General features: G+C 43.5%; 2 protein-coding genes across 2 annotated transcripts; both read left to right on the top strand.

Annotated features, from left to right (window-relative positions):
• The first annotated feature begins 64,251 nt into the window (after positions 1–64,251).
• LOC144610459 (annexin A4-like) lies at positions 64,252–103,511 on the top strand. Its single transcript, XM_078429185.1, has 13 exons — positions 64,252–64,350; positions 72,697–72,745; positions 77,184–77,271; positions 81,316–81,410; positions 84,174–84,287; positions 88,042–88,132; positions 88,839–88,918; positions 90,211–90,267; positions 92,090–92,183; positions 96,974–97,069; positions 97,150–97,208; positions 99,417–99,539; positions 102,516–103,511. Exons 2-13 carry the CDS (start codon positions 72,737–72,739, stop codon positions 102,570–102,572), a joined length of 963 nt encoding a protein of 320 aa, XP_078285311.1. The 5' UTR covers positions 64,252–64,350; positions 72,697–72,736; the 3' UTR covers positions 102,573–103,511.
• A 3,007-nt stretch (positions 103,512–106,518) lies between these two features.
• On the top strand, positions 106,519–143,864 carry gmcl1 (germ cell-less, spermatogenesis associated). Its single transcript, XM_078428936.1, has 14 exons — positions 106,519–106,822; positions 108,383–108,506; positions 112,644–112,740; positions 120,970–121,067; positions 125,100–125,212; positions 126,395–126,460; positions 128,182–128,266; positions 129,418–129,508; positions 130,428–130,568; positions 130,732–130,801; positions 132,190–132,265; positions 133,903–134,048; positions 138,740–138,827; positions 142,449–143,864. The coding sequence occupies exons 1-14, from the start codon at positions 106,698–106,700 to the stop codon at positions 142,575–142,577; spliced, it is 1,449 nt and encodes a 482-aa protein (XP_078285062.1). The 5' UTR covers positions 106,519–106,697; the 3' UTR covers positions 142,578–143,864.
• Positions 143,865–144,179: the final 315 nt, after the last annotated feature.

Genomic DNA, 144,179 nt, shown 5'->3' with positions numbered 1-144,179 from the left:
GCTGGAAACCCTCTGAAGGTCAGGCTTCATCAGTGGGAACAGAACCAAATGTTGTTTCTCTTCCCACAGATGTGACCTGACCTGCTGAGTATTTCCAGCATTTTCTGCTCTTCTTTTAGATTTCCAGCATCTGCATTTTCGTTGATTTTCAATAAACACCTTTGTGTTCCTTTTAAGGTAGCACCTAATATGATTCGAAGGTATCACAAAATGCTGGAGTAATTCAGCAGGTCAGGCAGCATCTAGGAGAGAGGGAATGGGTGACGTTTCAGGACGAGACCCTTCTTCAGTCTTCAGGTTAATAGGCTTGGTATAAATGTATGAATAAAATTGTCCCTATTGTGTGTTGGGTAGTGTTAATGTGCGGGGTTCGTTGGCTGGTACAGATTTGGTGGGCCAAAGGGCATATTTCTGTGCTGTATCTCTGAAGTAAACTTTACAATATGGAGCGAGAAACATCTCCGAACTTCCTTGCAAGAAAAATCTCATTCTCAAAAAAAAAACCCTCTCAAATGCGGGCACACTTCTTGGAACCAATTGAATGCTGGCAACATCCCAATGTTTAAGAAGGCAATTTGAGTTGAGAGTGTTTTGCTTTTGTCAGCCAAGGTATTGGCAATGGGACCGGGTATGGTGGGCGTCTCATCATATTATCCAATTTACAGAGATTAGATTCATTTACAGCAGGCAGTCACAAGGCTCGCTGTGATCTACAGTAAGTAGAATTTGTAACTCTGCAATAGCTGCAATAATCTGGTATCTGATTATTTGGAAATCTGTAGGAAGGAACTGCGGATGCTGGTTCACACCAAAAGATCCCGGTGCATTTTCACACGTCTCCACCTTTTGCTGGATGGGAGAAGGGAGAAGAGGGAGTGGCCAGGGCGCGGCTCGTCCTTGATTATACTGGTGGACATTAGGGCAGCATGCGGAATAAATGGGGTCAATGGAAGGGGAAGGTTGGTTTGTGTGTGTGATGGTCTGGGCTGCGTCCACAATTCTCTGCAATTTCTTGCGGTCCTGTTTGAAGCTGTTCCCAAACCAAGCTGTGATGCATCCCGATCACATGCCTTCCACGTTTGATGCTGTCGACAGCCTTGTGTTTTGTACCCAGAGCCTGTTAGTATTGAGGAGGGTCAGTCAGAAGTAGGGCTCTGGTGCGTTTAAAAGGAGCATGGAAAACGGCCGGGGGGAGCTTATAGGGAGCTGGGGCCTGGATCCCAAACGCTAAACCATCGAGATTTCCAAATATAGACACAAAATGCTGGAGTAACTCAGCGGGACAGGCAGCATTTCTGGAGGACGTGGATAGGTGACATTTTGGGTCAAGATCCTGTAACAACATCTGCAGTCTCGTGTGTCTCCTGACTCCATCTGTCTTCATTTCAGGATGCAGGCTGCTGGCAAATGTCCACTACAGGCCGCAATGCTGCAAAGAACAGACCACAGACACAAGCAACTGCAAGTGTAGGTTCATACACAAAAGGACACAAAGTGCTGGAGTAACTCAGCAGGACAGGCAGGACATGGGGGACATGGATAGATGACATTTCGGGTCATGATCCTGTAGAATAAGCTACAGTTCATCCACAGAAACACATTTCTTCAGTGCGTTTATGATGTTAGACCACCCCAAAAGCATCTTATGACCAATGAAGTAGCCTGGCCCCTGAGCCAATGATAATACTGCTGATGTATTATGACTTAGACAGCAGAAAGACACAAAAAGCTGGAGTAACTCTGCAGATCAGACAGCATCTCTAGAGAAAAGGAATAGGTGACGTTAGATTAAATAGGAAGAGGTCAACTATTCCTTTTCTCCAGAGATGCTGCCTGACCCGCTGAGCTACTCCAGCTTTTTGTGTCTATCTTCGGTTTCAAACAGCATCTGCAGTTCCTTCCTACACATGACTTGGACAGACATCTTTTTCAGCCAATGTGCCAAGGAGCTAAATACTATCTGTTGCCGTCTGCAGCTCACTGGAATCTTTGAATCTCCAAAAGGTGAGTGTAAAGGTTGTCTCTCACTGTGTACTGAAAACAGCCTCACAGATGATCAGCAGCAAGAGGCAATATGGTGCATTATCAGTGGTGTAAATCCAAAACATACAAACAAATGTAAGATAGACACAAAAAGCTGGAGTAACTCAGCGGGTCAGACAGCATCTCTGGAGAGAAGGGATAGGTGACGTTTTGGGTCAAGACCCTTCTTCAGACTGAGAGTCAGGGGATCTAGACGGTGATGTAGAGAGATATAGAACAAAATCATGAGAGGAATTGATCAAGTAGACGCACAGTCTCTTGCCCAGAGTAGGTGAATCAAGGACTAGAGTACATACTGTAGGTATAAGGTGATAGGGAAAAGATTTAATAGGAATCTGAGGGATAACTTTTTCACACAAAAGGTGGTGGGTGTATGGAACAAGCTGCCAGAGGAGGTAGTTGAGGCAGGGACTATCCCAACATTTAAGAAACAGTTAGACAGGTACATGGATAGGACAGGTTTGGAGGGATACGGACCAAACGCGGGCAAGTGGGACTAGTGTAGCTGGGACATGTTGGCCGGTGTGGGCAAGTTGGGCCGAAGGGGCTGTTTCCACACTGTATCACTCTATGACTCTAAATGAATGAAAGATGTGCAATAAAGTAAGGATGTTAAAGGAAACAGGCCATTGTTAGCTGTTCGCTAAGTGAGAACGAGTACAGACAATGAGATGCAACAAGACGCGTAGAGTCGGAGATCAGGAGGAATCACAGAGAGGGAGCAGCGAGAGAGGATGTTGCAGAACTCACTGCAGACAATGAGACACAACAAGCACACGTTGATTGCCCAGGTGCAAGACAATCAGCCCCCATCAGATACTGTACGTCAGCCCTCACACTGAGCAGAGTTCATCACTGCGTGGTATTTAATGTCAACCTCGGCTAGATGCTGACGCAAAACGCTGGAGTAACTCAGCGGGTCAAGCAACCTCTCTGGATGAAAAGGAATGGGTGGCGTTTCGGGTCAAGACCTTTCTCTCCAGAGATGCTGCCTGTCCCACTGAGGTCCTCCAGCTTTTTGTGTCTATCCACAGTTTCTTCCCAGCTGTGATATTTTATGCAAAATCCCGTCCAGCTGCATCAGCATCCAGCCAAGACCGACTGAACATCGGATTTCTTAATATTGTGGTGCCTGGGGAATTTTGCCAGTACATTACGTTTAATGTTCTGCCGGTGAAGGTACAACAGGGTATGTCTGTTTTGTGTTCATCCCAAGACAAAGCCTGGATTTCCCCCCACTAAGCCAGACTGTTGCGCGTCCAAGAATTTGCTGGTGTGGCAAAGCTTTCTCAGAGTCAGCTGCAACCTAAACCTATTAATTCAAAAGCCCTCCAGCCTGGAAAAACAGCAAATTCCAAATCACTGTTATTCTGTTTAGTCAGCCGAAGCAGACCAGGAGAAAAGGCGTGGATTTGTGATTTGAACATCAAAAGCAATTAAACCCGAATATATTGCTGGTGAAACACATTTTAAGGTGAAAACCTCGCATTTCTATAGCATCTTACCTAATCTCATATCATCCCAGAGGAATTCACAATTACTTTTTTTATTTTATTTTTTATTTACTGCTGTGGTGTAAGAAATACAGGGCAGTTTGTTCATTAACACTGCCTCTAAATTCTGGAGCTCGCTACCCACCAACAGCATTGGGAGTACCTTCAGATGTTAAAGGTGAATCGTAAAGGTCATGTGTCTTGTGTTCTTTTTTGTGTGTGACTGCTATGTAGTTTCGTTCGGTACCTCGGTACCGAATGACAAATAAAGCTCTGTTGAACTGTTGAACTGTTGAAGACAACTGAGGTGGGCGGTAAATGCTGGCCTTGCCACTAATGGCCAGAACCTGAAAAATCAATAATTGTTTAAAAAGGACTATCCGTGAACAACAATCACGGAATATGCACTTAATCGCAAGGCTGTCACAATGACTCTACCCTCGTACACCAACGCCTCTACTTCCTCAGAAGACTAAGGAAGTTCGGCAGGTCCCCTTCAACTCTCACCAAGTTCTACAGATGCGCCCTGGAAAGCGTTTTATCGGGATGCACCACAACCCGGTTTGTGCACAACTCCATCCAAGACCGCAGGAGATTGCAGAGAGTTGTGGACGCAGCCCAGACCATCAGGCAAACCAACTTCCCTTCTACACCAACTGCACTTCACGCCTGCACTAGACTCCATCTACACTTCACGCTGACTAGGCAAGGCCACCAACATAATCAAGAAAGAGTCTCACCCCAGTAACTCCCACCTCTCCCCTCTTCCATCAGGCAAGAGGTACAGTTGTGTGAAAACGCACACCTCCAGATTCAGGGACAGGTTCTTCACGCCTGTTATCAAGCAACTGAACCATCCTATCACCAACTAGAGAGCGGTTCTAAGCTACCATCAACATCTTTGGAGACCCTCGGACTTTATCTTTAATCAAACTTTACTGGACTTTGTCTTGCACTAAACGTTATTTCCTTTATCATGTATGTGTATACTGTGATGGCTTGATTGTAATCATGCATAGTTTTTCGCTGACCGGATAAGCATGCAACTAAAAAGATCGTCCTTGTTACACGTGACAATGGACAAAACAAAACTAAACTAAACTAAAGTTGTTGGAATCCCTTGCTTGGACATGCAGAGGGTATTAAGAGTTGGAGAGGATCATGCTGGAGTAAAGACTAGCATTAACCGACCACCAAAAGAACCGTTTACCCAATGAAGTGCTTTTCTGAAACTTATATACATCATTTTAATGTCGGAGGCACTGTAAATGATCTGCGCAAACAAGTTTCAACGAAAAACTTTTTCAGTCAGAGAGTTGTGAATCTGTGGAATTCTCTGCCTCAGAAGGCAGTGGAGGCCAATTCTCTGAATGCATTCAAGAGAGAGCTGGATAGAGCTCTTAAGGATAGCGGAGTCAGGGGGTATGGGGAGAAGGCAGGAACGGGGTACTGATTGAGAATGATCAGCCATGATCACATTGAATGGCGGTGCTGGCTCAAAGGGCCAAATGGCCTCCTCCTGCACCTATTGTCTAAAACCCGATATCACAATGACCAAATCATCTACCTTGGTGTTTGTTGAGCATCACTGGTGTGGTATGTGACATTCTCAGAACAAATGCAACAGACTGGCAGAAGATAAGAACAGAGAGTTCTTTACAGGGTAGGACACAAAATGCTAAAGTGACTCAGTGGGTCAGGCAACATCTCTGAAGAACATGGGAAGGTGATGTTTCACGTCGGGATCCATTTTCAGACACGATCCGAAATGTCACTTGACGTTTTTATCGGCAACCCTCTTTAGGCAGATAGAGTCAGATTTGTATCATGTGCAGATGAGAGCAAAGTGGAGATTGCTCAGTATGAAGGCAGGAAGATACCATCTCGGAAGCAAACGTGAAATAGAAAATTTGAGTTCTCCACTGATCCCATGAAGAGACAGACTTAACCTGGATTTAGACACAAAATGCGAGAGTAACTCAGCGGGACAGGCAGCATCTCTGGATAGAAGGAATGAGTGATGTTTCAAAAGAAGGATCTCAACCCGAAACCCATTCCTTCTATCCAGAGATGCTGCCTGTCCTGCTGAGTTACTCCAGCATTTTGTGTCTATCTTCGGTGTACACCAACATCCACACAGCTCCAACCTGGATCCGTATGGGTGCTATTGCCATTGGGTGCCAATGCAAGGTGCCATTGAAATACAAGTCTTCCTGGTCTTGCTAGCCGATTCAATATTTGCCTTGCTTGCAAACAGTACATGTCCTTTGATTAAAGAAAATCAGGTCGCTAATCTTTCTCTGGTCTTATTTTGCTTCTCCTCGTGCTCCCACTTGCTTCCTGTGATAATAATATCTGGGTTTTTTTACTCCGCGACAATGTTTTTTGGCGGTGGCTATTGATCGTCATGTAGATCAGTGCCAGAAGCAAATCGCTTCAGAAGGCGATCAGTCTGTCAGGCTCCTGCAAACAGTTTAGTACGGTATTACCCATGTTGTGGAGCCACAGTGTGCAGCAAGTGCCCTAGGTTGGTTGCTGGGGGAAATGTCTCACTGTGTCTCAAAGTGTCTCAAAGAGAGAACCGCACATCTCTGGAACAACGTTGGTAATAGCAGGAAATCCCACTGAGCTACACGGCTGGTGGTACGCCTGTACTTGAAGCGTGGCTAATACAATACAATACAATACAATACAATATATCTTTATTGTCATTGTACCCAGGGGTACAACGAGATTGGGAATGCGCCTCCCATACGATGCAATAATTTAGGTAATTTAGACAGCAGCAACCCAACGAAACGAAATAGTTGTAACAGTTTTGGACAGGGTAAAGTGCAAGTTGATCTATGCGTTGTGGCCATCCGGCTCAGCAGGACCGGTTCATAGCAGCTATGGCCCTGGGGATGAAGCTGTTCCTGAGAAGGCCTTGTATCGTCTGCCCGATGGAAGGAGTTCGAACAGACTGTTGCAGGGGTGTGAAGAGTCTTTGTGGATGCTGGTGGCTTTTCTGAGGCATCGTGTGTTGTAGATGCCCTCCAAGTCTGGTAGCTGCGTTCCGATGGCCCTCTGAGCTCTATGGACTACCCGCTGTAGAGCTTTCCTTTCTGCCTCCGTGCAGCTGAGGTACCACACAGGGATGGTGTGGTACTAATGTTACGATGGAGAAAATGGAACACCTTATTCTAGATGGAAAATGCCGCAAATAGCAACTAACATTTTGTTTTGGCAATAGTGGACAAGGGATAAATATTGAATAAAATAAAATGAAGGACCCTCCTCTGCTTCCGAGCAGTTCCGTGCCATTATTAATATTCACCTGAGAGGGCAGGTAAAGCGTAATTTCAGGTCCAGCATTCGTTATCACCGCATCCCCAGCCAACAATGGACCATTGTGGCCTCCACCTTTCGTGAGTCATCAATGCAGTCTATGCTTTGTTCCGTACCTTCTCAGTATCCCCCCCCCCCCCCCATCCTGTCTCTCAGTCTGAGTGAGGTAGGGCCTCGACCCGAAACGTAATCTGTTCCTTTTCTCCAGAGATGCTGTCCGACCCACTGGGTTACTCCAGCTTTTTGTGGAAGGTAGACACAAAATGCTGGAGTAACTCAGCGGGTCGGGCAGCATCTCTGGAGAGAAGGAATGGGTGACGTTTCGGGTCGAGACCCTTCTTCAGCATTTTAGAATGTTACTCCAGCATTTTGTGTCACCTTCTCTCCAGCTTTTTGTGTCGATCTTCGGTTTAAACCAGCATCTGCGGTTCCTTCCTACACAGTCAGTCCGATCATATCTAAGTAACGGAGGTGTGAAGAGATGTGGTGATAACGTTTGCGGGCGATGTTGCCAGGGTCAGCATGTTGAAGGAGTGGAGCGGGGAGTGATGGCAGATGCCTGATACACTCCTGGTACAGGGTGAGCTCAGGCCATAACTGCTGATTCCCTGACCTAACAGGATGGGTGGAAGGCCTGGATAGAGTGGATGTGGAGAGGAAGTTTCCACTAGGGCAAGTCGAATCGGTAGTAAGGAAGGCAAACGCAATGCTAGCATTTATTTCCAGAGGCTAGAATACAAAAACAGGGATGTCATGCTGAGAGTCTGAAAGGCGCTGGTCAGGCCGCATTTGGAGTATTGTGGGCAATTTTGGGCACCATATCTCAGGAAGGATGTGCTGGCTCTGGAGAGGGTCCAGAGGAGGTTTACAAGAATGAACCCAGGAATGAGTGGGTTAACATGATGAGCATTTGACAGGACAGGGCCTGTACTCGCTGGAGTTTAGAAGAATGAGGGGGGATCTCATTGAAACTTACCAAATAGTGAAAGGCTTAGATAGCATGGATGTGGAGAGGATGTTTCCACTAGTGGGAGAGTCTAGGACCAGAGGTCATAGTCTCAGAATTAAAGGATGTTCCTTTAGGAAGGGGATGATGAAGAATTTCTTTAGTCAGAGAGTGGTGAATCTGTGGATTTCATTGCCACTGAAGGCTGTGGAGGCCAAGTCAATGGATAGTTTCATGGCAGAGATAGATAGATTCCTGATTAGAACTGGGTCAGGGATTATGGGGAGAAGGCAGGAGAATGGGGTTGAGAGGGAAAGATACATCAGCCATGATTGAATGGCGGAGTAGACTTGATGGACCGAATGGCCTAATTCTGCTCCTATCACTTATGAACTTATAAATGGCGATGGGACCAGTGTGTGTGTGGTATGATCAGTGCCACTTGTTAGCTGGAGGAAGTCATTCAGAATTTCCAATCTTTTGATCACCAATCTGCCTCTTGAAGGTGCCAACACATGAGTGAAGAAAAAAATCTCTGGGATGAAAAATCTATTATAATTTATTGTATTTATGCAGAAAAACTCCCAGTATGCACTGTGTAGAATTTATTTTGTCACGTTACTTGTTTTTGATGCCTTCCAACCTTCGTGAAATTTATTGACTACCATTTATCATGCTGTGTACATGAAAAGGCACGCACACATTACTGTCATATTGTAAGATTTAGCTGATTTTATTGCCTACTAATGCATTTAACATAATGTGCATTTACACAACGTCATTTGCAAAATAAAATATCTCAGCACATTTTACAGGAATATTATCAAATAAAAAGGCTAACTCAAAGCCGCCGAAAGAAAGTTAGATTAGTGACCTAAGGCTTAGAGTGTTCGATGTTTAGAGATATACGTCGTGGAAACAGGCCCTTTGGCCCACCAGGTCCGCGCCCACGAGCGACCCCCCCCCCCCGCACATTAACACTGTCCTGTTTAGCTGCTGAAATTCCTTCATGCATCAGTGGATGCATGAAACCCACCAAGACTGACAACATAAAGCGGCTGCTCCTTGTTCTTTGGTTGCACTTTTCACCCACCATCCTCATCTTTGGACACCCTATGCGTAGGGGAGAGGGCAGGGCCGAAGATGTCCTTGTTGGGTTGCTCCTGGGCCTGGCCAAACTGGCCATCCGCGACTCACGGCGCCAGGCGGCTGCCTGCCCCTTTTCCGGGGTCACGTCCGTGCCCGGGTTGTGTTGGAGAGGCACTACGCGCTGTCCACGGGCACCCTGGAGGATTTCCGGGACCGCTTGGGATTGGATGTATCCTGGATGGGGATTGTAATATAATTGTATAATAGTTTCAATTGGTATATTTGTTTGTATAGTATTCTGGTGGTGGGTTCTGTTTTGGTTTTATTGTATTGTATATATTATTTTCATATTTGAAAAAATATTTTTGATTAAAAAAAAAAAAAAGACTGACAACATCTAACTACTCTCTGGCATTGCACCTCCTGGAATCAGAAGAGCTGTAGCCAGTTAAAAAGAACGCCTCAGACAATCAGAGGATGAAAGACACCCCCCCTCATGACCACCCTTTGCTACCTCAGCGTTTGAAATCACGCAGAAATTTCCTCTCTTCTGTCCATCCCCTGGACTGCAGTGCATCGTCCAGAAGGCTCAGACTCTGGGAAGAGAGGCGAGAGAAATCTTCGGAAGACACTCACATGGCAATCCATCCCTCTGAGAAACTCCCACCAGGTTCCGACCAGCCGTGGATAACCTGGCGCAGTGTCAACAGACTGTGGACAGGCGTGGGGAGGAACAAATCGAACATGCTGAAGTGGGGATACATTGAAGATGCGGCAGACTGTGAGTGTGGACGGGGACTCCATACTATGGAACATCTCCTGAGCTGTGACATGCTGCACGACACACGCACTGTGAAGGATCTTGCAGAGGCCAACCACGTGGCACTAAAATTTGCTCGCCATTGGCAAACAGCTGTGTGATGACACAAAATAATAATATTAGCACTATCCTACACACACTAACCTTAGTTGTTTTAAGGAAGATGTGAACTCGGGCCAGGGAGGTAAAGGGCTGGCATTTTTAAGGGAGAGATTTTCAGACCGACTACCATTGCCAAGAACAGTATAATTAAAATCATGGACTGGAGGTGAAAACGGTGCTTTGCTTCCATATCGGCATCATGTGTGCATTTGCTAGCTTTTCTGTTTTGTTTAATTTAGTTTCGAGATGCAGCGTGGAACCAGGCTCTTCGGCCCACCGAGTCCGCACTGACCAGCGATCATCGCACATTAACACTACCCAACACACAGTAGGGATAAGCTTTTCATATTTACACCAAGCCAATTAACCTACAAACCAGTACGTCTTTGGAGTGTGGGAGGAAACCGAACTTCTCGGAGGAAACCCACGCGGGTCACGGGGAGAACGTACAAACTTCTTACAGACAGCGCCCGTAGTCAGGATCGAACCTGGGTCTCTGGCGCTGTGAGGCAGTAACTCTACCGCTGCGCCACCGTGCCGCCCTGATGTCTCTGCCCTGCTAGGTTTGGGATGTGTTGTGGGGAGGAGTCTAGGCACATGAATGCAGTGTATTTTTTAAGCAGTGGGGAATTCAACCATGATGGTAATGTCCCTCGCTTCCCCTCCCCCTTCCCAGATCTCCCACTGTCTTCCTGTCTCCACCTATACCCTTCCTTTGTCCCGCCCCCCTGACATCAGTCTGAAGAAGGGTCTCGACCCGAAACGTCGCCCATTCCATCTCTCCTGAGATGCTGCCTGACCTGCTGAGTTACTCCAGCATTTTGTGAATAAATACCTTTGATTTGTACCAGCATCTGCAGTTATTTTCTTACACTACATGATGGTAATGGAGGAGACAAGAGTCACAGAGTCATGCAGCGTGGAAACAGGCCCATTGGTCCAACTTGCCCATGCCGACCTGGGTACCCCATCTACACTAGTCCTGCTTGCCGGCGTTTGGCCCATATCCCTCTCAACCTTTCCTATCCATGTACCTGTCCAAATGTCTTTTCAATATTGTTGTAGCACCTGCCTCAACTACCTCCTCTGGCAGCTCGCTCCATATATGCAACACCCTCTGCGTGAAAAAGTTGCCCCTTGGGTTCCTATTAAATCTTTCCCCTCTCACCTTAAACCTATGTCTAAGATGAGAGGGGAAAGCAAAGGAGAGCAAAACGTTGTGTTAAAGAAATAAAGATGAGTATTTCTGCAGCTAGGAAACAGTCCCTTGTAGGATGTGTCAAAGTGTTGGTCTGTCAATAAAATGGACTCACTGCTGTCAAGTAAAACTACTTACAATTTTGATCTCATTATTAGAAGAAGGATATACTATCTTTCTGGGCAATGCAGTGAAAGCCATCGGATAGATTTTTGAGACGGGGTTTGTTTTATGGGGAAAGTAGGAAGGGGCTTTGATCTCCATGGAGAAATTCTCTCATTGAGCCACATAAAGTTCTGAGACACAGAGAGGGTGGATGCTGGGAGGAGCGTATTCCCTGCTGCTCCTCAAAACAATGGCATGGGATCTTTGTTGTCCACTTGAGACTACAGAAGGTGCTTTGGTGTAATGTGTCATTCATAGAACAGCATCTCTGGCAATCTCTCAGCACTACTGTAGAGTCTGCCTGGACTTTTCTGCTCATTTCTTTACATAATACCAAATCCTTCCTTTACCGTATTTGCTGACAGCTCCCACCCTTTTCCATTTTCATTTCAGGTTCCCAACATTGGCAGATTCTGCTTCTTGCCATTTGATTCCATTTGGGTCATTTACTTTTCAGCAAGTTGTTTTCCGAATCGAATCCAGAACATTGATTGAGATCAATCATGTGTCAACACAAATCAGAAGAAAGGTTTGTTTCAATGGTGGAAAAAAACCAGGCAAAAGCATGCAGGCTATTAAAAAGCATTCTTTGGTGGCCATTCGATTCCCTTTCAAAGATCCAATTTCCTCTTGGTGATTTAGTTCATTGTCTGTTCGTGCTTGCCACTGTCAATGGCAGGGTCGTCATTTTCCTTTCGGTCATGTCAAGTTCTATATCTCCATTTAAAATCAAGTAATCGTTTCCTCATTGTTCAGAGTATCTGACCCAACCCACACCTCCAGATTCAGGGACAGTTTCTTCCCAGCTGTTACCAGGCAGCTGAACCATCCAACCGCAACCAGAGAGCAGTCTTGAACTACTAGCTACCTCATTGGGGACCCTCGGACTATCTTTGATCAGATTTTACTGGCTTTACCTTGCACTAAACGTTATTCCCTTATTATGTATCTGTGCACTGTGAATGGCTCGATTGTAATCATGTCTTGTCTTTTCGCTGGCTGGTTGGCACGCAACAAAAGCTTTTCACTGTACCTCAGTGCACGTCACGATAAACTAAACTGAACTGAACCAAATGCAAGATTATTAGTCAGATACCAACAGTTGGTAATATTCTGAAATAAGACAGGCCATCGACCTAAAAGATTAATTGTGTTTTAGTGCTATTGTTATCTCTGTTTTAGTGGTTAGTGTTGTGTAGCATTCACGACCCGGATGGTTGCTGGGAGGAGGGTGTTCTATAGACAATAGACAATAGGTGCAGGAGGAGGCCATTCGGCCCTTCGAGCCAGCACCGCCATTCAATGTGATCATGGCTGATCATTCTCAATCAGTACCCCGTTCCTGCCTTCTCCCCATACCCCCTGACTCCGCTATCCTTAAGAGCTCTATCTAGCTCTCTCTTGAATGTATTCAGAGAATTGGCCTCCACTGCCCTCTGAGGCAGAGAATTCCACAGATTCACAACTCTCTGACTAAAAAAGTTTTTCCTCATCTCAGTTCTAAATGGCCTACCCCTTATTCTTAAACCGTGGCCCCTGGAGGTCATGCTTCTCAGTCCTCAGAACTACAGAACCACTTCTTCTTTTGCTGCATTTCTTCTCACATTTCCTGCATTTCCTGCTGCATTTCCTCTGGCCACTGTATTTTGAAGGGGAACCTGTGGAAAGCACGTGGTGACGTGGTGCCTGAATCCCACTGCAAAGGCGCTTCACCTGGGCTTATTTGGCTGAGAGTTGTACAACACAGTCCTGTTTCTGCAGGAGAGATGTGCTCATTCTTTAAATAATGCTTAGTTTATGCCTTCCATTTCCTTAAAAGCCGATTATTTTGTGTGTGGACAGTGCCATTCATGATTACGAACAGTGGTTGAAAAGTTCACCAGAGCATATGTAAGTAAGCATGCACTGCTATTGATGTCATTGGGATGGGATGAGCTACAGTGAGTAATTCAATGTACGCACATTCCTCATATCTAAAGTCCATCCTTACTAACAACTGGCAATAACATATGTAGTGGATGTTTCCACTGGAGAGTCTAGGACCAGAGGTAATAGCCTCAGAATTAAAGGACATTCCTTTAGGAAGTAAATGAGGAGGAATTTTAGTCAGAGGGTGGTGAATCTGTGGAATTCTTTGCCGCAGAAGGCTGTGGAGGTCCTCAATGGATATTTTTACGGCAGAGATAGATTAGCATGGGTGTCAGGGGTTATGGGGAGAAGGCAGGAGAATGGGGTTAGGAGGGAGATATAGATCAGCCACGATTGAATGGTGGAGTAGACTTGATGGGCCGAATGGCCTAATTCCGCTGCTATCACTTATGACCTTATGACCTTATGAGACATGAACAATTAATTTATGCTGTAAAAACATGATTATTATCTGTGCAATTGCATTTTTTTGTTTGTTGTGCAGATTAATTTTTAGTCTATTGCTATATCGTGGACAGGTCAGAATTGCACAGCTAACTGAAACATATTACTGGCGGCAAAACAATTTTTGTCCACAACAAAGCACCAATTATGTCCGATCGTACTTGCACAGAGAACTCCAGCCTTTTCGCCCTTTTGCTGTTATGACCCTGTAAACAATCAGAAGGTCGCAACATCAAATGGATTAATTGTCCGATTTAACAAGTTCCCATGAAATTCAAATATCAGCATGGGACATCCTTTGACTTGGCTTCACTGTCTTAAAATTAGAATTAAGCCATTTAAAAAGTGTATCCCACAGAATGCAGCAAAGTAGGTCGTGAAAGAAATTGATGCAGATCAATACATACAATTTTACAGAAGCTTGGGAGGAAAAGATTACACACGGTTCGCAGAATACAATCCTCACATTCAAATCAACTGCTCACTGAAGGTGTTTCTGCAACACCGCAGCCTCCACCCACCCCTCTCCCATTCCTCACTTCCTTCCCCCTCATATTTATCAAGCTTCCCCTTAAATGGGGCAGCACGGTGGCGCAGCGGTAGAGTTGCCGCCTTGCAGCGCTTGCAGCGCCGGAGACCCGGGTTCGATCCCGACTACGGGCGCTGTCTGTACGGAGTTTGTACGTTCTCCCCGTGACCTGCGTGGGTTTTCTCCGAGATCTTCGGTTTCCTCCCACACTCCAAAGACGTACAGTTTTGTAGGTTAATTGGCTTGGTAGAAGTATAAATTTTCACTCGTGTGTGTAGGATAGTGTTGGTGTGCGGGGATCGCTGGTCGGTGCGGACTCGATGGGCTGAAGGGCCTGCTTCCACGCTGTATCTCTAAAACTAAACTAAACTAAACCAAAACGTGTCCCTACCACGCACTTCAATCTCTCCCTCTGAGGTGAGTCACACGTTCACATCACTTCCTAGTCAGAGAAAGGTAATTTCACCTGGATTCATTGCTGGATTTATTTGAGGCTGACCTCTGTCAATTGTCGCCAGTTTTGAGCTCCCAGAAATATGAAGTCAGCCTTTTGTTCCCCATTCAGATCCGTCCATAATCACAAGGACCTCCATCAGATCAATCCTCATCTTCAATTTCCCGAAGATATTTTCCCCCATAGAAGCAAACTAAGCAAGTATTCCTAACACAGATTTAGACCAATCTCCGTTGAGAGTGAAAGGCTGACCCTGTTAACCAAAGATACTAGAGGAACAAGATGGACTACTCAGTTGAAATCGCCTATACTGAAGTGTAGTACGCAAAGGAGCCATTTTAGAAGGCAAAGCCCGCCGTTCACTATGCCTCTCGCAGTGTAATCAGTGTTTTGGGGGAACAGTATGTGTGATGATACCACAAAAATGCAGAATATATCTCATCTATCAATCCACAGATTTTTGTTATTTTTCTTCTTAATTGTTTCTGCAAGTTTCTTCCTACTAAAATGGCGCCATGACGTACTACGGTTTTTAGGGTTGAGTGGTGTATCTTGTTCCTCTAGTATCTTTGCTGTTAACCCCTTTGGCATCATTCAGTGCATTGTTACCAAGTCCTCAGACCTATGGCTGAGAGCTGACAGCGCACTGAATACATTTTTTTCGTTTAGTTTTAAGATACAGACCGGAAAACAGGCCCTTCGGCCCACCAAGTCCGCACCAACCGGCAATCCCCGCACATTAACACTATCCTACACACACTAGGGGCAATTTTTTTTTACACATACACCAAGCCAATTAACCTACATACCTGTACGAATTTGGAGTGTGGGAGGAAACCGAAGATCTCGGAGAAAACCTACGTGGTCACGGGGAGAACGTACAAACTCCGTACAGACAGCACCCGTAGTCGGGATCGAACCGGGTCTCCGGCGCTGCATTCGCTGCAAGGCAGCAACTCTACCGCTGCGCCCATTTGTCATTCTTTTTCTTTCAACATTTCCTTCAGCACAATCTACTTTATGATCACCAGACAAAATGAAAATTAATTCCCTTTTTGATTCTGTTCTGATTTGTGGTGAATTGTTAATCTCTTGATCTATCATCAACATCCCTGTTGGCGGCATGGAATGAGACGCTGGACTAACTAAGTCAGGAGATAATGGCTCAGGCTTGGTATGAAATTGAATTTGGAAAATTTAGTTCAATGAAAAATGAACACTTCCTTCCAGTCAATTCTGATGAACATATCACCGCTGATCATACGCAAACAAACCTCGTTTGACCTTTCTGCACAGGGTACCTCTGAGATCATCACTGGAAAATAGCACTTGATTCCATAGTTATGAAGAACATCGGCAGCCAAACCAGTCAATTAGACATTGCCGTAGCCTGCAAGTTCACCATTGATTTGAGTTAGTTTCTGTGAGGCTGAAAGATGCATAAAATAAAGCAGCTGAACCTGCTTTAAATGGGGTGGAATGCAGAATCTAGGTGGTGGTGTGAAAAAGGCCAGCCCTCCAACAGGGCATAGATATTTTGCCACATATATCGGTTGATAACAATTTGCTGGAAAGGATTACAGGGAATGTGGAGGGGGATACTATAGGCTGATCTGAAAGCAAGGATGTGAGGTTGAAAATGGAGGCATTGCCTGATTTTAGACTGAGGGGATGCAGCACGGAAAAAGGTCCTTCAGCCCACCGGATCCACGCCGACCAGCAATAACCAACGCCAACACTATCCTGCAAGCGAGGGGCAATTTACAGAAGCCAATTAACCTACAAACCTGGAATTCTGTGGAGTGTCGGATGAAAAGGGAGCTGCCGGAGAACACCCAGGCGGTCACAGGGAGGAACTCAACCATTACAAACTCCGTACAGACAGCACCCGTTTTCAGGAATGAACCGTGTAAAGCAGTGGCTATGTTGGGGAAGTCCAGAACAAGGGGTCACAGTTTAAGGATAAGGGGGAAGTCTTTTAGGACCGAGATGAGAACGTTTTTTTTCACACAGAGAGTGGTGAATCTGTGGAATTCTCTGCCACAGAAGGTAGTTGAGGCCAGTTCATTGGCTATATTTAAGAGGGAGTTAGATGTGGCCCTTGTGGCTAAAGGGATCAGGGGGTATGGAGAGAAGGCAGGTACGGGATACTGAGTTGGATGATCAGCCATGATCATATTGAATGGCGGTGCAGGCTCGAAGGGCCGAATGACCTACTCCTGCACCTATTTTCTATGTTTCTATGTTTCAACCCGCTGCAGTGCAGAGAGTAAATGTTGGAGCTCACAATGGCAGAGCAGATACGACAGGAGAAAGGTAGAGGGAGAGGAAAAGGCACAGGCAGCCTAGTTGTTAGTGCAATTTTGCACTAAGCCCATATCTCTTGAAGTCTTTAATCTCATTTTTTTTTAAATAGATTCAGCATCTTCTTTTGGAAGTATTTCAACCCCTCAGTGCAATAACATTCGAAGGCACGAGGAAATGAAGCAATGAAACGAATTGCAATAAGATTTTATAGTCTGAGTAAATGTTTCACCAGGACATTTTAGCTCCCACTTTACTGCATTTTAAATTCTGATACAGAATCGATTTTTTAAAGTCGTGCCAAATAAGTGTGGGGAAGGTGGCATCTATCACCAAGGATGTCCAGCGACCAGGACGTGCTCTCTTCCCACTGCTACTGTCGGGCTGGACATGCAGAAGTTTGACCACACCAGCAGGTTCAGAAACAGCTACTTTCCAACAGATATCAGGTTCTTGAACCGACCAGCACAACACTAATCCTCCCTCAACAATAGAACACAATGGACCACCCATGTAGGAAGGAACTGCAGACGCTGGTTTGAACGGAAGATAGACACAAGAAGCTGGAGTAACTCAGCGGGTCCGACAGCATCTCTGGAGAAAAGGAATAGGTGACGTTTCGGGTCACGACCCTTCTTCAGACTCCAGAGGGCAGTCTGAAGAAGGGTCGCGACCCGAAGCGTCACCCATTCCTTTTCTCCAGAGATGCTGTCTGACCTGCTGAGTTACTCCAGCTTTTTGTGTCTGTCTACAATGGCCCACCTCTTGCTCTATCGCGGACTTGTTTTCTAATTGTGGTTTTGCACAGATGCTGCTTTTTTTTGCACAATCTTGCACTGCCTTGTATAATTTATGTACAATGTGTATTGTGCGTGCTTTTTGAATTTATGAACTTGTGATGATGCTGTAATCAGGATTTTCATTGCACCTGACCTCCGCATACGTGTGTAGATGACAATAAACTCAACTTGACTTGACTTCAAACAAAACCTTTCATTTGCAGCACAGTGGTGCAGCGGTAGTGTTGCTGCCTTATAGCGCCAGGGTCCTGGGTTTGATCCTGACTACAGGTACTGTCTGTATGGAGTTTGACCGTTCTCCCTGTGACCACGCGGGTTTTATCCAAGTGCTATGGTTTCCTCCCGCACTCCAAAGACATACTGGTTTGCAGGTTAATTGTCTTCTGTAAAAATTGTAAATTGTAAATTGTCCCTAGTGTATAGGATAGTGCAAGTGTACAGGGTGATCACTGGTCAGCCCAGACTCGATGGCCTGAAGGGCCTGTTACATAGAAACATAGAAAATAGGTGCAGGAGTAGGCCATTCGGCCCTTCGAGCCAACACCGCCATTCAATATGATCATGGCTGACCATCCGGAATAAGTACCCTGTTCCTGCTTTCTCCCCATATCCCTTGATTCCGTTAGCCCTAAGAGCTAGATTTAACTCTCTCTTGAAAACATCCAGTGAATTGGCCTCCACTGCCTTCTGGGGCAGTGAATTCCACAGCTTCACAACTCTCTGGCTGAAAATGTTTTTCTGCAGCTCAGTCCCAAATGGCCTACCCCTTATTCTTAAACTGTGGCCCCTGGTTCTGGACTCCCCCAACATCGGGAACATTTTTCCTGCATCTAGCCTGTCCAATCCCTTAAGAACTTAATAAGTTTCAAGTAAAAAATGTTCAATTTGAATGCATTTTCATTCATAACTGCAAGGTGCCAAAAACTGTGCTTCAAAGTGCTTGTAGATTTTGTGTGGAGAATTTTCATCCATGTTCCAATACACACAAATGATTGAGACTTGGTGAGCACAGCAATGTTTTACAAATAGCAGAAAGAGGGCAGCCAGATGAACTCAGTGCATCAGGCAGCATCTATGGAGGGAAATGGACAGATGACACTTTACATCATGACTCTTCAAATGGACTGCTGCCAGACTCAAGCATCTGCAATCTCTTGTGCCTCCACTAACAGCGCTTTCATCCTGCCAGAATGTTAAGTGGGGAATGAATATCAGCCATGAACTAAAGAAACGACTCCCTTGTGCTTCCTTGATGGTCTCAAGATCTTTCACTCGCAACTGAAAGAATAAATTTGACCCTGGATATCTTCACATCTAAGAGAATACTTCACCTACCTCAGTAATGGATCGTTGAGTTCAAGTGGGATTATGAATCCACAATCTCTACACCCATGAAGTATTCATAGTCACAATGCTTACGGCTGATGAACAATATTGACAAAAAACATATATACACCACGGATTCTGCACATTCGCCTCTCAGCTTCAATATAGATTTTTTTTTAAAGAGATCAATGTCTCAACGTTTTTTAAGCCACAGAAATATCTACTGAAAGATCCATGGTACAAAGGTGGACCAAGAAACAGAGTTATCATTTGTTAGTCGTGATGGAGATATCTGGGTAAACACCTCCCAGTTCAACCAGTATGATTAACAATGATTGTACAAGAGCTAATTAATACAGAGCATCCAACTGCTCTGATACAGAGTGAATGAGCCAACATTCAGTCTAATGAAGGGACTCGACCCAAATGTTCACCCATACCTTCTCTCCAGAGGCGCTGCCTGTCCCGCTCAGTCCCTCAGCATTGTGTGTCTATCTTCGGTACCAACATTCACATGGACTGCTCTGGCTGATTCCCTCTCACCCTGCACTCAATAAGACTCTACATCTTTGCATGTTACCTTCCAGAGGTAACATGCAAAGATGTACAATGAGGTTTGGCACAAAGTGGTTACTGCATGTTACTGGAATAATACCTAAAAGCCTGCATTATTCATCTGGAAATATAAACTCAAATTCCCAGATAGAAATATAGAAACATAGAAAATAGGTGCAGGAGGAGGCCATTTGGCCCTTCGAGCCAGCACCACCATTCATTGTGATCATGGCTGGTCGCCCACAATCAGTAACCCGTGTCTGCCTTCTCCCCGTATGCCTTGATTCTTCTAGCCCTTACAGCTCCATCTAACTCTTTTAAATTCATCCAGTGAATTGGCCTCTACTGCCTTCTGTGGCAGAGAATTCCACAAATTCACATCTCTCTGGGTGAGTGCTTCCAGGATTTTCTGCATTGATTTAAGATTTAGAACATCAGCAGCATTCGGCTTTCCAATTATTATCTTGAACTGTTCAGTTTCTGTTTCTGTTTTTATCAAGCTACATGCTCATATTAAGGATCTCTGACTGGGCAATACTGTTGGGTTTCCTCTTTGACTCTGAGGCAAGTTTCCAGTCCCTGTGATTTCCGTGCCTGTTCTTTGCTCAAACCTTTATCCAGACCTTTGTCACCCAGATCCTGGTATGTGGACACTTTCAGAAGTTCATAAGTAATAGGAGAAGAATTCGGCTATTCAGCCCATCAATTCTACTCCGCCATTCAATCATGGCTGATCTATCTTCCCCTCTCAACCCCTTTCTCCTGCCTTCTCCCCATAACCCCTGACACCCATACTAATCAAGAATCTATCTATCTCTGCCTTAACAATATCCATTGACGGCCTCTATAGCTTCCTGTGGCAATTAATTCCACAGATTCGCCACCCTCTGGCTAAATAAATTTCCTCCTCATCTCCTTCCCAAAGAAACGTCCTTTAATTCTGAGGCTATGACCTCTGGGGATCTGCCCAAAAAGAGCAGGGAGAAGAAGGAATGACCAGGGTGAGACAAGTCTCTGATTACGTTGGCTGCTTTTCCGAGGTTGCGTGAAGTGCACATGGAGTTTATACTTTTAGTATTGTTATAAAGGTTTAATCTAATACCACCAAACCCTCCCAAAGTGTGGCAATTATCAGGTGGTGTCTCAAAGGGAGCATTTTCATCAGTTTGCATCAGTACTTTTTTAAACAAACCAAATCTCAGAACATTGCTCAATCATAACAGAAATAATTTTGAAAAACTGCCCAATGTTACAAATGTATAGATGAACAGGTGCCCAAGAATGCAAATACATAATTTCTGCAAAGAACACATGTAGCACAAAAAAAACTAGCCAATCAGTCGTGATGAGGTGCCACAGATGCTGAATTCCTACAATAGTCTGTTTTTTTCTCTCTAAATTACATCACCCACAGTCTCTTGTGATTCCAACTGGCCACTACATTTTAAGTTCGTGAACAGAATTCAGCACTTGCAAAATTTAACTTGCAGCAAATGAAACGATATAGGGTTAGTGAGGGCGAGTTGTAAAGAGATAATATCATAGCTGATCTATCATTGAATTGTAGAATAGGCAGGAGGTGCCAAATTATTATTTTTTAATTGTTCTGTACATACAAGTGTTCGGGCCTCCAATGAGATCAAGATGCAATTTATCTTACATCCTCCGCACTCACCTGCCTAAGTACAGCCAATGTTAAAAGAAAAACAAAGAGAGAGACAAACACAGGGAACTGCAGATGTTGGAAATTTTGAGTTGAGCTTTAAAGTGCTGGACGAACTATGTGGTTTAGGCAGCATCTTTGGAGGGAATTCCTTCCCAACTTCCCACTGAGTTGCCCCAGCACTTTTGTGTTGTATTCAAGGTAAAACAAACGTCACCCTTACCTTGAGCTGGAATATGGCGTTTGCCCACGGAGAGGAGAGGAGAGGAGAGGAAGAAGATGTCCCTGCTCACGCCATGCACTGAAACGTGAATGTCCCACTTTCCCCCCCCCCCCCACCCACAGCAAGGTCTCTACTCACCACCCCCCCCCCCCCCCCACCCACACACAGCAAGGTCTCTACTCACCACCCCCCATCCACAGCAAGGTCTCTACTCACCACCCCCCCCCACCCACACACAGCAAGGTCTCTACTCACCACCCCCCATCCACAGCAAGGTCTCTAGTCACCACCCCCCACACACCCACAGCAAGGTCTCTACTCAACACCCACCCACAGCAAGGTCTCTAGTCACCACCCCCCACACACCCACAGCAAGGTCTCTACTCACCACCCACCCACAGCAAGGTCTCTACTCACTACCCCCCACACACCCACAGCAAGGTCTCTACTCACCACCCACCCACAGCAAGGTCTCTACTCACCAACCCGCCATCAGTAAAGGAGGTCCGGTGGGGGAAGGAAAGCAAGAGAGAGAGATTGAGAGACGAAGGGGAGGAAGAAAACGGCACCAGAGGCGTTACAAATGCGCGATGGAAACTTGGCCTTATTTTGTGCAGGTGGTTTTGGGGGGAATTTGTTATTTTTAAAGATAATGCCGACCAGTTGCGCGGCCTCTGGATGCACGGCCGTGTACAACATGTACACCAGCTTCCACAGGGAGGGGAGGGGGTGGAGGGAGGGAGGGGATGGGGGGAGGGAGATGGGGGGGAGGCAGCAGCAGCAGCAGCAGCAGCAGCAGCAGCAGCAGCAGCAGCAGCAGCAGCAGCAGCAGCAGCAGCAGCAGCAGCAGCAGCAGCAGCAGCAGCAGCAGCAGCAGCAGCAGCAGCAGCAGCAGCAGCAGCAGCAGCAGCAGCAGCAGCTGTCGGCTCCGCCAGCCGGTCGCTGCGCCATGGCTGGCGCAGCTGGGGGGCTGTCGGCGCCGCCAGCCGGCCGCTAGGTCCAACGTGATCCTTTGAGAAATTGTAATAAATTGCTATAAATGCAAGCCATTGCCACCTTTAATCAAATTACCCTTTTCCTCTCCCTCTACCTTTCTCCTGTCGCATCTGCTCTGCCATTGTGAGCTCCAACATTTACTCGAAGAAAGAGGAGATAAGGAACTGAAAATGTAATTTAAAAAAAGCTAAAGGATCTGAGAGGATGCCCTGTAAGTGGTTCTGATAAAGAGGCGGCTGGCGTAAAGCTCGAGGCAACCAGGTGCAAAGGGATTAAAGGATTAGATTCTGGAGCACCAGCCGATGTCGCACAGAGGCTTTAAATCCACGTTAATTGTGTTGCCACATTGAGATATTACAAGCTTTCATTGCTGAAAACTCATGCCTCATTGGGAGCCCAGCTGGTTGAGAGGCAAGCCTTCGGGTCCACATGATTCTCTGTCCTGTCACTGTATCTCCCACCTATTCACTGAACAACAGCCACCACTAATTATCCTTTCCAGATGACCCCGAACCAAAGATACTAGAGGAGCAAGATGAACCACTCCGGTCGAAATCGCCTGTACTGAAGTGTAGTAGGCAAAGGAGCGTAACGTCCGCCATTTTAGTAAGCAAAACCCGCCGTTCGTTATGCCTCTCGCAGTGTAATCAGTGTTTTGGGGGAACAGTATGTGTGATGATGCCATAAAAATGCAGAATATATCTCATCTATCAATTCACAGATTTTTGTTATTTTTCTTTTAAAATGTTTCTGCAAGTTTCTTGCCTACCAAAATGGCGCCGTGACGTACTACGGTTTTTAGGGTCGAGTGGTCTATCTTGCTCTGCTCTATTATCTTTGCCCCGAACTAAATACAATTTTTAGCCATGCGAGAGAGCAAGGATCACGAAAACCAGCAGTTCTGCTCTCGTTCCTCCTTCCCCTAGACGGAACAAGATAGAGTTCGTGTCGGAAGGAACTACAGATGCTGGTTTACACGAATAGGGAGAACCTCCAGTCTGCACATGTACCTCGTTAGACACAAATAAACTGGAGTAGCTGAGAGGGTCAGGCTGCATCTTTGGAGGAAAGGAATAGGCGATGTTTTGGATTGACACAAAATGCTGGACAACTCAGGGTCCACCTTTCCTTGATGTTCTTGTGGCCAGAGATCCTAGGCTGACGGAGGAACTGAAGGAAATTCACATTAGGCAGGAAATGGTGTTGGGTAGACTGATGGGACTGAAGGCTGATAAATCCCCAGGACCTGATGGTCTGCATCCCAGGGTACTTAAGGAGATGGCTCGAGAAATTGTGGACGCATTGGTGATCATTTTCCAATGTTCTATAGATTCAGGATCAGTTCCTGTGGATTGGAGGGTAGCTAATGTTATCCCAATTTTTAAGAAAGGAGGGAGAGAGAAAACGGGAAATTATAGACCAGTTAGTCCGACATCAGTGGTGGGGAAGATGCTAGAGTCAATTCTAAAAGGTGAAATTGCGGAGCATTTGGATAGCAGTAACAGGATCGTACCGAGTCAGCATGGATTTATGAAGGGGAAATCATGTTTCACTAATCTTCTGGAATTTTTTGGGGATGTAACTAGGAAAATTGACAGGGGAGAGCCGGTGGATGTGGTGTACCTCGACTTTCAGAAAGCCTTCGACAAGGTCCCACATAGGAGATTAGTGGGCAAAATTAGAGCACATGGTATTGGGGGTAGGGTACTGACATGGATAGAAAATTGGTTGACAGACAGAAAGGAAAGAGTGGGGATAAATGGGTCCCTTTCAGAATGGCAGGCAGTGACTAGTGGGGTACCGCAAGGCTCGGTGCTGGGGCCGCAGCTATTTACAATATACATTAATGACTTGGATAAAGGGATTAAAAGTACCATTAGCAAATTTGCAGATGATACAAAGCTGGGTGGTAGTGTGAACTGTGAGGAAGATGCTATGAGGTTGCAGGGTGACTTGGACTGGTTGTGTGAGTGGGCGAATGCATGGCAGATGCAGTTTAATGTGGATAAGTGTGAGGTTATCCACTTTAGTGGTAAGAATAGGAAGGCAGATTATTATCTGAATGGTGTCAAGTTAGGAAAAGGGGACGTACAACGAGATCTGGGTGTCCTAGTGCATCAGTCACTGAAAGGAAGCATGCAGGTACAGCAGGCAGTGAAGAAGGCCAATGGAATGTTGGAGTGGATAGAGAACTGGCTGGCAGACAGGTAGCAAAGAATAGGAATAAACGGGTCCATTTCAGAATGGCAGGCAGTGACTAGTGGGGTACCGCAAGGCTCAGTGCCAGAACCCCAGCTATTTACAATATATATTAATGATTTGGACGAGGAAATTGAATGCAACATCTCCAAGTTTGTGGATGACACGAAGCTGGGGGGCAGTGTTAGCTGTGAGGAGGATGCTAGGAGGCTGCAAGGTGACTTGGATAGGTTAGGTGAGTGGGCAAATGCATGGCAGATGCAGTATAATGTGGATAAATGTGAGGTTATCCACTTTGGTGGCAAGAACAGGAAAGCAGACTATTATCTGAATGGTGGCCGATTAGGAAAAGGGGAGATGCAACGAGACCTGGGTGTCGTGGTACACCAGTCATTGAAAGTAGGCATCCAGGTGCAGCAGGCAGTGAAGAAAGCAAATGGGATGTTGGCATTCATAGCGAGGGGATTTGAGTATAGGAGCAGGGAGGTTCTGCTGCAGTTGTACAGGGCATTGGTGGGACCACACCTGGAGTATTGCGTACAGTTTTGGTCTCCTAATCTGAGAAAATACATTCTTGCCATAGAGGGAGTACAGAGAAGGTTCACCAGATTGATTCCTGCGATGGCAGGACTTTCATATGAAGAAAGACTGGATAGACTCGGCTTGTACTCGCTGGAATTTAGAAGATTGAGGGGGGATCTTATAGAAACTTACAAAATTCTTAAGGGGTTGGACAGGCTAGATGCAGGAAGATTGTTCCTGATGTTGGGGAAGTCCAGAACAAGGGGTCACAGTTTAAGGATAAGGGGGAAGTCTTATAGGACCGAGATGAGAACTTTTTTTTTCACACAGAGAGTGGTGAGTCTGTGGAATTCTCTGCCACAGAAGGTAGTTGAGGCCAGTTCATTGGCTATATTTAAGAGGGAGTTAGATGTGGCCCTTATCGCTAAAGGGATCAGGGGGTATGGAGAGAAGCCAGGTACGGGATACTGAGTTGGATGATCAGCCATGATCATATTGAATGGCGGTGCAGGCTCGAAGGGCCGAATGGCCTACTCCTGTACCTATTTTCTATGTTTCTATGTTCATAACAAGAGGAGTTGGGTATAGGAGCAAAGAGGTCCTTCTGCAGTTGTACAGGGCCCTAGTGAGACCACACCTGGAGTAATGTGTGCAGTTTTGGTCTCCAAATTTGAGGAAGGATATTCTTGCTATTGAGGGCGTGCAACGTAGGTTTACTGGGTTAGTTCCCGGAATGGCGGGACTGTCGTATGTTGAAAGACTGGAGCAACTAGGCTTGTATGCACTGGAATTTAGAAGGATGAGAGGGGATCTTTTCAGTCAGAGAGTTGTGAATCTGTGGAATTCTCTGCCTTGGAAGGCAGTGGAGGCCAATTCTCTGAATGCATTCAAGAGAGAGCTAGATAGAGCTCTTAAGGATAGCGGAGTCAGGGTGGTATGGGGAGAAGGCAGGAATGGGGTACTGATTGAGAATGATCAGCCATGATCACATTGAATGGCGGAGTTGGCTCGAAGGGCCGAATGGCCTACTCCTGTACCTATTGTCTATTGATCATTGTTGCTGGCTTTGATTTGTCCTTTTGCATTCCTTTCATTCATTTGTTCTTTGTAGCTTTTCATGTCTCTCGTTTCCCTCTCCACCAACTCTCAGTCTGAAGAAGGGTCTCGACCCGAAACATCACCTATTACCTGAACACCTCCTTCTTGCATTTGACCTCCCAAAATGCATCACCTCATTCTTATAAAGTGACAACGTTGAGTACGGTGGGCCTAAAATTGTCGTGCTATCGTGTACCGTTTTGGCTGAAGTTCAGTCACAAACAAGATAACAAACGAGAGTTTGTTATAGATATCGCAAAAAATCTGAGATGTACCTCCCACACTCCAAAGACAATAGACAATAGGTGCAGGAGGAGGCCATTCGGCCCTGCGAGCCAGCACCGCCATTCAATGGGATCATGGCTGATCATTCTCAATCAGTACCCCGTTCCTGCCTTCTCCCCATACCCCCTGACTCCGCTATCCTTAAGAGCTCTATCTAGCTCTCTCTTGAATCTCATTGAAGACGTACAGGTTTGTAGGTTAATTGGCTTGGTATCAATGTAAATTGTCCCCAGTGTGTGCAGTATGGTGTTAATGTGCGGGTATCACAGGTCGGTACGGACTCGGTGGGCTGAATGGCCTGTTTCCGCGCTGTATCTCTAAACTAAACATTTTTGACGGTGCAGCACAGAACCTCACGGTGTTGATCTGGAGTTTGATCGTCAGTCTTAACTCGAGTGTGCCAGCCCCGTTAAACACTAATCCTTTCAACAAAGGGCTGCAATATGCTTTTACATTGCTCAGTCACACTCATCTATCCTTGTGATTTATTCATGCCTCTGGAATCTGCTCCATATATTTTGGCTTTCTGTTTATATTCTCACAGACCTGCCACTGTGCAAGACTGTCAGGGTCCAATGAATTCGGTTAAAGAAAATAGAGAGTGAGTGACTGTTTCTCAGCAGTGGAAATATGTCGACAAGAATCTTTTCTGTTGAGGACTTTAGAAATCCAACACTGGGCACTGAAGGACATCACTGCCCTCTGGTGGCAGTGAAGTAAGTGACGTGCCCCCCCTCCCCCCCCCCCCCCCCCATCGATGAATATATGGCAGCAGTCAGGTTCATTCACTGCCACTTCTGGGGCAGAAATGCAAGCCCTTGCTTCGTATGGACTGTGGCAAAGCAGCAAGCTGGGAAATTGCCACATTGCATGTAAAATTAGATCTGTGCGATAGTTTGCTCGGAAGACCCCACCTGCTTTCAATGATTCAATGATTCAATGATACTTTTATTGTCGCAAGTACCGAGACATAGTGCGATCAACCCGGTAAACTAGGTTAATTCCCGGAATGGCGGGACTATCATATGTTGAAAGACTGGAGCGACTAGGCTTGTATACACTGGAATTTAGAAGGATGAGAGGAGATCTTATCGAAACGTATAAGATTATTAAGGGGTTGGACACGTTAGAGGCAGGAAACATGTTCCCAATGTTGGGGGAGTCCAGAACAAGGGGCCACGGTTTAAGAACAAGGGGTAGGCCATTTAGAACTGAGATGAGGAAATACTTTTTCAGTCAGAGAGTTGTGAATCTGTGGAATTCTCTGCCTCAGAAGGCAGTGGAGGCCAATTCTCTGAATGCATTCAAGAGAGAGCTGGATAGAGCTCTTAAGGATAGCGGAGTCAGGGGGTATGAGGAGAAGGCAGGAACGGGGTACTGATTGAGAATGATCAGCCATGACCACATTGAATGGCGGTGCTGGCTCGAAGGGCCGAATGGCCTCCTCCTGCACCTATTGTCTATTGTCTATAAAGATAGACTCAAAACGCTGGAGTAACTCAGCGGGACAGGCAGCGTCTCTAGAGAGAAGGAATGGGTGACGTTTCGGGTCGAGACCCTACTTCAGACTAAAAGTCACGGGAAAGGGAAACGAGAGATATAGACGATGATGTAGAGAGATGTAGAACAATGAATGAAATATGTGCAAAAAAGTAACGATGAGAAAGGGAACAGGCCAATGTTAGCAGTTTATTGGGTGAAGTGATGAATTACTGTGGAGGGAGATCGTAACTTGGTTGTGTGCCGGAACAATAATCTGACCATCTGCCCTTGCCTTAGCACATTGATGCAATCACAAAGAAAGCTCACTAACACCTCTATTTCCACAGCAGTTGACGATATTTGGCATGTGGCCAGATACTTCATCAAACGAGTATACGATGGAGAGCACACGAATTGGTCGCATCACGACATGGTTCAGTAATTCGAACACATGAACGAAGGAGGCTAACAGAAAGTGGTGGACATTTCCTAGTCCATCGTAGCATTTAGTTCAGTTTAGTTTAGAGATACAGTGCGGAAACAGGACCTTCGGCCCACCGAGTCCGCACCGACCAGGGATCCCAGCACATTTGACATGTGACCATTAGGCTTGTATACACTGGAATTTAGAAGGATGAGAGGGGATCTTATTGAAACATATAAAATTATTAAGGGGTTGGACACGTTAGAGGCAGAAAACATGTTCCCAATGTTGGGGGAGTCCAGAACCAGGGGCCACCATTTTTAGAATAAGGGGTAGGCCATTTAAAACGGAGAAGAGGAATAACCTTTTCAGAGCGTTGAAAATCTGTGGAATTCTCTGCCTCAGAAGGCAGTGGAGGCCAGTTTTCTGAATGCTTTCAAGAGAGAGCTAGATAGAGCTCTTAAGGATGGCGGAGTCAGGGGGTATGGGGAGAAGGCAGGAGCGGGGTACTGATTGAGAATGATCAGCCATGATCACATTGAATGGTGGTGCTGGCTCGAAGGGCCGAATGGCCTACTCCTGCATCTATTGTCTATTGTCTATTGTTTGTTAATCCTACCCTAAACACACTAGGGACAGATTACCAAGCCAATTAACCTACAAACCTGTGCGTCATTGGACTGTGGGAGTAAACTGAATATCTCGGAGAAAACTCACACGGTCACGGGGGCAAAGTACAATCTCCGTACAGACAGTACCCGTAGTCAGGAGTGAACCTGGGACTCTGGCGCTGCAAGCGCTGTAAGGCAGCAACTCTACCGCTGCGCCACTGTGCTGCACAACTATCAAAGTCTGAAGAAGGGTCTCGACCCGAAACGTCACCCACTCCTTCTCTCCTGAGATGCTGCCTGACCTGCTGAGTTACTCCAGCATTTTGTGATACCTACAACTATCAAAGGATCTATGCAAAGACATATACTATCATCAAAGGCCCACACCACCATGGCCACGTTCTCTTCTTGCTGCTGTCAACGGAGGACAGTTCAGGGGCATGAGAACTATTCCTGCAGTTTCAAGGATAGCTTCCTACCATCAACCAACGGATTCTTGAACCACTCTGAGAAACCACTTCCACCACCTACCACAGCACCAAACCACCACAGGCCTTGCACTACTACAGTTGCCCTATGTAGTTTTAGTTTAGTTTAGTTTAGTTTTAGTTTAGAGATACAGCACGGAAACAGGCCCTTCGACCCACCGAGTCCGCACCGGCCAGCGATCCCCGCACAATAACACTATCCTACGCACACTAGGGCCAATTTACATTTATACCAAGCCAATTAACCTACAAACCTGCACGTCTTTGGAGTGTGGGAGGAACATCTCGGAGAGAACCCATGCAGGTCACGGGGAGAACATGCAATCTCCCTACAGACAGCACCCGTAGTCAGGATCGAACCCAGGTCTCTGATGCTGTAAGGCAGCAACTCTACCACTGCGCCACCATGCCACTGTGTGTTCTATCCCTGTGTACTTCTCTCTTAGAGTATCATGGTTTTGTTTACGTAGAATCACTGATTTTTTGTTGCTGTTGTTGCATTTAGAACAGAGATGAGGAAAAACCTTTTCAGTCAGAGAGTTGTAAATCTGTGGAATTCTCTGCCTCAGAAGGCAGTGGAGGCCAATTCTCTGAATGCATTCAAGAGAGAGCTGGATGGAGCTCTTAAGGATAGCGGAGTCAGGGGGTATGGGGAGAAGGCAGGAACGGGGTACTGATTGAGAGTGATCAGCCATGATCACATTGAATGGTGGTGCTGGCTCGAAGGGCCGAATGGCCTCCTCCTGCACCTATTGTCTATTGTCTATTGTCTATTTTAATGCACCTGTAAAGCTGCAGCAAGTAAGGAGTTTACTGCTTTGGTTTATATGTGGTGCATATGACAAATACACACTCTCGACTGTTGACTTGAGTGTTGACAGGAAAGATTGATGGTCAACAAGCGTTTTAGCGTCTGGAGAGCCATTTGCAGTGGTGCTCCTCGGGAATCAGGTATAGAATTTTACTTTTTTATGGTATGCATCAATAATTTATTCCGAAATGTAGGAGCTGTCATCCGAAAACTTACTAATAACATCAGAGATGGCAGGGAAGTTTGATAGTAAGAAAGAGACTGTAGAAAGTATCGAAAGCCTTGCCATTAAGGTGGCAATTAGAATTCAATCTCAAGGAGTGTGATGTAATGCACTTAAGAAAGCAAGCAAGGTGAGAGAAGACACAATCAACGGAGGGATGTTGTAGGAAGGAACTGCAGATGCTGGTTTAAACTGAAGATAGACACTAAATGATGGAGTAACCCAGCGGGACAGGCAGCATCTCTGGAGAGAAGGAATGGGTCGAGTCGAGTCGAGACCCTTCTTAGACTAACGGAAGGATATTGGGAACTGCAGAGGAACAAAAGGAAATTGGACTATGTTTCCACAGGTTCTTTTAGATTGTGGATTGAAATAACTCCTTAAAATATCAAAGGTATCACAAAATGCTGGAGTAACTCAGCGGGTCAGGCAGCATCTCAGGAGAGAAGGAATGGGTGACGTTTCGGGTCCAGACCCCTCTTCAGACTGATGTCGGGGGGGGGCGGGACAAAGGAAGGATATAGGTGGAGACAGGAAGACAGCGGGAGATCTGGGAAGGGGGAGGGGAAGAGAGGGACAGAGGAACTATCTAAAGTTAGAGAAGTCAATGTTCATACCGCTGGGCTGTAAGCTGCCCAAGGGAAATATGACCCTTAAAATATCAACATTCCCCAAAATACTTCTCAGACGCATTATATAACCATATAACCATATAACAACTACAGCACGGAAACAGGCCCGTTCGGCCCTACCAGTCCACGCCGACCACTCTCTCTGACCTAGTCTCATCTACCTGCTCTCAGACCATAACCCTCCAATCCCCTCTTATCCATATACCTATCCAATTTACTCTTAAATATTAAAATCGAGCCTGCCTCCACCACTTCCACCGGAAGCCCATTCCATACAGCCACCACCCTCTGAGTAAAGAAGTTACCCCTCATGTTACCCCTAAACTTTTGTCCCTCAATTCTGAAGCTATGTCCCCTTGTTGGAATCTTCCCCACTCTCAAAGGGAAAAGCCTACCCACGTCAACTCTGTCCATCCCTCTTAAAATTTTAAAAACCTCTATCAAGTCCCCCCTCAACCTTCTACGCTCCAAAGAATAAAGACCCAACCTGTTCAACCTCTCTCTGTAGCTTAAGTGCTGAAACCCAGGCAACATTCTAGTAAATCTCCTCTGTACCCTCTCCATTTTGTCGACATCCTTCCTATAATTTGGCGACCAGAACTGCACACCATACTCCAGATTATGAGACGAAAGTTGTCACTGAAAAGACAAAGCAGGGAGGTCATCGCTGCAGGGGGGAACTAGCTTCCAGCGCAGTGGTGGCATTGCAAATCGTGCATTGTGCTTTCCAGCTTCAGATCCAGACGGAGTTGCGTTTAGCACAGATATACTGTATCACTGCGCGGTGGCCCAGAGGAGAGGGCAGGCAGGTGTTCTGCACCCGCTGGCTCCCAATTAGCCGTGTGGAGCATAATATTGTGCTTCCCACGAGCGTCTATTGCCTTGCTGCAGAGACAGGTTCATCAGTCAAGTTCAACGGAAATTAGCAATGATGTTTGCTCGTGTGTCCCAGGATGTAGAGCACTGGGCGTGATGATGGCACGGTGGGGGAGAAACCTGATCCTTCTCTTACAGGTCTGGGCTGGCAATCCAGAGTCCTGAATTCAAATCCCACCATGACAGCAGTGCAATTTGAAACCAGTTTAACCAGCTGGAATTTAGTTCAGTTCAGTTTATTGTCACGTGCGCCAACGTACAGTGAAAAGCATTTGTGTTGCGCACTAACCAGTCGGCAGAAAGACAATGCATGATTACAATCGATCCATTTACAGTGTACAGATACTGTACATGATAAGGGAATAATGTTTAGTGCAAAGTAAAGCCAGGAAAGTCCGATCAAGGGCTGTCCGAGGTCGACAAAGAGGTAGATAGTAGTTCAACACTGCTGATTTAACGATAAATAGTAGTTAGGATGCCTACAAAAATGTTGCAACCGTGCCATTAATACCCTTAATACACTGGAATTTAGAAGGATGAGAGGAGATCTTATCGAAACGTATAAGGTTATTAAGGGGTTGGACACGTTAGAGGCAGGAAACATGTTCCCAATGTTGGGGGAGTCCAGAACAAGAATAAGGGGTAGGCAATTTTGAACTGAGATGAGGAAAAACTTTTTCAGTCAGAGAGTTGTGAATCTGTGGCATTCTCTGCCTCAGAAGGCAGTGGAGGCCAATTCTCTGAATGCATTCAAGAGAGAGCTAGATAGAGCTCTTAAGGATAGCGGAGTCAGGGGGTATGGGGAGAAGGCAGGAACGGGGTACTGATTGAGAATGATCACCCCTGATCACATTGAATGGCGGTGCTGGCTCGAAGGGCCGAATGGCCTCCTCCTGCACCTATTGTCTATTGTCTATTAATACCAATACAATTAGTGCCATTAATAAAGAGGAATTCTGCCTTCTCAACGTGATCTGGCCTAGTTGTGACTCCAGACCCAGTATTGTTGGCCTCTGAAATAGTTCAGCGGCCACTTCTCGCCCGGGCTAAGGATGGATAATCAATGCTGATGAGGAGCTTCTCAACAACTGAAGCCATCCAAGCCTAGGCGACATTCAGGCACGGGGATGGTAAGTGACAAGTGAACTTACATCGGTAAGTCTCAAACTGCGGGGAATCCTGGACAATACAGCTCAATCTGTTCAACCTGAGGAGCACCTTCAGCAACAGGCTGGTTCCACCAAGATACAGCACAGTACGCCACAGGAGATCCTTCTCCCCTGTGGCTATCAAACTGGACAACCCCTCCCCCATCTGTCGTGGGGTAGACTAAGACTGACTCCCCCCCCCCTCCCCCTTCTTTGCACATCCCCCAAGCCTTTCCACTCGTCACTTTAAGTTCATGTTTCATGTATTTTGTGTTTTTATGCCTGTTGGCAGATCAATTTCCCTCCTGGGATAAATAAAGCTCCATCGTATAGTATTGTATCTCAGAAGTGCCAGGAAATTACCATTTCCAACATGAGTAGTTGGTGTCTGGATTGAGCTGCCAGATGAGGCAGTGAGGCATGGACTATAATGGCATTCAAGAGGCACCTTGACAGATACTTGAGTGAGCAGGACAAAGAGGGGTGTGGAATTAATGCGAGCAAGTGGGATTAGTATACATAGGTCAAAGCAGACACTAAATGCTGGAGTAACTCAGCAGGACAGGCAGCATCTCTGGAGAGAAGGAATGGGTGATGTTTCGTGTCGAGACCCTTCTTCAGACTGATGTCAGGGGAGTGGGTGGGACAGAGATAGACTGCAGTCAGAGACAGTAAGACTGGTGGGAGAACTTGGAAAGGGAGGGGATGGAGAGAGAGGGAAAGCATGGGCTATTTGAAGTTAATGTTCATACCGCTGGGGTGTAAGCTGCCCAAGCGAAATATGAGGTGTTGTTCCTCTAATGTGTGCTGGGCCTCACTGTGACAATGGAGGAGGCCCAGGACAGAAAGGTCAGATTGGGAATGGGAGGGGGAGTTAAAATGCTGAGCAACTGGGAGATCAGGTAGGTTAAGGCGGACTGAGCGAACAATCGCCAAGCCTGCGTTTGGTCTCGCCGATGTGCAGAAGTTGATACCTGGAACAGCGGATACAGTAGATGAGGTTGGAGGAGATGCAAATGAACATAGGTCTGCTGGTTGTGTAGGAAAATAACTGCAGATGCTGGTACAAATCGAAGGTATCACAAAATGCTGGAGTAACTCAGCAGGTCAGGCAGCATCTAGGAGAGAGGGAATGGGTGATGTTTCGGGTCGAGACCCTTCTTCAGACTGAAGGTCTGCTGGTTGGCATGTACATGATGGGCTGAAGGGCCAGTTTCCATACTGTACAATATGATTCCATAGATGACACAAAATGCTGGAGTACCTCAGCGGAGAGAAGGAATGCGTGACCTTATAGGTCGAGACCCTTCTTCAGACTGAGAGTGAGGGGAGAGGGAAACTAGAGATGTGGAAGGGCAAGGTGTGAAAATGGCAGATCAAAGCAGATGCTGCTCAAGGACATGTAGAATAATTCATTCCGTAACTTGCTGGTGCCTTTCTAAGTGGTTTGTTATTATATCACCCGCCCTTCATTGTTGCTTGGTCTAGGTTATGGAACTCCCTCTACAACAGCCTCCTGGGGGTTCATTCACCAGAAAGACTGGAGCGACTAGGCTTGTATACACTGGAATTTAGAAGGATGAGAGGGGATCTTATCGAAACGTATAAGATTATTAAGGGGTTGGACACGTTAGAGGCAGGAAACATGTTCCCAATGTTGGGGGAGTCCAGAACCAGGGGCCACAGTTTAAGAATAAGGGGTAGGCCATTTAGAACTGAGATGAGGAAAAACTTTTTCAGTCAGAGAGTTGTGAATCTGTGGAATTCACTGCCTCAGAAGGCAGTGGAGGCCAATTCTCTGAATGCATTCAAGAGAGAGCTAGATAGAGCTCTTAAGGATAGCGGAGTCAGGGGGTATGGGGAGAAGGCAGGAACGGGGTACTGATTGAGAATGATCAGCCATGATCACATTGAATGGTGGTGCTGGCTCGAAGGGCCGAAGGGCCTCCTCCCGCACCTATTGTGTATTGTCTATTGTCAGTTCAAGGAAGCAGCTTCCTACCACCTCAACAACGGCACCATTAAGATCTTCAGGAATGGGGAGGGGGGGGGATGGTAGATTACTTTAGTTTAGTTTAATTTACAGTTTAGTTAAATTTATTTGTGTGTAGGATAGTGTTCGTGTGAGGGGATCGCTGGTCGGCGCGGACTCTGTGGGGCGAAGGGCCCGTTTCCACGCTGTATCTCCAAACAGAACTAAAAATCACGTCTCTGTACACATAGCGATCCCCAACTGAAGTCACGGGCACCAATGCAACAATACCTTCTTTCCCCTTACACCCACGACAGTGAGCAAAAACCCAAAGGAAACAGGATTAGGTTGTGCAAAGAGAGAACGATCTTTCAGGTCATTATAAAGTCAGGGGAAAGGAAAGAGGAATTGAAAATAACAGTTTGCTGGGAAAATCTAGCTGAGCAGGAATTGCTGACGATGTCATGATGTACTAATGAAACAGGTCTAGAACCCTAGAGGAAGTACAGAGAGCAAAGTGGAAGCAGATTCATGCAAACGTGTAGTCAGAGAGTTCCACAGAGCCAACCCCTGGAGAAGCAGGGCTGCTCTTCCCACTGGTAGCTGCTCTAAGCCTGATGTTGTCACAGATACCTGAGATTGTTGTTAGAGAGAGAGATGATACAATACAATACAATATATCTTTATTAATAATAATAATAATAATCCATTTATTTTATATAGCGCCTTATCACATGCTCAAAGCGCTTTACAAAAACAATTAACATAGAAACAAACAGACAAACTATCCTGACGGAAAAGCGGCGAATATACAACGCCAGCGTCCTCTCACGTCAGGGTCCGGCAGTAGACATTAAAAAGCACAAGACACACAGATATAAATTTTTTACACAAAACAGCCATCACAGTGATTGCTCTAGGCACACCCTCACTGTGATGGAAGGCAAAGTCTTATCTCCTCCTCATTCTTCTCCCGTGGTGCCACGAGGTGATCGAGGCTCCCAACTTTTTGAAGCCCCCACCGGGCGATGGAAAGTCCCAGGGCCGAGCCGAGCAGGCCGATGAAAGTCCTGAGCCCCCACCGGGCGATGGAAAGTCCCAGGGCCAAGCCGAGCCGAGCAGGCTGATGAAAGTCCCGAGCCCCCACCGGGCGATGGAAAGTGCTGCGGCCGAGCCACGCAGGGCGATGAAGGGCCTGCGGGCGGGTTGATCGTACCTCGCGCTTCAGGGCGGTTGAAGCTGCTACGGCTGGAGCTCCCAAAAGCCGGTCGCCAGCCAGGGACCTGCGAACTCCCGATGTTGCAGTCTGCAGGGCCCACGGCCGAAGCCTCCGAGATGGTAAGTCCAGGCCCTGCGACCGGAGTCTTCGAGGTCGATCCCAGCTGGAGGCCGCCGACTCCACGATGTTAGGCCGTAGCGCGAACGGAGATACGACACGGTAAAGGTCGCATCTCCGTTGAGGAGGAGATTTGAAAAAAGGTTTCCCCCAACCCCCCCACCACCCCCCTACATACACAGAATTAAAAATAAAACAAAACGTACATTTAACAACGACAATGACAAAAAAAAACAAAAAAACAGAGAGACTGCCGGTGAGCCGCAGCTGCAGAACACAGCCACCCCCCCTTATTGTCATTGTACAGGGGTACAACGAGATTGGGAATGCGCCTCCCATATGATGCAATAAATTAATTAATTAGCTAGTCAGTATTAATTTAAACAACCCAATGAAACAAATTGGAACAGTTTTAAAACAGAATAAAGTGCAAGTAGATCTGTGCCGGATCACTGTGCGATGTGACCATCTGGCTCAGCAGGACCGGTTCATAGCAGCTATGGCCCTGGAGATTAAGCTGTTCCTGAGTCTGGAGGTGCGGGCGTAGAAGGCCTTGTATCGTCTGCCCGATGGTAGAAGTTCAAAAAAACTGTTGCAGGGGTGTGAAGAGTCTTTGTGGATGCTGGTGGCTTTTCTGAGGTATCGTGTGTTGTAGATGCCCTCCAAGGCTGGTAGCTGTGTTCCGATGGTCCTCTGAGCTCTATGGACTACCCGCTGAAGAACTTTCCTCTCTGCCTCCGTGCAGCTGAGATACCACACAGGGATGCCATGTGTTAGGATGCTCTCTATGGTGCAGCGGTAGAAGGTCGTCAGCAGCTGTTGGGGTAGACCAGACTTTTTCAGTGTTCTTAGGTAGAACAGTCGTTGCTGTGCCTTGTTGACCAGCGCAGCAGTGTTATTGGACCATGTGAGGTCCTCCGAAATGTGAGTGCCCAGAAACTTGAAGCTGGACACTCTCTCCACACTGACCCTATTGATAAAGATCGGGGCGTATTCCCCGTTGTGTGACCTACGGAAGTTGATGATCAGCTCCTTGGTCTTGGTGGTATTTAGGGACAGGTTGTTATCAGAGCACCAGTCCGCCAGGTTCTGCACCTCCGCTCTGTAGTTTGTTTCATCACCGTTGGTGACCAGCCTGATCACCGTTGTGTCATCTGCAAACTTGACAATGGTGTTGGTGTCGAATGCAGGAACACAGTCGTGTGTGAAGAGGGAGTAGAGCATGGGGCTCAGAACACAGCCCTGTGGTGTGCCGGTACTCAGGGTGATAGTGGAGGACAGGTGCGGGCCCATTCTCACTGCCTGCGGTCGCTCCAGCAGGAAGTCCTCATTTGAAGTTCATCGGAATTTATCCCGTTTATCCAGTCCGTTAACACCCAGATCCTGGAATGTCGACACTTCCATAGTTCATAAGTGATAGGAGCATAGAAACATAGAAACATGAGTTACAGGGAGGTGGTCACTCCTAGACCACGGGAGGTAGACAAGTGGGTCACTGTTAGGGGGGGCAAGGAACAGAGGCAGGGACTAGGGAGTACCCCGGTGGCTGTACCCCTTGGAAATAAGTACTCCTGTTTAAGTACTGTTGGGGGGGACAGCCTACCTGGGGGCAACGACGGTGCCCGGGCCTCTGGCAAGGAGTCCGGCCCTGTTGCTCAGAAGGGTAGGGAAAGGAAGAGGAGAGCAGTAGTAATAGGGGACTCTATAGTGAGGGGGTCAGATAGGCGTTTCTGTGGACGCAGTCGGGAGACCCGGATGGTGGTTTGCCTCCCTGGTGCCGGTGTCCGGGATGTGTCTGAGCGTGTCCAGGATATCCTGAAAGGGGAGGGAGAGGAGCCAGAGGTCGTGGTACATATAGGTACCAACAATATAGGTAGGATAAGGGAAGAGGTCCTGAAAGGAGAATTCAGGGGGCTAGGAAGAGAGTTAAAAAAAAGGACTTCCAAAGTAATAATCTCAGGCTTACTGCCTGTGCCACGCGATAGTGAGAATAGGAATGGAGTGAGGTGGAGGATAAATACGTGGCTGAGGAACTGGTGCAGGGAGCAGGGTTTCAAGTTTCTGGATCATTGGGACCTCTTCTGGGGGAAGTATGACCTGTACAAAAAGGACGGGTTGCATCTGAACCCGAGGGGAACCAATATCCTGGCGGGGAGATTTGCTAAAATAACTGCGGAGACTTTAAACTAGTACGGTTGGGGGGAGGGACTCAAACTCAGATAGCTAATAGGCAGTGTGTGAGGCAGGAGGCAGAAAAGGGAAACACTCAGACCCAATATGTAGGAGAGAAAGAAGGGAAAAGAAATAAACTGAGAATAAGAAATGATGGGTCCCTTAAATGTGTATATTTTAATTCTAGGAGCATTGTAAGAAAGGTGGATGAGCTTAGAGCCTGGATTGACATCTGGAAGTATGATGTTGTGGCGATCAGTGAAACATGGTTGCAGGAGGGTTGCGATTGGCAATTAAATATTCCAGGATTTCATTGTTTCAGATGTGATAGAATCGGAGGGGCAAGAGGTGGGGGTGTTGCATTGCTTGTCAGGGAGGATATCACAGCAGTGCTTTGGCAGGACAGACTAGAAGGCTCGATTAAGGAGGCTGTTTGGGTGGAACTCAGAAATGAGAAAGGTTTAGCAACACTTATAGGGGTGTATTATAGACCGCCAAATAGGGAACGAGAATTGGAAGAGCAAATATGTAAGGAGATAGCAGATATTAGTAGTAAGCACAGAGTGGTGATTGTGGGTGATTTCAATTTTCCCGTATATAGACTGGGAATCACATTCTGTTAAAGGGCTGGATGGTTTGGAGTTTGTAAAATGTGTGCAGGATAGTTTTTTGCAGCAATACGTAGAGGTGCTTACCAGAGAAGGGGCAGTGTTGGACCTCCTGTTAGGAAATGAGATGGGTCAGGTGACGGAGGTATGTGTTGAGGAGCACTTTGGGTCTAGTGATCATAATGCCATTAGTTTCAATATCATTATGGAGAAGGTCAAATCTGGACCAAGGGTTGAGATTTTGGATTGGAGAAAGGCTAATTTTGAGGAGATGAGAAAGGATTTAAAAGGAGTGAAATGGAAATTGTTGTTTTATGAAAAGGATATAATAGAGAAATGGAGGATATTTAAAGGTGAAATTTTGAGAGTACAGAGTCTTTATGTCCCTGTTCGGTGGAAAGGAAAGAATAATAATTTGAAAGAGCCGTGGTTTTCCAGGGAAATTGGACACTTGGTTCGGAAAAAGAGGGAGATATACAATAAATATAAGCGGCAGGGAGTAAATGAGGTTCTTGAGGAATATAAAGAATGTAAAAGGAATCTTAAAAAGGAAATTAGAAAAGCGAAAAAAAGATATGAGGCTGCTTTGGCAAGTAATGTAAAAGTAAACCCCAAGGGGTTCTACAGATATGTCAATAGCAAAAGGATAGTGAGGGATAAAATTGGTCCATTAGAGAGTCAGAGTGGACAGCTATGTGCTGAGCCAGAAGAAATGGGGGAGATATTAAACAATTTCTTTTCTTCGGTATTTACCGAGTAGAAGGATATTGAATTATGTGAGGTAAGCGAAACAAGTAGAGTAGTGATGGAAATTAGGAGGATTAAAGAAGAGGAGGTACGGACACTTTTGAAGAATATAAAAGTGGATAAGTCTCCAGGTCACTTTTGAAGAATATAAAAGTGGATAAGTCTCCAGGTCCTGATAGGATATTCCCTAGGACATTGAGGGAAGTTAGTGCAGAAATAGCAGGGGCTATGACGGAAATATTTCAAACGTCATTAGAAACAGGGATGGTGCCGGAAGATTGGCGCATTGCGCATGTTGTGCCTTTGTTTAAAAAAGGTTCTAAAAGTAAACCTAGCAATTATAGACCTATTAGTTTGACGTCTGTGGTGGGAAAATTAATGGAAAAGATACTTAGGGACAATATATATAATTATTTGGATAATCAAGGCCTGATTAGAAACAGTCAACATGGATTTGTGCCTGGAAGGTCATGTTTGACTAATCTTCTTGAATTTTTTGAAGAGGTTACCAGGGAAATTGATAAGGGCAAGGCTGTGGATGTTGTCTATATGGACTTCAGTAAGGCATTTGACAAGGTTCCACATGGAAGGTTGATTAAGAAGGTTAAATCGTTGGGTATTAATAGTGAGGTTGCAAGATGGATTCAACAATGGCTGAATGGGAGATACCAGAGGGTAACGGTTGACAATTGTATGTCAGGTTGGAGGCCAGTGTCTAGTGGAGTGCCCCAAGGATCTGTGTTGGGTCCACTGTTGTTTGTCATTTACATTAATGATCTGGATGATGGTGTGGCAAATTGGATTAGTAAATATGCAGATGATACTAAGATAGGTGGAGTAGTTGATAGTGAGGTAGATTTTCAAAGTCTACAGAGAGACTTGGGCCTTTTGGAAGGGTGGGCTGAAAGATGGCAGATGGAGTTTAATGCTGATAAGTGTGAGGTGCTGCATTTTGGTAGGACAAATCAAAATAGGACGTACAGGGTAAATGGTAGGGAATTGAGGAATGCAGTGGAACAGAGGGATCTGGGAATAACTGTGCATTGTTCCCTGAAGGTGGAATCTCATGTGGATAGGGTGGTGAAGAAGGCGTTTGGTATGCTTGCCTTTATAAATCAGAGCATCGAGTATAGAAGTTGGGATGTAATGTTGAAGTTGTACAGGGCATTGGTGAGGCCGAGTCTGGAGTATGGTGTGCAGTTCTGGTCGCCAAATTATAGGAAGGATGTCGACAAAATGGAGAGGGTACAGAGGAGATTTACTAGAATGTTGCCTGGGTTTCAGCACTTAGGCTACAGAGAGAGGTTGAACAGGTTGGGTCTTTATTCTTTGGAGCGTAGAAGGTTGAGGGGGGACTTGATAGAGGTTTTTAAAATTTTGAGAGGGACGGACAGAGTTGACGTGGGTAGGCTTTTCCCTTTGAGAGTGGGGAAGATTCCAACAAGGGGACATAGCTTCAGAATTGAGGGACAAAGGTTTAGGGGTAACATGAGGGGGAACTTCTTTACTCAGAGGGTTGTGGCTGTATGGAATGGGCTTCCGGTGGAAGTGGTGGAGGCTGGCTCGATTTTATTATTTAAGAGTAAATTGGATAGGTATATGGATAGGAGGGGATTGGAGGGTTATGGTCTGAGTGCAGGTAGATGAGACTAGGTCAGGGAGAATGGTCGGCGTGGACTGGTAGGGCCGGACAGGCCTGTTTCCATGCTGTAGTTGTTATATGTTATATGTTATAGAAACATAGGTGCAGGAGTAGGCCATTCGGCCCTTCGAGCCTGCACCGCCATTCAATATGATCATGGCTGATCATTCAGCTCAGTAGCCTGTACCTGCCTTCTCTCCATACCCCCTGATCCCTTTAGCAAAAAGGGCCACATCTAACTCCCTCTTAAATATAGCCAATGAACTGGCCTCAACTACCTTCTGTGGCAGAGAATTCCACAGACTCACCACTCTCTGTGTGAAGAAATGTTTTCTCATCTCGGTCCTAAAAGACTTCCCCCTTATCCTTAAGCTGTGACCCCTGGTTCTGGACTCCCCCAACATCGGGAACAATCTTCCCGCATCTAGCCTCTCCAACCCCTTAAGAATTTTATATGTTTCTATAAGATCCCCCCTCAGTCTTCTAAATTCCAGCGAGTACAAGCCCAGTCTATCTAGTCTTTCCTCATATGTAAGTCCCGCCATCCCAGGGATCAATCTGGTGAACCTTCTCTGTACTCCCTCTAAGGCAAGAACGTCTTTCCTCAGGTTAGGAGACCAAAACTGCACACAGTACTCCAGGTGCGGTCTCACCAAGGCCCTGTACAACTGCAGCAGAACCTCCTTGCTCCTAAACTCAAATCCTCTTGCTATGAATGCCAACATCCCATTCGCTTTCTTCACTGTCTACTCCACAATTCAATCATTGCTGATCTATCTTTCCCTCTCATTCCCATTCTCCTGCCTTCTCCCCATAACCTTTGACACCCTTACTAATCAAGAACCTGTCAATCTCCGCTTTAAAAATACCCAACGACTTGGTCTCCACAGCCGTCTGTGGTAATGAATTCCACGGGTCCACCACCCTCTGTAAAGATTCCTCTACATCTCCATTCTAAGGGTACATCCTTTTACTCTGAGGTTGTTCCCTCTAGTCCTCGACTCTCCTACTGGTGGAAACATCCTCTCCACATTCACTCCATCCGGGCCTTTCATCAGGATTCAGGATATCTTCATTTGTCATCCAAAAAACAAGTCTTTTGGACGAGATATCGTCACCCACAGTCCAACAATAAGAGCAATAAAATAAGCAAATTACGCAACCCCAACCAACACAAAACACAAAAAAAAAGAAACATCCATCACAGTGAGTCTCCCCCAGTCACCTCCTCACTGTGATGGAAGGCCAGAATGTCTTTTCTGTTCCCCTGCCGTCTTCTCCCGCGGTCAGGCTGTTGAAGTTGCCACGTTCCAGGCCGCGCCGGACGGTGAAAGGTCCGCAGCGGGCCAACCCAAGCCCCGCGATCCGGGGGGCGGGCGAAGACGCTGTTCGGTAAGTTTCTATCAGGTCCCCCCTCAAGCTTCTAAACTCCAGCGAGTACAGGCCCAGAACCTTCAAACGCTCCTTATACATCAACGCTCCAATCAAAGCATCATTCCTTCTGCACCCTCTCCAGAACAATAACACTTCTTGTCCAGTGCGGCAATCAGGTCTCTCCTCGAGAACGCCACAATGTTAAATGTTCCACCATCAGTGACAGTACCTGCCCTCCTCCCTCACCCTGCCAAGCCTTATCATCTCTCTGAATTCTCTGAATGCATTCAAGAGAGAGCTAGATGGAGCTCTTAAGGATAGCGGAGTCAGGGGGTATGGGGAGAAGGCAGGAACGGGGTACTGATTGAGAATGATCAGCCATGATCACATTGAATGGCGGTGCTGGCTCGAAGGACCGAATGGCCTCCTCCTGCACCTATTGCCTATTGTCTATTGTCTCTCAAATTCATTTTCCCCTTTTAAGGCTCTCCAAATTCCACAATAAGTATTTCCAAAAGGCTCTTAAATTTAACTTAGCTATGTTTTTATACTGTCAAACTTTGTGATGTTTCGCGGTGCTAAATGAGTGCAAGTTGTCCTTAACTTGAAAGAATGTAAGAAACAGGAGAGAAGCAGGAAGTTAAATAAAACTACCTGTCAGACAAGGTTCAGGTCACGATGGAGATGATATCTCTGCTCTAAGTCATACACTTCATGTATAGGATGTTACACGCCAGCCTGTTTTCTAGGTCCAATTGCAGGTTGAATTGAACAAAATATCCATGAAATTGAACAAAGAAACATGTGGAAGGAGGTTTGTATTTGCTGATTTTCAAGGCTTCTGGTGTGCAGCTGCTGCTGAACTCCGGGTCTCTGGCGCTGGAAGGCAGCAACTTTACCGCTGCTGCACCACTGTGCTCCTCCTCCCCAAGAGATATCCAGAAAGGGGATATCATGGTGGAAAATGGTCCAGTGTTTCTGAGGGCAGGGTGGAAGCCGGTACGAAGGTGGTAAAATTGCCGAGTTCCGCAAGACTGTTGGAGGCACCAATGTGTTCGTGAACGTAACGGAGGAAGAGTTGTCAGGGATGGTCCATATCGCCAACATGGCAGATGCAGCTTGAACCATTGCAAAAGCCCATTGATTCGTAGAACCAGGGGCCACAGTTTAAGAATAAGGGGTAGGCCATTTAGAACGGAGATGAGGAAAAACTTTTTCAGTCAGAGAGTTGTGAATCTGTGAAATTCTCTGCCTCAGAAGGCAGTGGAGGCCAATTCTCTCAATGCATTCAAGAGAGAGCTAGATAAAGCTCTTAAGAATAGCGGAGTCAGGGGGTATGGGGAGAAGGTAGGAACAGGGTACTGTTTTTTGGGGTTTTTTAAATTTATTTTAAATTTATTTAAATTTTAACAAAACAAATACATGTATGAACTCATAGTACGCGATGCTACCTACATTATAAATTCGATTATACATTTTAAATTCGATTATATCTGTATTGTTCTGTATTATCTCCCCACCCACAACCCCCCTCCCCCCCACCCCCAGTTAGAAAAAAAGAGGAAAAAGGAGAAGAAGAAAGATAAAGAAATAAAAATTTAAAAAAGGAAAGAAAGAAAGAAAGAAAGAAGAAAGAAGGAAACCTGGAGACAAGAAGGAAATACTTCTGGCTAATTTCTTATTAAATTCTTTTTAGGGGTATCAAAACAATCCTAAAATTAAATATTTCCAATTCTTAATCCTAGTTTTAAAGTGAATGGGTTCCAAAGTTTCAAAAATAAATCATATTTATTTCTCAGATTATAAGTAGCTTTTTCTAATGGGATACAACTACGCATTTCTGCATACCATCTTGCAATTCTTATTTCATTGTGATCTTTCCAAGTGACCGCCACACATTTTTTTGCTATTGCTATTGCTATTTTGAGAATGATCAGTCATGATCACATTGAATGGCGGTGCTGGCTCAAAGGGCCGAATGGCCTACTCCTGCACCTATTGTCTATTGTCTATTGTCTATAACTCGGACTAGTCTTGATCGGACTTTGCTGGCTTTACCTGCCACTAATTTTTTTCTCTTATCATGTATCTATACAGTGTACACTGTAAATGGCTCGACTGGAAACATATTTTGTCTTTCTGCTGACTGGATAGCATGCAAAAAAAAGGCTTTTCGCTGTGCCGTGGTACACGTGATAATAAACTAAACTAAACTAGAAAGTAAGAGGAAGCAAAAGTAAAGTTGGTCAGGGTAAGAACAAGTTCTACCACGTAGATGGGAATATTAGTAGAGGGGAACTAATCCAAGGTCTAGAATAGTAGTTCATATTCTGCCGAGGAAAGGGGTGGCACGGTGGCGCAGCGGTAGAGTTGCTGCCTTACAGCGAATGCAGCGCTGGAGACGCAGGTTCGATCCTGACTACGGGCGCCATCTGTACGGAGTTTGTACGTTCTCCCCGTGACCTGCGTGGGTTTTCTCCGAGATCTTCGGTTTCCTCCCACACTCCAAAGACTTACAGGTATGCAGGTTAATTGGCTGGGCAAATGTAAAAAAAAAAAAAAAATTGTCGCTAGTGTGTGTAGGATAGTGTTAATGTGCGGGGATCGCTGGGCGGTGCGGACTCGGTGGGCCGAAGGGCCTGTTTCCGCGCTGTATCTCTAAATATTTTTTTTAAAAGAACTGCAGATGCTGGTTGAAGGTAGACATAAAATGCTGGAGAAACTCAGCGGGACAGGCAGCATCTCTGGAGAGAAGGAATGGGTGACGTTTCGAGTCGAGACCCTTCTTCAGACTGAAGAAGGTAGAATTTGTTCTTACCCTGAACAACTTTACTTTTGATTCCTCCTACTTTCCAGTTTAGTTGAGTTTATTGTTACGTGTACCGAGGCAATGAAGAAGTCTGAAGAAGGGTTTTCGACCCGAAACGTCACCCACTCCTTCTCTCCAGAGATGCTGCCTGCCCCGCTGAGTTACTCCAGCATTTTGTGTCTACCTTCATATTCTGCCTCGATAGTTTACAACCTGATATCATCAATGCTGGCTTTTTCTGTTCCAGTTCATTTCTCTCGACCCCCACCTCTTTCCATCCCCTTCCCAACCTCCCGTTACCCAGTTTTGTTCCCCTACCCCACTGTTTGCCATCTGCCCATCGTACCTTCCTTATCTTGTTCCACCCAGTGAGCTTTTGACCTGATGGGGGTAAATGGACTTACTGCGGATAGACAATAGACAATAGGTGCAGGAGGAGGCCTTTCGGCCCTTCGAGCCAGCACCTCCATTCAATGTGATCATGGCTGATCATTCTCAATCAGTACCCCGTTCCTGCCTTCTCCCCATATCCCCTGACTCCGCTATCCTTAAGAGCTCTATCTAGCTCTCTCTTGAATGCATTCAGAGAATTGGCCTCCACTGCCTTCTGAGGCAGAGAATTCCACAGATTCACAACTCTCTGACTGAAAATGTTTTTCCTCATCTCAGTTCTAAATGGCCTACCCCTTATTCTTAATCTGTGGCCCCTTGTTTTGGACTCCCCCAACATTGGGAACATGTTTCCTGCCTCTAACGTGTCCAACCCCTTAATAATCTTATACGTTTCGATAAGATCTCCTCTCATCCTTCTAAATTCCAGTGTATACAAGCCTAGTCGATCCAGTCTTTCAACATATGACAGTCCCGCCATTCCAGGAATTCCCCTAGTAAACCTACGCTGCACGTCCTCGATAGCAAGAATATCCTTCCTCAAATTTGGAGACCAAAACTGCACACAGTACTCCAGGTGCGGTCTCACTAGGGCCCTGTGCAACTGCAGAAGGACCTCTATGCTCCTATACTCAACTCCTCTTGTTATGAAGGCCAACATTCCTTTGGCTTTCTTCACTGCCTGCTGTACCTGCATGCTTCCTTTCAGTGACTGATGCACTAGGACACCCAGATCTCGTTGTACGTCCCCTTTTCCTAACTTGACACCATTCAGATAATACTCTGCCTTCCTATTCTTACCACCAAAGTGGTAGGTTAACAGTCAGCGTGGTGGGCCGAAGGGCCTGCTTCCGTGTTGCATGTGTGCATGACCACAGGCTGGAGTAGGATCCAGAGATAAGGGAACCAAGAAACAACTTGAATTCAATTATTTAGCACCTCTTGAATTATGGTTTGAGTTAGTGGCAATCCAATATATTGCACAGGTCATTAACTCACCGTGTATAAACCTCATCCCCACAGTTAAGAGCACAATTGTTTTCTTCAGGTCATCGCCTCTTATCTTCTATTTATCAACATCTGTTGCACTAAATGTTATTCCTTCCCACCTCCCATTACATTGATATTGTCAGTAGTAAACACTGTCAATAGTTCCCTATCTCCAGAACGGCGTGCAGCGTAGGTTCACTAGGTTAATTCCCAGAATGGCGGGACTGTCGTATGTTGAAAGGCTGGAGCGATTGGGCTTGTATACACTGGAATTTAGAAGGATGAGGGGGGATCTTATTGAAACATATAAGATAATTAGGGGATTGGACACATTAGAGGCAGGAAACATGTTCCCAATGTTGGGGGAGTCCAGAACAAGGGGACACAGTTTAAGAATAAGGGGTAGGCCATTTAGAACGGAGATGAGGAAGAACCTTTTCAGTCAGAGAGTGGTGAAGGTGTGGAATTCTCTGCCTCAGAAGGCAGTGGAGGCCAGTTCGTTGGATGCTTTCAAGAGAGAGCTGGATAGAGCTCTTAAGGATAGCGGAGTGAGGGGGTATGGGGAGAAGGCAGGAACGGGGTACTGATTGAGAGTCATCAGCCATGATTGCATTGAATGGCGGTGCTGGCTCGAAGGGCTGAATGGCCTACTCCTGCACCTATTGTAAAAAAATAATTTTTTTAAAAAAATAATAAAAACTGCATCCGGACCACAGCCAACTGCATCCAAACGCAATGCCTGAAGCAACTCACACTTGCAAACTAACAGCCCAGCCCTAACTTGCTTTGTCACGCTAAAGTCCTTAAATGTAATTCTCCACAGATGCTGCCTGGACACCACACGCAAATTGGAGGAACAGCACCACATATTTTGCTTACAACCCAGCAGTATAAACGTTGATTTCTCTCATTTCAATGAACTCCTGCGTTCCCTTTCTCTTCCCCCTCCCCCCTCCTCCCTCCCCATCCTACCTGTTCCACTGTTCGCACCCTGGTATTCCCCTTGTTATCAAACCTTCCGCAGCCAACAATGGGCCATTGTGGGCTCCATCCTTCCTGAAGTCATCTGTTGCCAGCCGTGATTTGTTCTGGCCTTTTCTTGCCTCCAGTTTATTCTGCCCCTCCCTCCCTCAGTCCGAAGAAGGGTTCTGACCCAAAACGTCACCTACTCCTTTTTTCCAGGGAGTTACTCCGGCATTTTGTGTCGATCCTTAAATGTAGCGTTGGTTCCCAAATCTGTGCTATTTTTCCTTATCTTTCCAAAGCCACACATAAATCATATAATCACAAAGAGGGTGCCCGTGTCAATACTGCCTGAGAATAATTTTTGTCACCAAATACTATAACAAACAGCTATGAATGCACTGTTGAAAGGCGGCACGGTGGCGCAACGGTAGAGTTGCTGACTTATAGTGCTTGCAGCGCCGGAGATCCGGGTTCGATCCCGACTACGGGCGGCGTCTGTACGGAGTTTGTACGTTCTCCCCGTGACCGCGTGGGTTTTCTCCGAGATCTTTGGTTTCCTCCCACACTTCAAAGACGTACAGGTATGTAGGTAAATTGGCTTGATAAATGTGAAAATTGTCCCTCGTGTATGTAGGATAATGTAAATATGTGGGGATCGCTGGTCGGTGCGGACTCGGTGGGCCGAAAGTCCCATTTCCACGCTGTATCTCTAAACTAAGTATTCTGACTGGTTGCATCATGGCCTGGTGTGGCAATTCCAACACACAGGAAAGCACGAGGTTGCAGAAAGTGGTGAACACACCCTTCATCTCACTGCTACCATCGGGCAGGAGATACAGAAGCCTGAAGTCCCACACCACCAGGCTCAGGAACGGCTAATTGCCTACAACCATCAGATTCTTTAACCAAGCCGCACTGACACTAATCCAGGTAAATGCACAGACTCTTACACCGAGTAGAGGAATCAATAACCGGAGGGCATAGGTTTCAGATGAAAGGGGTAAGATTTAATAGGAGCCTGAGGGACATCTTTATTTTACACAAAGGGCGGTAGGTATAAGTAACGAGCTGCCAGGGGAGGTAGATGAGGCAGGTACTATCACAATGTTTAAAAAAAACATTTGGACAGGTACGTGGATTGGATATGTTTAGAAGGATGTGGGCCAAACACAGGCAGGTGGGACTAGTGTGGACGGGGCATGTTGGTTGGCGTGGGTAAGTTGGGCCGAAGGGCTTGTTTCCACGCTATATGACTCCATTACTCTATGAGGATGTGCGCTCAGTATGCATCCATGTCTTAATGCTGTGTATTGAGTTCACTTTGTATGCCAGGTAACAACTTCCCAAAGCCAGAGCAACGGCATCCCTATTTATAGCAGAAAGCAAAGATTACGTATGTTCAGCATTTAGAATTCATCTCTCAGGCACCATCTCTCTAGCAGTCCAGCTCCCTCTCTCTCTCTCTCTCTCTCTCTCTCTCTCTCTCTCTTTTCTCTCTCTCTCTCTCTTTCTCTCTCTTTCTCTATCTATTTCTCGCTCTTTCTCTCTCTTCTCTCTCTCTCTCTCTCTCTCTCTTTTTTTTTTCTTTTTTTTTTTTTTCCTTTTCAAAGACTTTATTCAGCACAAACACATGATACATCACATTAAAACCACATTCAGAGGTTACAAAACATCAAGTAATCATTATAATACAATGTTGCCTTCATTATTTACAATGCTTTCAACCCCCCGCGGTGACCAGCGCCCACGGAAGGCCACCAGAGTCCCCGTGGTCACCGCGTGTTCCCTCTCTAGGGACACGCGCGCACGGACGTAGGCCCGGAAGAGGGGAAGGCAGCCGACTCTGGCAAGACCATTCTCTCTCTCTCTCTCTCTCTCTTTCTCTTTCTCTCTCTCTCTCTCTTTCTCTCTCTCTCTCTCTCTCCTCTCTCTCTCTCTCTCTCTCTCTCTCTCTCTCTCTCTCTCTCTCTCTCTCTCTCTCTCTCTCTCTCTCTCTCTCTCTCTCTCTCTCTCTCTCTCTCTCTCTCTCTCTCTCTCTCTCTCTCTCTCTCTCTCTCTCTCTCTCTCTCTCTCTCTCTCTCTCTCTCTTTCTCTTTCTCTCTCTCTTTCTCTCTCTTTCTCTATCTATTTCTCACTTTCTCTCTCTCTCTCTCTCTCTCTCTCTCTCTCTCTCTCTCTCTCTCTCTCTCTCTCTCCTCTCTTTCTCTCTCTCTCTCTTTCTCTCTCTTTCTCTATCTATTTCTCGCTCTTTCTCTCTCCTCTCTCTCTGTCTCTCTCTCTCTCTCTTTCTCTCTCTTTCACTCTCTCTATCTATTTCTCGCTCTCTCTCTCTCTCTCATAATGAGAATCCCTAAAGCTTTTCCCGCTGGTTCCCTAAATGACAGATTGTTCTGAAGATTTATTGCCGCAATTGTTTTCTAATATTTGTTTGAAAATCTCAAGTGCAGATGTGCAGCTCGACCCAACATTTTTCACAGTTGTCTTTCATTTGCTTATTTCAGGAAAACTGGGTCACAGCGGTTAAATTATTGAACTCAGAGCAGGCCTAATGATTCAGACACACAATTTAAAATCTCACCACAGCAACAGTAAAATTTAAATAGTTCATCATAAATAGATTGGAATTTAAAAAATCGTAAAGTTGCAACAATAAACAAATGTATTCTGGAAAGAAAGCACACTGCATTGCTGTTTGGGACTCCAAGCCTATAGTTCAGAAGACGTAGGAGCTGAATGAGGCCATTCGGCCCATCGAGTCTGCTCCACCATTTGATCGTGGCTGATCTATTTTTCCCATCTCAACCCCATTCTCCTGCCTTCTCACTAATCTTTGACGTCCTTATTAATCTAGAGCCTATAAATCTCCACTTTAAAAATTACGTGACATCTTGGACTTCACAGCTGTCTATGGCAATGAATTCCACAGATCCAGAACCAGGGGCCACAGTTCCAGAACCAGGGGCCTCAGTTTAAGAATAAGGGGTAGGCCATTTAGAACGGAGATGAGGAAAAACTTTTTTTTTAATTTATTTTTTTTTAAATTTTTGAAAACCATATGTACAAATAGAAATGTAAAAAAAACACATTTGTTACAGAGTTCTTACATAGCTTCAATTTTTAAATTTTTGAAGAGAAAAAGTAGAAAAAAACAACAACAAAAACTATAACTTGGGGAGAGAGAATAAGAGGGTTAAAAAAAAAATATATATATATATATTTTTTTTTAAAAAAGGATCTAACTATAAAAATTAAAGGGAGTAGATCCGGGAGACAATAGCAGTACATCCAACCCCTAACTCAAGTTACAACTTTTAATTTAAATTTTTTATTTTAGTCCTGTGCCAAACCCATTTACTTTTCTAAAAATTCAATAAATGGAGACCATATTTTTAAAAACAACTCAGGTTTGTCAATTAAGGCAAATCTTATTTTTTCCAAATGCAGGGTCTCTGTCATTTCCGTAGTCCACATTTTAATTGTGGGGGTGAGGAAAAACTTTTTCAGTCAGAGAGTTGAGAATCTGTGGAATTCTCTGCCTCAGACTCGAGAAGCGGTTGGAGCAGCGTCCGGGCGGTAGGTTTAAAAACCCAGCGCGGGGCTTTGTTCACCCAGAGGCCCAGAAGCGGTTGGAGGCGGTTGGAGCAGCATCCGGGCGGTAGGTTTAAAAACCCAGCGCGGGGCTTTGTTCACCCAGAGGCCCAGAAGCGGTTGGAGGCGGTTGGAGATAAAAACGTTCCCACACACTTTAAAAGAAGTGTTCTGGAGGAAGCAGCTGATTGGGCGTAACCCCGGGGTTGTAATTCTGCTTTTTATTCGTACTTTTAGTTAAGGGTTCGGTGAGTTCAGGGTTCAGTGAGTTAAGGGTTCGGTGAGTTCAGGGTTCAGGAAGTTAAGGGTTCAGTGAGTTAAGGGTTCAGTGCTTTTCAGTAAAGGTACAGTTTAAAGGATTAAGAGGGATTTGATTTAATTTGGGGGTAAGACATGTCAGATGAGATCGGCCCCGTGGATTGCTCATCCTGCAACATGTGGGAGATCAGGGATATTGTCGGTGTCCCTGATGGTTACGTGTGCAGGAAGTGTGTCCAGCTGCAGCTCCTGGCAAACCGCATTGGACGGTTGGAGCTGCGGTTGGACTCATTCTGGAGCATCCACGAGACTGAGAAAGTCGTGGATACCACGTATAGCGAGTTGGCCACACCACAAGTAAAAGATAAGCGGACAGAAAGGAAACGGGTGGCCACTAGCCAGCGTAGCAGTAGGCAGGTAATGCAGGAGTCCCCTGCGGTCATCTCCCTCCTAAACAGATATGCCATTTTGGATACTGTTGGGGGAGATGCCTCATCAGGGGAAGGCAGCAGCAGCCAAGTTCATGGCACCGTGGGTGGCTCTGCGGCAAAAGAGGGGAGGAAAAAGAGTGGAAGGGCTATAGTGATAGGGGATTCAATTGTAAGGGGAATAGATAGGCGTTTCTGCGGCCGCAAACGAGACTCCAGGATGGTATGTTGCCTCCCTGGTGCAAGGGTCAGGGATATCTCTGAGCGGCTGCAGGACATTCTGAAGGGGGAGGGTGAGCAGCCAGTTGTCGTGGTGCACGTTGGCACCAACGATTTAGGTAAAAAACGGGATGAGGTCCTACAAGGTGAATTTAGAGAGCTAGGAGATAAACTAAAAAGTAGGACCTCAAAGATAATAATCTCTGGATTACTACCAGTGCCACGTGCTAGTCAGAGTAGGAATAGGAGGATATTTCATATGAATACGTGGCTTGAAAAATGGTGCAAGGGGGAGGGATTCCAATTTTTAGGACATTGGAACCAGTTCTGGGAGAGGTGGGACCGTACAAACAGGACGGTCTGCACCTGAGCTGGAATGGAACCAATGTCCTAGGGGGAGTGTTTGCTAGTGCTGTCGGGGAGGATTTAAACTAATGTGGCAGGGGGATGGGAGCTGGAGCAGAGAGACAGAGGGGTGTAAAATGAGGGTAGAAGCAACAGGTAGCAAGGTGAAAAGTAAAAGTGGCAGGCAGACAAATCCAGGGCAAAAATCAAAAAGGGCCACTTTTCAACATAACCGTACAAGGGGTAAGAGAGTTGTAAAAACAAGCCTGAAGGCTTTGTGTCTCAATGCAAGGAGTATACGTAATAAGGTGGATGAATTAAATGTGGAGATAGTTATTAATGATTATGATATAGTTGGGATTACGGAGACATGGCTCCAGGGTGACCAAGGCTGGGAGCTCAACATCCAGGGATATTCTATATTCAGGCGGGATAGACAGAAAGGAAAAGGAGGTGGGGTAGCGTTACTGGTTAGAGAGGAGATTAAAGCAGTGGAAAGGAAGGACATTAGCTTGGAGGAAGTGGAATCGATATGGGTAGAGCTACGAAACACTAAGGTGCAGAAAACGCTAGTGGGAGTTGTGTACAGGCCACCTAACAGCAGTAGGGAGGTTGGGGATGGCATCAAGCAGGAAATTAGAAATGCATGCGCTAAAGGCGCAACAGTTATAATGGGTGACTTCAATCTACATATAGATTGGGTGAACCAAACTGGCAGGGGTGCTGAGGAAGAGGATTTCTTGGAATGTTTGAGAGATGGTTTTCTAAACCAACATGTCGAGGAACCAACGAGAGAACAGGCCATTCTAGACTGGGTATTGAGTAATGAGGAAGGGTTAGTTAGCAGTCTTGTTGTGCGAGGCCCCTTGGGCAAGAGTGATCATAATATGGTAGAGTTCTTCATTAGGATGGAGAGTGACAAAGTCGATACAGAAACAAGTGTTCTGAACTTAAAGAAAGGTAACTTTGAGGGTATGAGGCGTGAATTGTCCAAGATAGACTGGCGATTGATACTGAAAGGGTTGACGGTGGACATGCAATGGAAGGCATTTAAAGGTCGCATGGATGAACTACAACAAGTGTTCATCCCAGTTTGGCAAAAGAACAAACCAGGAAAGGTAGTGCATCCGTGGCTAACAAGGGAAATCAAGGATAGTATTAAAACAAAAGATGAAGCATACAGATTAGCCAGAAAAAGTAGCATACCAGAGGACTGGGAGAAATTCAGAGTCCAGCAGAGGAGGACAAAGGGCTTAATTAGGAAAGGGAAAATAGATTATGAGGGAAAACTGGCAAGGAACATAAAAACAGACTGCAAAAGCTTTTATAGATATGTCAAGAGAAAAAGATTAGTTAAGGCAAATGTAGGTCCCTTGCAGTCGGAAACAGGTGAATTGATCATAGGGAACAAGGAGATGGCAGACCAATTGAACAAATACTTTGGTTCTGTTTTCACTAAGGAAGACATAAACCGTCTGCCGCAAATAGCGGGGGACCGGGGGTCTAATGAGATGGAGGAACTGAGGGAAATCCAGGTTAGTCGGGAAGTGGTGTTAGGTAAATTAAATGGATTAAAGGCAGATAAATCCCCAGGGCCAGATAGGCTGCATCCCAGAGTGCTTAAGGAAGTAGCCTCAGAAATAGTGGATGCATTAGTGATAATTTTTCAAAACTCTTTAGATTCTGGAGTAGTTCCTGAGGACTGGAGGGTAGCTAATGTAACCCCACTTTTTAAAAAGGGAGGGAGAGAGAAAACGGGGAATTATAGACCAGTTAGCCTAACATCGGTAGTGGGGAAAATGCTAGAGTCAGTTATTAAAGATGTGATAGCATTACATTTGGAAAGTGGTGAAATCATCGGACAAAGTCAGCATGGATTTACCAAAGGCAAATCATGTCTGACGAATCTTATAGAATTTTTCGAGGATGTAACTAGTAGAGTGGATAAGGGAGAACCAGTCGATGTGTTATATCTGGACTTTCAGAAGGCCTTCGACAAGGTCCCACATAGGAGATTGGTGTACAAACTTAAAGCACACGGTATTGAGGGTTCAGTGTTGAGGTGGATAGAAAATTGGTTGGCGGACAGGAAGCAAAGAGTAGGAATAAACGGGTCCTTTTCGGAATGGCAGGCAGTGACTAGTGGGGTACCGCAAGGCTCAGTGCTGGGACCCCAGTTATTTACAGTGTATATTAATGATTTGGACGAGGGAATTGAATGCAACATCTCTAAGTTTGCGGATGACACGAAGCTGGGTGGCAGTGTTAGCTGCGAGGAGGATGCTAGGAGGCTGCAGAGTGACTTGGATGGATTAGGCGAGTGGGCAAATGCATGGCAGATGCAATATAATGTGGATAAATGTGAGGTTATCCACTTTGGCGGCAAGAACAGGAAAGCAGAGTATTACCTGAATGGTGACCGATTGGGAGAAGGGGAGATGCAACGTGACCTGGGTGTCATGGTGCACCAGTCATTGAAAGCAAGCATGCAGGTGCAGCAGGCAGTGAAGAAAGCAAATGGTATGTTGGCATTCATAGCAAGAGGATTTGAGTTTAGGAGCAGGGAGGTTCTGCTGCAGTTGTACAGGGCCTTGGTGAGACCGCACCTGGAGTATTGTGTGCAGTTTTGGTCTCCTAACCTGAGGAAATACGTTCTTGCCTTAGAGGGAGTACAGAGAAGGTTCACCAGATTGATCCCTGGGATGGCGGGACTTACATATGAGGAAAGACTAGATAGACTGGGCTTGTACTCGCTGGAATTTAGAAGACTGAGGGGGGATCTTATAGAAACATATAAAATTCTTAAGGGGTTGGAGAGGCTAGATGCGGGAAGATTGTTCCCGATGTTGGGGGAGTCCAGAACCAGGGGTCACAGCTTAAGGATAAGGGGGAAGTCTTTTAGGACCGAGATGAGAAAACATTTCTTCACACAGAGAGTGGTGAGTCTGTGGAATTCTCTGCCACAGAAGGTAGTTGAGGCCAGTTCATTGGCTATATTTAAGAGGGAGTTAGATGTGGCCCTTTTTGCTAAAGGTATCAGGGGGTATGGAGAGAAGGCAGGTACAGGCTACTGAGCTGAATGATCAGCCATGATCATATTGAATGGCGGTGCAGGCTCGAAGGGCCGAATGGCCTACTCCTGCACCTATTTTCTATGTTTCTATGTTTCTAGAAGGCAGTGGAGGCCAATTCTCTGCATGCTTTCAAGAGAGAGCTAGATAGAGCTCTTAAGGATAGCGGAGTCAGGGGGTATAGGGAGAAGGCAGGAACGGGGTACTGATTGTGAATGATCAGCCATGATCACATGGAATGGCGGTGCTGGCTCAAAGGGCCAAAATGGCCGATTCCTGCACCTATTGTCTATTGTCTATTGTCTATTCACCACCCTCTGGCAAAAGAAATTCCACCTCATCTCCATTCTAAAGATTAGGTGGAGTTTCTATCGCCAGAGGGTCCTTTTATTCTGAAGCAGTGCCCTCTGGCCTTAGATTCTCCCATCAATGGAAATATCCTCTCCACATCCACTCTACCCAGGCCTTTCATTATTCGGTAGGTTTCAATAAGGTCTCCGCCCTCATCTTTCTAAATTCATTCGAGTCGGGCCCCGGAGCTCATCATGCATTAATCCAATCATCCCTGGGATCATTCTCATAAATAGGCAATAGACAACAGACAATAGACAATAGGTGCAGGAGGAGGCCATTCGGCCCTTCGAGCCAGCACCGCCTTTCAATGTGATCATGTCTGATCATTCTCAATCACTACCCCGTTCCTGCCTTCTCCCCATACCCCCTGACTCCGCTATCCTTAAGAGCTCTATCTAGCTCTCTCTTGAATGCATTCAGAGAATTGACCTCCACTGCCTTCTGAGGCAGAGAATTCCACAGATCCACAACTCTCTGACTGAAAAAGTTTTTCCTCATCTCAGTTCTAAATGGCCTACCCCTTATTCTTAAACTGTGGCCCCTTGCTCTGGACTCCCCCAACATTGGGAACATGTTTCCTGCCTCTAACGTGTCTAACCCCTTAATAATCTTATACGTTTCGATAAGATCTCCTCTCATCCAGTGTATACAAGCCTAGTCGCTCCAGTCTTTCAACATATGACAGTCACGCCATTCCGGGAATTAACCTAGTAAACCTACACTGCACGCCCTCAATAGCAAGAATATCCTTCCTCAAATTTGGAGACCAAAACTGCACACAGTACTCCAGGTGCGGTCTCACCAGGGCCCTGTACAGCTGCAGAAGGACCTCTTTGCTTCAACCTCATATAAACCTCATATGGATCCTCTCCAGTGGGAACTGATCCTTCCTCAGATATGGGGACCGACTGCTCACAATATTCCAAATGAGGCCTGACCAGCACCTTATAAAGCCTCAGCATTACATCCTTGCTTTTATATTCTAGTCCTCTCAAAATTAATGCTAGTTTTGCATTTGCCTTCCTTACTGAACCTGCAGATTAACCCTTTGGGACTCATGCACCAGCACTCCCAATTTCCTTTGCACCTCCGATTTCTGAATCCTCTCTCCATTAAGAAATAGCCTATGCTTTTATTCCTTCTACCAAAGTGCATGACCGCACACATTGCTCTGCGGTATTCCATTCACCACAGTGATGTAGCCACCCTCTAATCTGGCCTTCCAAGACACTCAGTCCAACAGGAATTAGCGACGAGCCACACGTGCCAGCATTCCTGGTGAAGACAATATCCCAGGGGAACAATAAAATTTAGTTTAGTTTAGTTCAGAGATACAGCATGGACACAGGTCCTTCGGCCCACCAAGTCCGTACCAACCAGCGATCCCTGCTTATTAACACTATCCTACACACAAGGGACAGTTTACACCAAAGATAATGGAGCGGAGCAAGATAGACCACTCCATCGAAATCGCCTATACTGAAGTGTAGTACGCAAAGGAGCCATTTTAGTAGGCAAAACCCGCCATTCACTATGCCTCTCCTCGCAGTGTAATCAGTGTTTTGAGGGAACGGTATGTGCGATGATACCATAAAAATACAGAATATATCTTATCTATCAATTCACAGATTTTTGTTATTTTCCTTTTTTAACGTTTCTGCACGTTTCTGCCTACTAAAATGGCACCGTGACATACTAGGGTTTTTAGGGTCGAATGGTCTATCTTGCTCTGCTCTATTATCTTTGCTTTACACTGATACCAATCCAATTAACCAACAAACCTGTACATCTTTGAAGTGCGGGAGGAATCTGAAGATCTCAGAGAAAACCCACGTGGTCACGGGGAGGACGAACAAACTCCGCACAGACAGCTCCCATAGTCAGGATGGAAGCCGCTGTCTGGCGCTGCAAGCACTGTAAGGCAATAACTCTACCGCTGCATCACCCTGCCGCCCCAATTGAATCAACATTTTAAACCTGCTGTGGATCATTGATGATTACTTTTGTAGCGTTCACCATTGTAATATTTTCAGCAAATTTGACTGCTGCAGAGTAGATCTCAGGACTATTTGGATCAATACAGGCCCTTATGATTCCACATCCTTCCATCACCCACCACATGTCCAGTGTTACTCATTTACCCCAGTTGACATGTCGCGTCCCATAATACCCTCAATCCTCTTGTACCTTTATTTATCTCATGTCGGTGCCCTTCTAACATGTTTATAGCCACACACTGACCCACACCTCTGACAATGCAAAACATATTCACTTATCTCTGACAAGCTTACCTTTAGAGTTAATACTTAGTCTTACATTGAAATTGAACATGATTCTAACATAAACTTCAATTACCAAAAACACTCAAGCGGATGTTATGTGCTGGAATACCACTGCTAGTTGTGCGTAACTTTGTACAATTGGTTTTCTTCTAGTCAAAGACGAGTCACTCCCTCTTCTACCCTCTCCCATCAGGCAAGAGGTACAGAAGTGTGAAAACGCACACCTCCAGATTCAAGGTTCTTTCCCAGCTGTTATCAGGCAACTGAACCGTCCTGCCAACAACAAGAGGGTAGTCTTGAGCTACTATCTACTTCATTGGAGACTCTCGGATTATCTTTGGTCGGAATAACTGGATTTTATCTTGCACTAAACTTTATTCCCTTTATTGTGTCTGTACACTTTGAATCATCTTCTTCTTCTTGCGTATGGCGTGCGCAGCCTAAAGTTGTGGGTCAAGGGTAGACATCCAGGTCAGGGCAGCATCAGTTGCTGGGTGGATGGCCTTGATGCCACCAGGGAAACGCTGCAGTGAGCAGTCATTCACGATGTGTGGGGTGGTCTGGTCTGCATATCCGCAGTGGCACGCAGGGCTGTCTGCCATCCCCCACGTGTGCAGGTGATGGGCTGTTCTTGCATGGAGGCTGCGGATCCTGTTCATGGTTGGCCATTGCTCGCGATGGAGGTCAAATCCCGTTGGTTTCACTCTGGGGGTCTGTGATGATCTCTTGAATGGCTTGATTGTAATCACGTCTAGTCTTTCTGCTGACTGGTTAGCACGCAACAAAAGCTTTTCACTGTACCTCGGGACAGGTGACAATAAACTCAACTCAACTCATGGGAAAGGAACTTTAACTTCGTTAAGCACTTCAACTCCCCCTCCCATTCCCAGTCTGACCTTTCTGTCATGGGCCTCCTCCAGTGCCATAGTGAGGCCCACCGGAAATTGGAGGAACAGCACCTCATATTTCGCCTGGGCAGCTTGCAGCCCAGTGGTATGAACATCGACTTCTCCAACTTTAGATAGTTCCTCTGTCCCTCTCTTCCCCTCCTCCTTCCCAGACCTCCCTCTATCTTCCTGTCTCCACCTATATCCTTCCTTTGTCCCGCCCCCCTGACATCAGTCCGAAGAAAGGTCTCGACCCGAAACGTCACCCATTCCTTCTCTCCAGAGATGCTGCCTGACCTGCTGAGTTACTCCAGCATTTTGTGAATAAATACCTTCAATCATGGGAAAGGAATGTCTGGTGGTGAGCACAAATGTTCTTGAACTGACTTAGTACCAACAACCAAAGGCAAATTTATCCCCAGTCATGTTTCTGAAATTAGGTTGTTCAGATGAAGCTAAACTTGACTAGATTTATTCAAAGAAAGTCTGGAGAGAAGCAAATGGAATCAAACTAAATATTCAGCAATAATACATGGCCACACAATTTATATCGTGATTTGAAGGTCTCTAGGTATTGCTCTTTTCAGACAACGTTGAGACCTTAATGAGTGTCCATTCTTTTATCTGGCTCGTACTATCCGATTTAAGGGTTAAACGAACCGTAGATTGCCAATATTCAACATTTAAGAGGAAATTTGCATTTCAACCTGGAACACTCTCAATCTTGCATTGTTCTAATCCAGAAATGAACATCCAGCCATGTGTCAACTTCATCATTAATAATTCCATTTAGTACATCTGCACTGCTTCAGATCATTATTGAAATCCTCCAGACTTTACCCTCGAGACCTGTCCATTCCACTGCACCTTTGATTAGCCTGTTCATCCTTGAATTAACATGAAACATTGAAGCACACACCCCGATTCCCCTCCTCACCATCTGTTCACTGATTTACACTGGCTGTCTGTTCACTGATTTACACTGGCTGTCTGTTCACTGATTTACACTGGCTGTCTGCTCACGGATTTACACTGGCTCTGTCTGCTCACTGATTTACCCTGGATCCCTCTTTTCACTCATTTCAACTGGATCGGTTTGCTCACTGGTTTACACCGGATAATAATAATAATAATAATAATATTCATTTATTGTCATTGCAACGAGTACAACGAAATTAAAAGATAGACAATCCTGACGGTGCGTGAAAACATATATGCAATAAATGCAAAAACAAATAAATACAATTATATTAAGTACAAAAGATTTTTTAACAGTGTTGCCTAGTGCAGAAGGTAGTGTTCAGTTCCCATATGGCCCTGGGGTAAAAACTGTTCTTAAGTCTGTTTGTTCGGGATTTGATCGACCTGAAACGTCGACCAGAGGGCAGATGAACAAACAGACGGTGGCCGGGGTGGGATGGATCTTTTATTATTTTGCCTGCTCTACTGAGGCAGCGTAGGCTGAACAGGTGCTCCAGGGAGGGCAGTGAGCAGCCGATGATCTTCTGGGCCGTCGTGATGACCCTCTGAAGGGCCTTCCTGTCCTTTTCTGTTCATCTGTTCACTGATTTACACTGGATCTGACTGCTTATTGATTTACATAGACACTGCCTGTTCACTGATTTGCACTGGGTCGCCCATTGAGCAAATTTAATTTTAAAGTTCGGAATCACTTTTCAAATCCCTTCATGATCAAAGACCTTTACTGTCTGTGCTACAACTCCTCAACATCTCAGTACTCTTAAACTTTTGTTACATTATACAACAATGGCTTCAGTACTGGCTGAGATCCAGCCACCTCAAATTCACCATATCTTTCAGTTTCTGTATCCTCCTTGAAAATCCACAACACCTGAACAGTTTAGAGTATAAAGTCGACACAGACTTGTCGGACTTTGCTAAGCCCACAGTTAGAATGTTTTCTGCGGTTCTGTTTGCCCCTTTACTGAAAGGATGTCAAGAGAGATTAATTGTCATATGTATAAAATGGGAACAGTGAAAATCTTATTTTTTCAGCAGCACAACGTGTCTGTAAACACAGTACTCTAACAATGCCAACAAAAATAAGGTTCAATAAATAATTTTGGAAAGGGTGCAGAAGGGGTTTACCATAATGATGTAGGAAAGAACTGCAGATGCTGGTTTAAGTCGAAGATAGACACAAAATGCTGGAGTAACTCAGCAGGCCAGGCAGCCTCTCTGGAGAGAAGGAATGGGTGACGTTTCGGGTCAAGACCCTTCTTCAGTCTGAAAAAACATCACCCATTCCTTCTCTCCAGAGATGCTGACTGTCCCGCTGAGTTACTCCAGCATTTTGTGTCCACTTACCATAATGGTGCTTGGATTAGGGGGCATTAGCTAAAGGGAGAGACAAAGAATGGACAGACATGGGTTGTTTTTTTCTGGAACACAGGAGGTTGTGAGCCCTGATCGAAATACAGTATATGAAATTATAAGAAGGTAAATAGAGTAGACTGCCAGAACCTTTTATAGAAAAATCAAATACTAGAGGGCATTGTTTAGTATGAGAGGGGTAAAGTTTTAAGGTGAAGTGCAGCACAGAGTGGTGAGTGCCAGTAACACACTGTGGTGCTTGGTGGTTGAGGTAGATACGATAGTGGTGTTTAAGAGTCATTAGGAGTCTCTTACATGCCACTTGATATGCAGGGAATAGAGGGAGACGAATCACATGCAGGCAGAGGAGATTAGATGAACACGGCATTATGTTCGGTGTGGACATTGTCGACCGAAGGGCCTGTTCCCTTGCCGGACTGTTCTATATAATGATAGAACAAAAATTTAAACTTGCAAATTACCTTTCTCTGTAGAAAGGAACTGCAGATGCTGGTTTAAACCTAAGATAGACACAAAAAGCTGGAGCAACTCAGCGGATCAGGCAGCATCTCCAGAGAAAGGGTATAAGTGACGTTTCGGGTTGAGACCCTTCTTCATACTTTTCGCCTCCTTTAGATAATTGCACGGGTCAATGCACGGAACTGCTTTTTGCTGGAAGTTAGATTATTAAATGGACGAAACGGGGAATATAACATTTCCCAGCTACTGGAGCAGACCAATTGGACCACAAGGTCTTATTCTTTTTTTTTTTTTCCTAATCAGATGTACAGCACTTTGGTCAACGTGGGTTGTTTTTAAATGTGCTATACAAATAAAATTGACTTGACTTGACTTGACTTCTCCAGTTGTCCAAATCCTCTGTAGAATACAATATACAATATATCTTTATTGTCATTGTACTGGTGTACAACGAGATTGGGAATGCACTTCTCATACAATGCAATAAATCAATTAGCTAATCAGTATTAATTTAAACAACCCAATGAAACAAATTAGAACAGTTTTAAAACAGAATAAAGTGCAAGTAGATCTGTGCCGGCTCGCTGTGCGATGTGACCATCCGGCACAGCAGGACCGATTCATAGCAGCCATGGCCCTGGGGATGAAGCTGTTCCTGAGTCTGGAGGTGCGGGCGTAGAAGGCCTTGTAGCGTCTGGTAGAAGTTCGAACAGACTGTTGCAGGGGTGTGAGGAGTCTTTGTGGATGCTGGTGGCTTTTCTGAGGCATCGTGTGTTGTAGATGCCCTCCAAGGCTGGTAGCTGTGTTCCGATAGTCTTCTGAGCTCTATGGACTACCCGCTGAAGAGCTGTTGGTCATGATGCCCTGTCACCCTCCTAGCTCTGGCAAATGATGCATCCCAAAGCATTGGTGATACAAATCATAGATGAACCATTTTGTGGAAGAACATTTTGCCTCCACCACCCCTTCCAGTTAAACATTTGGTGGAACAGCACCTCATATTTCGCTAAGGCAGCTTACATCCCAGCGGTATGAGTTTTTAAATTTCTAACTTCAAGCAACCATTCTTTCCCTATCTCTCTCGATTCTTCCCACACCCTAGTTCTCCAACTAGTTTCACTGTCCTCGTGATTATATTTGACTGATTGTAGGCTGCGCTGTCACCTTATCCTCTGTCTTTCCCTTTGATCCACGTATCCTTTGATCTGTCCTTTTCACACCTTACCCTTCCATATCACTGCCTCTCTCACGCTTGACTCAGTCTGAAGAAGAGACTCGACCCAAAACGTCACCCATTCCTTCTCTCCAGAGATGCTGCCTGTCCCGCTGAGTTACTCCAGCATTTTGTGTTGTTCCTTACTCCCAACTCTAGTATTTGTATCACTCAAGTTAGCAAAGGAAAAACACAACTCACTCTAATTAAATCTTTTTTTTCCCTCCCCATTTATGGCTTGTTTCCAGCAGATTTCAGGGAGCATAATCTTAGTTCGTGGAAACTTTATTCTAGGAACTGGCAACTTCCACCAGACACTGCCCCTTCCTTCCATCCTTTCCGGGTGACATTGTTCACCCTGGCCGTAAAAAGAAAATCCCAGTCAAATGTTTGATTTCCGCGTTTGAATCATTTGACTATATTTTATATAAAATATTTTTGGGGAAAATGTTTAGGTTGTTTATTATAATTGGGTAAGGCTCCGGCGCGACTTCAGTTTGGTTGAACAAGGGCGGTAACTGTACTGTACTTGTATATTTGCTTGTCCCAGTCTACATTGGCTTATTGCTTTGGACACGCAGAGCTTGCTCGTTGGTTACACAGAGTTGTACCCGCCCTATGTTGATGGTAGAAAAGCGAGCAGCCATTTTCGTTCAGGACAATTTCAAACATCAAAGCAGGTAAGAGGGGGGTTTGGCCGCTCTCCGACGAGTTTTCACTTTAAGATTTCACTTTAAGATTTCACTTTTAACGCAGTTGAGAAAATAACGCAGTCGTATTGAGATGGGGTTGGGTTGGGTTGGGGGGGGGTTGAAATGTTCTGCCGATTTGGGTTGGAAAAAGTTGGGCGTCAAGTTTGTGCTGTCAGATTCTGGACGGGGTGGATGTGGGGGGGGGAATTGACACGGGTATTTCACTCAAGTCAGTTTCCCAGCTCTGATCAATGACACTGGTAACAGACTGCGCTCTAACCCCACTCGCACTGAGTCGGTCACTTAAACACCGTGGCTCCGGCCCCCTGCAGAAATAGGGGATAACGTTGAAGTGTGCTGCTGAGACGTACAGGTAGGTACAGGTGCAGCTTACTTATAAAAGGCGCTGTTGTGTTATTTAAACATTGAGAATCACTGATCTTGTGTTGCTCCTTAGACAGACACAAAATGCTGGAGTAACCCAGCGGGGCAGGTGTCGAGTTACTCCAACATTTTGTATCTGCCATGGGTGGAAACCAGCATCTGCAGTTCCTTCCTGCACATTGTTTTGCTCCTTGGTTGTTTTCCCGCCCCATGGAGCTGTCCATATGACATGGTAGAGGAGGCAGACACCATAAAGGCATTGAGGTGACCTTTGGATAGGCACGTCTTTTACTGTCTTATCCAAACCAATTCTCCTGATTGGATTCTGGAGAAGATAGTCCCACATCTTTCAGGTAAACGAGATCTGGGTGTCCTAGTGCACCAGTCACTGAAAGGAAGCATGCAGGTACAGCAGGCAGTGAAGAAAGCCAATGGAATGTTGGCCTTCATAACAAGAGGAGTTGAGTATAGGAGCAAAGAGGTCCTTCTGCAGTTGTACAGGGCCCAAGTGAGACCGCACCTGGAGTACTGTGTGCAGTTTTGGTCTCCAAATTTGCGGAAGGATATTCTTGCTATTGAGGGCGTGCAGCGTAGGTTTACTAGGTTAATTCCTGGAATGGCGGGACTGTCATATGTTGAAAGACTGGAGCGGCTAGGTTTGTATACACTGGAATTTAGAAAGATGAGAGGGGATCTTATCGAAACATAAAAGATTATTAAGGGGTTGGACACGTTAAAGGCAGGAAACATGTTCCCAAAGTTGGGGGAGTCCAGAACCAGGGGCCACAGTTTAAGAATAAGGGGTAGGCCATTTAGAACGGAGATGAGGAAAAACTTTTTCAGTCAGAGAGTTGTAAATCTGTGGAATTCACTGCCTCAGAAGGCAGTGGAGGCCAATTCTCCGAATACATTCAAGAGAGAGTTAGATATAGATCTTAAGGATAGCGGAGTCAGGGGGTATGGGGAGAAGGCAGGAGCGGGGTACTGATTGAGAATGATCAGCCATGATCACATTGAATGGTGTTGCAAGCTCGAAGGGCCGAATGGCCTACTCCTGCACCTATTGTCTGTTGTAAAGTGCAATATGACAATTACCAAATAGTCTGCACTGAAGATAGACACAAAAGTGCTGGAGTAACTCAGCGGGTTACCCGGGCAGCATTTCTGGAGAAAAGGGAGAGGTGACGTTTTGGGTCGAGACCCTTCTTCAGACCGAGAGTTAGGGGGAGAGGGAAATGAGCGATGTAGAAGTACACAGAACGAATGAATGAAAGATATATAAAAAGCAATTCTACATAAATAGTCTGTACTGTTATTGCATCACTCTTGTGCTGAAACAGTTTTGCTTTAGTCTCCATCAGTGCAGCAGTCATTGGTTCAGTCATCCGAAATTTTGAGCTCAAATCACTGGAATGGGACCTGATCTTTGGGACATTGGGACATTGATCTGAAGATGAGTGCCCCTTTTGAGCCACAGCTTACACATTGAGTGAGATAATTTATTTACCCATGACCCTGGCACAGAATTACGCCCAGACTGGTGTAACTTAACTTGTCGGAAGGAACTGCAGTTGGTGGTTTACACTGAAGAAAGACTCTAAATGCTGGACTAACTCAGCGGGAACAGGCAGCATCTCTGAGTAGGCAGTATTTCAGACTGAGCTCCTTCAGTCTGAAGAAGGGTCTCAACCCGAAACGTCACCCATTCCTTCTATCCAGAGATGCTGTCTGTCCCGCTGAGTTACTCCAGCATTTTGTGTCTATCTCTGGAGTAGATTAGTGGGCAGAAGCATCCATGGAGAATATGGATAGGTGACATTTTGGGTTGGGACCCTTCTTCATATTGTAGATGGGAAGGGGGGAAGAGAAAGCTGGAAAAGGGGAGGGACAGGACAAAACGTGGTGGGTAATATGTTGCCAAGGGCAAGAGACAAACACACACCTCCAGATTCAGGGACAGCTTCTTTCCAGCAGCTATCAGGCAACCAAATCTTCCTACCATAACTAGCGAGCAGTCCTAAACTACTATCTACTTCATTGGTGACCCTTGGACTATCCTTGATTGGATTTTGCTGGCTTTACCTTGCACTAAACATTATTTTCTTACATTGTAAATGGCTCGATTGTAATCATGTATTGCCTTTCCGCTGACTGGATAGCACGCAACAAAAGCTTCTCACTGTACCTCGGTACACATGACAATAAACTAAACTGAACCATAAACTAAACTGAAGGGTTTTTGATAGGTAACTTTTTGGAACAATGGCCAGAAATAAGAACAGAAAGCGTGAGACAGGTTTGAAGAGTTGCAGGTTGTGAAGAGAGAGAGGGGGGGCGGAGTAGTCCACAGGTCCTCTCTACACACCTCCAGATAATACAAAGTAGATACAAAATGTTGGAGTAACTCAGTGGGTCAGGCTGCATCTCGGGAGAGAAGGAATGGGTGACGTTTCGGGGGACATTTCGGGTCCCGCCCCCTCCCCTAACATCAGTCTGAAGAAGGGTCTCGACCCGAAATGTCACCCATTCCTTCTCTCCCGAGATGCTGCCTGACCCGCTGAGTTACTCCACCATTTTGTGTCTGCCTTCGATTTTAAACCAGCATTTGCAGTTTTATTTTCCTCCAGATAATGCAGCCTCTTATAAAGAACGTCGGCAATCCACCCTGAAGAACCTTCTTGCCATTCCACCCTGAAGAACCATTCATATTCAACGAGGGTTTCCTTCATTAAATTGCATGGTTCCGGGGATCTGGGTTTTAGCTGTTTGCTGGCTGTGGTTTGCATATTCTCTCTGAGACAGGGTGTGTCTCCTAGTACATAGCGAACAAGTGCTGGAAATTACCCTGTGTATGTTCATGGCCAAAACAATCGAAGACAAGTGGATGAGTATTTGAGAGAGAATAAATGGTAGGGGTGCAGCAGAATAAGAAAAGGGTGATTGAAGCTTGGCGATGCAAGGAACTGCAGGTGATGGAACGTTGAGTAAAACACAAAGTGCTGGAAGAACTCAGCAGGCCAGGCAGTATCTATGGAACAAATGGATAAATGATGTTTTGGGTCTTATAGTTAACTAAAATTGATTCAACTATAATATGGAACCATAAAACATCTCTGGAAGAAATTGGCATTGCCAATGGAAAATGTACATTTGTCATGTCAACATTCAGAATGCAAAATGGATTAAAGCTCTGGATACATGTCCTTCATTAACTGACAACATGATGCCTCTACAACTAAGTGTGGAGATACAGTGCCCTCCATAATGTTTGGGACAAAGACCCATTATTTATTTGCCTCTGTACTCCACAATTTGAGATTTGTAATAGAAAAAAAAAAAATCACATGTGGTTAAAGTGCACATTGTCAGATTTTAATAAAGGCCATTTTTATACATTTTGGTTTCACCATGTAGAAATTTCAGCAGTGTTTATACATAGTCCCCGCATTTCAGGGCACCATAATGTTTGGGACACATGGCTTCACGTGTGAACACAGGACCTCGACGGTGAATGGTGGGGCCCTGGGGGTGCGTGGTGGGGCAGAGAGAGTCAGGAATGCGCAAGTGCATGGTTCCTTCAAAATGGGGATGACTGGTGGATGGGGAGGCAAAGGCGGCTTTTGGTACATTGGCCTTTGACGGTCAGGGTCATACGATACGATAAAACTTTATTCATCCCCGGAGGGGAAACGAGGGCAGAAACTGGAATAGAGAAGATTTTAACGGTTATAACAATGCATCTTTTCTAATCTAAAATCTCCTTTCCTGTCAACTGTTTGACGACGTGAACGTCCGTACAGACAGAGTTTGTAAATCATGGAATATAATAAGAAAGCACACAGAGCTCATCGTGTGACTCTCAGTCACATCCTGAATGAACTGCAAATGGGTCACGACCATCTGAACAATTACTGTCTGCTATTCATTGACAAAAACATATTGTTTGCAGTCTTGGGTTTGGGGTGTTAGTTCATTCGTACAAGATTGTACGGAGGTAATTAGCAGACTTTTGTTTGATCACTGCAAGGATATTTTCGACCATAAAGTGCAGGTTCAAATATCATCCCTCAAATATCTGTGCTGTGAATCTGACAATGAGGCGTTTTTTTTTTGTAGAAATAAGTTCCAAGAAGCCGAGTCAATTGTGCATTATCTTTCAACTTTTTCCTATTACTCTCTCTCCTTCAGGTAACTCTTAAAGCATTTGGCTGTCCATCCTATAACTTCTTTGTGTGGTTCCGTGTTAAATCTTGTTGTGGCTCGCCTTGCAATGTTTTATTATGTTAAAAGCTCTGTGTGACAATAGACAATAGACAATAGACAATAGGTGCAGGAGTAGGCCATTCAGCCCTTCGAGCCAGCACCGCCATTCAATGCGATCATGGCTGATCATTCTCAATCAGTACAATGGCTCGAAGGGCCGATTGGCCTCCTCCTGCACCTATTGTCTATTGTCTAAGAGATGGCTTCTTCTAAACATCATTGGAGAATAAGAGATTACCTCACTGAAGGAGATAGTTAGGGTAGTTATGGGGAGAGAATATCCTCCACCATTTGACTTTTGAACCTCGTTTCCAGCTGTAACAGTTTTAACATTAGAAATCATGCTCTCATTTTGCTTTAGGTGCCTTTGCACGATTTCCTATGGTAGATGAATGTTCCTCCTTGTTTTGGCCTGCCCCTCCATGCTCCAAGTTTTCTTTCCCCCAACACCCCGCAACGTAATCAGTCTGAAGAAGGGTCCTGACCCGAAACGTCACCCATCCTTGTTCTCCATGGATGCTGCCTGACCAGCTGAGTTACTCCAGCATTTTGTGTCATTCCTTTGACCTTCTCCAGACAGTGATCACTGTGGATGTGTCCATCTGTAGCACTCTTCAGATCTGGTTAGAATTGGTTAGAATAATGGTGGTCATGCTTCCTCCTCCACAATTTACCAAGTTCCTTGTTTTGAATTCTCATAAATGTAAATTACATTTTAAATCAACAAATTGGAGATTTTTACTTCCACAGCTGCTCACCACCACAAAATGTTTAACCACTTACATTTTTCTTGTTTTCTCACCATAATGATTTGGGAACTTGTATTTTATATATCGCGTTTTTCACAAGGATGTCCTAAAGACCTATGTAACGAATAAAGGCACAATGTTCTGGAGTAACTCAGTGGGTCAAGCAGCATCTCTGGAGATCACGGATAGGCGACATTTCGGGTCGGGAGCCTTCTTTGGATTGAGTTACTCCAGCACTTTCTGTCTTTTTATTTGTAAACCAGCATCTGCAGTTCCTTGCATCAATATGTAACTAATAAAATAGTTTCACTTCAACGTGAAGATACTAACCAAGCCCTCAGCACTCCAATTTGTGATGGTTAGTTTACTTTAGGTTTAGATTTATTATTGTTATGTGTACCGAGGTGCAGTAAAAGGCTTTTGTGTGCTATCAGATCAAATCAGATAATACTATACATGAATACAATCCAGCCAAACGCGTCCAAAAGATATAGTGAAGAGAAAGATAGTTTGAGTATGTCTTGGGACATTAGTATGTGATTACAGAGCCTAGTATTAGCAGATATTCATGTATTCTGTCAATAGTCAGAAATGGGAATTCTGCTCCTGAGGTCCCAAGGTTTAAAAGACATTTGGACAAATACGTGGATAGAAAAGGTTTTGAGGGACATGAACCAAATGCAGTAAAATGGACTAGCTCAGGAAGACCATTTGGTCGGCATGGATAAGTTGGGCTGAAGGGCCTGTCTCCTCTCTGTATAAATCCGACTCTAAGGTGGCCCTGATGTCGACCCATCTGGTTGCATTGGTATGGTATGGCACTTCATTTCTCACATGTACCAAGTCACATGGAAATTCATTTTTGTACACGGTTCAGTTGGAGTAACTGAAGAGCAAGGGTGGTTGCAATGAGTTAGTTACCTGACCTTATTCATAATGTTAATAATTAGGGGTGGCATAGTGACGTAGTAGTAGAGCTACTGTCTTCCAGCGCCAGAGTTTGTACGTTCTTCCCGTGACCTGTGTGGAGTTTCCCCGAGATCTTCGGTTTCCACCCAACTCCAAAGACATACAGGTTTGTAGGTTAATTGGCTTGATATAAATGTAAAAATTGTCCCTGGTGTGTGTAGGGTAGTGTTAATGAGTGGGGATCGCTGATCAGTGCGGACTCGGTGAGCCAAAGGGTCTGTTTCCACGCTGTATCTCTAAAACAAAATCCACGAATGTTTGCCTAGAATTTTAGGGACTATTTAAAAGAAAGTTGTAGACTGCAAACACATTGACAGCATTTGGAAAGAATGAATACCTCTGGGATGTGCTGAATACTCTTGTAATGCACAGTCGCGATTCCTTCTCTTTACAGCAGAATATTTTGCTTTGCAATCTTAAAGGACACAAGATTGAAATTGAAGTAAAATTAAATTAAAATCAAAATAAAATATAATATTTAAGAATAGCATAGATATACACAAAATACTGCAGTGACTAGTATTTTGTGACTATCTGTGGTATAAACCAGCATCTGCTGTTCATTTTTATTTCATTATATATATTTTTTAAACAATTTGAAATATTCCTGCTGGGGATTACAAACAGTATCGCCAAAGTTTTTACGGGCCCAAAATATTGCAAAGCAATAACTAAATATAATTTTTTTTAAACACGCTTGTTTTGAACTTCCTTTAACGAGACATAAGATTTTATGGGTCTGTAATGGAGAGTGGTTAACTATGTAGCCTAAATTCAAGTCAGTTTGAAATTTCTTCTGATGTATTAGAGAAGGGTGCAGATATTTCATTCCTTGGGGTTGCTTTCGATCACTAACAGCATCTTATGAATTTCTGTTAAACATCATCAGTGTTAACTCCGGGGTGTCAGGGGTTATGGAGAGAAGGCAGGAGAATGGGGTTAGGAGGTAGAGATAGATCAGCCATGATTGAATGGCAGAGTAGACTTGATGGGCTGAATGGCCTAATTCTACTTATTCTAAGGAAGGGGAATATGAGGTTTTTGGTTGTCCATTATTAGTTCTTAAAAATTGGAAATATTCACACATTGACTTTGTCCACCACCTGCTTTAGAAATCGAGCAACAGCAGATAAAGGCAACGTTGCAAAACCCTCCATCTATCTGTTGTGTGTGACCTGGGGTGGGAACCATACTGTCTTCTGCATTAGGCTGCGTGGATGCAAGTCCCTCACCAAGATTGAAGTGGCATAACTTGGCTGACATAGGCAATGCAGCACCGAGCCAGTACCACAGATTTGAGTGACAGCGAGACCTTGTCTGCCCCGACTCTGAACAAAGAAAACAAACATGTTCCTGGTCTCCCAGCAAGTATTTATCCACTGATCAATATCACTCTGTCAACACCATGTCAACGTCCCTTCGTATTCCCGAACTGACCTTTCTGTCCTGGGCTTCCTCCATTGCCATTGTGAGGCCGCACGCAAACTGGAGGAACAGCACCTCGTAGCTTATGATCCAACGGCATGAACATTTGAATTCTCCAATTTTAAGTAACGCCCCCCTCTTTCCTGTGATCCCACCTCCCCCTGTCCCCTTTCACCTGTACCCTTCCCTTGATTTAAGCTCCTTACAAATAGAACATGGGTAAAATAAATGGTTTAGTGCTTCTTTGTATTAACCTCTGATCTGAAATTTGGTATCTGAAATACCCAAGATGTTTGTGCCCAAATCTCTGGGGTGGAACTTGAACTTGTAACCTTCTACCCTTGGATCTAAGTACTGTCTATTAAGCAACAGCTGGTAGTTATAAACGATGGGTTTATATAGTGGTGTCTGTGACCTGGTGGCTGCCCTATTCTCAACCAACAGTCCACAGTTGTTACTGAATAATCTCTGAGCAAATACTTTTTCTAATACTTGCACGTCACTCTACAGGAAACTTCACATAGCTATTCTTTGTCTTCCCCAGCAGGTAGATCATTTTCTCCACCTCAAGAACTCGTGTTGTCATGGCAGCTGTAAGTATGCGGATATCTCACCACCCTTGCTTCCCCCATTCGTTTTGCCCATTGTCTCCTTGTAAACGATAAAGGATTAGACTTAACAGTATTGATTGAGATCAATAAGACTGTGGAGGGCTTCAATTACTTGATTTCCTACCAGTTAGAGTCTAATCATATATTTGGCATGTTGTATTATGTTCTCAGCTAGAAAATCCATTGTTCAAATACCTGTGCTGGTAGGTGCTGAGTTCCAGCCTTGGTTTGCTGTCAACTCTTTATTGATGAGATAACTGTGCAAATGCTCAGGAAAGTAGATCAATGACCCACAGCTGAGCATTAATAATTGTGGTGTTAAAGGTTTGTCAGTTGGGGAATTAAACTTATCCTTCCGTTTAGAAAGGATTATGCATTAATGGATCTGTGAAGATTACACACTTTAAAAAAATAATCTGTTTTTGCTTGTGTTTATTTTTACATGTTAATTTTTTTAAACTTTAGAAACTGAGCATGGAAACGGGCCCTTTGGCTCACTGAGTCCATTGTGACCCGCAGTCACTCCGTACACTAGCCCTATCCTGCACACTAGGGACCATTTATAATATTACCGGTAGACACAAAGTGCTGGAGCAAAATGCTCAGTCTGAAGAAGGGTCTCGACCCGAATTGTCACCCATTCCTTCTCTCCTGAGATGCTGCCTGACCCACTGAGTTACTCCAGCATTTTGTGTCAACCAGCATCTGCAGTTGTTTTCCTTGCAATATTACCGAAGCCAGTTAACCTATAAACCTGCACGTCTTTGGGATGTGGAAGGAAACCAGAGCACCCGGGAAAAACACACGCGATCACAGGGAAAACGTACAAACTTTGTACTGACAGCACCCATAGTCGGGTTCGAACCCGGGTCGCTGATGGTGTAGGGCAGCAACTCTACCCCTGCGCCAATGTGCTGTCCCTTTTTGTGCAATGAAAAGTATTTTCCCAATTGTTCAGCTGTTTGGGAGTGCTTCAGGCTTGTGGTGGGAATCCACAGTCTTGTTTGTTTTCCACCTCTGAGCTTACCTGGAGTTCCTCTTTGTGAAGGTAGACCACAAAATGCTGGAGTATTTCAGCGGGACAGGCAGCATCTCTGGAGAGAAGGAATAGGTGACGTTTTGGGTGGAGACCCTTCTTCAGGTCTGAAGAAGGGTCTCCACCCGAAAAAACATCGCCCATTCCTTCTCCAGAGATGCTGCCTGACCCCCTGACATACACCAGCGTTTAGTGTCTACCTTTGATTGTAAACCAGCATCTGCAGTTCTTTCCTACACAGGTTCCTCTTTGTGATGTGGTTTGACCCGGTCAAATTATTGGAAATATTTCTACCTCAGAACTTGAAGTTCTCAATTTGTAAAAGGACTAAGATAAACATTTATCTATAAATAATACCAGCATGAATCCATGCTCCTATCTGGAGATAGAAGGAACTGCAGATGCTGGTTTACAACAAAAAAAACAACTCGGTGGGTCAGGCAGCTTCTCTGGAGATCATGGATAGGTAATGTTGGGCACACATCATTTTTTGCTTTCTTTCCTAATCCCAATTACCCGCACATGGTCATGGCCATAAAGGCATAAAACATAAGAGCAGAATTAGGCCATTTGGCCTATCGAGTCTGCTATGCCTTGGCGATTCAAATACTCAATCTGATGCTGTTTATATTTTGAAAATATTGCCTCTACACCAGGCAGTGCATTCCAGATTTCAACCACCCTTGGGTTAAGAATATTCTTCCTTGGGTCCCCTCAAAATCTCCCATTTCTCCCCTTAAACCTTTACCCTCTGGTTTTGGGCATCTCTACTGTGGGGTTGCCACCTGCCCTGGCGTTTCATGTCCTTACTGCTCCCTTAATTTATTTTTAAAGCACCTCCTCACTGTGTTTACACAAGAATGAATGAATATGTTATTATCACATGTGATGAGACACAATAAAATATTTGCTTGCACACCCAAGGTATACATTAGTCGCCGTACAAAAGGCGGTGACAGAGTTATAAAGTGTCCCGTGCCAGTTCCACCTTTGTTCTCCCCACTGACCTCCCCTCCTCCATTGTTCTTCCACCCCCTCGCATAGTTCTGTGCTCTATACCTACCATACACAAGACCATTCCTTCTCTCCTGAAACGCTGCCTGACCTGCTGAGTTACTCCAGCATTTTGTGAATAAATACCTTTGATTTGTACCAGCATCTGCAGTTATTTTCTTACACTACCATATACAAGACCTTGCTGTCAGTGCAGACATTGAAATTGGGTTTCCATCCTTAATTTCTGTATTATCCTTCTCCCTTTCCAGATTATATTGAAACTGACAGAGTTATGGTCACTCACCTCAAAATGCTCACCCTGTGACACTTAATCAGCTTGTGTAGGAAGGAACTGCAGAATCTGGTTTACACTGATGATAGACACAAAAAGCTGGAGTAACTCAGCGGGTCAGGCAGCATCTCTGGAGAGAAGGAATGGGTGATGTTTCGGGTCGAGACCCTTCTTCAGACTCTGGGAAGAGGGAGACACAGAGATAAAGATGGGTCAGGTGCGACACAAAATGCTGGAGAAACTCAGAGGGACAGGCAGCATCTCTGGACAGAAGGGATGGATGATGCTTCTTCCTTCTTCACCTTGCCCTTCCTTACCTCTGTCTCCCTCTCCCCTGACTCTCAGTCTGAAGAAGGGTCTCGACCCTAAGCGTCACTTCATCGGCTTGCTTGGTTTCATTCCCTCGGATGTGACCCTGCCCTGCTCGCCCCTGGTAGGTTCCATCCACATACTGGAGAATGCCTCTTTACAATCTGGTGTGTTGGTAACGATATTTATGGCAGTCCCTGGGTGACAAAAACTGGCTTCATTTTTATTTCTGAGAACAGCTTTATACTCTTGACGTGAAGAGTGGAAGGTGGAATTGGCGTTGGTGGCATTAGTTTTATCCCGAGCTGCATCATTCAGTCAATTGTCAGTTTCCCAAACTGAGCTGTTCTGTAGAAAAAATAACAAGCCCACAACCCTTGCACATGCTTCTCTGGTAGTTTATTTTTGTGTTCCTTACTCTTAAATCTGCACAGGAGAAGCACACTGCAGTTTGCACAGACGTAGTGAGATGGATGGAAGGATTACACAGTATTTTGCACTGTAAACTAAGACTATCTTGTTGGCTTAGGCAGCTTTATTATGCTAAAATGTCTTGGGAATCATTCTATTATAGTTCTAAATGAAGTAGGACTCGTTCGTCAGCAGAGAAATTATGTTTTCTTTACTAGTTTGTTCCTCTCCATACCGAGCCCTAACCCAGGAATGAATTGAATGATTTTTAGAGGTGTACAAAATCCTGAGGGGAATAGAAAGGGTGAACACACGGAATCTTTTACCCAGGGTAGGGGAGTCAAGAACTGAAGGGCATAGATTTAAGGTGAGAGGAGAAAGAATTAATAGGATCCTGAAGGGCAACTATTTCACCTAGAGGGTGGTGGGTATATGGAATAAGCTGCTGGACAAGGTAGTTGAGACAGGTACAATAACACTACTTAAGACATTTGGACAGGTACATGGCTAGGACAGGTTTAGAAAGATATATGGGCCAAACACTGGCAGATGGGACAAGTTTTGATGGAGCATTGGTTGGCATGGATGACTGGGGCTGAAGGGCCTGATTCAAGGCTGTATGACTCTATGACTTGGACTTATAGAGTCACACATTACCTCTCAACCTCCTGCACTTCAGGGAATAAAGTCCTAGCCTGCTGAACCATTCCATATACGTCAGGACCTCAAGTCTTAGCAACATCCTCATAAATCTTCTTTGCACTCTTTCCAGCTTAATCATAGCAGGGCGACCAAAACCGAACACAGTACTCCAACTGCAGCCTCACCAATGTCTTGTACAACTGTAACAAAATGCTTCAACATCTGGACTCAGTCTCCTAACTAATGAAGGCCAATGTACCAAAGGCCTTCTTTACCACCCTGTGGTAACCACTGTGGTAACCACCCTGTGACACCACTTTCAGGGAACTTTGTACCTATACTCTTTGATCCCTCTGCTCTACAACACTCCAAGGCCCTACTTTTCACTATGAATGTCCTACCCTGTTATGACTGCCCAAAATTTAACACCTTCCATTTATCTGCATTAAACCTTCTTCTCTCTTCAGTATGATTTTCATTACCTAACCTGACCTTTCTTGATATGGTTCTGTGAAGCACTTTGGAATGGTTCAGTACCGTTTCAGTACACTTTAGAGGTACTTTACTAAATCAAAAGGTAGCATTTGTGTTGGAGTTTGGAGAACATGCTTGATATTTGGAAATGTATCTTCAAATAGAAAGCTGAGAATAGGGTAGAGGACTACATCAGAAAATAATACCACATGCATTAACCCTTATTAAATTATTTTCAACGGACTTTGTTTTTTCTACAGGTTGGTCAACGAGGCACAATCACAGAATTTAAGGGGTTCAATCCGCAGGATGATGCCGCCAAGTTAAGAAAAGCAATGAAGGGTTGGGGTATGTAGGTCAGCCAGGTTTATTTGTAGAAACTCGTGATAGCCAGCGAAGAGCAAAAATCTCTGCTTTTACTAAATTCTACTGCTCCTCTCTCCCAATCTTCTTCCTATCTCCAATAGAAATATGTCTTTGCTATGACATTTATTTTTTGAGTTCTTGATTTCCACTACATTTTGAGCGAAGAAATATTTCCCATTGACATCTCTAATTGACCCAACTAATTTAGCTCTAACATTATGCCCCATTGTTCTTGACACTCCCCACAAGTGCCTTGATTCCCATACCATGTATCTCTAAACACTGTAAATGGATCGATTGTAATCGTGTATTGTCTTTCTGCTGAATGGTTAGCACGCAACAAAAGCTTTTCACTGTACCTCCGTACACGTGACAATAAACTAAACTGAAACTGAGGAAATAGTTTCTTCTTATCTACCTAATGAAAACGTAATCGTCTTGATCATCACAGTTATTTGGCCCTTTTAATCCTCTTCAATGCGGACGGAACTACAAGTCCAGATGCTGAAAACGGTTTAATCTGTCGTGCACTGGCATCATTCTGAATTCGGAACTCGCCTAGCAAGTCACTAACTAATATCTCAAATACAAATTGAGACTGGGGTAACAAAACAAAACTATCTTGGCAGCAGTCACTACTTTCTGAGATCAAATGGAAGCCCAGAGTGTGAGCACTTGCAAGACGCTATAAATATCCATAGAAATATTTTTCTGCCAAGTATGTTGTGGCAAGTACATAGAAATAGAAATCAAGATGACTTGTTACAATGCTATTCATTTGCAGTTTATGAGCAAGCCTTCTACTTATGTATTAAATATAAGGCCCCAGACTTTCATTTTCTGTTGAACTCTATGCCACAGTGTGGAAGTATTTTGAACCTGCATTTAAAAGGCAAATGAGCACTGTGAATGAGGAGTACAGTTATGTGTTGACTTCATTATCAATCAGGAGACCTCTGGGGTAAACTCGATGTGCCGAATGTGCTTGTGGAAAAGAACACAACTTGGCTGTGTTATTATTTAATTTAAAGGCATTGCACAGATCACCCATCCCTAAATTGTTCTTGCACCAATAATCATTATTTAATCCATGCATAGATATTGTACCTGGAAGGGTATTCTCTGAAAAAAGAGCTTCACAAATGCCAGTCCTGTTCCTATTCACTGCCCACATGCATTCCTGTGTAATGGTGCTAACTAGAAATTGGAGGATAGGGATTTTTAGTTTAGTTTAGAGATACAGCGCAGAAACAGGCCCTTCAGCCCGTGCTCGGCCGGTGATCCCTGAATATTAACACTATCCTACGCACACTTGAGACAATTTTACATTTATAACCAAGCAAATTTACCTTCAAACCTGCACGTCTTTGGAGTGTGGGGGGAAACTATAAGATCTAGGAGACAACCCCAGCAGGTCACGGGGAGAAAGTACGAACTCTGTACAGACAGCACCATAGTCTGGATTGAACCCGGGTCTCTAGCACTGTAAGGCAGTAGTTTTAGCGCTATGCTGCTGTGCCACCCATGTGTTGACCATATCTCCCCACCCGCCCACTGCTGGTGAATATTCTTACAGATGACTTCAGCAAGCTTATCGCACATTACAGGGAAGCTGGATGAGCATACCTCGGTACAATAGGCAATAGACAATAGGTGCAGGAGGAGGCCATTCGGCCCTTCGAGCCAGCACCGCCATTCAATGTGATCATGGCTGATCATTCTCAATCAGTACCCCGTTCCTGCCTTCTCCCCATACCCCCTGACTCCGCTATCCTTAAGAGCTCTATCTAGCTCTCTCTTGAATGCATTCCGAGAATTGGCCTCCACTGCCTTCTGAGGCAGAGAATTCCACAGATTCACAACTCTCTGATTGAAAAAGTTTTTCCTCATCTCAGTTCTAAATGGCCTATCCCTTATTCTTAAACTGTGGCCCCTTGTTCTGGACTCCCCCAAAATTGGGAACATGTTTCCAGCCTCTAACGTGTCCAACCCCTTAATAATCTTATACGTTTCGATAAGATCTCCTCTCATCCTTCTAAATTCCAGTGTATACAAGCCTAGTCGCTCCAGTCTTTCAACATATGACAGTCCCGCCATTCCGGGAATTAACCTAGTAAACCTATGCTGCACGCCCTCAATAGCAAAGAGAGAGAAAGAATAATAGAGACCCAAGAGACTACAGATGCTGGAGGAACTCTGCATGCCAGGCAGCATGTGTGGAGGAAAATGGCTTCATGTAGTCACGTTTTGTCTGCAATGGTTGGTTTGTAATGATTAAAAGAGGAGATTTGCAGACAGCAAATTCCTGCAGATACTGGGAATCTGCAGATGCTGCAACATTACCACCTTTATTGCCAGTTTTACACAACATCTAGAGCATAATGGCAGGCCATAATAAGTCGGCCTTGTACGTGTTTTCATAGAAGCCAGTAAACAAGCAGAAAACAATGCTAGTCTAAAGTCAGATGGTATTCATGAAAGCAAGAACAAAGTTATCCTTCAGGTCAACAATCAACTCCTTTGACTAGTTTGAGATCAGTTGGTGTTCTGATGAATTGCCATTAATCTAAAGTATCAAACATTTTTCTCTCTGCAGCTGTTTCCTAGACTCGTGAATATAGCCTATGCTTGCCTTTGTTATTTGGGGCAATGGGTGTCAAGTCAGGAAGTCATTTAGCTTCTGTATAAAACTTTAGCCAGCAAACATTTGGAGTATTGTGTGAAGTTTTGGTTGCCTCACTATTGGAAGGTGTGGAAGCTTTGGAGAGGATACAGAAGAGATTTGCCACGATGTTGCCTAGATGTTGGAGAGTAATGGTGTTGGTTTATTATTGTCACGTTACTGAGATACAGTGAAAAGCTTTGTTTGCATGCTATCCGATCAAGTCAAATCGTACTATACGCAAGTGCAATCAAGCCATACACAAGTACAACAGGTAGTGCAGAATATAGTTTTACAGCATTACAGTTACAGATAATTCAATGCAATGAGATGTGTTGGAAGATCATACACCCTATACAATACAATACAATATATCTTTATTGTCATTGTACAGGGGTAAAACGAGATTGGGAATGCGCCTCCCATACGATGCAATAAATTAATTATCTAGTCAGTATTAATTTAAACAAGCCAATGAAACAAATTAGAACAGTTTTAAAACAGGATAAAGTGCAAGTAGATCTGTGCCGGTTCACTGTGCGATGTGACCATCCGGCTCAGCAGGACCGGTTCATAGCAGCTATGGCCCTGGGGATGAAGCTGTTCCTGAGTCTGGAGGTGCGGGCGTAGAAGGCCTTGTATCGTCTGCCCGATGGTAGAAGTTCAAACGACTGTTGCAGGGGTGTGAAGAGTCTTTGTGGATGCTGGTGGCTTTTCTGAGGCATCGTGCGTTGTAGATGCCCTCCAATGCTATCTTATGGGAGAAACATTGAGTAATCTGATAACGGTGGGGAAGACGCTGTTCCTAAATCTGGTGGAACATGAAGGTTGGACGATTTTGGATTGTTTTCTCTGGAGCTTTGGAGGTGACCTGTTGGAAGTATATAAAATTGTGATTGAGTCTTTTTCCCAGGATGGGAAATGTCAAATACTAGGGAGCATAGATCTAATGTTTGATAGGGAAAGTTTAAAGAAAATGTTTAGGGAAAACCTCTTCTTACATGGAATGGAAGGTGCCTGGAACACGTTGCTAAGGGAGATGGTAGAACAAGATATGCTAGAGAGCTTTATAAACAAGCACAGAAAAGGGGGATATAGACCATGTGTAGACAGATGGGATTACTTTGTCTGGCATCAAAGTCGGCACAAATGTGATGGGTTGAAGGACCTGTTCTTGTGTTGTGCTATATTATTCTACGTTCCATTAACCTGGGGCTTTCTGGTCTGCTACATTCTGCCTTCAACTAACTCATTAGGAATCCTACTTTCTTTCTAGAGTTTTGTTTCCAAACACAGAATTTAATTTTGTATTCTTTAGACCATAAAATTGAAGTCACTTAATTTTTTTTTGTTGAATTGTGTAGGTACTGATGAAGATGCAATCATTGATGTATTGGCCAAAAGAACTGTTGCCCAGAGGCAGCAGATCAAACAGGACTACAAGACTGCCTTTGGCAAGGTATGTATCCGCCGTTGCATCCCCATATGTGACTAAGATGTATATGATGCAGATGGTACCATGAAATGCACTCGTAGCCAATGTTAATTTTGATCACTTTAATCCACTGCTAGCTTTGGAGGAGATAGTTGCCAGGAAACTGGTTTGCTGGATATAATACATTGCCAAACACTTTAATTCCCCTTCTCATTCCCACAATGACCTTTCTGTCCTAGGCCTCCTCCATTGTCAGTTGAGGCTAAATTCAAATTGGAGTAATAGCATCTCGTATTTCACTTGGGCAACTGACAACCCAGTGGTATCAATATTGATTTCTCGAACTTCAAGCAACCCCTGCATTCCCTCTCTCTCCACCCAAGTCATACCAGCTTCTCGTTCTCACCTAGCAAACGGCTAACAATGGCCTGTTTGCTTTATTATCATTACTTTTTTGCTTATCTTTCTTTCATTTGTTCTATATCTCTCTACATCACTGTCTTTATCGCTCGTTTCCCTTTCCCCTGACTCTCAGCCTGAAGAAGGGTCTCGACCCGAAATGTCACCCATTCCTTTTCTCCAGAGATGCTGCCTGTTCCGGTGAGTTGCTCCGACATTGTGTCTATCTTGGGTTTAAACCGGCATCTGCAGTTCCTTTCTACCCATAATGAATTTCAATCTTGGCTGGCTGACATTCAACCAGCATACAGAGTATATTGATCCATGTGCTTATTTCAACTGTGCGGTATTAATTGGGACATATCTGGTGTGCTCCAAAAGAGTGACTGGATGGATTAAATTGAATATGAATTTTGTTCCTGTTGTTCATCATAGACTATTGACTGTAAAAAAAAAAAAAAATTACATGGACCCTTTTCCTGAACGTGACAAATAAATGTAGTTTTCCTTCTCTCTTCCTTTGAACAACACCATTACCAGCTTGTGCCATTTCAGCTTTAACTGTTGTAATTCAGTGGTAAGCACTTTAATCTGTCAGGAGGTAGAGGGGGTGAGGCAAAGGCCAGAACATCGAAATAAAATATAGACTGACACATGAATATCTATTAGGGAAGTGCTGTAACTGACAAAAGACTATCTTCAGAGACAGTCAGAACCTTTTTCCCCCAGGGTGGAAATAGCCAATAGCAGAAAGCAGAGCGAGAGTATAGGGGGGGGGAGGGGAGCAGTTTAATGGAGATTTATGCGGCAGGATTATTTACACAGTGGTGGGGGCGTGGAACACATCTTTTCTTTTTTTGTGTGTTTTGTGACTGCTGTAATTTCGTTCGGTATTTGTACCGAATGACAATAAAGTTCTGTACTGTACTGTACTGTCAATTGAGGAGGTGGAGGCAGATAGCATAGTGGCATTTTAGAGGCTTTTGGAATAGAGGGATATGGATTACGTCAAGATAGATGAGATCAGTTTAACTTAATAATAATATGCCTTTATTATCATTGAACGAACAGTACAACGAAATTAGAAGTGCTACATCTGAAACAGTGCGACAGTGAAAATCTTTCAAAAACAATCGCACAAACATAGGAACCAACACAATAAGTACCAATATCAATTAAAACTAATAAATAATAAATGAGGTTTGCACCTAAGATGCTGTATATATATTTTTTTTTAAAGTGCAAAGAAAGTGAGAGTTACATCAAGTCAAGTAACCTGTTTGACACAATCATTGTGGGCCGAAAGGCCTGTTCCTGTGCTGTATTCTTCTATCTTCGACCAAGATGTTAATCTGAAACCCAACTGCTCTATCGCAAAATTATATAAAAATCTCACTTCTATTTTGAAGAGCAGTGGAATTCTAGTAGAGTGCCTGCCTATCCTGTCCACTAAACATTTGTTCATCACTTTACATACCGACTTCCAGCCTGCCTGCCAGGATATTGGTTCCCCTCCAGTTCAGGTGCAACCCATCCCTCTTATGCAGCTCATCTCTGCTCTACAAGAGATCCCAATGGTCCTAAACTCTGAATCCCTGCCCCATGCACCAGCTCCTCAGCCTATCTTCATGTTCCTACCCTCCCTACCATGTGACACCAGGAGTAATTCCTGATTTAATTCTTAAACCTATTTGTTTTTCAAATGAGCTTCTCGCCAGTCATGGTTGCTGGACCATTAGTAATATGTTCTCAGCTTAGAGTGGTCGAAACCTGGTCCCAGAAGTAGCAGCATTACTCGGTGAGATACAGGCTAGCGTTCTGCGACATTTCCAACTGGTGAATCCTGGACACCAAATGGGTCTGTAAGGCAATCCTGGGCGGTGGTTAAAATGTGGTGGACTAACTATTAGTGAGCCAACCATTTTACAGAAAATACCCATTTGTTAATAAAGATCTTTACCTTCCGATTGCTTGGGAACTGCATTTAAGGTTACTTTGAGGATATTTTCGGGAGGGCATTGATGTGGGAAGTTGATTTGTGTCTATTTTATTTGTATTGCTGGGCAAGTTGCACAATGAACTTGAGGGCAGGCCCCACCTAATCCTGAGAAAATGTAGTGTTTTTATTATACTGGAACATACAGCTTGTACTCTGCTGCAGGGAACGTCTTAAAGACCATCTAATTACCAATTGCTCTCACTTGACCATCCTAGTTTTTTTTTGTTTATTTCAAATGGTAAATTTAACTGAACTTCCCCTGATGGGACAGGTGTATCAATTAAAATGTTGAATAAATTGTTCTGTTCAAGATGGGACTGAGGTCAGTTAACTAACAACTATCTTTTTTGTTTTGGTTCTTTCCCACTCCCCCTTGCATGTTTATCTAGGACTTGATCAGTGACCTGAAGTCTGAAATATCTGGGAACTTTGAGAAGGTGGTTCTTGCAATGATGATGACTCCTGTCCTGTATGATGCACATGAACTGAAGAATGCAATAAAGGTCCAGTACTGTTGTGGATACTCACTCCATATAAAGCTTGGTAGAGATGGGTGGGCTGTATGCAGATAAATAATAATAATAATAATAATAATATTCATTTATTGTCATTGCAACGAGTACAACGAAATTAAAAATAGCCAATCCTGACGGTGCGTACAAACATATATGCAATAAATGCAAAAACAAATAAATACATAAATACAATTAAATACAATTATATTAAGTACAAGATTTTTTAACGCTGTTGCCTAGTGCAAAGGTAGTGTTCAGTTCTCGTATGGCCCTGGGGTAAAAACTGTTCTAACTGTTCTAACAATGCATTGTTAGCAGTTTCAGTTTAGTTTCTTGTCACGTGTACCGAGGTACAGTGAAAAGCTTTTGTTGCGTGCTACCCAGTCAGCAGAAAGACAATACATGATTACAATCAATCCATTTACAGTGCATGGGTACGTGATAATGGACTAACGTTTACTGCAAGGTGAAACCAATGTCCAATCAAGGATAATCTGAGGGTCATCAAAGAGGTCGATAGTAGTTCAGCACTGCTCTTTGGTTGTGGTAGGAAAATTCTGTTGCCTGATAACAGCTGGGAAGAAATTCTTCCCAAATCTGGTGGTGTGTGTTTTCACACTTTTATACCTTTTGCCTGAGAGTAGAGGGGAGAAGATACTGACAAAAATACAGATACTGACATTGGTGCTGAATCCCTTGTATTATAAATTAATAAATTCCACTGAAAGCAGTGGATCAGTCTACATTGGAACCGTTGATTCACCTTGAAGTGTTTCATGAAACACCAAGGTCTGAGCTGCACTGAAAACTTTTTCAGCTTCAGTTATTGTGTGCTAGCCTCTGGGCAGGTGGGGAAACCAGTCCGCTCATCCTAATGAGTATTGTTGACGAATTTTCAAAGGGCAAAATTGCTCCAGTAATTACAAATCCTGGGATGTAATTTCTCACAGAGTATGCATCATGGCTTGTTGTTGATTTATTATTGTAAAATAGGGAAAATATTAAGGGGAAAAAAGGGGGGAGCTGCTGGAGAAACTCAGCAAGTCAGGCTGAATCACTGGGGAGAAATGGGCAGTCTATCTGGAGCGAAGGTATGCATGACCTTTCTTTAGACTCTGAATGACTCCAACTCGGATCTGAAGAAGGGTCTCGACCTGAAACGCCACCATTCCTTCTCGCCAGAGATGCTGCTGTCCCGCTGTTACTCCAGCTTTTTATGTCTATCTTTGGTTTAAACTAGCATCTGCAGTTCCTTCCTACACTATGGGAAGTCTGTCTGGTTGAGACCCTTTGTCTACAATATTGATCCTGATGGCAAAAAGATGTAAATTTGTGGAGTCCATGCTAATCCTACATAATGACCAAGCACCTCTAACCACTTCACTGTCGGCTTCTGTTGTACTGAAACAGGAACACGATATAGACTTAGCCTCATTCCATTATTTGTTCTATTTGGGAAAAAGTGCTTGCACAAAAGAAAATTCAAATATTAACAACGTTGGCTGCTTTCCCCCAGCCGGCTGGCTCTGCTTCTCCCTGCTGTTAGTACACAATTTATACCAAGTCATTAGGCAGCCATCTGGGTCTTAAATAAGTAATTATCGTTACACATACACTGGTAATCAATGTTTTCGGACCCGAGTCCTTGACTTGAGATGTCCTCTGTTCATGGATTTGCTTGTTATATTCAAAGCTTTGCCTGTCTACCATTTCCTGGATTTATTTTGTGCTAGGCACAAAGTACTGCTACAAAAGCAATTGATTGGGAGAAGTAACTTAGTTTAGTTTAGAGATAGTGTGGCCCTTTGGCCCACCGAGTCCGCAACGCCCAGCGATCCCCGCAAATTAACACTACCCTACATACACTAGGGATTTTTTTTTACAATTATACCAAAGCCAATTAACTTACAAATCTGTATGTCTTTGGAGTGTGGGAGGAAACCAAAGATCTTGGAGAAAACCCATGCAGGTCATGGAGAGAACGCACAAACTCCGTACAGACAACACCGTAGTCAGGATTGAACCTGTGTCTCTGGAGATGTAAGTCAGTACCTCTACTGCTATGCCACCGTGCCGCCTAATTAGTTCTACAGGTTTTTTATCATCTGATTTCACACCAGAGACAATGAGCATTTCTGTTCAAACAACTTACTGATCCCGAGACAAAGGCCTGCAGTCTGTGGAAAGGGGAGCAAAGATCAGTGCGTTTGAGAATTGTGAAACAGAGCCACAGTGACTATGCTTAGAGGGTGCCCCCTTCTGATCAGAAGTCCCCAATGGGTCTAGCTCCCAGATGGCAACTAGCTCCCAGATGTGAATAATCAGATGTAATGCACATCAGTCAAGTCCAGGCTGCTAGGATCAAGTGGAGAAATCCACAGGGAGTATCTTTGGAAGCTGCGGGAAGGGAGAAGATTGCTCTGGCAGTAACTTTTTGAAGATTTTGTAACTTTTTTAGCTATGAATGAGGTGCAGAACAGAGGCACCAAATATCTACCTCATGCTCCCCTTCTAGCATTCATAATTGATTATAGGAAAGTTTAAAAAAACTGCATATGCTGGAATCTGAAACAAAGGCAGAAATTGTGGAAGAACTCATCTGTGGAAAGATAAATTGGCCAACGTTGTGGTCAGTGTCTTTTCCTTAGAACTGGGGAAATGCGGGGGAGAAAAATAAATTGTTAATGTTATCCTTGTCCTCCATGACTCTTATCAGAAGTTAATTGATTCTACTTTTGTCAAAGATTCTGGCTGGTCATGAATCAATCTCATTGCTATTTGTGTCTTTATTCCATCTGGCAAAAAACAGTTGGTTGCTTTTTTTTAAAAATGTACGTTTTGGTATTTGTTCTCCAATTCTTCCTCATAGTCACTATTTACTCAGTGATAAGAGTTTTAACTATGATACCTCCCGTTATCTTGACACCAGGTACAAGTGTCTCTGGTTAAACATTACTGAAATGTGAATGACATACACGGTGTCAAACTTGACATATTGATATTGACCAATCAATATGCAAAGATAGATTCTTGCTATTGAGGGCGTGCAGCGTAGGTTTACTAGGTTAATTCCCGGAATGGCTGGACTATCATATGTTGAAAGACTGGAGCGACTAGGCTTGTATACACTGGAATTTAGAAGGATGAGAGTAGATCTTATCGAAACGTATAAGATTATTAAGGGGTTGGACACGTTAGAGGCAGGAAACATGTTCCCAATATTGGGGGAGTCCAGAACAAGGGACCACAGTTTAAGAATAAGGGGTAGGCCATTTAGAACTGAGATGAGGAAAAACTTTTTCAGTCAGAGAGTTGTGAATCTGTGGAATTCACTGCCTCAGAAGGCAGGGGAGGCCAATTCTCTGAATGCATTCAAGAGAGCTGGATAGAGCTCTTAAGGATAGCGGAGTCAGGGGGTATGGGGAGAAAGCTGGAACGGGGTACTGAATGGCGGTGCTGGCTCGAAGGGCCGAATGGCCTACTCCTGCACCTATTGTCTATTACGGGGACTGAATGTCTTCCACAATCAATCAAACAACAGTTAGCATATTCCAGAAATGATTAATTGTGCAAGGAATGTTAAATCACAATGCAACAATTTAGTTTTACGGATGCTTATTTAATTGCTTCCATATTTCAATGTAGAAATGATTATAGGATTTGATTAATTCAATTAATATAACTGTTGTGATATCAATATTTTGAATATAATCTACATGTGGCTTACTGTGTTTATCCATAGGGTGCTGGTACTGATGAAGGTTGTTTAATTGAAATTTTGGCTTCGCGGAATAATCGTGAAATCCAGCAGATTGTTGCCACTTATAAGAAAGGTACTATATTTTCTCGGTAAAAATGCTCCTAAAATGTAGCTTTAACTGTCTCCTGTTAAAACCACACCGTTGGGGTTGAGTTGTAATTGAAGGCATATCCACACTGAATTTAATTGATGGATAACTTGCATTTTTATACCGCTTTTTCACATAGCTACAACAACGACGCAAAGAAAATGTATTGCAACTGATACACGAGTTTTTAAAGAAGGAACAAATCTCAAAATAAATTAATGGAAAATCACAGTATAATATTTATTAACAGACATCTTTGACAAAAAATTAAGTTGATGTTCCTTCATAACATTAAAGATTTCCCTGTAGCCCTAATTACATCTACTTTCTTCCTGCACAAGGTGTGGACCACCACGTTAAAACCCATATCTATGATCTAATCATCCCAGAATCCATTCCTTTGAAGGAACGGTCAGTCAGGAGCTGCAGGTGGACATGTAGTCACCAGTAACACTGGAAAATTCCTGGGTCTCCCACATGCTGTGTGAGGGGCATATCACTGCCCTAACTGCAATCCTGACTGCACCAAGATGAAAGTTTAAAAAGACCTCGCGTTCTCTTTCTGTCACGCTTTGTTCAGTAGCCTGGCCTGAACAATGGTTCTATCTTTAATAAGGGATATAGAGTCTTTGGGCTTTGTTTTCTTTGGTGTCTATTTTTAATTAGCTAATGATTTGAATCTTATTTTTAGAGTTTGGCAAGAGTCTGGAGGATGATATCTGTGGAGACACTTCTCACATGTTCCAAAGAGTGCTCGTGTCTCTATCCACGGTAAGGCTTCGCTGAGATCATTACCAACACATCCTGCTGGGCAGGATGGCTGCTTCTATCCTCACTGGAGTTGAATACAACAATCAGAAATTGTTGATAACGCGACAAAAGAATATTTTCAGTGTCCAGTGAAAGCTTAAATCTGTCAACTCTGACTTTAACAAGTTGTAACGAAAGCATGAATGAAGGTTCATTTCAGCGTATGAGAGATTGCAGTGTTTTTTTTCTCATCCACCTCTATCTCTGAGTGTTGGAGTAACTCAGCGGGTACTGGAATAATGGAGTTGATGCTGGAGTAACTCAGCATCTCTGGAGAACATGAATAGGTGATGTTTCAGATCAAGATCCTTCTTCAGACCATCCTCAACACTGATCTGGGTTGAAAATCTCCCTTCTCACATTTAGATTCTGCATTGTTTGCCCAATCAAATAAGTTAATTATTTTCTAAATTCATGATTTCCATCTCATTTACAATTCTTCTTTGTGATTATCTCCATGAAGGTTTTAAAAATGTCCCTGGTGATTAAATATGGGGTAGGAAAAGGAGAATAGCTAGAAATGCTTTGTAATTAAGGCAGCATCTGCGGAAAGAGCAGAGTTGCCTTTTTAGATCAATATTAACTATTTCTCTTTCCACAGAATCTGTTTGACCCAGTGTGTCACGAGCATTTTATTTCTGATTTTCAGTATTTGTTTTTCTTCCATTATAGATGGACATTGAGGGTCCAAAAAACCCAAAGTTGCATATAACCTAATATTACCATCCAGTGGCTGCAGAAGAAAAAGTGAAACAGTTCAAGACCAGATCTTTCAAACTTCCTGACTTGGTTAAACATGCTTCCCATCTATTTCGGGGGGAGGAGGGTGGGGAGAAAGAAATGACCAACAGCTTCATTAATCAATGCTCATTGTGTCAAACTCTATAGTTTGAGAACCAGTCTGTCCTCAAACTACTGAGGTTTGATGACGATTCCATTGCCTCTAACTTGCACAACTCCCTTTTACACATTGCTGACTTGAGTGGTACTCTGTATTTTATTCATTTTGGAAACTGTGTCACCATGGCTTCCCCTTGCTTGTTGTGACCTTTGTTACTGCTGCAGCAGAACAATGGTCTTGGGTTATGTTCAGGCTTTGCTGTAGTAGGTTAAGGATTGGCACATGAATAGAACCAGGAACATCTGCTACGCCTCAAACTCAGCTGTGTGTCACCCATATGTCTATTTCCTCAAATGGGTCTTCCTCATTTTAACAAAATCTTTACTTAATTTATGTTTGCTTTTTCTTGCAGGGAAACAGAGATGAAGGAAATCAAGTAGATGAGCAGCAAGCCAAGAAGGATGCTCAGGTCAGTGGTGGCATCAGGCTAATTGATAATGAGTTAGTCATTGGTACCCTTCAAGTAGGTCCAGAATGATTGCAAGAGTCTGGAGTATCTAGAGCTTACCAGTGCACTTCCCGGCCACTGATTTGGTCAAAGTTCAAGGTTGAGTGTATCTGAGGGGGACTTTTTTGACCCAGAGAGCAGCGAGTACTTGGAATACACCACCTGAGAAGGTGGGAGAAGCAAAGTCATTGACAGCATTTAAGAAATGTTTAGTCGCATAAGCATAGAAGACGATGTGCCAAGTGCTAGGTGATGTGCTTAATATGGATGTGTCCCCACTGGTCGGCATTGACATGATGGGCTGAATGGCCTGTTCCATGTTGTATGACTGTTCAGTCATAAGTTCTAAAGGTAGGAGATGTAATTCCTGCTTGTATTAGATACATGTCACTCATTGTTAAATGCATTAAATCCTGTTAATTTTGAGCCCAATAAATGTGACTCTGGAAACACGAGAGACTGATGCTCTGTTTCACTCATTTCAGCAAAAGTTGACGGAGCATTGTTCTTTCTTCACATGGTCGAACCCTCTTCCTGTTACTCCAGTCATGTGAGGATTCGGTGATTCCTGTCCCACATAGATCTCCAACTTCTGTTTTCCATTTGGAGTGACCCATCCCTGCTCCAGGTTTAATCAGCGTACAATTCTCAGTTGAGAAATTTCAACTGTTCGTCTGTACTTTCTCGGGCGTGAGAAACAGCTGTTCATTGTAGATTTAGCAACAGTGCAAGACTAGAAAATAAATGAAAACCGAGTACAGATTATTTTATTGTCACATATGCAGGGGCGTAGCCACTTTCTTTAGGACTCTGGGGAAGTTAATTTCACTGAGAAGTTTGCCATAATGAATATTTTGTTAAATGCATTGATTAAATTAGTGCAGAGTGTTAAAAATGCTCCCTTCATTGCCCTCAGTGTCAATTTCATGCCAAATGAATAATGACCATCCTTGTTTGAATGATTTTGTGACGTTTGAATTATTGTCATTTGAATTTTTTCTTCCACTGTAATCCTACAATACTGGTGTCCCACAAGGATGCAGTCTCAGCCCCCTTCTTTACTCCTTAACACACCCACGACTGTAGCCAAATACAAATCCAACTCAATTTACAAATTCACAGATGACACCACTAGTGGGCCGGATATCAAATAATGACGACACAGAGTAGAAGAAAGAGATTGAGAACCTCGTAACCTGGTGCCAAGACAACAACCCTTCCCTCAATTTCAGCCAGACAAAGGAGATTGCGATCGACTTCAGAACGTGAGGCGATACACGTACCCCGGTATATATTAATGGTGCCAAAGAAGAGGTTGAAAGCTTCATGTTCTTAGGAGTAAAAATCACCAGCAACTTGTCCTGGACCAGCCATATCGAAGCAATGGCCAAAGTGCACTGGAAAATGGTCAGATCCTTCGTATTTCCTCTTATTCCTTAAGAAGCTTGGATACAGTTTTCCAGTGCAGGCAATTGACTTTATCATTCGGGCATGTTCCTTGTACTGTAGCAGTTTCACTAAATCATGATGTCCATTTTTTAATGTGCAAAGTATCTTGCCAGCTACAGGCCGAAGTCACAGTCAGGCTGTATTGTCAATTCAGACATCTGAAAGTAGGGGATTCAATGTGATTTTCATGTATGAATTTCACAGTTTGATTCAAAATTCTCCAATTCTGTTTCTTTCTGACTTTAGATGTTGTCTGTAGTCAGTCTGTATCTGCTGAAAACTATTTCTAAATGTTTTTAACTAGAACACGTTCTGTCTTATTCTTATACACTAGGCATTGTATGATGCTGGCGAGAAACAATGGGGGACAGATGAAGTTTCATTCTTGGGCATTCTCTGTATCAGGAACCGAGTGCATTTGAAGAGAGGTAAGGGATTCTCTGGTCCAAGCAATGAACACTGGCAGTTTAGCCTTCTGTTTGGGTATTTTGTCAAGAGAATATCACTATCTAAGTTTCACAGTCAATTCTGCAATTCAGAAAACGAAATACATGCTTTTGTGCATCAGAAAGACAAGGGTTATACAGTCAATCCACTCCAGACAAATGAACACAAATTGAGGAACTGGAAGACTGGAGGGTGGCAAATGTGCCTCTATTCAAGAAGGGCTGCAGAGACAAGCTTGAGAACTACAAGCCAGTGAGCCTAACATCTGTGTTCGGAAAATTGATAAAGAGTATTCTGAGGGATAAGATATACATGCATTTAGATGGACAAGGGCTGAAGGATAGTCAGCATGGTTTTGTTTGTGGGAGGTTGTGTCTCACGAATCTTGTAGTATTTTGAAGATGTGACCAAAAAGGTTGAGGGCAGAGCTGTATACGTTGTACATATAGATTTCAGCAAGGCATTCAACAAGGATCCTATGGTAGGCTGCTCTGGAAGGTTAGAGCCCATGGGATTCAAGGAGATGGCTGAATAGATAGAAAATTGACTTCAGGTAACGAAGTGCGGGTACATTGTTCCTTAAAAGTGGGGTCATACGGTGGTCGAAAAGGCTTTTGGCACAGGTCTTCACCAGTCAAAGTATTGAGTGTGGAAGTTGGGAGGTCATGTAGTTATATAAGATGTTGGTGAGGCTGCATTTAGAGTATTATACTCAGTTTTGGGCACCATGTTATAGGAAAGATGTTGTCAAGCTAAAAATGGTGCAGAGAATTACGAGGATGTTGCCAGGACTTGAAGGTCGGTGCTACAGGGAGAGGTTGAGCAGACTAAGACTCAATTCCTTGGAGTGCAGGTGGATGAGGGGTGATCTTACAGAGATGTACAACATCATGAAAGGAATAGATTAGGTAAACACACAGTGTAAGAAAATAACTACAGATGCTGGTACAAATCGAAGGTATTTATTCACAAAATGCTTGAGGAACTCAGCAGGTCAGGCAGCATCTCAGGAGAGAAGGAATGGGAGACGTTTCGGGTCGAGACCCTTCTGTCTGAATGACCCTTCTTCAGTCTTGTGAATGAAGACCATAATATGGTTGAGTTCTTCATTAGGATGGAGAGTGACTTAGTTAATTCAGAAACAACGGTTCTGAACTTAAAGAAAGGTAACTTTGAGGGCATGAGACGTGAATTGGCCAAGATAGACTGGCAATTGATTCTTAAAGGGTTGATGGTGGATATGCAATGGAAGGCATTTAAAGACCGCATGGATGAACAACAACAATTGTTCATCCCAGTTTGGCAAAATAATAAATCAGGGAAGGTAGTGCATCCGTGGCTCTCAAGGGAGATTAGGGATAGTATCAAAACAAAAGATGAAGCGTACAAATTAGCAAGAAAAAGCAGCCTACCAGAGGACTGGGAGAAATTCAGAGTCCAGCAGAGGAGGACAAAGGGCTTAATTAGGAAAGGGAAAATAGATTATGAAAGAAAACTGGCAGGGAACATAAAAACTGACTGCAAAAGCGTTTATAGATATGTGAAGAGAAAACGATTAGTTAAAACAAATGTAGGTCCCTTGCAGTCAAACAGGCGAATTGATCATGGGGAACAAGGACATGGCAGACCAATTGAATAACTACTTTGGTTCTGTCTTCACTAAGGAAGACATAAATAAACTGCCGGAAATAGCAGGGGACCGGGGGTCAAATGAGATGGAGGAACTGAGTGAAATGCAGGTTAGTCGGGAAGTGGTGTTAGGTAAATTGAATGGATTAAAGGCCGATAAATCCCCAGGGCCAGATAGGCTGCATCCCAGAGTGCTTAAGGAGGTAGCCCCAGAAATAGTGGATGCAATAGTGATAATTTTTCAAAACTCTTTAGATTCTGGAGTAGTTCCTGAGGATTGGAGGGTAGCTAATGTAACCCCACTTTTCAAAAAGGGAGGGAGAGAGAAAAAGGGGAATTACAGACCAGTTAGTCTAACATCGGTAGTGGGGAAAATGCTAGTGTCAGTTATTAAAGATGGGATAGCAGCACATTTGGAAAGTGGAGAAATCATTGGACAAAGTCAGCATGGATTTATGAAAGGTAAATCATGTCTGACGAATCTTATAGAATTTTTCGAGGATGTAACTAGTTGAGTGGATAAGGGAGAACCAGTGGATGTGTTATATCTGGACTTCCAGAAGGCTTTCGACAAGGTCCCACATAGGAGATTAGTATGCAAACTTAAAGCACACGGTATTGTGGGTTCAGTATTGATGTGGATGGAGAACTGGCTGGCAGACAGAAAGCAAAGAGTAGGAATAAACGGGTCATTTTCAGAATGGCAGGCAGTGACTAGTGGGGTACCGCAAGGCTCAGTGCTGGGACCCCAGTTATTTACAATATATATTAATGATTTGGAGGAGGAAATTGAATGCAACATCTCCAAGTTTGCGGATGACACGAAGCTGGGGGGCAGAGTTAGCTGTGAGGAGGATGCTAGGAGGCTGCAACGTGACTTGGATAGGTTAGGTGAGTGGGCAATTGCATGGCAGATGCAGTATAATGTGGATAAATGTGCGGTTATCCACTTTGGTGGCAAGAACAGGAAAGCAGACTACTACCTGAATGGTGGCCGATTAGGAGAAGGGGAGATGCAACGAGACCTGGGTGTTGTGGTACACCAGTCATTGAAAGTAGGCATGCAGGTGCAGAAGGCAGTGAAGAAAGCGAATGGTATGTTGGCATTCATAGCGAGGGGATTTGAGTATAGGAGCAGGGAGGTTCTGCTGCAGTTGTACAGGGCATTGGTGAGACCACACCTGGAGTATTGCGTACAGTTTTGGTCTCCTAATCTGAGGAAAGACATTCTTGCCATAGAGGGAGTACAGAGAAGGTTCACCAGATCGATTCCTGGGATGGCAGGACTTTCATATGAAGAAAGACTGGATAGGCTCGGCTTGTATTCGCTGGAATTTAGAAGATTGAGGGGGGATCTTATAGAAACTTACAAAATTCTTAAGGGGTTGGACAGGCTAGATGCAGGAAGATTGTTCCCGATGTTGGGGAAGTCCAGAACAAGGGGTCACAGTTTAAGGATAAGGGGGAAGTCTTTTAGGACCGAGATGAGAACGTTTTTTTTCACACAGAGTGGTGAATCTGGAATTCTCTGCCACAGAAGGTAGTTGAGGCCAGTTCATTGGCTATATTTAAGAGGGAGTTAGATGTGGCCCTTGTGGCTAAAGGGATCAGGGGGTATGGAGAGAAGGCAGGTACAGGATACTGAGTTGGATGATCGGCCATGATCATATTGAATGGCGGTGCAGGCTCGAAGGGCCGAATGGCCTACTCCTGCACCTATTTTCTATGTCTATGTTTCTATGACCCAAAACGTCACCCATTCCTTCTCTCCTGAGATGCTGCCTGACCTGCTGAGTTACTCCAGTATTTTATGAATAGGTAAACACACAGTCTCTTGCCCAGAGTAAGTGAATCGAGAACCAGAGGACATAGATTTAAGGTGAGGGGGGGAAAAAGTCAATAGAAAATGAAGGGTAACCTTTTTACACAAGAGGCGGTGGGTGTATGGATCTGGAGTAGGTAGTTGAGGCAGGTTCTATCGCAATGTTTACCAAACATTTAGACAGGTACATGGATAGGATAGTTTTAGAGGGATATGGACCAAACGCAAGCAGGTAGGACTAACATCGATGGGACATGTTGGTCGGTGTGGGCAAGTTGAGCCGCAGGGCCTGTTTCCACGCTGTATGACTAGTGTATAGACCCCGTAACCCAATGTAGCAACCAGTTAAGCTGGTGTGAAATGCACATTCATCTGCATCCCCTGCAATACTGAATTGAAATCTTTTGTTTAGATGTGTGTGCTGTCAGAAGGAAATGTATCATTTTCTATTGCCTTCTGCTGAAAGACTGACTTTCACATCTTTATGTGACTGTTCAGCACTTCAAATACAATGAATAACAATAAAACCACTGAAGCAGTAACGTAACAACAGTAGCCAACTGGTATATGCTGGCATTTGTGTTCCAAAGGCGTATTCTCCCACACTGCTTCACCTTAAAACCTTTTTATACTTCTAGTTTCTTTTGGATACTTAAGTATTCATAAAATGAAATGATGGCAGGAAACATTGGAAATATTGTACAAATGGGTAACAAAATTGATGGTCTGTAACTATTACAACAATGAGTTGGGATGGTATACATGTCTAGACTCACAGCAAATAGTATATTAAGAGTTAAGAAAGTTAAATGTTTAATTGTCTTTCGTACCAACAGAACATTGAAATTGTTGAAGGTTGGTGCCGGCTCTGATTTGTTCTGAACCTTTTCATTCCTCTCGTTTCCCTCTCCTCTGACTCCGTGTCTGGAGAAGGGTCTTGACACAAAACATCACCTATTCCTTTTCTCCAGAGGTGTTGCCAGACCTGCTGAGTTACTACAGCATTTTGTCTACCTTCAGTTCATAGAAGTTCACAAGTATTGAGGTTTTGTTGTGTAGTGTTCAAAAGTCTGATAGTTGTACCTCAGTACACGTGACAATAATAAACTAAATTTAAAATGACACAATGCTGGAGTAACTCAGCGGGTCAGGCAGCATCTCTGGAGAACATGGGTAGGTGATCTTTTGGGTCGGGACCCTTCTTCAGATTGATTGTAGTGAAAGCTAGAAGTGAGGCAGGGACAGGACAAAGCTTGGCATTTAGAAATATTCTATTAATTTTGCTCATGTTATCAACTTTTTTTTAAATCCCCCAAACAGTATTTGAAGAGTATAAGAAGATTGCTAACAAGGACATTGAGGCCAGCATTAAGGGAGAGATGTCTGGCAGCTTGGAAAATTCTTTATTGGCAATTGGTGAGTTCTGTCCCCTCTTTGTATTCACTTTCCAACACTAACTTTCTCCTGAATGTTTAACTTCTAATCTTCTCTTCCAGTTAAGAACATGAAGAACCAACCTACTTACTTTGCTGAGAGGCTGCACAACAGCATGAAGGTAAATTAACTTAAAATCCAAATCCTATTCTACGCTGCCTGTCATAATAACACCTGTGGAGGTTTTGTGATGCAGTCCTCATAACAGGTGTAAGAGCAAGTGCTACGTTCGGGTGATCTCGGGTGATTTTTAGATTTAATCTCTACCTCAATCCCGTGCTGAGACCACACATAGTTGGTCAACGAGTGCTCCCATCAAAATCAAATTTTAACTTGACACTGACTTCAATAATTTTAGGTCATATCTTTTTATTTTCTCTGCTGTTCCCCTCTTCCTTCCCCCCCCCCCACCCAAATCTGCACATCCCCAATCCTGGACTTTCCACTCGTCCCTTTAATTTAATGTTTCATTTATCTTGTGTTTGATGACTGTTGGCAGACCAATTTACCTCCTGGGAAAAATAAAAGTTATATCATATTGTATCATATGCAATTTTCTTGTCCCATTCCCAGCAACATTTTGCCTTCTATCATTTTCCCCTTTGGTGTCATGGCCTGCCTTACCCTGATCTTTCCTTCCGATGAGTAACCATGTCTCACCACCAGCACTTTCACTGCATCTGTTAATTTAACATTTTTCCCATTTCCAGTGAAAGGTAACCAAATTGCAAAATTAATGTGTTCCCTCTCCACAGATGCTGCTTGGCCTGCAAAGCATTAAACTATCATGGTTGTTTTTTTTATTTCCAGATTCCCTTCATCTTTTCGATTGTATTCAACTTCTTGTGATCAAGATTTGCACAAATTGTTAACTTTGGTTTTGTTTTGTTCAATTTACAAAACCTAAATGATCTGCATTCAGTTGTACTTTAGATAAAATCAAGCAAGCTCATCTTCAAGTTGGCAGTGCAGCACTAAATTTTAGTACATTTTTTGTTGTGTCCAGAGAACCGAGCAAAGAAATTTTAAAACTCAGTACATGTTGTGCTGGTGTCAGGATCATAGATGCCCCCAGATCAGGAATTGTGTGGAATGAAATATAAATGGAAAGGCAATCAACTATCTGGTAGTTCCAAAGTTTTGTCTGTTGTAGCTGACAGCATGTAATACTTTTCACAAAATAGGGCATAATTTGCAGAGGTTCAGCTCGTGTTTTCTCTGGAATGAGAACAGTGCTGATCCACAAAAATAATTAGTTGCGACTTCCTTGAGAATCAAATTTACACCAGTTGACCTAAACTGTCTATTCAACTTTAAATGATTTACAATAAGAAATGAGACATTATGATAACTCTTTTTGCCAAGCTTTTTCAGTGTTGTTGGAGCATCTGAATTTTGGCAATAATTTTTGTTTAACTATTGCAGTGTTGTGTTAGACACTTATGTAGACATTTATATAGACATATTTATATTCTTAAAATACTTCATAGACTGTTGGATTTCCAATCACATTGCATTATTTAAAGATTTGAGTTTTTTGAGCTGCCAGATTTGAGGGTAGAATAGTAGATGTTGAATACGTGGATTGTTACAAGGCGTTTGATTAAAGTCCCGCATGGTAGGCTGATCCAAAAGATTAAGATGCATGGGATTGTTCATGATCTGGCACACCACAGTGGTGTCAACTGCAAACTTGTTACTGACTTCAGAAAACTAGTTTGAAGAAGGGTCTCAACCCAAAATGTCATCCATTCCTTCTCTCCAGAGATGCTGCCTGTCCCACTGAGTAACTCCAGCATTCTGTCTATCTTCAGAAAATGAGGTTCAGTACCTGCTCCAATCAGCATCAATGATACCGAAGTACGATAAGTTTTAGTTTAGTTTATTGTCACAGTTAAAAGCTTTTTGTTGCTTGCTATCCAATCAAAGAAAAGACTACACAGTAAACCCTCGCCATAACAGACCACTGGAAGGGGAGGGAGTGGTGGCCATCATTACCGATAGACCACTATAACCGAGTGAGGAGGGTAAAGATTAACACAAGCCCGGGAGGGAAGAAAAGCAGTGTTGGGTGGATTAAACACGCGGGTTTTCACAGGCTGTGGAGCCCCCGGCCCCACATGCGGCACACCAGGGACGGCCCAGTACTCGCGCCACTTTCATGCTGCTTGCTCTCTGCTCCCACAACTGGAAGCACGCTAGGTGGCGCAAATAATTTGTACCTGGATGACGTGTTGGGGGACGTGGTCTAAAATAAGATGGTCTAAAATAATCTTTTCACCGTCAGGACTGACAGTAAATGCCTAATCAGATGTTCTCTTGGTAATAGGGAGCTGGTACAGAAGACAATACCTTGATTAGGGTCATGGTATCTCGGTGTGAAATTGACATGCTGGACATTAAAGATGAGTTTCAAAAAATGTATGGAAAGTCATTGCATTCCTTTATCAAGGTAAGAGCACAATGATAATAGATTGGAGCATGAAAGGATTGGTGAAAATCCTAATTATTGATTGATTTCTTTAAGAAATATGTTTTTTTGATGGCATATTTCGAGTGTGCCCCTTTATTCCCTAGGAATTGGTTATTTTGTGTCTTGTAGATACACATGACTATAGTTCATTCGTTCAATAGAAATTAGCTCTCATTTTCTTGCCTTAAGATGGAGGCAGAATTAAATGCTATGTGGCTAGACAGATGATAGATGATCAACGCTGAATTTACTAAATAGGTTTTATAGAAAACCATCCAGCAAATTTCATTACTTTGTAGAACTTTGGTTTCTGCTGCCGAATGTCAACAAAACCTTGGAATTTCACCAATACTAATCCTGATCAGCATGTCTTAATACAAGTCTGAAGTTTTGTCAGGATATTGGAATGTTTAGGAAGCAAGTTGGAGTAGAAGACATGCAAGTTTATCTTCAATAGAGAACATAAAGCAGTCCAGCCCAAGAACTAGCCCTTTAGTACCATCTGTCTATGGCAAACATGATACCAAGATCATCACTTATCTACCTGCACATAACCCATATCCCTCCATTCCTTACATATCCAAATGGCTATCCAAAAGTCTTTAAAATGCCATTAATGTATCTGCTTCAACCACTACCTTCAGCTGTGCACTCCAGGCACTCTACCTACCCTGTGTTTAATTTGTTTTAACTTGCTCTCCTTTAAACCTGTGCCCTCTAATATTTGATTTTTCCATCCTGGGAAAAAGATTCTGTGTTTAACCTATCAATGCCTCACAGAATTTTATATACTTCTATCAGGTCTTCTCACAACCTATGGCAATCTAAAGAAAACATTCCAAGTCTGCCCTACCTCTCCCTGGAGCTAATATCACCTAATCCAAGCATGACTGGTAAACCACCTCTGCACCCCTCAAGCCTCCATATCCTTGCTGTAATGGGTTACCAGAACTGCACAAAATACTCCAAATGCAGCCTAACCTATAAAAGTGCATTGTGACTTCCTGACTCTTGCACTAAATACCCTGACCTATGAAAGCAAGCGTACCATAGGCCTTCTTTACCACTCGCCTACTTGTGTTGCCACTTTAGTTATGCACTCCATCCCTCGTGCCATAATGGGCTAAATTCCATTTACCTTCAAGAGATGACCTGTGACAGCTATTTGTCCAAGGTTGAATCAGCAGTTCCAATACATTTGCTTGACCATGTTAACAGGTAAAATTTTACAAGATTACGATGTTTCAGTTGTAAAAATTGACCCTATCATAATTCAAGTTGTTGTAAAGAACATTTCACTTTAAAATTGCAAGTGTTTGAGTTGTTTACTCGATCAAAAGTAAATAATTTTTGTCCAGTCCACTGCACATTCCGAGTCTCTTGAGATGCATTGTTTAAATAGCTTGGTATTCCATTCATGATGCACAGACTTGGAGATATTGCTATTTCAGCCACTGTGTGCTCAGGATCCTAAAGTAGTTTCCAGTTAAGCAATAACACCTTTATAATTATGCTGGGTGTTATAGATGTAGGAAAATAACTGCAGATGCTGGTACAAATCAAAGGTATCACAAAATGCTGGAGTAACTCAGCAGGTCAGGCAGCATTTAGGAGAGAAAGACTGAGTGACGTTTCGGGTCGAGACCCTTCTTTAGACTGAAGAAGGGTCTCGACCTGAAACGTCACCCATTCTCTCTCTCCTAGATGCTGCCTGACCTGCTGAGTTACTCCAGCATTTTGTGATACCTGGGTGTTATAGATGATAATTTTCTAGTTATTACATTCTCTGCCTTGTTAACAATACGTACAATGTTTGAAAATTTGTTTTAATTATAGTCTTGTGACTGAAGCCACATTTGAGCACATAATCTGTACTGACACTTCCAGTGCAGATGTTAATTTAAATGCATTTTTTAGCTAAACTCTCCATTTCCCTCCAAGTAATAATATGCCACTTATTCTTGTTACCTTCTTCACAACGTAGCAACCAGGATCATGTTTTAATGTGTCTACTAACCTTGGGAACCACCCTTTTTCTGTTTTACTGTTCTCATTAAAATTGAGCCCAGGCCAGGAATTCCATCTGAGTAATTCAAAGTGGAAGATCCTGTTTAAAATCTCATCTGGTATGACTCTGACACAACAGCATAAGATAAACTATTAGATTTCACGTTTGCCTAATCACAATCACCAGTAAGCTTGTTTGAGAAAACTGCAGCAGAATATTATTTTTAAACAGCAGATTTTTTTAATCCTTTACCCCCCCCCACCCCATACACCAAACCCACCCACTGAATTTGGTACAGTGCAAGTGTGCTCTGTGTAACATGGCCTGCTACGATGGCTGGTCTGCAGCATGCTTGTGCCACCAAGTGCCAGAAACTGGACTACACGGTCCTGGGCCAAATTCAAGATGAGATTTTCAGTAAACTATCATTCTATTAACCGGTAACTTTGACCTTGAAGCTAGTGATACCAAGTATGGTCGCACTTCCTTTACGATGTTTAATTCACATGTGAGAAGTGAAATCTGTTATATAATCAAAGTGCAGCTAATTCAATTTCAAGGTCTATTTTAAAAATCATGGTAATACTGCTGGTTCCAGCCAATATGTAATTCTAAATCAACATCACTAACCCAGGGCATTGATAATTATGTATCTGGTTGTTGTAGCTGCCCATACATTGGCTGCCACGTGCCCTTTTACAACAAATGTTGCACTTTGAAGCATTCTGAAGTATTTTGGAAGACTGTTAGCTGTAATGGTACTGGAAAAAATTACATCTTTCAAGTTAATATTTTGTTATCGACTAGTGGGCAGACCGCTAAACGGGTTGGGTTCAAAAAATAATTATAGTAATCTAATCATAAATGCTTCAATTATGGTTAGATGTGGTATGACCTTCTCTTTTAAAACTTGTATAATTCAACGTGTAATGAAATTTTGATTCAAGGGCGATTCTTCTGGAGATTACATGAAGATGCTCCTCCAACTGTGTGGCAGAGAATAATTCTAATAGCTCCGTGTCATTTCAAGATGAAATGAATTGAAGATCCTGCAAAATGAGTGTGGTGCCCCTCACTGAGTGACCTGCTTTAATTATATGCTCAATGAAGCGTTAACTTTTTTTTTTGCCTTCGCTATAATCTTGAAATATATTATTCTAATCAATGCCTTTAAAGATGGAAAGCCAATATAATATGCTAAGCAGAAGCACAAAGCACAAATCAACTCCAAGACCTTACTGTAAAATTGAACATACACTTGACAATAGTTAGTATATTGCTATTCTTCAAAGTTCCAGTGCAGATCTGAACATTGAAATCTGGGGCTTGCCATTTCTGGTTTCTGAAGGCCTTCCAATGTGGGACTCCATCCAAGAAGGGGTCAAGTAATGTGTGTACTGTACTACAATGTGAATTAAAGATGAAGAACAATTGTAAAGAATATGATTTGAAACTATAAACTTAAAGTTAAATTAAGTGCATCCTGTACTCTGGTCCAAGGAAATAATACATCATTCAATGTCATGCAAGAAATAGTGAAGGGATTACAACGACAGCCCTGCTGTAGTTTTGACCCTGATCTGTGGACTTAAAATAGTTTTATACAGCAAACAAGCTGTTTGCCCCTTAACTATGACTGCAGTCAGCAATCTCCTCAGCTGTAATGTTGTTGATTGGGAACTATTGCAAATTGCTGAGAATGTACAATTGAGTAATGAAAGTGTACAAGATGCATGTAACATTTGTCAAATAGATTATACACATCAGTTTGTATTCACTTGGATCAGCATCTCTGGCTGTGTAATTTCTTAATGTCACCTGTAAATATTTACATTTTGCACAAGTACCACTCTGAAAACTGGAAGCAATGAACCATTTGAGCAATGTACCTGTTGTGATTCAAGGCTGTTAACATTTAAATAAAACATTCCATTTTATCTATACTGATGCTGTGACACATTGCAATCTTATTCCAATATAAACACTTAAACTTCTTACGCCAGCCTGAGTGTTCGGGCTGCAAGGTGCCACAATCCAAGTCTTATAAAACTGCATCATAATGGCTGCGTCTGACTCATATACTCAATGCCTCTAGCAATGAAGACAAGCATACCATCCGCCTTCTCATTACCCCATCTACTGGTGCTGCCACTTTCAGTGAGCTATAAACTAGGACTCCAAGATCCCCCTGCACATCAATACAGTTAAGGATCATTCCAGAACAAGGGGCCACAGTTTAAGAATAAGGGGTAGGCCATTTAGAACTGAGATGAGGAAAAACTTTTTCAGTCAGAGAGTTGTGAATCTGTGGAATTCTCTGCCTCAGAAGGCAGTGGAGGCCAATTCTCTGAATGCATTCAAGAGAGAGCTAGATAGAGCTCTTAAGGATAGCGGAGTCAGGGGGTATGGGGAGAAGGCAGGAATGGGGTACTGATTGAGAATGATCAGCATGATCACATTGAATGGCGGTGCTGGCTCGAAGGGCCGAATGGCCTCCTCCTGCACCTATTGTCTATTGTCTATAAAATGTGAAACCATCCACTGACGGGAACAAAAAGCGCACATTATCATCCAAAGAATTAGAGAGATGCACAAGGATCTGGGTAAACTCCTGCATTTCGCAAAAGGATGGCATGCACGTACAGGACCTAATTAGAGTTATGGTGCGATACAGTGCAGAAACACACTAGAGGCAGGAAACATGTTCCCAATGTTGGGGGAGTCCAGAACAAGGGGCCACAGTTTAAGAATAAGGGGTAGGCCATTTAGAACGGAGATGAGGAAGAACTTTTTCAGTCAGAGAGTGGTGAAAGTGTGGAATTCTCTGCCTCAGAAGGCAGTGGAGGCCAGTTCGTTGGATGCTTTCAAGAGAGAGCTAGATAGAGCTCTTAATGATAGCGGAGTCAGGGGGTATGGGGAGAAGGCAGGAACGAGGTACTACAAACGCAGGAGATGCAACACCTATCCCACTCACTCGACTTCGTCCAAGGACCCCGACAGTCCTATCAGGTGAGACAAAGGTTCGCTGGCATCTTCTCCAACTGCATCTACTGTATCTGCTTTTCCAGGTCTGGACTCCTATGTTGTATATCAGTGGGACCAAACGCAGGCTCTGCTATTGTCTCGCTGAACATCTCCACTCCGTCTGCCTCAACCTACGTGATCTCCTGGTTGTTAAACACTTTAACTCCTCCCATTCCCATACTGTCAGTGAGGCCAAACACAAATAGGAGGATCAGCACCTCAGATTTCACTTGGGCAGCTTACAACCCAGCAGTATGAACATTGATTTCTCTAATTTCTAGTAACTTTTGCTTTCCCTCTCTCCATCCCTCCCTGACCCTAGTTCTCCAATTAGTTTCATTGTCCTTCTGATTGATTGTATGCTGCCTTGTCACCTTCCCTTCAGCCAACGATGAGCCATTCTACATTTCCTTATCGTTATCTGCTTTGATCTGTCATTTTCACACCTTGCCCTTCCATATTTCTAGACTCCCTCTCACCTATTTTTCAGTCTGAAGGTTTTTGACCTGAAATGTCACCCATTCCTTTTCTCCGGAATTACTATCTGTCCTGCTGTTACTCCAGCATTTTGTGTCTATCTTCAGTGTAAACCAGCATCTGCTGTTCCTTGTTACATCTTTTCTCCAGAGATGCTGCCTGTCCTGCTGTTACTCCAGCATTTTGCCTCTGAAGAAGGGTCTCGACCCGAAACGTCACCCATTCCTGAAATCCAGATGCTGTCTGTCTCGTTGAGTTACTCTAGCATTGTGTCTCTCTTCTGTTTAAACCGTCGTCTGTAGTTCCTTTCTACACATTTTGTATCTAATATCTTCAGTGTAAACCAGCAGCTGCAGTTCCTTCCTGCACCTTTTCTCCTGAGATGCTGCATGTCCCGCTGAGTTACTCCAGCATTCTGCGTCTATCTTCAGGGTAAACCGTCGTCTGCAGTTCCTTCCTACATTTTGTGTCTAATATCTTCAGTGTAAACCAGCATCTTCAGTGTAAACCAGCATCTGCAGTTCCTTCCTGCACATTTTGTGTCTAATATCTTCAGTGTAAACCAGCATCTGCAGTTCCTTCCTGCACCTTTTCCCCTGAGATGCTGCCTGTCCTGCTGAGTTACTCCAGCACTTTCTGTCTCTCTTCTGTTTAAACTGTCGTCTGCAATTCCTTCCTACACATTGTGTCAAATATCTTCATTGCAAACCAGCATCTGCAGTTCCTTCCTGCACATTTTGTGTCTAATGTCTTCAGTGTAAACCAGCATCTGCAGTTCCTTCCTACACCTTTTCCCCTGAGATGCTGCCTGTCCTGCTGAGTTACTCCAGCACTTTGTGTCTCTCTTCTGTTTAAACTGTCGTCTGCAGTTCCTTCCTACACATTTTGTGTCTAATGTCTTCAGTGTAAACCAGCATCTGCAGTTCCTTCCTGCACATTTTGTGTCTAATGTCTTCAGTGTAAACCAGCGTCTTCAGCTCCTTCCTGCACATTTTGTGTCTAATGTCTTCAGTGTAAACCAGCATCTGCAGTTCCTTCCTACACATCTTGTGTCTAATATCTTCAGTGTAAACCAGCATCTGCAGTTCCTTCCTACACCTTTTCCCCTGAGATGCTGCCTGTCCTGCTGAGTTACTCCAGCACTTTCTGTCTCTCTTGTTTAAACTGTCGTCTGCAGTTCCTTCCTACACATTGTGTCAAATATCTTCATTGCAAACCAGCATCTGCAGTTCCTTCCTGCACATTTTGTGTCTAATGTCTTCAGTGTAAACCAGCATCTGCAGTTCCTTCCTGCACCTTTCCCCCTGAGATGCTGCCTGTTACTCCAGCATTTGTCTGTTGGTGTCTGGAACTTCAGTGAAGGCGGGAACCGCGGCGGGCGAGCGGACGGCCTCAAGCGCGGCTCTGATTGGTCGAGGGACGACCTCCCCCCCCCAAAATGCCCGCCCTCCCAAAATGGCGGCCGCTAGAAGCGTCAACCGTCCGAACGTGAAGAGACGCGGAAGAGACGGCAGCAGAGAGCTATCGTGAAGGAGGAAAGGGGGGGGGGGCGGGAACGGGAAAGGCGGCCACCCACCGACAGCGGCAGGAGAAGTGGTTGACCGGTTGGCGGCGGTGGCAGTGGAGAAATGGGGGGCCTGGGCAGCCGCCTGTCCGGGGGCCAAGCCTCCGCCTGCGAGTGCGATTGCCAGCGGAGGAAGCGAGCGCGGCCGCCTGACGACTGCGACTGTTCCGAGAGCGAAGCCCCGCGAAGGTCAGCAGCTTAGGCCTGCCCCCCCTTCCCCGAAGATGGGTCTCGACCCTGAACATCACCCCCATTACCTCTCCACGCATGCTGCCTGGCCCGCTGTCACTTGGTGTCTATCTTCGGTGTAAACCAGCATCTGCAACTCCTTACTGAGTCATAGAGTGTGGAAACAGGCCCTTCACTTCAGCCCAACTTGTCCACACCGGACAACTTTCCCCAACTCGTCCCACCTTCCCGCGTTTGGTCCCTATCCCTCCAAACCTGCCCGATCCATGTCTAACTGGTCCTTAAACGTTGGGATAGTCCCAGCCTCTACTACCTCCTCTGGCAGCTTGCTCCATACACCCACCACCCTTTGTGTGGAAAAAGTTACTCCTCAGATTCCTGTTAAATATTTCGCTGCACTATTGCAAAGGGTTTAAACAGAGCTGGCAATGGAAATGTGCTGAGAGTAGTAGGAGAGGCGCAGTCATCTGTAGGAAAAAATAGCTTGGAAGTCCAGTAGGTAAAACAAGCAAGTGAATGAAAATTGTGGGGTTTTTTTAATTATCTTTTTTAATGCAAAGTATATGTCTAGCAAACTAGATGAACTCATCACTCAAGGGTCAATGATATTGTTGCCATCACTGAGATATGATTGAAGGATGGGCATAACTGGCAGTCTGATATCCAAGACATAGAGTTTTCAAGTGAGACCAATTGTCAATAAAAGGGGAGGAGATATTTATTCACAAAATGTTGGAGTAACTCAGCAGGTCAGGCAGCATCTCGGGAGAGAAGGAATGGGTGACGTTTCAGGTCGAGACCCTTCTTCCTGCATGGAGGAGATATTGCCCAGTTAGTAAAATTATGTATTACTTCAGGTGGAGGGAGTGCCAGAGGGGGAATTGTTTGGTGAAAGTTGCTATAACGATATGTTTAAAGTGTTTGAGGGGAAAAGATAGGAATGGACCAGTAATAAAGACCTTAAATTGAGGGAAGGCTAATTTCCTTAACAGGAAGGACCTGGTCAAAGTAGATTGGGTGCATTTACTTGCAGTTAAGTCTACATTTGAACAATGGGATACATGCAGAGGAGATAGAACAATAATTTGAGGCCTACGTGTCTTTGTAAGAGTAAAAGCCAGGGCTCAAATGTATTGGGAACCTTGGATGGCAACTAATATTGAGGATCTGCAGGTGATTGTTTACAAAAAAAAGGCACAAAGTGCTGGAGTAGGGCTGTACATTTTGAATTACTGTCTTGATCCCAGTCATTATGTGAATTCGACAAGAGTTATAGAGTGATACAGTGTGGAAACAGGCCCTTCAGCCCAATTTGCCCACTCTGGCCAACATGTCCCAGCTGTACTAGTCCTACCTGTCTGTGTATGGTCCATATCCCTCTCAGAGGATTTACTGCTGAATCGATGCCCTTGACTGTCTGACATTTCTTAATTTTCAAACCTATCCCTAACTCAAAGAAGGCCTATTGAAACCTGTGCTAACCACGTGTGCTGCTGCAGCATTAGAACATGCTTAATTGTGGTGCTTTTATCTTGATGCTGGGCTCTGTTGGCTTTACAGAAAGAAGCTGAAAAGCACTTCCAAGTACATTTATCAGACTCTCTTCCTCGCTGGAGAAAACAGTGATATCACCATCTGTGCTCTGGGACAAGAATGGCACTTACACAAAATATATCTGTGTCAGGTAGGGCATTAAACTCTTTGTGTATCATGTGTTTGCAAAAGTAACTGTGTTGTTTGCTATTTTTCACAAGCCATCTACGTATACCAACACGTTTTATAATTCAGATTCTCCAGTTCATCACATTCTTAAGTAATTATCTGAGTTGAGAGGATAGAACATGGGAGACTTATGTCCAGTTTAGAAGTCCAGGACTAGGACGAGTGTTAAGGGGTTGCACATTTATGATTTAGATTATAACAATACTCTTTACTCAGAGGCATGTGGAACTTTAGTATTTCTAGCAAGACAATTCTGGATACCTAGTAACCAATATATTGTAGACCGAGATTGATAAATGTTATGGCCATGAAATATGGGAATTGTGCAAAGATGTTGCATAGATCTTTAGATTCGATCTAATTCAATGGCAAAGGATTGTCTTGGGGAAAATAGCCCTCTTCAGTTTATATTTCTTTAAATTCTTAACTGCATTAAATAATTATTTGTAAACTCAAGTATGTACTGTTATAAAGTTCTGTTGAATAATTGCAAATTGTTATAATAGTGTATCCAAGCAGGTTTCCTTAAACAGAATATGTAATGTCCAACTCGAGGAGGGACCATGCTGGACTTTTTATTAGCAAGTGAACCTGGTCAGGCGACTGGTGTAACAGTGGAAGAGCATTTTGGAGATAGTGCCCACAGCTACATAAATTTTAAGATTATTTTGAATAGGGATAGGTCTGGATGTTAGGGAAAGGTACTAACATCCCTTTAGTTAGGGACTAACTAACTAAGGGGCAAAGCAGATTACAATCTCAATAGGTAGGAGCTAAGGATGGTAGATTGGTAACTGCTAAAACAGCAGTTGTTTTCGGGCAAATCCACAGCTGACGTGGGAGTCATTTTAAGGCCAGCTGCTCAAAGTGCAGGATCAGCATGTTCCAGTAAGGAGGTGGGATAAGGATGGCAAGGTAAAGGAACCGTGGATGACCAAGGAGGTTGTAAAATTGGTCCGGAAGAAAAAGGAAGCGTGTGGTAGGTTTAAGAAGATGGCATCAGATGGGTTTATGAGAAACATAAAGCGAGTAAGGAAGAACTCAAGCGGGAGATTAGAAGGGCCAAAAGGGGCCGTGAAATGTAATTGTAAGAAAATAACTGCAGATGCTGGTACAAATCGAAGGTATTTATTTCACAAAATGCTGGAGTAACTCAGCAGGTCAGGCAGCATCTCAGGAGCGAAGGAATGGGTGGCGTTTCAGGTCGAGACCCTTCTTCAGTCTGAAGAAGGGTCTCGACCCGAAACGTCACCCATTCCTTCTCTCCTGAGATGCTGCCTAACCTGCTGAGTTACTCCAGCATTTTGTGAAATGAAATGTCATTGGAGAGTTGGATTAAGGAAACTCCCAAGGCTTTTTATACGTATGTTAAAAACAAGCGGGTGACCAGGGAGAAGGTTGCTCAAGAACAAAGGAGGATATCTATTCTTGGGATCGGAGGATATTGGTGAGGTGCTAAACAAGTAATTTGCATCTGTATTCACTGAGGAGAAGGACTTGGGAAGATCAGTGCAGATAAGACACATGATAGGGTATTTTGAAATCGTAAATGAGGTGGTGCTGAGGCTCTTGAAGAGTAGTAAGGAGGATAAGTTCCTCTGGCCTGATGTGATCTATCCCATGTTATTGAGGGAGGCAAGAGAGGAGATTGCAGGTGTTTTGACAAGAGTTTTGTTTATTCTCTAGCCACAGGCAAGGTCCCAGAGGACTAGAGAGTGGCTAATGTTGTTCCTTTGTTTAAGAACAGAAATAGAGAGAATCCAGGGAATTATAAGGTCGGTTAGCCTCATGTCAGTGGGAAGGAAACTACTGAAGATAATTATTTGAGATAGGATTTACTCCCATTTGGAAGAGAATGTGTTAATTAGGGCTAGCCAGCATGGCTTTGCAAGTGGCGAGTTATGTCTTACTAACTTTATTGAGTTTTTTGAGGTGATAAAGTAGAATAATGAAAATAGGGTGGTAGATGTTAGTAAGCCTTTTGCTTTTGCCTAGATTTGGATTTTAGCAAGGCTTTTGTTAAGGTCCCTCACTGCAGATATACAAAATATTATGATGCAGGGGATTCACGGTGATTTGGTCCACCTTTCCTTGGTCATTGTTGCTGGCTTTTGTTTATCTTTCAAGCTGAATTAAACTTTCTTTGTAACAGTTTATGAATTTATACTGCCTCAATACTAATCCTTATGCATGTCATATTTAACAATATATTTATCATTGGTAACAAATCCCCAACTGCTAGAATCTTGGAGTGCCTCAAGGTATATTGAATCGTATAATTATTTTGTGGGTTAAGATGGGTGTTCTCTGGAGGGGAAGATCATGACTTGTAAATTAACATAAATTTCAAGTATGAGTACATAAATGCATTAATGCATTTATATTTTACAAAGTATGTTGCTATTCAGAGATCAGTTGTTATTTCAAATTGCACAGCATTTCACAGAATTAGACTTGTGATTATCAAGAAGTTTAAAAACAACATTATAATAAAGAAATGAGCAATTATGTAGATACCATTCAGGAATGGGGCCAATTACTGGAAAATCACTGTAATTTTAAAGAGTGAATGGAATGTCTGCAGAATAATGTAAATGCTGAGTTGAATGCTTTCAAGAATTACAAAGCCATAAATCCATCATTTACACCTCCTTATCTGTGAAGAAAGCTGTCATATGATATTACATCAGTGGCTTTTTGGAAATTGTGATGTATCATGTCTTACAGATTCCTGCATAGACCCAAGTCTTAAACACAGAACAGTACAGCACAGGCCCTTTGGCCCACAAGTACAGGCCCTTCGGCCCACAATGATGCCAAGACCCACTTATCCATCTACACAATCCATATCCCTCCATTACATACATATCCATATGCCCATCCAAAAGTCTCTTAAATGCCACAATCCAATCTACCTCATCCATCAACCCTGGCAGCACATTCCGGATGTGTGTGTGTGTGAGAGAGTGTGAGTTGGCTGGTTGGTTAATTAATGGTCTGGACATAAATGTAGATATCTTGGCTAGTAAGTTTGCAGACGACACCATAATTGCTGGACTTGCGCACTACAATGCAAGCTGTCAACGTTTACAGTGGGATGTAGATCAATTTCAGAAATGGGCATTGAAATGGTAGAGTTTAATCCGAAAAAGTGTGAAGTGTTGGACTTTGGGAGGTTGATGTTTAGTTAGTTTATTTGTATTATTGTCATGTGTACTGAGGTAAATTGAAAAGCTTTTCATTGTGTGTTTTCCAGTCAGTGAATAGATTATTCAGGATTACAATCAAATCGTCCGCAGTGTACAGATACAGGATAAAGGGTATAACGTTTAGTGGAAGGTAAAGTTCAGTAAAGATGGGATGTCAGGACTGCTCTCTAGTTGGTGAGAAACGGTTCAGTTGCCTCATAACAGCTGGGAAGAAACTTTCCCTGAATCTGGAGGTAAATGTTTTTAAACTTCTGTACATCTTGCCTGATGTGAGTGGGGAGTGACCTGGATGAGATTGGTCTTTGAGTCTGATGGTGGCCTTGCCGAGGCAGCATGAAGTGTAGATGGAGTCAATAGAAGGAAGATTGGTTTGCGTGATGTTTTGGATACATCCACACCTCTGCAGTTTCTTGCGGTGTTGGATGGAGCTATTCCCAAACCATGCTGTTATGCATCCCGCGAAAATGTTTTCTACAGCGCATCTGACGAAGTTAGAGAGGGTTGTTAGGGACATGAAGAACATCCTAAGCCCTCTAAGGAAGTAGAGACATTGGTTGCTTTCTAGTTCATTGCTTCAATGTGGCTAGTCCAGGACAAATTGCTGTTGATATTTATTCCTCAGAACCTGAAGTTTCCAACCATCACCACTTTGGCGTCATCAATGTATAAGCTTTCAACCAGCTCTACTCTGGAGCCATGAGAACAAAATTCAGAATTTCAGTGACACTACTACTCCATTCCAGTAAACCTGTAGCACCAGTCAAGCATCCATAAAGAAATGTCTTGACATCCTCTAATTGAATAGTGCCTGCTTAAAGACTGCTGCAGATTAGTGCAGAACTTATTTGAATTGTCACCACTTGAATATTTTGTTGATTTATGCTTTACAGTCCGGTTACTTTTCAAGTATGTTCAGTGGATCATGGAAGGAGTCAAATATGAACTATATAGAACTCGAGATTCCAGATCAGAACATCGACACTGAGGGTATGTCTTAATTTAGTTTTCATTACAAGGCCTAATATAGAAGGCCTGATAGTTGATCTGTCCTTTTATGCTACTTTGAGATTTATATGGCATTGTGCAATGTAGGGAGTTGGAAAGGGAGAGAGAGATCGAACAGAAGCAAGAAAATGAAGAGAATTTTTTTCAGGTTTTACCATAATTCTGTACAAAAGCATAAAATAGGGACTTGGGATCTCTCTTAATAAATTCAGAATGCCGAGAGATGGTTTGGTGCATCAGATAGCGGAAGATCAAAATTTAGATATTGTTGTCCAAGTGACGATTTTGACATAATAAATAAGGAATGCATCTTTCCACTGTGGAACATGGAGCATGTAAAGCATCATTAATTTATAGTTCTCTTTTGATTGTTTTTGTGACTTAACCGGAATGGTCAGAGATTTTGATCTGCAGTCTGTTAATACGTTATTATTGATTTGATATGTTGACCTTGAGGGTCAACCTCACATGCCATAAACCTCCACATGTCAGGCCAACCATTCTAAATGTCATATAATTTAAATTGCGCCTTTCCAACATTTTATTTCTTGAGGTTTAATGCTTCAAGGTGCATTGATTAATTTAAAGGGGTGGCAGAGCAAGCTACATATCTGAAACCCGAAGACAGTGTGAGGTTGCAGTAATCAGAGCCCTAAATTACGTTACTTTCTATGTGTACCACTTTTGTTCATGGATTTGCATCGCAAAATACCGCTGACAGTATAATCAGCTTGAGTTCCCATGTCTTTAGTTCCTTAAGGAGCTAACAAAAAAAAACAAGCAATGGAATGTAGCAATTTAAATGGTGCAGTGTAACAATTTATGGAGCCACTTCATCTGATATGACTCTAATGTAACCTGTATGGATGATTCGTAAAATAAATAAAGCTTCCGTTTTGTGCTTGTATTTCAGCGATTATATGCCAAAATGACTTTCCTTTTACTTTAATTTCCATCCCTTTCAGTAAATATTGATTCATTCCCATATGACAGAAAGGTCAGCTATAGCAGAAGAGCCTCTGTGCGAAGGCAGAGAAACTCCATCTGCCAGGTTTTAACTCTCCAGATTGAGGTTATGAATCCCTATTATGTTTAGAAAATCGGCTGCCGGCTGTTGCCGATCAGCAACATTAAACCAATGTCAATAGCAGCTGGTTTGTGTGCCAAAATGCACTTTCCAGAGGGATATTGCATGATGCATAGAGGATGCAGTTGCCATTGTAAACACTACAGTGTCAACTTACCTTCATCTCTCTAGGGCTCAAGCCCTCCCAGTAAAGGATCTATGAGCCTTAGACCTCCAAAACCCCAGTCTTCAACCTTCTTCTCATATAGCCCAGGAGCAGGGAAAGCAGAATGAAATGAAAATGTCCTTCGAGTTGAACGACAAAAGCAACACCTGCTGGCTTTTTAATGGAACGTTCAATGGTCTGCTGCTGGTGAACTTGGATACGAACCCATTTCTCTCCTCCCCATCCCACCTAAATTCCTTATTCTAGCTTCACAATTCAGACTACTTCTATCCTTATTGCTTTTGTCTTTTCATTTCTGGCCATTGTCTAAGCATCTGCCTATCAAAACCCCCCTCACCTGTATCCACCTAGCACATGCCCCGAGCTTTGTACTGCCTCGCTCTTCCAACTCCCCGGCCCCTCACCACAATCAATCTAACGAAGAGTCTCAACACGAAACGTCACCTATCCATATATATAATACCGTACATTCAAACGTCCTCATTCCCAGCACAGAACATACCATTATACTTACTAAGTTTGCACGTGACACCAAGATTGCTGGGATCGAATATAGATCAGCTACAGAAATGGGCTGAATATGGCAGATGGAGTTTAATTTAAGCAAGTGTGAGGTGGTGCACTTAGGAGGTCAAATGTAATGGGGAAAATATGCAATTAATGGCATGGACCTTAACAGCATTGATGTACAGAGGGATCTTGAGGTCTAAGTCTATAACTCCTTGAAAGCGGCAACCGAAATGGGTAAAGTGGTAAAGAAGACAAATGGTATTTCTGCTTCTTTCATAGGTTAGGGCATTGAGTATAAGAGTGAAGAAGTCATGATGCAGCTTAAAAGGGCTTTGGTTAGGCCACATTTGGAGTAAGGCCACGTCTGGTTGCCCCACTACAGGAAGGATGTGGTGGCTTTAGAGAGGGTGCAGAGGTGGTTTGCCAGAATGATGCCTGGATTAGATGGTATTAGCTACAGGAAGAGGTTGGACAGATCCTGGATTATTTTCTCTAAAATGCCAGAGATTGCAGGGAGACCTGATAGAAATATATAACATTCCGAAAGGCATAGAAAGGGTAAATAGAACCATTTTTCCTGAGATGGAATAATCAAATACTGGAGAGCACAACAGTAAGATGCGAGGGGCAAAGTTTAAAGGAGATGTGCAGGTAACCTCTTAATACAGAAGGTGGTGAGTGCCTGGAACACGCTGCCGGGGGTGATGATGGAGGTAGATACGGATAGGCATTTGGATATGGAGGGATATGGATTACCTGCAGGGAGATAAAAGTGATCATGTTCAGCACAGACATGTGGGCTGATGGGCCAGCTCTTTTACTGTATTGCTCTATGTTCTAACTCTCTGCACTTTCTTGCGGTCTTGGGCAGAGCAGTTTCCACACTGTCAAACTGTGAACTTTCACCATTTGCTGCAGTTGCATTAAGCTAAGCTGCAGTGTTTGCTTAGCGCTATTTATGGACTTTGGAATGTGCCAGTCCACAGCACGTGGTCATATGCAACTCCTTGCAGTGGAAATCAGCTAGATTCCCTTCCAGCAGCAGCTTTTGTTTGTGTCCATGAGCTTCGCTGGGAATAGACCTCAGAGCACAGCTGTTTCAGATGAATGTCAAAGACCTCTCTATCGCTTTCCTTGCCAAATACATTTCCCAGAAGAAGATGGATGATGGCCTTAGCCCCACCAAACTGTCTCAAGGGGCAGCACGTGGTGGAGCAGGCTGTGAATGAAGGATCTCACGGAGAGGGCCCTTCTCCCAACCAGTCTTGTAAGGTCATGGAACCCAAGAATTAAGAGCAAGAATAGGCCACTCAGTCCCTCAAGAATGCTCCACCATTGAATAAAATTGTTGCTGGTATGGTTCCAACAACCATTCTGCATTAATGCATGCAGTAACTTCTCACCCCTTGCTCATCAAAGATCTATCTACCTCAACCCCATAAATAATCATTCTATTTCCACCACTGAGAGATCAACAGAATTTAAAAAATGTTAATTCTTATTTGCCTTAAATGGATGACACCTAAGTTCTAATCAATAATTCTTATTTCTAAATTCTCCCAGAGGAAAAAACATCCTCTCCGCATCCACCCTTGTCAAAATGTTCAGTCAAATTCCCTAGACTTCAGTGGACAGAAGATTGGTTGGCTATTTTTTTTCTAGCCTTTCCAGGTTTTAGTCTAGTGAACACCTCATGATACTTTCAACACTGTAGACAGCATTTCAAATGTGACATCAGTGATGCCTTAGAAAAATGGCTCAACTCTTATACTCAATGTCTCAGTTTATGAAGGCAAGCATGCCAAATTCCTTCGCTATCCTGTCCACCTGTGACACCATTTTTAGGGAGCTATGAACGTGCACCGCCAGGTCCTTCTGTACATCAAAACTAATGAGGTCCCTGCCATTTATTGTATATGTCCTGCTAGTATTTGACATCCCAGAATGCATAATCCCATGCAAAATTTGATTAAATAATGCTTGCGTCCAAATTATTGATGTTAATTCCACAAAGTTGAGGTTCCAGCATAGATCCCTGTGTCGTTAGCTCATTACACCCTGACAAACAGAAAATCACCCATTTATAATTCTCTGATTCCTGCTAAACCTAATGGCATCTGTAAATCTTGGTTCCTCTGCATGTTATTTCTTCAAATAATTCCAATGTTAGTTAAGTATCATTTCTTTTTCACAAAACCACATAAACCACATTAGCTGAGCCTGACTGCCTTGTTTTTTTTTTAAGTGTCCTGTAATTTTTTTAAGCGTTTTTAACATTTTGCTCTCTGACATTTCTTTGATACATATAAATGACTTGGATGTAAATGTAGATGGATTGGTTAGAAAGATTGCTGACAATACCAAGATTGCTGGAATTGCAGACAATGAGGATGGCTGTCAAGGGATAAAGTGGGATATAGATCAGTTACAGATATGGGTGGCGAAATGGCAAATGGTGTTTAATCCAAGGAAGTGTGAGGTGTTACACTTTGAAAGGATGAATGTAAGGGGAAAATATAAAATTAATAGCAAAACCTTTAACACTATTTATGTACAGAGGGATCTCAAAGTCCAATTCCATTGCTCCCTGAAAATGGCAACACAAGGAGATAAAGTGGTAAAGAAAGCCTATTGAATTCTTGTCTTCATCGGTCGGGGCATTCAAAATAGGAATCAGGAAGTCATATTGCAGCTTTATAGATCTATGGTTAGGCCACATTTGGAGCATTCTGTGAAGTTTTGGTTGTCCCAATGCAGGAAGGATGAGGAGGCTTTGGAGAGGGTGTGGAGGAGGTTTACCAGAATGGTGCTGGATTAAAGGTTATTAGCTATAAGGAGATGTTGGGTAAACTTGGGAGGTTTTCTGGTGGAGGTTGAGAGGAGACCCGATAGAAGTATAGAAAATTATGAGCGGCAAAGATAGGGTAGATGGTCAGAACATTTTTTCCAGGTTAATTTCAAAGACTAGAGGGCATAGCATTAAGGTTGGATGTGCGTTTAATGCAGATGTGAGGAACATGTTTTCTTTACAGAATGGTGAGTACCTAGAACAGCTGCTAGGGGTGGTGGTGGAAGCAGATACTATGGTGGCATTTAAGAGGCTTTTTAATAGGCACTTGATTCTACAGGAAATCGATGGATGATCACAAGCAGGCAGAGGAGATTAACTTGGAATCATGTTCGACACAGAGATTGCGGGCTAAAGGGCCCATTCATGTGCTGTAATGTTCTATGTTCTAAGCAAGCATTTTGGGTCAGTGGATTTTCACTAGAGTAGGAAAAACCTGAGGATAATGCATGTTTTAAGAAACAGAAAGTGGTTGAAGAAAAAGTAACAAAAGGAAAAAAACCATGAGAGTAAAAGGTAAGAAGAACCAAACGACAAAAAACATGGTGAGAAAATGTACAAGTGGATCATAATGGAATGCAATGAGAAGCATGAATGGGAAGAGCTAAATGTTCTTTACGAAATTGCCAAACACATTGTGCGAAGAGTGTCAAGGGAATCACCTTGAAATTGCAAATTCCTGCAACCAAATGATTCGTAAAATTTGCATTGGTTTTTATACCCAAACTTAAAATGTTGTTGCTCAAGTTTATAGAGAGCTTGTTGAAGGTTAAAAGCACGGTGGAAGCTAACTGGAGAATTAAAGTGCCAGGCTAATTGAAACACAAGAGCCAAGAGTGTTTTATTGTCATATGTACTGAATCGGAACAATGAAATTCATTCTTGCAGCAGCACCACAGGTGTATAAATGCAGTACTCCATAAATAATATAATAAATAAACATACAAATGTTCAATAAATAAAAGACCCAATATAGTGCACAAAAACTAATCAAAGTCCATAGTACAACCAATGCAGTTTGTAATTTGGTGCTAGGTCTGATGGTCGGTGGGATGAAGCTGTTCCTGAATCTGGACGATAGTTTTCAGACTCCTATACCTTCTTCCCGATGGCTGGATGAAATAAGAGTACTGCCAGGGTGGTGTGAGTCTCCAATGCTGGCTGCCCTTTTGAGACAGCGCCTCCTTTAGATGCCTTCGATGATGGGGAGGTCAATACCCGTGATGTACCAGGCAGTGTTCACCACTTTTTGTAATTTCCTTCGTCCCTGCACATTTCTGAGCTAGTCCATGATACCATCAGTCAATATGCTTATACCATACACCTGTGGAAGTTCTAGAGAGTATTTGTCAACATACTGAATCTCCTCAATCTTCTAAGGAAGTAGAGGCATTAATGAGCTTTCCTTATGATTGCAAAAATGGGCTGAGACCAGGATAGATCTTCAGAGATATGCATGCCCAGGAACTTGAAGTTGTTAACTCTCTCCACCACCGACCCATTGATGAAGACAGGTTTGTGAATCCTTGACCTTCCTCTTCAAAAATCAACAATTAGTTCCTTCTTTTACTGACATTGAGAACAGGGTTGTTGTTCTGGCACTGTTCAATCAGATGATTGATCTTCCTCTATACCGATTCAACATTATCTGCAATTCGTCCAACAACGGTGGTGTCATCAGCAAATTTAAAGGTGTAGTGGAACTGTGTCTGGCTATACAGACACGGGTATTGAATTTAGAATTTTAACTCGGGGGCCTGCCCTGTCTCTATCCATAACTAGTATCTAATAGAACTGTGGCCGCTGATCCCAAAAGACTCATCCACGAATACTTCATCCACTTGCCCCTCTCAATTTCCCAAGACGAGATCAATCATTGCTCTCTCCCATGTGGGGCCCTCTACACATTGCCAGAGGAAACTTTCCTGAACACATATGACAAATTCCACTCCATCTAACCTCTTGCGCTATTCCCTCTTCCCAGTCAATATTGGGAAAGATAAAATTCCCTACCACGACAATCGGTTGGTCAATGCAACATAAATGTAAAACATTTTTCCAGATGGAATGGAGATGTTCAAACTTTGTGGCCTGGTGTTCCCGAGCTCACACGGTGCAGAATTTCCTCTACTTTCATTAAAAACACAAGTGGAGGGATTATATTAAAGTAATGGAGCTGAAAGATCAACTCGCACTAATGAAGCATCTGTTGTATGTAACACAGTGGTCACTGGGGAGCAAGAGAGCAGAATCAGTGAAGTGCAGAAATCTCAGAGGCTGCTAGGACTAAGGAAGATTGTAAAAATAGGGAACAGGAACTTTGAAAAGCAGTTAATGTATTTTATACTCCAGTAAAGGCAGGTCAGTAATTGCAGCAAGGTGTTAATTGCAATGGCATGATAAGAATAGAAATAGCAGAGTTTTGGTGATATGGGGTAAATGCAGAGGGAGAACTTAACTCCAAGAGAAGTTCTGAGAGCTGTGGTGTATACCTTGGAACCACAATATCTTGTGATGTGAGAAACATCATGGATTTCCTCAAGCAGATGAACTGTTCCACAAAGGTAGGATAAGTGGGAGCAGTGAGTTGTTAAATTGTTTCTTCTTGCTGCTTTCTATTCGTCTTGTGGTAAGGTTCGTCTCGACTCTAACCCAACAGCACATCCTATTTCCTTCATGCTTTATCATAACCATCCTTCACAGCAGTCAGTGTCACTCACGTCTTGTGGAAGATGAATTATGATCAGCGTTGTGCTGAGCTTAATTATACTGAAAGGAATGCGTCAACCTGTTACTTGTTGATCTCCACGAGAGATCAGAGTCTCTTGCATCATTAGCTCCGGCTGAATTCCATTCCCTGTGCATCAAAGGAACGGTGTTCATACTGCTTTAAATAAGCACCTGCTATGCACTGAAAAACTACGTGCGTTGCATTTTAACGCAAGATATACCAAAACATTTAAGCGATTTTAAACCTTACTTTCAATATCAATACACTGACTGATTTTAAAATGCTCTACGATTGCAAAAGGATTCGAAGAACACGTTATTAATTCTCCCTTTACATTACTAGATAGAGCTCTTAAGGATAGCGGAGTCAGGGGGTATCAGGAGAAGGCAGTAACGGGGTACTGATTGAGAATGATCAGCCATGATCACATTGAATGGCGGTGCTGGCTCAAAGGGCCGAATGGCCTACTCCTGCACCTATTGTCTATTGACTGCTCTTTTTGTTTCCTCTTTTCCAAGTTCGTGATTTTGATCTTGATGATCAGCGTTTATTTTGGCCAGTGTTCACCCCTCTCCACCACAGCTCCTGCCCCACATAATAAGTCGCACCATGCCTATTCCTTTCCCCTTTCTTCTCTTCTGCCTTACGAGTAACCGTCGGGAATTGACTGAATGTGTGCAGGAAGAGATGACCGGGTGGTGAATTCCTAATGTGAGAGACTCCAGCAATCTTGAAATGCAACAGTGACTTCAAGAAATGAAACTGAATAACTCGATCAGTCAGCAGCATCTCTGGAGAACATGGGATAGGAGACGTTTTGGGTTGGGAGACTGACTGTCAGACTGTTAATGTGTTGTTCTCTCCTACAGCGCTGCAAGTGGCTTTTGGCTCGTTGTACAGGGATGACGTCTTAATCCAGCCCAGTCGGGTGATAACCATTCTGGCAGCAGCCTGCATGCTACAGTTGGTAAGAGTCAAAACAAGCAAATCATTTGGATTGGGAGCCGTACATAACATTCATCACACTTATAACTTTGATCCACGCACCTCTCGACAAATGAATTTGGAAGGAACTCTTACTATTTCAAAATTTGCAGCTAGCCACAATTAGAAAATGTTTGCATTATTACCATGGCTTATACAATAAGCTCTTATCCTATCTCATTCACAAAGTATAATGAGTTCCACTTATTTGTAGAAGGATTGATAGCAGCATCCCGTTTAACCATAATAGATTGTATTGAAGTCTGTTAATACCCATTAATTTTATGGGTTCCGTGTTTGCAGTTCAGTTTGCTGTGGAAGACCAACTTATTGAACTAAAACTGTAGAATTTGCAATACTCAACTGGTCAGATTTGGAACAGAGTTCGGTATTTCTGGTCCCTGACCTTTATGAGACATTTAAACGTTTTGAAGTGGCAGAACTAGCATGGGCTCAGCTGCAGAACTGAACATCATACTTTCGGAAGAACATGAAGGCATTGGAGAGTGTATGTTATTTGATGGAATTTCTGAGGAGGTTTCAATGTAAGGACTGGAAATTGTGCAGGATGGCATAGAGTAGACCTGAAAGAGAAGTATAAAATCATGAATGATTTATCCCATGTAAAGAAAGAAGGAAATTATTTTGAATGGCAGCAACAAAAGAGCCCAAGTTCAGGCAAATGAAACAGGCAGCAAGAGAGGCAGGATTTTTTAATGGAATGTCATAACTGACAAGGAGGTAGAAATAGTTTCAGTAGGAGCCAAAAATAGAGAAAAGACTAAATACCTCACGGAGCAAAGATTGCAGCGAGTTAAAAAGACCAAACTACACGAGGAACTCAGCAGGTCAATGAGCATCTGTGGGGAGAAAGTTCCAGGTAGAGATTTTGTTGGAGAGAGAAGATCGCCAGAATTTCGAGGATAGTGGGAGGAGTGAGGCAGGGGCCAGTAGGTAATCCGTGGACCGAGGAAAGCTGAATGATAATAAGTGGATGGAGTTGGGATGAGAAGGGTGGAGTTGGGAGACAGAGACAAATGGGTGATGGTCAAGTGTTTTATTGTCATATGCAAAGTGAATAGAACAATGAAATTCTGACTTTCTGCAGCTGTTGCAGGCATATTTACACAACAACTCAACATAAGATTATATGTGGTCGGAGCAGAATTAGGCCATTCAGCCCATTCAATCATGGCTGGTCTATCTCTCCCTCTTAACCCCATTCTTCTGCCTTCTCCCCATAACCTCTGACACCCGTACTAATTAAGAATCTATCTCTGCCTTAAATATATCCACTGACGAGATGGATTGAGAGAGGAATATGAGTTGTGGGTTACCTAAAATTGGACAATTCAATATTCATACCATTGGGTTATAGACCTCAGTTCTCTGAAAATGAACTGTTATTCATGAACTCTGAGAATCCCACCAAATCATTCAAGACAAGGGGTACCAACATATGAGTGCGCGTTAAGAATACTCATGACACTGCTCAGACCTTTAAATGCAAGGACGTTTGTAAGGCATCAAAGTTCCTGACGGATAGTGTAATTGAAAGGCAGGGTGTTCCTTTCAAATGCTACAATGGAATAGTTGGCGTGCGTGCTTAAGCCTGGGTTTGGACACAAGGTTATTGATCTAAAGCAAGTGCAGACTTTCATCAATATTTGCTGAAGAATGCAGAGAGCAATGTTGAATACAGCATTGTTGAGACTCTTAACATGCACCAGCACATCTATTGTCAAGTCAAGTCAAATTTATTTGTCACATACATATACAAGATGTGCAGTGAAATGAAAGTGGCAAAGCCTGCAGATTATGCTAAATTACAAAACGGAATAGAAAAAAAAATTTTAACACAAAAAATAAATGAATATAGTAAATTAAATTAGTCCCTGGTGATATGAGAGTTAACAGTCCTGATGACCTGTGGGAAGAAACTCCGTCTCATCCTCTCTGTTTTCACAGCATGACAGCGGAGGCGTTTGCCTGACCATAGCAGCTGGAACAGTCCGTTGCTGGGGTGGTAGGGGTCTCCATAATGTTGCTGGCTCTGGATCTGCACCTCCTGATGTATAGGTCCTGCAGGGGGGCGAGTGTAATTCCCATAGTGCGTTCAGCCGAACGCACTACTCTCCGCAGAGCCTTCCTGTCCTGGGCAGAGCTGTTCCCAAACCAGATTGTCATGTTCCCGGACAAGATGCTTTCTACAGCCCCATAGAAGCACTGAAGGATCCTCAACTGGTAAAGACGCTGCTTGCCTTACTCACCAGTACGGCAATGTATGTTGTCCATGTTAGATCCTCTGTGATGTGGATTCCCAGGTATTTAAAGCTGCTCACCCTATCCACAGTAATCCCATTTAACTCCAGTGGCGTGTACATCCTCGGATGTCAATAGTCATTTATTTGTCACATACACATAAATGTGCAGTGAAATGAAAAATTACCCGCAGTTCAACAATAAGACCAATAAGAATAATCAATAAAAATGCAATAACACATACAATCATAAACCAACACCAAACAAAAGAAACATCCATCACAGTGAGTCTCTGTTGAGCCCTTCTAAAGTCTACAATCAGCTCCTTAGTTTTTGTGACATTCAAGAGGAGGCTGTTGTCCTGACACCAGAGTGCCAGATCAGCCACCTCCTCCCGGTAGGCCTTCTCATCGTTATCGGAGATCAGGCCCATTGTCATACAACCATATTGAGCACCACTGAGATGATCTTAACTGACCACACTGAAAAAGTGCAACTTGTTCCAAAACTCAAGGAGGAAACTTTTCAGAAGAAAATGTTTCTGTGAAGAAGCAAAAACTCAAATGCAATGAGTGCATTCTGACTGTACTGTTTGGGCTGTAGAGTTGGTTTTGTGGATCAGTAAAAAAGGGTGCATTCACTCTTTCATTTGCTGGCACTCCGATGGCACTTTACATATCAATTCAAGTTTCATCTAAAGTTCAGCACTCGTTTACAAGTAAAAATAAAAATAGGGTATAGTCATTTGTCATCTGTGCCAAATGTCCAAAATAAACTACAATTCATTGTATTCCATAGAAAGAGTGACTACTCTGAGGTTGAAGAATTTGATATTGAGTCCTGAAAGCTGCAAAGTGCCAGATGGAAGATTGTTCCTCAAGCTTGCATTGTTATTGCAGGAGGCTGCAGGAAGATCAGGGTGGGGGTGACATGGTGAATTAGTGTTATAGGCAACTAACTGTCATGGTCATTATTGCTGGTACAGCAGGTCGTTCGCAAAGCGATTACTCACTCAATCCATGTTTAATTGCCCCCATGTGAACACTGAATGCAGTGCAGTGGATTGGAACAAGGGGAAGTGAATCGCTGCTGCACGTGGAAACACTGATTGGGTCCCTGGATGGTGGGAAGGAAAGAGGTGAAAGGACAGGTGTCGCATCTCCTCAAGTCATGAAGCTGAACCGCACAGAAATAGGTCCTTCAGCTCAGTTCATCCATGTCAATTGTTATGCCAGCAGTATCTCTGCTAATCCATTTGCTGCATTGGGCCAAGATCCCATTACTAGTCATTCCAGCTTTTTGTGTCTATCTACCTGTCTAAATACATGTTTGGACATGTAATCCTGTGCTGCCTTCTTTTGTTGTTGCTTCTTTTGTTTAGTCATCCTGCAAAGAACATTGTCAATTTAATCCTATGCTATTACCAGATTTTAAGATCAAGCAACAAATTGTCTGCCGTGCGGCCTCAATTAAATTCCCCTTACTCTGTTCCAACTATATACCCAAGGTCCCAGCCTCACAAAGCTGCTCCCATGACCTGAGATAGTTACTATCCACTCCTAATGAGACGGAAAGTTTATTTGTAGTGTTGATGCCGTAAATATTTTTGTTATTCAAAGGGTTTAGAGGATTGGGGCAAACTGTTAGGTCATAGATCAACCATAATCTCATTATCCATAACCAGCATTATAGCTCCTACTGCTTTTTCTTGCTGCTTTGCTCACATTTCGTTTGCTCTTTTTGTTTGCTGAAGGACAGTCTGATTCAACAGTGTGGTGAAACTATGAAGGAAACAATCAGTACCAAAACTGTTTGTGGCTTCTATGCAGCTGCTGGAACTTACGGCTTGGACTCAGTGAAGCAAAAGTGAGTAGGAAGGAATCGCAGATGCTGGTTTACACTGAAGATAGACACAAAATGCTGGAGTAACTTAGTGGGACAGGCAGCATCTCTGGATAAAAGGAATGGTCCTCGACCCGAAACGTCACCCATTCCTTCTAGCCAGAGATGCTGCCTGTCCCGCTGAGTTCCTCCAGCATTTTGTGTCTATCTTCGAAGTTAAAGTGAGTATGGCAAAATATTCCTTTTATTATAAATTATAACTTTCGCCTCATTTTGCTCCCTCTATCTCTTATTTATGGGTCTGCTTGTAACTTCAACGTCAAGGAATGGACTTGCTATGCTATCAGATATCCCCTTTTCTTATGCAGTAAAGAGAAGGTACTTCTCTCTCTGGCTGATCTGGCCTGTTATTGCTCGGTGTACTTTCTGCTTCCATTATGTTCAAGGAGTTGAACTGAATGTAGAAAATGTATTTCTAGTGTTTAAACTCTCAACTGTGCAGCATATTTCAAACATACAAACCTTTTAGATTTCAGGTATGGAAAATCATAAAGGATGCATATGAAAACCAAGCATTTTAAAAAGAGCCTTTTATGGACTAAAAATTAAACAACGTCAGCAAGAATACAAAGATAGATTAGCAAGTTTTATTGAAAGTTAGAAGATGTGCAATGTACCTACCTAGCCGATATTTAAAAGGCAGCTGGATAGTTACTTAGATAGGAATGTAAGCCTCATGCAAGTAAATGGAATTGAAGTAGTGAGGATGAAGCGAGCCAAAAGAGCCCAATTCTGTGGTGTAGATTTCTATGATTCTATCTCAAGTGTACAGATGATGAGATCAGTTAGGATAACATAGCAATTTATGTATAGCGATAACTGGTGAATTAATAACGTTTTAAATATGTTGGTTCATAATAAAAGTGAACAATTAGTTGGGGCATATTGCATCTGTGAAGTGTTGGATGAAAGTTCACCCTCAAGATTTCCTTGCTAGTGAGTGCCTAATGGCAGGAAGCCCTTGGGTGCCAAGAGAACCCAAGAAACGGCCGGTTTTACAGACAATCTGCGTTGATCTCCAAATCTGTTTACAAATACTAAACCCAAGTACAAATCTAATTTCTAATTACTAGAATAGAGTACAAAACACAAAGATACTGGAATCCATAGCCTATTTCGTTTTAATCACAGAATTTTTAATTACAGGTGTCTTGAGTGGCTTTTAAACAACCTAATGACGCATCAAAGTGTTGAACTCCTGAAGGAACTGAGGTAATTTAATATTCCAAGCTTTCCACCTTCCTGGCTTGGGGATAAAAATCCACAAAACATTGTTTGTCACTTAATATTTAAGTGGTGACAACATTCCTCTTTAAGGTATTTATTCACAAAATGCTGGAGTAACTCAGCAGGTCAGGCAGCATCTCAGGAGAGAAGGAATGGGTGACGTTTCGGGTCGAGACGTTACCCATTCCTTCTCTCCTGAGATGCTGCCTGACCTGCTGAGTTACTCCAGCATTTTGTGAATAAAGACCTTCGATTTGTACCAGCATCTGCAGTTATTTTCTTATACATTCCTCTTTAAAGTTCATAGCACAAGTCTACGGGGAGAAGTTATTTGTGTCTATCACCACATCTTCCCATGAAGCCTTCAGTGCAGATCAGTCTAGAAAATGACCAAATATTTTGTTTCCACTATATTTACTCATCTGTTGCCCAATAATTGGCTTTTTCACTTAATGCATAAACTCCCTTTCACACTGAATTTGCTCAATTCCAATTTAGACCAAAAGCTTTATTCAAATGCAGATTGCTTGCTCTTAGATTTCCAGTGAAATTTTACAGCCAATGACATGCTTTCAAAATGTTTCATTGTAGAAAATGCTCTAATTCACTTAGCCGCACTTAAGGTATGGTATCAGTGTTGAGGAACATAACAAACAAACTGCTGGAGGAACTCAGCATGTCAGGCAGCAATTGCGGAGACAGGGATGATCGGCATTTCAGTTGCGTTCCTTCAGCAGTTTGTTTTCTACTCCAGATTACAACATCTACAATCTTATGTGTCTCTTTTATGCAAGACTGGACAGTTTGGAGTTGCCCTGAAGCAGATAAGGCAAAGGGGAATTTTATTGCATGTATTTACAATTAAATGAGAAATTGTTTCCACTGGCAGTAAGTTCTGTAATCTAGGGACACGGGTTTAAGCTCATTACAAAAGCACAAGGATAATTTGTTTTACATAACATTCAGTTTGTGTTGCCTGAAAGGCTGATGAAAGCGAATTCAAAAGCAACTTTCAAAAGATTTGTTAGATAAATCGATCCTTCGTGATTTCTGGAATTGACCAGCGTACTATCAACCCTTTTGGCCCATCACGCCTGTGCCAACAATCATGCCTGTCTATACCAATCCCACTTATCCACTTGCAAAGGAAACATTTTCAGTCATAGTAAAAAGACCAGGGGAGTGGGATGACTTGGAGTGCTCCTTATAGGAACTGGCAACAAGAGCCAAATGGTTTCCAGTTGTGCCATAAAATACCATGAAGCTTTCTGAAAGTTAGCTCAAAACTGGGGCCGATAAGTTCGAAAAGACTTCTATTATCACGAGCAAATGCGGCTGAGAAATTCCTCTTACCTCAGTGTTGAAATTTCAACTGACTGTAGCTACAATAGGGCTGTGACATGCCATTGTCCTACCGATGATAGTGGTTACCATGGAGCTGAGTCACGCTATTCCTTGAGGTTTATAGCCATTAAAATGGAACTGTGAAAGAACTAATCATTATCCTGCTTGTATCTCAGGCTGTTCTCAAGAGACTGAGCTTCCCACTAATCTTTGTTCAATGCAGCTTTTTGTCCAGCTGAGGGTGAAATCAGATTTTCCATGTTTGCTACGCACACACACATAAAATAACAAGACTCTATTCATGGTGCTGCTGATGGCATGTCCTAGCTCATGTAATTATGTAATTTTCTTTCCCCACCCAGCATAGGTCTGATGGAGAAGTTGGTGTGCTCGTCAGACCTGTTTGTGATGCAGGTGGAGATGGATGTGTATACTGCACTTAAGAAGGTACTCACACAGCATCATTTTATTATGCCTATAACGCAGGCAAATGTCCCAAGGCACTTCATGTGAAAGTCAAGATTTAATTTAAATGACCAAAATGGTTAGCCAGAGAAAGATTTTACTTGCCAAGCAGAGAGAAATGGATGATTTAGGGGGAGAATTTGGAGTATTGTGCTGTTCTGGTCGCCCCATTACAGGCAGGATGTGTAGGCTTTGGAGAGGGTGCAGAAGAGGTGTACCAGATTGCTGGCTGGATTAGAGGTTTCAGCTACAAGGAGAGGTTGGATAAACCTGGATGGCTTTCTCTGGAATGTCAGAGATTGAGGGGAGATGATAGAAGTATATAACATTATGAGAGGCATAGAAAAGGTAGGTCAGAACCTTTTTCTTAGGATGGAAAGGTCCAACACTAGGGGGCAGAGCTGTAAGGTAAAAGGAGAAAAAGTTTAGTAGAGATGTGTGGAGCAAGTATTTTTATAGAGAGTGGTGGGGGCCTGGAACTTACTGCCAGGTGTGATGGTGGAGCCAGATACGATAGTGGCATTGAAGAGGCTTGTGGATAGGCACTTGGAAGTGCAAGGAATGGAGGGATATGGATCACGTACAGGTAGTTATCAAACAGCATCAAGTTTGACGCAAACATTGTGGGCCGAAGGGCTATGCTATATGTTAATTCTAGATCTCGGGACTCAGACAGTGAAGGTATGCTTGTCTGGCAGAGAAACGAAAGTTAAGATGAACAAGGCCAGAATTAGAGGAGTGCAAGGAGTCCCGGAGCTTTGTAGCTGGCATAGACAAATTTGGAAACAATTTGAACATTTTACAAAGTCCTCATGGTAACTATAGGTCATGAGATTCAGGGACAGTTTCTTCCCAACTGTTATCAGGCAACTGAACCATCCTACCACAACCAGAGAGCAGTGCTGAACGACTGTCTACCTTATTGGTAACCCTCGGACTATCTTTGGCCGGACTTTACTGGCTTTATCTTGCACTAAACTTTATTCCCTTATCATGCATCTGTACACAGTAAATGGCTCGGTTGTAATCATGTGTCTTTCCACTGTCTGGTTAGCACGCAACAAAAGCCTTTCACTGTACCTCAGCATACATGACAGTAAAGTGAACTGAATTGAATCCTTTTTTTTTTACAGTGGATGTTCCTCCATCTGGTGCCTTCCTGGAATGGAACCTTGAAACAGTTATTAACAGATGCAGATGCCTGGTTCTCCAAACGCAGAAAAGGTAAGTGGTACCTCATGCGGTATTCCCTTTGGCAGCAATAATAGCTGAGATGGTAACGCAAGGAATTAACAACGATCAAGAATGTCTTGGAATGAATGCAGACATTCTCAAGGGGAAGGTGAGCAACCGGAGGTTGTTATACATATTGGTAACAGTGACATGGGAAGAAAAAGGATGAGGTCCTGCAGAGTGAATATAGGGAGTTAGACAGAAGCTTAAAAATCAGGGCATCAAGAGTTGTAATCCTCTGGTGCCACATATCAGTGAGGTTAGGACAAATGAATGCATTGCTGAGGAGCTGATGCACTTGGCTTCACTTTTTAGGATCTCCACATATATGTATATTTTATGTGTAAATAACTGCAGATGCAATTTCCGGTGGACCTCACTATGGCACTGGAGGAGGCCCATGACAGAAAGTTCAGACTGGGAGTGGGAGGGGGAGTTGAAGTGCTCAGCCACCAGGAGATCAGGTTGGTTGAGGTGGACTGAGCGAAGGTGTTCGATCGCCGAGCCTGCGTTTGGTTTCGCCAATGTAAATAAGTTGACATCTAAAGCAACGGATACATAGATGAGGTTGGAGGAGGTGCAGGTGAACCTCTCACCTGGAAAGACTGTTTGTGTCCTTGGATGGAGTTGAGGGGGGAGGGGAGATTTTATTTTATGTGGCTATACATTGGTTTTGTCTGATGGCACCTCGGGGCAATTTTTGTTTGTTAAAGTTACTGTATCAGTGGAAGTATGTTCGAGTCAGAAGAGGTTTTGTACGGAAACACTGCAGTATGTTTTCTAGGTTTATACTAACATGCTGATTCAGAACTTCAAACAGTGAAGGCATTGACTGAATAGAAACACATTCTCTTTTGGATATAGCGTTACACTTTGAATGTCTAATTGATTTATTCGTTCTTTCATACAGAAGTCTGCAATTACAGCAGCTTCCTAGACACAGAACAAGGACAAAAGTTTGCTGTTGTCTTTACTCACATCCGCCTGCAGTACGTCATCAATGATCTGACATCTGCCAAAATTATTGAGCGAGACATGATTATCTCTTCGGGTGAGCGGCAATCAATTCCACAGGATTACATAAATTGATTCTCTTATGTTACTGTCTGAAGGCACTTGACTTGACAGAATAGAAATATCTGAGTATATTTCTTGTCAGTCGTGCCTGGAGATCACACTTCTGTAAGAATCTAACAGTGAGCTCTGCTTCTCAGGCTGGCTTGCGGACATGTACAAACAGCAGTGGTTTGCTATGCTGAGGACTGAGCAGGACAATGACCTTGGGTAGGTGGCCTGACTTTACATGAAGAAACATCGCTGCTTATCTTTTAAATCACGACTTCTGTGAAGACATGGATTTTCACTTGGCTTGGGTTTGACGAGGAGGGGACATCCTTAACGTAACCAATTAAGCTGATTGAAGTTGTCACTGCCAACATCTAGAAAGCCACCTTTCAGGAGTGGCCCTGTTGTGTAAGGAAATCATTGTTCTTTGCCACAGAGTTAGACAGCACGGAAGCAGGTCCTTTGGCCTACTCGATATGCGACCAAGATGCTAACCTGAGATAGTCTCATTTCCCTGCGTTTGGCCCATAACCCTCTTAATCATTCCTATCATGGACTTGTCCAAACATTTTTTAAACATTCTAACTAAACCCACTTCTACCACTTTCTTTGGCATCTCCTTCCATCCTCTGTAAACCTGCTCCTCACATCCCCATGAAACAGGCTTCAACCATTTCCAACCTTAATGGCAGCCAGTGTCGTACATCAAAGGATAGAAAACTGGATTAACGCTAGGAAGCAGAGGGTGGTTAGTGGAGGATTGTTTTCCATCTTCTAGGTATACTCCTTCTTCAAGTTGTAACTGATCAAGTTGTATTATTCCCCCTCCTCACCACTTCCTCCCTGTCAAAGGCTTCAGCCTTGTGTCATGTCATACTGACTATCTACCCAGAAGTCGATCATTGGCCTGGTTGGTCGAGCATTCCTCTCCGCATCCACTGATTATCTCCATCACCCTCTATGTTCCACACCTCCATCCAGTGCACTGTCCGGGTACTTCAATTTCCATAATTACAGACGACTGTCGAGGTCTGCGTGATTTAATCATTCAGGTTTAATCATTCAGGTTTAATCATTCAGAAATCATGTGTCTTTCTCACCACATGCCATGCACTGGGTCTCATCACCGAACTAAGAGCTTTGGACAAAGTTGGCATCGGCCTCTCCCACTGTGAGGCACATATTACAGATTCAAGGCCCATGTATAATCTCACCCATCCTTTTTTTTTAACGTACATCCAGGCTTCCTTCCTACTCCAACCTTCTTGAAATAATTGATTAATAAAAAAACGTAGCGGCCCTTAGCTACGGGTATAAAGGACGGGGTTTTAGGCGCGATCGCTCTCTGGCAGACTCGGCTGGTCTAGAGAACGTAATAAACACATCCCTCCCGAAATACCCGGCTCCTCGCCTTTATTTCGGGCTTTTTCGACGCGCTACAAGGTCACATTTTGTCCAAAAACTAATTTAGTTCCATAGAGAATGAAAGAGAATGTAGTTCACTGGTGCCCTGTTTCAACCCAATTTTGGCTGCTTTGCACTTTAATCGTGTGTAACATTTAGCATCGTGAACAAACTTTAAATGGAGTTCAATTTGATCCCTCTAGGCCAAAAGAAATAAACAAGGAAGAGTTTGAGATGCACAGCATGCGATGTGGAAGAAAACTGGCTAAAGATGGTGATGTAAGTATAATTGCAGAGAAGAAGAATAATTCCTCATGGTCACCCTTACAAATGATCAAACAAAATTTGCTTTGGGCGCCCAACACCCTGTCACCGGTTTGTGGTTTGTCCCTCCCCGGACCACTGTCGGTAGGTACTCACCACTGCTGACCAGGAGCACCCCACAAGCCTTGCCGTTTCAGAGATGCTCTGACCCAGTCGTGTGGCCATAACAATTTGGCCCTTGTCAAAGTTGCTCAGATTTTTACTCCTGCCCATTTCTCCTGCATCCAATACATCAACTTCAAGAACTGACTGTTCACTTGCTGCCTAATATATCCCACCCTTTGACAGGTGCCATTGTAACAAGATAATCAATGTTATTCACTTCGCCTGTCAGTGGTCATAATGTTTTGGCTGATCGGTGTTTACAGCCAGTATTGTTAACCTGCATGGATTTGATAAAGTTAAATTGTGTTTATGGATCATGGGATGCGGATCATGCGCAGGCAGATGGGGTTAATTTAATTTAGTATCATGGTCGGCACTGACATTGTGGGCTGAAGCCATACAATGTATGCCATACTGTTCTTTGTGTTCTGTGTACTTTGCTCCAGACAGCCAGTGCAAACGTTAACCAGCATGGTTGATTTGGGTGCACTTGCTGCTAATTTAAATTGATTTGTCTACTCAGGCATTAAGGAAAGATTTGAATTTGTCCACTTTGTTTAATCATATCATAATGTCGTAATGAGCTTTGCAGCCATTTAAAACATTTAAAAGTGTATTTGCTGTTGCATTGTGTAAAATACTCTGCCCTTGCCTGCAGTATATCCTGTGCTTGTTTGTTGCTGTCCCAATGTGCACAGTGTTCAAATTCAGCCCTAAATGGTGCTAATTTCTTGATTAATATAGCCAACATTCGATCTTATAATCCAGGTCCCCTGTAGATTCAGAAAAAAACTCCCATTTGTGTTGATTTAAAGAAAATTGCTTTTTTGACAGATTATCTGGGTGGCACGGGGGAGCAGCATCATCCACCATCCCTTTCCTTGCCATCGTTCCTCCTCCTTGCTGGAACATGATCAGTTGGTCATATGGTTCCCATATGTCATCTGTGGACTTACCCAATACCAACTGCTCCCAAACTACCCTCCCTAGCTCCTGTCTAATGACATTGTAATCTGCCTCTCCCCAATCATACACATCTCCCCAATTAAGTGTTTTCTACCAACATCCAGACCTTTCCCTATTCAATACAATCTATCGGAGATGCATCAAAAATAACGTTAATATCATCAAAAACCCATACCCCTCTAGCCATGTTCTCATTTCACTCCTACTGTTGGGGAAAAAAGTACAGGAGCCTGAAAACCATGACCTCCAGATGCAAGAATAGCTTCTTCCCAACAGCCATCAGGTTCTCAATCACTACACAATAGTAATCTCAGCAACAATGAACTTCTATAGACTGCCTTTGATTGTTCAGCAGTGATCAATAATGGGGCAGGCTCGAGAGGCTGAGTGGCCTACTGCTGCTCTTACTTCTTACAGTCTTCCCTGTACTTCTGTTCTTTAACAGTGGTGGTTTTGAACAACTTCTCTACTATGGTAACACAATAACACGCTGATCCATTTCTTCCTCCTGTTTCTCCCAGTACTGCTGGCGGTGGACGGGTTTCAGCTTTGGGTTTGACCTGCTGGTGACGTATACAAATCGATTCATCATATTCAAGAGGAACACTCTGAGCCAGCCATGCAATGGGGCTGTGAGTCTGCTGCCTCGTAGAAACATTGCTTTCAGGTGAGGGTTTGACCTAACAGCCAGGTCTTATTCAGGTCACTTGGCAGGGATGGTTGAGTTTCTTCATAAGTTAATCTCCCAGTCCGTTACCAAGGGAAACACATAAGTCATGCTCCTTTCACATTCACAGCTAAGTATCTGATTCAGAATGAAATGAAATCACCCGGGGCTGCTGGAGGGAGTGAGGAAAGGAGCCTGTGTCACAGCAGTTTGCAAATTGCTCAATATGATTTGAAGATTAACTAATCTATGTTTGAATAAAGCCTATTTGGAAGATTTATTGAAAGCTGAGAGAAAATAATAATCAAATTTGTTTGTGATTGGCCACACGAGAAAGCATCCAAAAGATCAGGCCCAGGACAAGATTATGTACCTAAAAGCTATCTCAATTAAATTTGTAGTGAAATATTATTCATCACCGTCTTAAAATATCTCTCAATAAATATTGCAAAGGATTACTTATTGAATTAGCAATGTAAAATATGCAGCATTTCCAACCTATTTGCCATGACATTTCTTTTTGCCTTGTACCATGGTACTATTTGAAGTAACATTTAGAATTTGTGTTTCTTACTGACAGTAGATGATTAATGTTGGGAGAATTCGATATCCATTTAAACAATACTCCAAAACCTCAGAGGATATTAGAACACAAACACAAGACCAATCGGGATCTGCCACACACACACACACACACACACACACACACACACACACTCTCTCTCTCTCCCTCTCTCTCTCTCTCACACACTCACTCAGTCTTTCTCACTCAGACTTTCTCTCCCCCTTGGACTTTCTTTCTCTGTGCCTCTCTCTAACCTTACCTTCCAAAAACACTGCCACTCAGGGAAATTTTAGGAAACAATCTTGCAATATTTCCAAGTTCTCAGTACTTTCATCAGAGGGCAAACATTAAATTATGTTTGTTCAATCACATAATTAAAAATACTTTTGTCAGGGGGAAAGATTAAAGGAGATGTGGAAGGCAAGTTTTTTTTTACACAGAAAATGGTGGGTGCCTGGAACATGCTGACTGGAGGTGGTGGAAGCTGACATGATAGTGACATTTGAGGTATTTAAACAGGGTAATGAATATGCAGGCAATGGAGGGATATGGACGATGTTCACACAGATGGGTAGTTTAAATTGACATCATGGTCAGCACAGACTTTGTGGGCCAAAGGTTCTGTTTCTGTACTGTTCTGTTTAACATGATTTTACCTGGAACTTGTAAAGCATTGCAAATGCAAATGTTTAGCTACTCAAGAGGCCAAAATTAAAAGAGCACCGACATCTTAAGGTTTTGCAGGATTAGAGAAAGGTTAAAGAAGTGTGGTAGAGTGAAGTTATTGATGGGATTGGAAACAAAGGCAAGAGATTAAAAATTAAAGTGCTACTTAACCAGGAGCCCTTGTAGATCAGAAAACACAAAAGCAGAGTTTTAGATGACTTTGTTTATGGATGATAGAAGTCAAGTGTACAACAACAAATCAACACAGATGTTAGCAGGTGAGCTATGCCAGGGGCAGAATCTGGCCCTGCACAAATACCAAAATGCGTTAGACTTGGCATCGAGCCTAGGTTGGAAGCTTAACTTTAGGTTTGATATGATACCTAGATTGCAAACTGCTTGTGCAGTTTCAGCAGTTGCAAGACAGTGTGATGGAGTCAGTAAGTAGGGGATGGTGGCCTAAATCTGTGACTTCCAGCCTCCCAATTTTTTTTTATTGGAGAAAATATCTATTCACAGAGAAGTAGTCTTGCAATGTAAAGAGTTTGAAAGGGGTTAAAAGAGTGATAGCGAGCTGATTTCTCACTGCACACACGTGGAAAATGGCAATGTATTTTAAAATCGTCTCATGTTGCCAGATTGATGCCAAGAAAAATAAAACGGGGTCGTAGATAGATCCATGAGAAATGCCAGAGAATATCGAGTATAGGTAGGAAGAAAATTTATTGCTGGTGTCTTTCTAGCTGTGATTGTAGTAAATAAGAAATGAACAAGGCAAGAGCAGTCCGTACAGTTACATTATAGAAGAGAGGCATGTCAAAGTCTGCAAGCTGGTCAAGAAGAACAATGAGTGATCAGCTGCCGATATGAAATTATTAACTGAGGTATCATTAGTGGTTTTGGTTAGAGCCACTTTGGTACTGAGGGGCGATCAGAAATGTTAATTGGAGGGATCAGAAATGGAACTCTAGTTTTGAAAACATGGGCACAAATTGGCAAAGCAATAACATATTTTACAATTAAGCTATAAATGAGTAATCATTTCATGGTAGATCAGGCTTCAAGCAAGTTCTCCCTCGCCTGTGGAGAAGTTACATGTCTGTAGTCACATCACAGTGGCGTAGCCGGTAGAGCTGCTGCCTCACAGCGCCAGAGACCCGGGTTCGATCCTGACTTTGGGTGCTTTTTGCATGAGTTGGTACATTGTTCCTGTGACCGCGAGGGTTTCCTCCGGGCATTCCGGTTTCCCGTCAAATCTGAAAGACCCAAAGGTTTGTAGGTTAATTGGCCTCTGTAAATTGCCCCTAGTGGATGCGAAAGTAGGGAAACGTAGAACTAATGTGAACAGGTGATCAAAGGTCAGCATGGGCTGAAGAACTTGCTTCCACACTGTATCTTTCAATCAAACAATCTGTAATGCGATCCCCTCTTTAAATGCCAGCTACAAACACTTCTTGGTACTTATTTTGAGAAATGCTATCAATTTTGTGGACTTTAATTGACTTCCACTATCTCTTTCCTGATGTATAGGATCATTATGGAGTAGCTGTAATTAAAAAAATCCAATTAATTGTCTCAATAAAAGTGGTTAAGAATGATGATTCAATTGCACTGCAGAATGGAATGTCAAAAGTCGGGGCAGCACTAAATTGGGTTTTAAGTCATTCTTTGGAGGGTTTCTGACACTTTCTCACAAATCTTAGTTCAATTCGGAGCCAAAATCCTAATGAATCTCCAAGTATTATTGGGACGTTGCTTCACAGGTAACTGGGAATGGATATGTTCACAGCTCAGAGGTGCAAACTCCAGTCTAATTCATGTAGCTCAGATCAAATCAGCTTGTGAACGAAAACTATCTTGAAACAACTCACAGCTGAGTTAGAAATTAATCCTTGGTCACTTGTGCAAAATACAAAATTAGTAGTGGTGGTGCATTGCACTGTTTCCAAATATCTTTTTGGCATTGTGTTATATTTGCAGCACAGTTGACAAAAGACATATGTATACTCTCATATCTCCTGCAGAGTCATAGTGTTGTATAGGAGAGAAAGCGGCCATTTTGTCCCCCGTGCCCATGCTGACCTTTTCGCCCTTCCACATAAATTCCATTTGACCGCAATGGGCCTGAATTCTTCAATGCCATCCCTATTAAGTACCTGTCTAAATATTAATTAAATATAATAGTTGTATCTGACTCCACTACCTGTGGCAGCAAGTTCCAGACATCAAGGTCTGAAGAAGGGTCCCAACCTGAAACATTGCCTAACCATTCCCTTCACAGATGCTGCCCGACCCGCTGAGTTACTGCAGCATTGTGTTTTGCACCAAAAATTAACCACTGTCTATGTAAAAAAAAAAACGTTTTCCTCAAATTCCCTTTAAATCTCTTTTCTCTCACCTAAACCTATGCCCTCTTGTTTTGATATCCTTGTCATGACTATATACCCAATGCTCATTGTAGTTTTATATATCTCTTCAGCCTCCTTCGCTCCAGGGAAAACAAACCCAGTTTATTCAATCTCCCCCCCGCCCGCCCCATAACTAAAGCTTTCCAATCCATGCAACATCCTGGTGAATCTTCTCTGCATTACCTCTAGTACATTAACTTCTATAATGTGATGACCATAACTGCACATAACACTCCAAATGCAGCTTAACCAGTGTTTTATAAAGTTGAAGCATAATGTCCCAACTTTTATATGCTGTACCCTGACCTATGAAGGCAAGCATACAATATGCTTTAATCACTCTAATTACCTGTGTTGCCACAGTCAAGGAACTTGAGCACCAAAATCCTTCTCTTCCTCACACTCATTTTCCAACCCAAGCTTGTTCCCTTCTGGGGTTGAACTATTCACTTACTGGTTCAAGAAACCCTGCTGAAGACATTCACAAATTCTGCCCTTTCGAAGTCTTTGGCACTGAGCCAGTCCGAGTCAATATTAGGGAAGTTAAAGTCACCCTCTCAGGCAACCTTGTTGCTTTGGCATCGCTCTGTAATCTGTCTGCATATCAGTTCAGAGTTAAGGAATTTTAGTTAGGAGGAAAATTTAATGTGTTGTGCTTGTTTTCCTTGGGGGAAAAAATGGAATCTGGGATGGGATTTAATTGACCGATTGGAAAATTATCACAGCACTGGACTACATGAGTAGGAACAACCTTCTTCCCTTACTTGAGGGTCAATGACTAGGTTTAATAGAACTTGAAGAATTAAGATTTTGTCCAAAGAATGGTAGTGTCTTGAACCGATTGCCTAAAAAGACAGTCGAGGCATTATCCCTCATCACATTATTCAACAACTTATTACTCAAATTAGCAATTGGTTTAGTAACCTGTGCTTACAAACTGGGAGCTAGGATGAGACTAAGTAGTTATTTTTCAATTGTCATCCAAAGTAAATTCAAAGTAAATTACTTTTCTAACTGATATTTTCCTGGTTTTATTTTCCTATCTGTTGCAGATTAAGACTGGCATCATTTGACAGCAATGGGAAAGTGATCTGTAATCGATCAGCTGGTTATCAGGTCCTATCACTAGAGAAAGACCAGGTAGGTTACGCAGCACCAACGAACACATAATAAGAAAATTCCTTACTGAATTCCCAGGGAATACCCTTCTGACTTGTTTTAAAATCCATCAACTTTCTAAAGGAGCAGCATGTCAGAGACAGTCTGTTAACATTGGAATTGATAACAGTAACAATCTGCCAATCTAAAGCAGTGAAATCCTTGAGAAGTTATTAGACTGACAGCTTCTAATTGTTTATTGCTTTGAATAATCCTTGAGATTGTTGATGAAGAAATGGAACTCCTGGTCTATATAATCTAAACAACTTCATTCTTTTCTCGTCTTGATAGCCTTCAGTCAATTCTAAGTAACTGAAGCTGTGAAACATGATCAAGCAGGGTTGATTAGAATCTTAATTAAACTGCTTGGAATTCTTATCATTCATTCTTCACAGGGAAGGCGTAACATTTATTGCTAGTGATTGCACCTGCAGCACATTGGTATCCAGGAAAATATTCACATTTGGACTGTAAAACATGCTGCTCTAGGGTACACTTAGTTCCAGACAAACATCTTAGCTAAGCTGAAGTCAAGGAAATACATGTTGTTTTCAACCTGTATTTCACACCCAAGCAAAAAGCTGGCATTATTAGTGTTCTTAAAGAAAATAGGTTTGATCCTTAGAAGTAATTAAAGCATTGATTATCCACATGATAGTTTTCTCGATGAGATTTAAGATCCTTTGATGGAAAAAAAATTGACAGATTGCATATTCGGGAACTTTTTAATCTCTGGATATGAAAACCAATTAAACATTGCACGTAATAACCCTGTTGAAAATTAAGAGCTAAACTACACACTATGGAGATTCGTGCCAGTACCTGAATACAAATTAGAATCAGGAGTAAACCACTCAGTCTCTCACATCTGCTCTGCTAATTATTTAGATTATTCAATAAAATGCACAAAGTGGTGAAGTAACTCAGCGAGTTCACAAAGTGCTGAAGTAACTCAGCGAGTCAGGCAGCATCTCTGGAGAATAAGGATAGGTGATGATTTGGGTCGGGACTCTTCTGCAAACTGATTCCATGTTTTCCAGAGATGCTGCCTGACCTGCTAATTTACTCCAGCACTTTGTGTCTTTTTTTTTGTTGTAAACCAGCATCTGCAGTTCCTTGTTTCCGTAGAATTAATGCAAATGGGTGGCTAATGATCGCATGGACTCAGTGAGCCGAAGAGTGTGTTTCTGCACTGTATCGCACCATAACTCTAATTAGGTCCTGTACGTGCATGCCATCCTTTTGCGAAATGCAGGAGTTTACCCAGATCCTTGTGCATCTCTCTAATTCTTTGGATGATAATGTGCGCTTTTTGTTCCCGTCAGTGGATGGTTTCACATTTTATAGACAATAGACAATAGGTGCAGGAGGAGGCCATTCGGCCCTTCGAGCCAGCACCGCCATTCAATGTGATCATGCTGATCATTCTCAATCAGTACCCCGTTCCTGCCTTCTCCCCATACCCCCTGACTCCGCTATCCTTAAGAGCTCTATCTAGCTCTCTCTTGAATGCATTCAGAGAATTGGCCTCCACTGCCTTCTGAGGCAGAGAATTCCACAGATTCACAACTCTCTGACTGAAAACGTTTTTCCTCATCTCAGTTCTAAATGGCCTACCCCTTCTTCTTAAACTGTGGCCCCTTGTTCTGGACTCCCCCAACATTTGGAACATGTTTCCTGCCTCTAACGTGTCCAACCCCTTAATAATCTTATACGTTTCGATAAGATCTCCTCTCAGCCTTCTAAATTCCCACATTATACTCGTATCTAATAGTTCTTTACTCAACCATTTAACCTGACTATTCATTTCCAGCCTCCTTTTTGCCTCTTTGCAGCTTACCTACCTCTTTCGATAAAGAGATGACCGGGCAAAAGTAGATTGGGAGCAGGTGAATGCGGATTAAACAACATCTGATTATGTGGGAATCTTTTAAAGGAGGGTTAGCAAGAGTTCAGGGCCAGCATGTTCTGGTACGGGTGAAAGTCAAATACAGCAAGGTGACATGGTAGTGACATGTTGTCTCAGGCTACAGCAGGATATAAATCAAATTGTAATCTGGGCACATCTTTGTCAGATGAATGAATCCCCACATTAGATATAACATTTTGGTAAATCAAATAGGGGTAGGACACAAACAGTAAATGGTAAGACACTAAGGAATGTGTGACACTGAGGCTCCAGCATTGAAGAAAGCGAATGGTATGTTGGCATTCATAGCGAGGGGATTTGAGTATAGGAGCAGGGAGGTTCTGCTGCAGTTGTACAGGGCATAGGTGAGACCACACCTGGAGTATTGTGTACTGTTTTGGTCTCCTAATCTAAGGAAAGACATTCTTGCCATAGAGGGAGTACAGAGAAGGTTCACCAGATTGATTCCTGGGATGGCAGGACTTTCATATGAAGAAAGACTGGATAGACTCGGCTTGTACTCGCTGGAATTTAGAAGATTGAGGGGGGATCTTATAGAAACTTACAAAATTCTTAAAGGGTTGGACAGGCTAGATGCAGGAAGATTGTTCCCGATGTTGGGGAAGTCCAGAACAAGGGGTCACAGTTTAAGGATAAGGGGGAAGTCTTTTAGGACCGAGATGAGAAAGGTTTTTTTCACACAGAGAGTGGTGAATCTGTGGAATTCACTGCCACAGAAGGTAGTTGAGGCCAGTTCATTGGCTATATTTAAGAGGGAGTTAGATGTGGCCCTTGTGGCTAAAGGGATCAGGGGGTATGGAGAGAAGGCAGGTACTGGATACTGAGTTGGATGATCAGCCATGATCATATTGAATGGCGGTGCAGGCTCGAAGGGTCGAATGGCCTACTACTCCTGCACCTATTTTCTATGTATCTATGATCCCTGTGGCACACTGCACTGTAAGTGTCCGGAGAAGCGGTTGGTGCAAGCCAGGCAATGCCGTAGGCAAGTCTGTCCAATATAACCAATATTTGCTATGATGGGGTCCGTTAAAACAAGGGTTTCCTGTAATTGTAAAACTCCTATCTGCAGGCAGCACTTAATGTTGATTCCATTGTTAACTTTAAGTCTGATGCTGATGATTGTTTGCCATGATATTTGCAGGAAAGGCAGGTTTAGGGAGTTAAATTTCACTAAGATACTGCACAGAGCATCTGCTGCTCATGTGACTAATCCAAAATCAACAACTCCTCGCACACTCCACTTTAGTACCAAACGCACAGTCCTACATTAGCCAAGTAGTTTTGGACTGATGATCTTGCGTGTTTGCCTCTCTTGCCTTTAGTTTAGTTTAGAGATACAGAGCAAAAACAGGACCTTTGGCCCAGCGAGTCCATGCTGACCAGCAATCCCTGCACACACAAGGGACAATTTACAATTTGACCAAGCCAATTAACCTGCACGCCTGTCTTTGGAGCGTGGGAGGAAAGTGGAGATCTCGGAGAAAATCCACGCAGGTCACAGGGAGGACGTACAAACCCCATACAGACAGCACCCATAGTCAGGATCGAACCCGGGTCTCTGGAGCTGTAAGGCAGCCACTCTACCGCAGCACTACTATGCCGCCCTTCCACGTTCTTCCACATTATCTCGCATCCTGTATTTCTTACACCACTTTTTGTTTGGGTCACAGGAACAGATTGTGCTGAATCTGGACAGCAGGCTCCTGATGTTCCCGCTCTACATTTGCTGCAATTTCCTTTACACATCACCAGAGACTAAAGCTGAGAGTGACGAGCAGCCACCAAACAGTGAGAACTGAAATGGGATGTCACTGTGGCGTCTCTGTCCAAGTGCTCTCCAGCGCAGACGACTCGCTCTTCTCCACGAGTAGCTCACGATCATTTAAACTATTTCAGGGGACTTGTTCAGTGCATCGGGTCTAAGGAACTGCTCATAAAGAATAAAGAAATCATACACTCCACGAGCCTAGAGGGAAAGATACCGCTGCATCTACCTTTCTCGCTCTGCAATTTATTGTTATTTTTTTAGAAAAGCAATTGTGTTCTGGGACAATTTAACAGTAAACTGGAGATTTGCAGTTAAAAGTGTGTCAGATGGGATAAACGTGCTCCAAACTAACTGTCCTTGTCTCCCTGACTAAGCTGTGTACTGTGTGAATGATTTTGAACAGCGATCAGGGAGGTAACGAGCCTAATAAGAACAGGTCTTCAGTTGCTATCTAGGAAGACAACTGTCCTAATTAATGCAAATGTAAAGCGTTGCTTCTACCTGCTCCTTTTCCATGTTTATTTCCCAGGAGACCTACTCAAGGTTTTCTCGGGCAGTGTTGCTACCACTGCCCTTTACAGTACAAAAACAGGCCCAGTAGCTCAACACGTCCAAACAATGTACACACCAGGTCCATTTGCCCACGTTTGTCTCATATCCCGCAAAACCTTTCCTATCCATGAATCTGTTCAAATGTCCTTTAATCATTATAATTTTACCCACCTCTAACACACCCTCTGTGATTAAAGTGTCCCTCCGATCTCCTTTAAATCTTTCCCTTCTCACCTTAAAAATATAGCATCTATTTTAGATGCCATCTGCCTGGGAAAAAGACTGACCATCCACTTTATCTCTGACCCTAATTTAGTACTATTTTCTGAGAGTCTTAGCTCCAATTACTCACGGGCAGCTGAAATTTCAGCATAACAAATTATGGGTCCATCTGATCTATCTCACCTCATCCTGGGATATCAATATGTTTTGTTTAGTTTAGTCTAGTTTAGATACACAGCATGGAAACAGGCCCTTCGGCCCACTAAGTATGCACCGACCAGCGATCACCTCTAAGCTAGTTCTATCCTACACGCAAAGGACAATTTACAGAAGCTGACAATCCTGCACGCCTTTGGAATGTGGGAGGAAACCGGAGCACCCGGAGAAAACTCACGCGATCACAGGGAGAATGTACAAACTCCGTACAGACAGTACCCGTGGTCAGGATGGAACCCGGGTCTCTGGCAATGTGAGGCAGTAACTCTACCGCTGCGCCACTTTATGAGATCTGGTTGCTCGGCCATGTCTCTAGCTCAAGATTCTTCGTGAAGCTGCAGGGGGGTGGGGGGTGGGGGGTGGGCAGAATCGCTCCTGGATGAAGGTTTAAAACAAGGTCTGAAAGAAAGAAACAAACAGCTCTCCTTCCCCATCCCAAAGCAAATTCATAAGAACAAATATTTTCAACTGTGCCTTCTCACTTTGGACTTTCTGATTGCGAGGGCAATAGTGCCCTCTGCAGGCCACTGTTTGTAATGAAATCTGTATTTTATAAAGTGTCACAACACAACAGTCTTCCTGTAACTACATCTAAAAAAAGTTTAATAATCTTATTGCACTTATAACCAAATCACAGTTTTCC

The sequence above is a fragment of the Rhinoraja longicauda genome, chromosome 36 (genome assembly GCF_053455715.1).
Source record: "Rhinoraja longicauda isolate Sanriku21f chromosome 36, sRhiLon1.1, whole genome shotgun sequence".
NCBI lineage: Eukaryota > Metazoa > Chordata > Chondrichthyes > Rajiformes > Arhynchobatidae > Rhinoraja > Rhinoraja longicauda.
The sequence above is the reverse complement of the archived record's forward strand: the minus strand, read 5'-3'. Positions and strand labels throughout refer to the sequence as shown.

Coding starts and splice junctions, on each gene's coding strand:
- gmcl1 (XM_078428936.1), top strand. CDS start 106,698: ATGGGGGGCCTGGGCAGCCGCCTGTCCGGGGGCCAAGCCTCCGCCTGC. Junction 126,461..128,181: donor GAACTCCTGAAGGAACTGAG/GTAATTTAATAT, acceptor TTCCCCACCCAG/CATAGGTCTGATGGAGAAGT. Junction 130,802..132,189: donor GAGCAGGACAATGACCTTGG/GTAGGTGGCCTG, acceptor TGATCCCTCTAG/GCCAAAAGAAATAAACAAGG.
- LOC144610459 (XM_078429185.1), top strand. Junction 90,268..92,089: donor AAGCCAAGAAGGATGCTCAG/GTCAGTGGTGGC, acceptor CTTATACACTAG/GCATTGTATGATGCTGGCGA. Junction 97,070..97,149: donor AAATTCTTTATTGGCAATTG/GTGAGTTCTGTC, acceptor CTTCTCTTCCAG/TTAAGAACATGAAGAACCAA.